Source organism: Sus scrofa, chromosome 1 (assembly GCF_000003025.6).
Source record: "Sus scrofa isolate TJ Tabasco breed Duroc chromosome 1, Sscrofa11.1, whole genome shotgun sequence".
Taxonomy (NCBI): Eukaryota; Metazoa; Chordata; class Mammalia; order Artiodactyla; family Suidae; genus Sus; species Sus scrofa.
Window position 1 is genome coordinate 16,499,642 of NC_010443.5, and position 144,179 is coordinate 16,643,820.

Below are 144,179 nucleotides of genomic sequence, written 5' to 3' on the forward strand. Positions count from 1 at the left end.
TGGCGCAGCGGAAACGAATCTGAGCAGGAATCATGAGGTTGTGGCTTCAATTCCTGGCCTGGCTCAGTGGGTTAAGGGTCTGGCGTTGCCATGAGCTGTGGTGTAGGTTGCAGACTCGGCTTGGATCTGGGGTTGCTGTGGCTCTGGCGTGGGCCGACAGCAACAACTCCGATGGGCCTGGGAACTTCCATATGCCTCGGGTGCAGCCTTTAAAAAAAAAAAAAAAAAAAAAAAAAACATTTAAGCAGCTGCAGAAAAATCCTGGGAAGAATTCTGATTGGCCTGACTTGGATCATGTGTCCACCCCAACCAGACACTGAGAGGTCCAGCTGGTCTCAGGCCCACCTCTGGCCAGCATGAGGGCTGCACTGACTGTCAACTCACATGTGAATCCTCAGGGTTTGTGAGGAGTTGTTAGGGGTGGTGAGCAGTTCCTTTGAAGAAGTGGGAACAGTGTTCAGGCAGACAGAACAGCTACCTTATGCACAGCAAAGCCAAGCTGCTGACACTGGGTTGTGGTGAAAGAAAGTACAGTGTTCACTGCAGGGCACCAGGCAAGGAGAACGGGTAGCTCGGGCTCAAAAGACCTAAACTCCCAGTGGCTTTCAGGCAGGATTTTTTAAGGCAACATTAGGGGTGAGGGTTTTAGGGTCCATATCAGCTTGTGTGCAGTATTTTGATTGGTTAGAGGTGAGGTAACAGGTGATGTTTCGAGAATCTCAGTCATCAACTTTCTGGTCCCACCAGTCTATGGTCCACGTGTGTGTGGTTGGCAGTTTTCACCTGGTGGGGCCCTGGCTTCCGTAAAAACAACTTAAAAATGTGAGTCAGAAGCTTATCTATAACCCTCAAGGAGAAACGAGGAGTCTTGTGATTCTTTTTATGGCTGACTTATTATTTAGGTTATTATTGCTTTTTTGCTTGACCGCTTTTCCTTTGTTTCTGCTTTTCCATTTCTCTAATCATTAACTGCTTGAGTCTGTTGTCTGTTTTTGGTTTTTTTTTTTTTTTTGCTTTTTAGGGTGCCATGTGTGACATATATAAGTTCCCAGGCTACAGGTTGAATCGGAGCTGCAGCTTCCAGCCTACACCACAGCCACAGCTCACGACAATGCCAGATTCTTAACACACTGAGTGAGGCCAGGATGGAAGCTGCATCCTCATGGCTACTAGTCAGTCTTGTTACCACTGAGCCAAAATGGGAACCCCTTGAGACTGTTCTTTGGAACTCGGGGAAAGCCTAGGAGACCAAAGCTTTTCTATAAGCAAGAAGTGGGGGAAAACAGGAGGTCTGTCCCTGGGGAATTCTCTGTAGGGTCCAGCTGGGTTTCAAGTGCACCAGACCTTAGGATGGCCCCATTCTCCTCCACCCCCCAATGCTGGCCCCACCTGAGATGGGAGCTGTGTGTTTATTCGCTGCTCCCTTCATTGCATCCACAGACAGCTGTCTGTGGGAGGAAGTTGGAAGGGGCTGCTGCTACAGCGCCCGAGGTATCATTGTGTTGATCTTGCTAGTCCTGGGACTGTGGCCAGATGAGCACCTAGGTGGGAGACTGCCAAACCCCTGTGGGGGAGGAAGTGGCTCTTCAGAGTCTAAAGGTGACCTGGTTCCCTTTCAGTCACTTTTGAGCCGATGCCCTCAGGAAGCTCTCTGGATCACGACAGCTCAGCCCAGCATCTGGCAGCCAGGCTGAAAATGAAGGGTCGAAGGTCTGACCCAACTTGGTAATTACTTTAATCTGAATTCCTGAGGAAACAACGTCACCTCTCTGTCCTCATGGAGGAATGACGCACCTATCCCCCTGCCCAGAAACAGGAAGGGTGCTGCGGAACTAAACAGAGGCAGATGGGCACAGCACTCAGAAACCAGCTGGATGCTGTATTTACTGACCCCATGACTGACAGACACCGACCGGCCGGCTGACTGACCATGATTGATGGGTTGACTGACACTGACTGACAGACACTAAGAGGCTGACTAACAGATGCTGACTGACAATGATTGACAGATTGACACCAAGAGACATCAGCACGCTGACTCTGACTAACAGGTTCTGATGACTGACACTGGGTGACTGACTCTGACTAACAGGTTCTGACTGACTGACTGACATCTACTGGTTGACCAGCAGACACTGACGGACACTGACTGGCTGAATGAGAAGATGACAACTGTGGTCAGGGCCTGTAGCTGTGGGGAGTGATGACTCAAATAGGATTGGAAAACCGCAATAGTGTTGATTTTATCTGAAGTCACCTTGCCCTTGTCTTCAAGTGTCTGCTTGATTACGACCAGCCACAGTAAGCCTTGAAGAGTTTCACGGCTGCCATTCCTGATGAGGCAGGCTGTGGAGGCATTTTTTTTCTCCAGAGGAAGAATGAGAAGCACAGGATGGAGACAGGACGTCTCTCCTTATGGCAGTGTGTTCTCCAGACGGGCCCCTTTCTCTCTCTCTTTCGGGGGCCAGACATTTCCTGCCTGCTCCACGGTGCTCTGGCTCTGAATGGTCACTGGTGGCTCCTATCCCAGCTCTTTCCTTGTCATTAAGCTGGATGTCCCTAACAAGATGCACACCCTTCCATGGTTGGGATTCTGTCTTTAACCTTGTCTCTCCATCAGCCCAGAGCCCAGGCAGGCAGGGCCAGCAAGGTTATGTTACAGAAACAAAATGGTCCCCACCCCCCAATGAAATCACAGAGTTCATTTCGCTATGTGCTCTGTGTCCATGGTAGGTTGGCTGGACTCTGAGTGCAGAGACCGCTCTCAGATGGCCAGGTTCACTGCTGTTCACATTTCATTGGCCAAAACAAGGGACATGGTAACACCTAACTCCCTTGGGGCAGGAAAATGCAGTCCTACTGTATGTCGGCCTATGAGAAGCCTGTTTGGAGAATAGCAGTACGACCATTTGCTTGTGGTTTAGAGAGAAATGTTTCTTGTTTGAAGACCTCATTGGAAGGAATGAGTCGATGCAGGCTACATCCATTTAAGAGAATACTGAAAGCAAAACAAACAGACAAAAAGCACACTGTAAGCCACTGAAACCGTATCTTAGGAGGGTGTTAATGGCAGAAAATGTGGAGTGTACATTGAAAAGTAGGTTATAAAAAAGAATGTATCAGAGTTCCTGCTGTGGCGCCTTGGGTTAAGAATCTGGTTGCAGCGGCTTGGGTCACTGCAGAGGTGCAGGTTCTGGCCCCAGCTCAGCAGCAGCATAAGTGGCAGCTGTGGCTTGGATTCAATCCTCTGGTCCAGGAACTTCCATATGCTGTGGGTGCAGTCACTAAAAAAAAAAAAAAAAAAAAAAAAAAAAAAAAAAAAAAAAGAAAAGAAAAGAAAAAAAAGACTGCAACATATGATCTCTTTTTTTGGTTTGAAAAATACACGTTTCCAGCAAAGAACCAAAGAAAATTTACTCACAGATCAAGAGAATATATCTGGGCAGGGAGATTATGATTACAGGTGACCCTCTCTCTTTGGTTCCTATACTTTTCTAAATCTTCTACAGCTAGTAACTTTGGTAACAGAAAGAAAAAAAATTCCTTGCTAAACAAACAAAATTCCTTGCCTTCAAAAAATAATAAAATACACATTCATTATAGAAGATGCAGAAAATGCAGGCATCTTGAATTGACATCTGATAATACCAAGCTGTAGATCCTTCCAGACCTCCTTCTGTACATGCATGCATATTTATTTATTTATTATTATTATTATTATTTTTGCTGTTTTTTCAGGGCCACACCCTTGGCATATGGAGGTTCCCAGGCTAGGGGTCCAATCAGAGCTACAGCTGCCATCCTACACCACAGCCACAGCAACATCAGACCCCAGCCCCGTCTGCGACCTACACCACAGCTCACAGCAATGCCAGATCCTTAATCCACGGAGTGAGGCCAGGGATCGAACCCGCAACCTCATGGTTCCTAGTCGGATCGCTTCTGCTGCGCCACGACAGGAACTCCCACCTGCATATTTAAATAAAAGAAAATCCTCCAGGGCTAGAGGCCGGGTAGCACTAGGCTGATGTCAGTCTGGTGAGCATCCTGGGCAGGCCCTGGTCCCCAGGAAGTTGGAAGGATCTTGAGAGGCACCATCCCCCACCCCGCACAATCGCCTGTCTGCTGGCTGCAGCGGCTGTTTGGCCAAGACCCATCGTCTCAAGGCACCCCAGGCACGAACACTTAGATCTGGGAGGGACCTACTGCAGGGCGAGCGGGCCGCTCTCACTGCGGAGGCCTCTGGGACCTACCGCCTGGGAGAGGAGGGAGATGGACATTTCCCATTCTCTGTTTGTGTTCTTTGAGTTGATTCAGCTCCAGGGAATTTTTTTGGTCAATTCCTGTTTTAAAATAACTCTTCATGATGGGTTTGGTGTAAATACAGTTGATTTATGGCTCCGCTGACCTTTGATTTGTTGGCACAGCCCTGCCCGGGGCCCGGGGCTTTCCTCGGCTTGTTTACCCGGAGTGAGCTAGGAGCCGCTGAGCCAAGGAGGGTTCCCTTTTGCTTCCGCCCCAGGTCCTGACCGTGTGGCCCCTGCCCTCAGGGTTCACACCCCGGTCAGAGCTCAGCCTCATCTCAGACAGAGTGGCAGTTATCCTTTGGACTCCCTGGACCTCGTCACTCATCGTCTCTAGCTTTTAACCCCTTTCCAGAAACCTCCAAGGAGACTGACCAGGGCTTGTCGCATGGCATGGCTGCCGCTGGCTCCTGCCCGCTCCTTGCTGGGGGCTGAGCCAAAGGGATTCTGATGGGTTAGCCTGTGACAGAGTCTCTGAGCACAGCCAGGGCCTGTGGCCCCCTGGACCCTGGGACTCAAGCCTCCTTCTTGGGGTGAGGGCTGTGCTAGAGTCACTGCCTCTGGTGGGAGGACTCAGTGCTTCTCCATCCAGAGGGAGCCCGAAGGATACTCCTTCCTGGGAGGCTTGCTCAAGGCAGAGTTTTCAGATCCAAGACCATTCCAGGCAGGGATGGACAGTTGTTTTCTTTGTGAAGCAGAAGCAGAAGGCATGGCTGTCTGCTGGGACTGCTGGGGGGATGAGGATTTTCACATAAACTTTTTCCTTTTTATGGCCACACTTGCGACATATGGAAATTCCAGGGCCAGGGGTCAAATTGGAGGTGCAACTGCAGCCTACGCCACAGCCAGAGCAACATCGGATCTTAGCCACATCTTCAACCTACACTGCAGCTTGTGGCAATGCCCGATCCTTAACCCACTGATCAAGGGCAGGCGTCAAACCCACATCCTCACAGGGACATCAGGTCCTTAACCTGCTGAGTCACAACAGGAACTCCAACACATAAATTTTTATAGCAGATTTATTTGTGATAGTCAAATACTGGAAACACCCTGAATGTCTATTATCAAGTGACTGAATAAACAGCTTGTAGCGTAACCATGCAATGGAGTGCCACTCAGCCGTGTAAAGGAAAGAACGGTGTAAAAGCAGGTGTAACATGAATTAATTTCAAAATAGTGATGCCGAGTCAAAGAAGTCCATCAAACAGGAAAAGCTACTGTATGATTCCATTTCTGTAAAACTCTAGAAAATGTAATCTGATTTCTGGTGCCAGTTGGGAGAAGTAAGGGGGGGATGACTAAAGGCTACAGGGCGTGATGAGAATGTTCTAAATTTGATCATGACGTTGGTTGTACAACTCTGTGCATGTACCAAAAACTGTTGCGTCATATACTTTAAATGGGCGGCTTGTAGGTATGTGTATTATACCTCAATAAGCTGTTACAAAAGCAATAAGAAAAGGAAAAGAATGGAAGCCGGTCTGAGGGACAAATCTTCCTGTATCTCTCTGTGGAGCAGGGACCACACTGCAGAAACATGTGGCTGGCTCGGAGTTCCTGTCGTGGCGCAGCAGAAACGAATCCGACTAGGAACCTTGAGGTTGCGGGTTCAAGCCCTGGCCTCGCTCAGTGGGTTAAGGATCTGGCATTGCCGTGAGCGGTGGTGTAGGTCACAGACACAGCTTGGATCTGGCGTCGCTGTGGTTCTGGTGGAGGCCAGCAGCTGTGGCTCTGATTAAACCTCTAGCCTGGGAACCTCCATATGATGTGAGTGCGGCCCTGAAAAGACAAAAGATGAAGAAAAAAGAAAAGAAAAGAAAAGAAAAAGAAATATGTGCCTGTAGCCTGGGTCCCTGCAGGTTCTACCATCTCTAAGGGCTTTTGTTAAAGCTGCTCCTGCAGGGAACTGACCGCCCTGTGCTCCACAGTGGCGACAGCCTGGTCCCCCCAGGAGAGGGCACTCTGTTGGCAATAATCTGAGCGCAGCTCTGGGTTGTGGGCAGGGCTTTGCCCCATGACAGTACTGTTATGACATTAAGGGCTGCAAAAGCAGTGACTTGAAGCAGCCACCAAGCACCCACTGTTACTGCGCCACCAAGAAAACATCTGGGGTCCAAAGTTGCCACTGACCCTGGCCTTGGAGTCCCTGGGCCACAAAACCATGGGACAGGTTTGTGGGTGCAGAGCTGACAAGGTGTCTAAACCAAAGGAGACAGAGAACCTGGAGCCACTTGGGCTCCTTGGGCAGGGCAGGGATCCTTAGGTGACAGGTTGCCCGGGACTGTCCCAACTTGAGCGTTCAAAGTCCCCTGTCCCTAGGAAACCCCTCAGTCCTGGGCAAACCAGACAGTGGGTGACCCCGTTTCCTCACACATCGATGACCCCTGAGGCAAAGGGCCAGATCCAAAGAGTCCCGAAATGCGACCTGAAAGTGCTTTTGCCCTGTTTCCATTTGCCTACCCACAATGACTGGAATGTCTCCTGGAGAAGGGAAAGAAGAGGGTTTTGTCTTTTTTTTTTAGGGCTGCACCTGCAGCATATGGAAGTTCCCAGGCTAGGGATCGTATCTGAGCCACAGCCACAGCCATGTGGGATCCAAGCTGCATCTGCAACCTGCACCACAGCGCACGGCCACGTGGGATCCTTAACCCACTGAGCGAGGCCAGGGATCGAACTCTCGTCCCCATGGATACTTGTCGGGATCATTACCACTGAGCCAGGACGGGAACTCCAAGAAGAGGGTTTTGATATAAGCCTGGCAACTCATTTTCCAGGAACACAAAACTGGACCCTAGGGAACCAGGCCCTCGACCGGGGGACCTGGGGTGCCCAGTGGGCACCTGCCTCCCTCAGACCAGGTTACCTCTTACTGACCGTGATGGTTAATTTTATGTGAACTTGCCTGGGCCCTAGGGTGCCCAGATGTTTGGTCAAATAGTATTCTGGGTGAGTCTATGAGGAGGTTTCTGGATGAGATTAACGTCTGGATGGTAGTGGATGGTAGACTGAGGAAAGCAGGCTGCCCTCCCGGTGTGGGTGGGCTTCCTCTAGTCAGGTGAAGGCCTGGGAAGAAGGAAAAGGCTGACATCAGGGACCCCCCCCCCCCGCCCGACAGCCCTCTGGCCGCAGCGTCCGCTCTTCCTGGGCTGCACACCTGCTGGTCTTTGGACAGGAACCCTTCCACGGGCTCTCCCGGGTCCCAGGCCTTTGGACTCAGACTAAAGGGAAAGCCTCAGCCGCCTGCGTCCCGCGGGCTGACTCACTCTGCGCATCTCGGGCTTGCTCGCCCCCGTCATCGCCGAGCCGATCCTGGACGATGACAAGCCTCCCTGTCCTTCTTTCCCTTTCTCGCTCTCCTATTGGTTTGGTTTCTCCAGGGAACCCTATTTTGCTCCCTCCCTGCCCTACTCACTTAACGACTTTCAAATGGCGATGCTGGATTTTTAGTAATTTTGAAAGACTCGGGCTAGTGAGGATTTCAAGCCAAAGCCAAAAAGCAGTAGAAAGACTAATGTTCTTGAGTCCATCATGTTCTGTTTTGTTTTGTTTTTTTGGTCTTTTTAGGGCTGCACCTGCGGCATATGGAGGGTCCCAGGCTAGGGGTCTAATTGGAGCTACAGCTGCCAGCTTATGCCACAGCCACAGCAATGTGAGATCCGAGACGTGTCTGCCACCACAGCTCGTGGTAACGCCGGATCCTTAACCCACCGAGCGAGGCCAGGGGTTGAACCCAAACCTCGTGGTTCCTAGTCGGATTCATTTCCACTGCACCACAAGGGGAACTCCAAGTCCATCTTATTCTTGGTCAAATGTACATTCTCTGATGTTTCAGGACATCCACCCTCTGTGGGGAACTGGTAATAGGAACTCCAAAGTCTCTTCCGCCTTGACACCTCGTGATTTTTGAAAACTGCCTCCCCATTTATGTAGCATCACTAACTAACCAGCCTGCTTTGAAATGGATAGAAGTACATGCCCCCCCCCCACTCCTTGCAGGATTTCCTACCCACCTACTGAACATCTCTGCCCCTCAGATCTCACTTTGCATGTGGGTTTGAGACATTATTTTTATTTATTTATTTATCTATTTACTTATTTATTTATTTTTCCTTTTTAGGGCCGCACTTGCAGCATATGGAAGTTCCCAGGCTAGGGGTCAAATTGGAGCTACAGCTGGGGCCTACGCCACAGCCACAGCAGCGCCAGATCTGAGCCACGTCTTCGACCTACACCACAGCTCACAGGAATGCCGGATCCTTAACCCACTGAGCAAGGCTAGGGTTGGAACCCGCATCCTCATGGATACTAGTCAAGCTGGTAACCTGCTGAGCCACAAGCGGAAACTTCAGAGGCGTTATTTTTAAAATGCTCAGGTGTTGCCTTGGTGGTGTGGAATTTGCCAGGAGGAGGCTTCTTCAGGGCTGAGAGCTTGGGTCCCTTAACCCTGGAAGGAAAGGAAAAGCACCTTTGAAATTCTCCAAATTAATTTAGGTCTTCTGGGGACTGTTCATCTGCTTCCCAGCCTTCCAGACCCAAGAGCACAAAGTAAGTACCTTCTCTGGCCAGTAGGTGTCACTGTTGTACACAACTTTTATTGACCTGGCCTCTGGACGACTGACAGCGCTCCAGCTCTAACCCTCCAGCAGTGCCTGAGGCCAGTAACCAGTAAACAGTGGACAATGTTTCTAGAATATAGGTAAAACTCACCATACTTGCACACTGGCAGTTACAGCTCTTTGTTAATGGAAGATGCAAGAGGTGTGGGTATCACGAACAACTGGAAAGGCAAATAAAATACATTTTTATGTTGTATTTTAAAACTCGTAAACTATTTTGAATACACAGAAAATTGCAGAGACTATCATGACAAACATTTGAATTGGTTTGTAACATCTTCCCATGCTTATTTTAAAGAAATGAAACATTGCAGATACAGTTGTATCCCCATTCCTGGCTCTCCAGATGCAATCGCTATCTTGAATTTGATGTTTATTATTCCTGTGCATTTCTACGCCATCACTGCGTTTATAATGTACTCATAAACATTATACAGTATCTCTCTGTGCGTTTTCAATTTTTAGGTAAATATCATCATTTACATTATGGGTATTATTTTGCAAGTTGCTTTTACCACCTCAGTCATTATTTTTTCTTCTGGAGGTTTATCCATGTTGATATTAATAGGTCCGGTTTATTTATTTGAACCACTTTATTGTATTCAGTTGATCCTCTACAATAGTCAAGTTACAAAATTATTGGCTGTTTTCAATTTTTTATTCATTGCAAATAAGTCTGCAATGGTGATTTAAAACCAACTTTATTTAGATATAACTTGCATACCATATAGTTTACCCACTTTAGGTATACAATTTAACGATTGTTAGTAAATTTACCAAGTTGTGCAACGAATGTCCAAGATTCAAACATTTCACTATCATTTCAGTAAGTCTCCAGGCCCACTTACCATTAATTCCCAGTCCCAGCCAGCCAGGCAACTATTAATCTGCTTTTCTGTGCAATGATTTTTCTAACACAGGTCTCTTTGTGCTCACGTGGAAGAGTGTCTCTCTCCTTCAGAGGGAATTGCAAAGGCCATGGGCATGCATATTTCACATCTCAGCTTGGCCTCATTATGTCTCTTGTGGTTCAGTCAGTTTACACTCTTACTAGTAGTGTGTAGACTTCTTCTTTGGCCAAATTATTTTCTTTAATTTTGTTCTTTTCTTTGCCAACCTGATTTGTGCAATTATTTTGTTGTTTTAATTTGCATTGTCCTAAACTTCTTTCTCTCAGTGTTTGTCACTTTTTTGAGTTTCCTTTCCATGAATTGCCTACTCATATTCTTTGGTCATCTTCTAATGTATTGCCTTTTTCTGTCGATGTGTAGCAGTCCCTTATATATACTGAATAATTATTCGTTTTCAGTTATATGCTTTGGAAATATCTTCTCCCACTTTGTGGCTTATTTCAACTCTAGGGACTTTCGTTGAATGAAAGTTGTAGATTTTTATATAGTCATATTTATCAATAATTTTGTAATGGCATCTGCTTTTCATATCTCATAAGGAATAGTTCCCTTCTCCAGAGTCACCAAGATATCTTTCTATATTTTCTCCTAAATGTTTTAATTGTATTTATTTATGTAGTCTTTTTTTTTTTTTTTTTTTTTTTTTTAGGGCCACACCCTTAGCACATGGAGGTTTCCAGGCTAGGGGTCGAATCTGAGCCACAGCCACTGACCAACACCACAGCCACAGCCACACAGGATCCCAGCCATGTCTGCGACTTACCCACAGCTCATGGCAATGCGCTGAGCGAGGCCAGGGATCGAACTCAAGTCCTCATGGATACGAGTCCAGTTCATTACAAATGAGCCACAATGGAACTCCCTCTTCTGAGTGTTTTAACGTTTTACATTTCACTTTAGGTCTCTATTCCACCTATAATTGGTTTTTGTCTGTGGTGAGGAATTTTTTTCTCCATAGGGATGTACTTTTCCTCTGTCAAACCACATCCCATGTCAGGTTTCTGCTTCTGATCTCTCTATTCTGCTTGTCTGGCTCTGTGCCCACACACAGCATCTCAATTCTTGTAGCTTTAGAGCAAGTCCTGATATCTGCAACGTTACTAAGCTCTACGAGGGCATCCATGACCATTTTGTTAACTGCTATATTCCCAGCATCTAAAGATAGAGCACACAGTAGGGGTTCCATAAGTATTTGTTGAATGAATGAATAAGGGGTAGGGCAAGTCTCTTTCTCTTTTTTTCCTTTTTCTTTAAGAGTGTCTCAATTATCTTTGGTCTTTAATTCTTCTGGATTAGGATTGTTAGGATCAGCTTGTCAAGTCCCACAAAACCCTTACTGGAAATTTTATTATGATTGCTTTGAATTTATAGATTTATAGATTAGTTTAGGGAGAACTGACATCTTTATAATATGTTATCTTCCCATCTAGGATCATGGCCTTTATCTAGATTTATTTAAGTTGTCTTTTCTTTCCTTTAATAATCATTTGCAATTCTTTTTCTACAAAGTTATGGGTGTATATGTTATTGAAATTATCCCTGGACACCTTGTGGTTTTTATTGTTATCATAAATGGATTCTTTTTTCTTTACACTTTCCTGTAGTCTGTTCTTGATGTGTTCTTGTATAAATAAATCTTGACGTCCCTGAATATTTGTTTACATCTCTTTTTTTTTTTTTTTTTTTTTTTTTTTTGTCTTTTTAGGGCGGCACCCTTGGCATGTGGAAGTTCCCAGGCTAGGGGTCGATCTGGAGCTGCAGCCGCTGGCCTACACCACAGTTCACAGCAACGTGGGATCTGAGCCGCATCTGTGATCTACACCACAGCTCAAGCAACACCAGATCCTTAACCCACTGAGGAGGCCAGGGATCGAACCCGAAACCTCATGGATACAAGTCAGATTGGTTTGTGCTGAGCTACTATGGGAATTCCTGTTGACATCTACTGAGAGGATTGCAATTTCCCCTTTAATCTGCTAATGTGCATTTCTTTGATCATGTGCTAATGTTGAGCCATCTTTGCATGGGGGGCAAACCAGTTGATTCTCTCCTTTGGTGCTGACCGGGAGAGGTTTCTGCAGTGCTGGAAATATTCTGCTCTGTCCACATGTAGCTGCTACACGTGTGCGGCTACTGAGCGTTTGAAATGTGACTAGTGTGACTGAGAAACTGAACTTTATATTTGACTTCATTTCCTTCATTTAACTCTACATTTAAATAGCCACACGTGGCTCATGGCTGCTGTACTGCGTGAAGTCCCGCTGTGTGCCTGGAGCTGGCCAATCTGTGGTGCCCTTTGGGGTTTATCGCCTGTGTTCTCCTCACTTGAAGCTTTTTGGGAAATATGATAAAGAATGCAAGATGATTGCTTTCTCTGGGGAAAAATAAAAAGGCTACCGAAGCGGAACCCCAACCATGATGCAGTAGAAAGTCACGTGACCACCGGGGCTGGCACTGTCCCAGGGTTTTCCGGTTTGTGCTCCTTCTCATAAGCAGGGGGACTGTACCCTACCTTGATTTACCAAACAAGGCACACTTCCACACCTGGAGTGCAACGCATTTTTTTTTTTTTTTCTTTTTAAGGCCACACCTGCAGCACATGGGTGTTCCCAGGCTAGGGGTCGAATCAGAGCTGCAGTCACCACAGCCACAGCAACACAGGATCCAAGCCACATCTGTAAACGATGCAGCAGCTTGTGGCAAAGCTAGATCCTTAACCCACTGAGTGAGGACAGGGTCGAACCCACATCCTCATTGATTCTAGTCAGGTTCTTAGCCTGCTGAGCCACAATGGGAACTCTGAGTGCAATGCTTTAAGACGAATTTTTCTTTGGAAAAGAATGTGCATGTGTATTCCACTCTTAAGGAGATATATTCATCCTAGAAAACACAGGAGGAGTTCCCGCCATGGCGCAGTGGTTAACGAATCCAACTAGGAACCATGAGGTTGTGGGTTCAATCCCTGGCCTTGCTCAGTGGGTTAAGGATCTAGCTTTGCCACAAGCTGCAGCATCGTTTACAGATGTGGCTTGGATCCTGTGTTGCTGTGGCTGTGGTGACTGCAGCTCTGATGGACCCCTAGCCTGGGAACCTCCATATGCTGTGGAAGCAGCCCTAAGAAAAAGCAAAAAGACAAAAAAAAAAAAAAAGAACCAAAAACCAAAAAAAAAAAAACAAAACAAAACACAGGAGATACAGAAAAATGACAAGGGAAAAAAGCAAATCAACCAAATAACGTTTTGGTGTATTTCCTTCTAATATGCTTTCAACATATAAGTTTCTGCTGCTGTTGTTGATTTGCACGTGTGCAGTTACGCTCGTTCTCCAGATAGTATGTGGAATCCTGATTTTTTCCCCTTTAATATTATTGCATTTCCTCACCTTATTACAAGCTTTGTAAACATCATCTGTTAGAACTTCTTTTGTTTCACAGTGGGCAGATGATATGTTATAGTTATAGTGCATTATTTATTTTTCTCTTTCACTATGATGAATAGAAATATCTTTGGCCTAAAGCTCTTTCCCCAGTCCTGAATTTCCCTCAAGTCGATCGTTAGGTGCAAGCAAAGCCACTGATATTTTTAGGCCTCTGATACCTGTGGCCCAACTGCTTTTCCCAAAGGCGTGCAGGTCCGGGTCCTCACCCATAACACAGGGGACCCTGCCCTTCATCACACCACCCCCTTCTCCTGCTCTGCCTGGCAGTGATGGGCAGGGGTACCACGCACACCGTCCTTTTCCCACGTGACAGCCCTTCCATTGGCGATCTTACCCAGGCTTGAATCATCACGGATAGCAGCTGCCTCTCCAGCCTGGAACACACCTCAGGGATCAATGCCCCCCTGATCCAGTGGCGCTGGGACGCCACACGCTCAGGCCCGATGTTGTGACTCTCTCACACCCACCTCTTTCCTTGTTCTCTGTCTCCGTCTACCTGGCTGCTCCCGCCAGAGGCTGGAGGCCTTCCTTGACTCTTCCTTCTCCGCTTTATAACAGCAAGTATCAGCCCCTTCTGCTTTCTACCTGCCCTTTCTTCATTGCCACCGAAATTTCTCCTATGAATTCTCTCCTGGGTGCTGGAATCACCCCCACCCGCGGCCAGCCTCCCACTCTTTCTTTTCTCTTTCTCTCTTTCCTCCCTCCCTCCTTTCCCCCCTTCCTCTCTCTCTCTTTCTTTCTCTTCCTTCCTTCCTTCCTTCCTTCCTTCCTTCTTTCTTTCCTTCCTTCCTTCCTTCTTTCTTTCTTTCCTTCTTTCCAGGGACTGCAGCAGGTGGAAGTTCCCAGGATCTGCCACAGCAGAGACAACACCAGATCCCTAACCTCTAGGCCACCAGGGAACTCCCCTCCAAGCTTTCTTAATAAAGAATTTTCAACATACAAAAGTAGAGAAAATGTTATAACATATACGTAAGCAACCTACTACTCAGACTTTATAAATGCTAACATAAGCCGTGAAACCTATCCCTTTTTTTTTCTTTTTTTGCTTTTTAGGGCCACACCCGCCGCAGGCTAGGGGTCAGTCAGAGCTACAGCTGCCGGCCCACCCACACCACAGCCATAGCAAGGCAGGATCCAAGCTGCATCTGTGACCTACACCACAGCTCACGCTGGATCTTTAACCCACTGATGGAGCCCAGGGATGGAACCTGCAACGTCGTGGTTCCTAGTCGGATTCGTTTCCACTGCTCCACGACAGAAACTCCCAAATGTATCGCATTTTTAAAAGGATGACAATATGAGATATAATTGAAATTCTCTTTATGACTCTAAATCCCATCACTCATCTTTTCTCCCTTGGGGTAACCACTGTTCTAAAGCTGATGTCCTCTTTCCTTCTTATTGCCATTTTTTTTCTTTTTAAGGTGGCTGAGCCTGCAGCATATGGAAGTTCTGGAGCTAGAGGTCAAATTGGAGTTGCAACTCCTGGCCTACACCACAGCCACAGCAACGGCAGATCCGAGCCACATTTGTGAACTACACCAGAGCTTGTGGCAATGCTGGATTCTTAACGCACTGAGCGAGGCCAGGAATCAAACTTGCGTCCTCATGGACACTGTGTTGGGGTTTTTAAGCTGATGAGCCACAACGGGAACTTCTCCTTTCTTTCTTTCTCTCTTTTTTTTTTTTTTTCCTTTCAGCACATACATATAAGTCTGCAAATACACGTATTTTGCATTTCAAATATTATATAAGGAGTTCTCTTGTGGCATAGGAGGTTAAGCTTCCGGCATTGGCACTGCAATGGCCCAGGTCACTGCTGTGGTGCAGGTTCAATACCTGTCCTGGGAACGTCTACATGCTGCAGGCACAGCCAAAAACAAAAAAAAAAAGTGTTATATAAGTGATACCAAATGCTATATAATCCTTCTGCTTGCAACTTCCTTTTTTCACTTAACATTATGTTTTCAGATGTCTCTCTTTAGCATGAGTGGCACAGGTCCATTTTCATTGCTATATAAATTCCATGGTATGAACTTACCCCAATTCACACAGGTATTTCCCTATCGGTGGATGTGGTGGATGTCGAGGTTACCCCAGCCCAGCCCCGTTTTCTGCATTACAAACCATGCTCTGATAAACCTTCCTACGCCCGCCTTATCCCTGCAAGCAGAACTGCTGACATGACGCATCTGCAACTTCATTAGATTCTGCTAAACTGTCCTCCTGCCGGCTTGGAAAGCTCGTTTTCCCACATTCTCACCAAAAAGGTATTGACAGCTGTTCCACTGTTGCTAACTTGATGGGTGTGATTCACATTTCACTGTGGTTTTCATTTGCACTTTCCTGTTTACAAGCGAGGCTCAGTGTCTTTGCCCTGGGGCGCTGGCTGTTGTGTTTTCCCGTCAATGAACTGCCTGTTCATGACCTTGGCCCCTACAACCGCCTCCTGCCTCCTCCAATCTACTCTCTACAGTTGCTGCCAGAGCTTCTAGAAAAGGTGGCCCTGACCAGGCACCAGCTCTATTTAACTCCCCCGCCTCCCCCCGTCCCCGCCCCCGTTCTCAAAGCCTCAGACTCATCAAGGGGCCTCTGCTCTGCACTGTCCAGACATCCCACCCACCAGAGCCTCCGTTCAGGCCCTGATCCTCCGTCTCTCCAGATGCCCGGCTGCCTGGACTCTCCTTAGATTCTCAGATGCGCCAGGCTTTTTCCTGCCTCGGGGCACTGGAGGCACGATTTTCTCCCCTCCTCCTCTCCCAACCCCTGAAACTCTCCAAGCCCAAAACAGTGTGGGGCCTCAGAGTCCCTTCAGGGAAGTCTCAGGAGCTGAATGGACGTGCTCCCTCCCTGCTCCCGAGGCCCCCCCACCTCTGCCAAGCCCCAGCCCCTGGAATCAAGACACCGGATGGGCAGGTGCTAGATCTTTCCACTCCACTCTTCTCATTCACCTCCTGCCACATCTGCCCCATCTTCTCCAGCCTCTGCTGGATACACATGGTAAGAGTTGGGAGGAAAAGACACATTTTCTACATAAATCAAGGCTGTAACTATCATGAGATTTACAAACTCATATGAGGATGCACACTTGCCGCTGAGCTTGCTCCTTTGCGTCTAACGAAGGCTTTCCTCAGGATGTAATTAAATCTCATGCACACTTGAGCTTTCACATCAGAAAAAAAAAAAAAAAAAAAAAAAAACCCAAACAAGGTGCTGCCTCATTAACACCGGACCAAGAGAACCTGAAAATGTGTAGCTGTGACGACGGGGCTTTTTCTCCGGGTTTCCTGAGATATTGTAAACGTGTAAGTTTCAGGTGTGCAATGTGATGCTTCCATACGTGACTATATTGTGAAATGATTATAGTGGGGTTAGTTAACACCTCCATCCTCTCACCTATTTACCGCGCGCGTGTGTGTGTGTGTGTGTGTGTGTGTGTGTGTGTGTGTGTGTGTGTGGAGGGGGGGGTGAGACCATTTAAGAACTATGCTTTTAGCACCTTTCAAGGATGCAGTAAAGTGCTGTAAACTCAGTCACCACGCTGTGTATTAGCACTCAGAACTCACTCATCTTATCCCTGGAAGTCCATACCCTTGACTGACGTCTCGCTATTTCTCACCTGCCCATCCTGACAAGCACCTTTCTACCCTGTTTCTGAGTTCAGCTTGTTTCCATCCCACAGCTAAGTGGGATCCTACGGCTCTTTCTCTGACATGTGGCGCTTGGCCGGCTCTCTTGGTCAGGGCCTTGCTTCCCGCTGGCCTGGAGGAGGCCCATCCCTGAGCGCTGGGAGCACCTCGGGGAGCTGTCTGAACCTCCTTTTCCCTGGAGCCCACGGTCCTGGGATTTTGACTTGTCAGCCATGGGGATGCAGGCCCCGGCGTTCTCCCTGTGGGCAGACGGCAGCCAGCCAGCCAGCCCCAGCTCCTCGCTCTGGCTTCATCTCCTTGTCTCTGCTGAGGCCACTTGTCCCACGCACTGCCCCCATGACACAGGCGGGGCGCGGGTTCAAACCCCTTCCGGAGGTCCACGTCTCCTGCGTAGACAACTTCTTTCAAACACGCCCTCGGCCCCGCCCAGCTGTCTGAGAGCGCCCCCTGCTGGGCAGGCTCCTTCTCTTGGGCATCTCTTTCCCCCTCTCTCCATCGCTCTCCCTCCCAACAGGATGAGGTCTGTTTGCATCGAGGGCCAAGATTCTCCGCCGCCATCTCCTGCTCCTTCCTCCCTCCTCCCAGCATCTCACCGTCTAACCCATCTTCGTACCTACTTCACCAAACACCTGAGCTGACACAAGTGGTGCCAGGAGGGGTCCCAGAACGGGGTGAAGGCCTGGATGGCACCATTCTCAGTGACCACAGAGCGCCCCTGACACATGGTGGCAGCCCGGCTGCTAAAGTCAGTGATGCAGACACAGAAGACAAACTTACGGTTACCAAAGGGGAGAGGGCTAAATGAGGAGTTTGGGATTAACATATACACACACTGCTGTATATAAAATAGATAACCAACAAGAACCTAGTGATAGCACCCTAGGAACTATACTCTTGTAATGTCCTGTAATGGAAGAGAATGTAAAAAAAAAGAATAGCGATACAGATATATGCATGTGTAACTGAATCACTTGACGGTTCACTGAAACTAACACTACATGGTAAATCAGCTATATTTCAATACAAATTCAAAAATTAAAAAGCAAAAAACAAACCAAAAAGATGTCGTCAGTGGTGAGCCAAGCAGAAGGTTCTGCTGGTGGAAACTGCCCTTCAAAGGCGAAGATGGGAAGACAATGTTTAAGAGAGGAGGGCGCTGTTGGTCACGGCTAAGCTGTCAGCACTGCAGAGGGATGATAAAGCCCCCAGAAGGCTAGGCTGCCTTTTAAAAATGGGGCATGAGGAGTTCCCGTCGCGGTGCAGGGGTTAACGAATCCGACCAGGAACCATGAGGTTGCGGGTTCGATCTCTGCCCTTGCTCAGTGGGTTGAGGATCCAGTGTTGCTGTGGTTGTGGCATAGGCTGGCATCTACAGCTCCGATTGGACCCCTAGCCTGGGAACTTCCATATGCCATGGGTGTGGTCCTAAAAAGAAAAGAAATGAAAGAGCATTTATAGCTTTTAAAAATAAATGGGAGCTCCGGCTGTGGCGCAATGGGATAGGCGGAGTCTTGGGAGCTCTGGGATGCAGGTTTGATCCCACCCGGGGCACAGTGGGATAAGGATCCAGTGTTCCTACAGCTGCAGCTTAGGTTGAAGCTTGGATCTGATCCCTGGCCGGGGAGCTCCATATGCCATGGGGCGGCCAAAAAAGAAAATAAATAAATAAATAAATGGAGACAGAGAGGACTATGTGTGGCCCCCGGCTGATCCTTGGGGCCGCCTCCCGCTGCCTGTCACACCGCAGCTCTCAGTAGGCACCTGCAGCCCCTGGGCTGTGCACACCGGGGTTGCCAGGACTCGGCCCTCAGGGAAGGAGGTTTGCATAACTCCAGGGACACCCCAAAGGCCTGCCAAGGTGCCAGCTGAGCGAGAGGGGACTTAGAACGGCTGGTAGAAGAGGCAGAGGGTGAGCCTCAGTTTAGCCTGAGAGCAGCTGCAGTGATGGAGCCGGGGTTTGTCCACCAACCTCCCTCGTCAGGAAAAGGCCTGTGGGAACTGTGGAGGCGCTGCTCCCTAGACCGACGTGAAGCAGGAACGCAGACCAGGAGGTGCGGGGCTGGCCTGCGATGGCTGAGAAGTGCTGGGATCGGGGCCCAGCTGCTGCGCTAATGGATTCATCCCTAATCTGTGCTGAGGCTGTTTCCCGCCACTGGTGGAGCCCGGGGGGTCCCAGGTGAGGCCTATTCCGTGAAGACACAGCCCCTGGGACAGGCTGCTGAGGCTCGAGGACCTCGCACCGCCCTGGCTGGAACTGGCCTAGGTCTGTGCCGCAGCCTGAGTCTGTCTGCCCATCCTTCCATCCCAGCCTTTCTCAGGCTCAGACCCCCATCGTCCCCTGCAGGTCCCGCCCCTTCGATTCTTGCATCTCTAATCCCACCTCACCTCATGCCTGCTTCTTGGATGCTGTGAACAGACTCTTTGGATTTAAAAGCTCACAGCTGGAGCTCCTGCAGTGGCATAACGGGATGAGCAGTGTCTTTGCAGCGCAAAGGTGTGGGTCTGGTCCAGGCCCGGCCCGGTGGGTTAAGGATCCAGCGTTGCCACAGCTGCGGTATAGATCACAACTGCCGCTCAGATCTGATCCCTGGCCGGGGAGCTCCATATGCCATGGGGCGGCCAAAAAAGAAAAACAAAAAACTCACGCTGGGCCACTTCTCAAGGGGCTGAGGGTCTATGGAGAAGTTTAAAAACATTTAGAACCGAAGGCAGCCTTTGAAACAAAATCAGCTCGGAAACCGCAGCCCACTGTTCTCATTTTTCTTACTTGCTGCGGATCGGTGAAGGAATCCGTGTAGACTGGGAGTGGCCCGAAGCCTGGCATTTGGGAGCCACAGGAATAAAAGTCACCCTCAGGGCTGTCCTGGCTTCCCCTGGCTCCGCTGCTGTCCCTCGGATGAGCCGGGCACTAACTGTGCGCACGTTGTGGTAGCGCCTCTGTGTTTTCCATCAGTGCCTTGAGAAGAAGGCTGGGCACGCGTCTCACTGAAGCTTAAATGCCCTGACAGCCAACGCAGGTGCTCGGTAAAGACCCTCGTGGGAAGCACGTGGCTCTCAGGTGGTGGAGGTGATGGCTCCCCTTCTGGGACGGGGTTGGAGGTGACAGTGCGGAGGGCCTGGCCGCTGGCCGCACCCCTCGGACCCACACCCCTCTGTGGAGTCATCGCTTCCTCTGCTCCGTGTCCATTTCCTGTGCTTCAGCGCCCGGGGCTTTTGAAGCCTGCTGGACCACGCTGGTGCTGTCTTTTGGAATTAATCAAAACTTTAATCCTCTGCTCAAGACGTTTCTTTTGAACTATGGAAATACCAACCTTGTCAGAAAAGATTTCTGAAGGGAAAACTGAAAACAGCTTAAGCTTCTCTGGGTAAAGTTTTTTCCGGGTGAGCCATGCTTTCAACGGCGAAACGTTCCCTTGTAATTATGCCTCTGTGTGTATTCGTGCTCATCTTCTGTTTGATTTCCCGTCTGTTTATTCAGCAGTTAGGGGCCACGGGACACAGGGCTTCACCTATCGATGTCCTCATGATGCACTTGGAGACAAGAAAGGGGACCCGGGGGGTTCCCGTGGGGGCTCTGTGGTAATGAACCTGACTGGTATCCATGAGGATGCGGGTTCAATCCCTGGCCCTGCTCAGTGGGTTAAGGATCCACTGAGCTGTGGTGTAGGTTGCAGATGTGGCTCGGATCCCGCGTTGCTGTGGCTGTGGTATAGGCTGGCAGCTGTAGCTCTGACTAGACCCCTCGCCTGGGAAGCTCCATATGCCGCAAGTGCTGCCCTAAGAAGCAAAATTAAAAAAAAAAAAAAAAAAAAAAGGAATTGTATTCTTTTGCATTTGAGCACATGCCACTAAGAAGAGAAACTGAAACCAAGCTAGGAAAGACCACTCTCAAAGCAACCAGCTGACACTTAGAGAAGGGGCGTGACCGGCAGACCGCATGACAGGCAGGCCAGACGGGCACCAGGGGTAAGGCTGGGTCTGTGTCTCCAGAACGAGAAGAGCGCTTGGCACATAGGAGCATGTTTTTTGAATGAATAAAAAAGGAAATGAAATTCTAAATCAAGGTTTAACTCTAGAGAGTAGAAGTGTCTGCTAGCTGTTTGGGATTTGTCAGACAACGTTAGACGTTACATAGTGAGTCAACCAGGGATATTAATTTTGTATACAAGAGAATTACTAGAATTAAGCAGATATTTCGATGAAAAGGCACTCACAACTGAGAAAACCAAACATGGGTCGCTCCCTGCAGAACAACTGTCTGTTTTGTTTAGTTTTTTTGTCTTTTTAGGGCTGCACCTGCGGCATACGGAAGTTCCCAGGCTCAGCGTCTAATCGGAGCTGTAGCTGCCAACCTACACCAGAGCCACAGCAAGGCCAGATCCGAGCTGCATCTGCGACCTACACCACAGCTCACGGCAATGCTGGATCCTTAACACACTGAGTGAGGCCAGGGATCGAACCTGCAACCTCATGGTTCCTAGTCGGATTCGTTAACCGAGACACAACGGGAACTCCCAGAACACCTGTTTGTACCGCAGAATTCAAGCTGCCAGAAGGCCAGGGGCAAGGCCCTGGGCATGTCAACCCCTGATGCTGTGTGGCTTTATGGAACATCAGGTGGTACCTGCATGGGAGCGAGCTCTTCCCTCCCCCAGAAGGACCAGAGGAACCAAGGTCCTAGGACAGCACTGATCCTGGCGAATGTGGGACACAGCTTACCTGGCCGCTTTGCCTCCTCGGGTGCACTGGTCTCACACTGAGCTCCCTAGAACAGATGACCACACGGGGTGGCCTCATCTTTCTTAGCATGCATTCCACGGTGTTGATGGTCTGAGAAGAAAACCGACCAGGCGTACTTGTCACCTGCTGGAAAGTGGTGGGCTCTTCCAGAGGAATTGGTGTACACGCTGCTGGGGACGTGGAAATGGAGCACAAATTAGTGGCAGTAGAGACAATGGAAGGTCTCAGAGAGGAGGATGCCTGTGCATCTTTAGCTTTAAATGCGACAAAATTCCCTCTTATACCTGTTCATTACTAAGAGGGCATCTAGGAGTTCCTGTCGTGGCGCAGTGGTTAACGAATCCGACTAGGAACCATGAGGTTGCGGGTTCGGTCCCTGCCCTTGCTCAGTGGGTTAACGATCCGGCGTTGCCGTGAGCTGTGGTGTAGGTTGCAGACGCGGCTCGGATCCCACGTTGCTGTGGCTCTGGCATAGGCCGGTGGCTACAGCTCCGATTTGACCCCTAGCCTGGGAACCTCCATATGCCGCGGGAGCGGCCCAAGAAATAGCAACAACAACAACAACAAAAAAAAGACCAAAAAAAAAAAAAAAAGAGGGCATCTAGCTGGCAACTCATTTTGTGTTTCTGCTTTGCCCCTTGTCTTTCTCATGGGTGTTCATCAATTTTCCTTCGAAGGGTTGGAACATATTAGACACTTCCTCCCCTAAAGTTTCTTTTAAAACAAATTTAGTATTTTAATTTCCTTTCTTTTCTTTTTTTTTTGGCCACGCCTGTGGCATGTGGCAGTCCCTGGGCCAGGGAGCCAACCCTGTCCCAACAGTGACAATGCTGAGTCCTTAACCACTAGGTCACCAGGGAACTCCAAAAAGTTCCTATTTTTATTTTTATTTAAGTTTTTAATTTTTTATTTTCATTTCAGGGCTGCCACTGCAGTATGTGGAAGTTCCCAGGCAAGGGGTCAAATGGGAGCTGTCGCTGCCAGCCTACACCACAGCCATACCATGCCAGACTGGAGCCGCATCTGCAGCCTGCGCTGCAGCTTGCAGCAATGCCAGATCCTTAACCCACTGAGTGAGGCCAGGAATTGAGCTTGCATCCTCATGGATACTAGTTGTGTTCTTAACTCACTGGGCCACAATGGAAACTCCCAGAAATTCCCGTTTTTAAATAAGTTTAGACAAATGGATGCACCCAGGTAACCTCGCCACAATCAAGAACACGTTCAGGAGTTCCCGTCGTGGCGCAGTGGTTAACGAGTCCGACTAGGAACCATGAGGTTGCGGGTTCGGTCCCTGCCCTTGCTCAGTGGGTTAACTATCTGGCGTTGCCGTGAGCTGTGGTGTAGGTTGCAGACGCGGCTCGGATCCAGCGTTGCTGTGGCTCTGGCGTAGGCCGGTGGCTACAGCTCTGATTAGACCCCTAGCCTGGGAACCTCCATATGCCGCAGGAGCGGCCCAAGAAATAGCAAAAAAAAAAAAAAAAAAAAAAAGAACACGTCCATTACCTCACAGGCTCCCTGGTGCCCTTTGCAGTGAATTCTATCCCATTGCCCTGTTGTGTCACTTTAGTTTTGCTGATTCTGCACTTTCACATGAAAGGCATCATACAGAACCCACTCCTCTGTCCCGCTTCTTTCACTCAGCCTAATGCATGTGAGCGTCGTCTCTGTTGTGTCGGTACGTGTTCCTTTTCAGTGCTGAGTAGTGTTCCAAGTAGCTTATCCCGCTACCTACTAATGGCCGTGAGGGTTGCTTCCAGTTTTGGCTCCTATGGGTAAAGCTGATATCACTGTTCATGTTCAAGTCTTTATTTGGACTTCCATTTTCATGACTTTTGGGCAAGTGACCTTCACACCTTTCATAGCTTGTTATTGTCCGTCAAATTACGTATGCCCTCTTTAAAATTTTTATTTATTTATTTATTTGCTTCTTGGGGCTGCCTCTGCGGCATATGGAAGTTCCCAGGCTGGGGTCGAATCAGAGCTACAGCTGCCGGCCTACGATGCCACAGCCACAGCAATGCAGGATCGGAGCCTGCGAGTTCACAGCTACACCATGGCTCACGGCAACGCCGGATCCTTAACCCCCTGCGTGAGGCCAGGGATTGAACCCGCCACCTCATGGATCCTAGTCTGGTTCGTTAATCGCTGAGCCACGAAGGGAACTCCTGAGTATGCTCTTAATCATCTTCCACAGAATGGTTTGAATCACCTTTCCGGTCTTATCTTCCCCATCGTATTCACCTTTCAGGTCCCTGCAGGTCTCCACACAGCCCCGTGGCTTCTACACTCCACCCCGGCTCCCACTGTTTCCTGCATCTCAAATGTCTTCCCACCTCTGTCGGATCCCACTTCGGATGCCTCCCTCTGATAATCGTCTCTGACTCAACCATTAGAAGTCTTCCCACCTGTCAATGAACTTCGTCCCTCTCTGCACCACACTTGCTGTATAATTACAGTCGATTCTTGTTATTTACGGTAACTGTGTTCTATAAAGTCTCCACAAACATTGAATTAGTGACTACTAAACCACCGCTCCTAGGGAAATACAGGGTTAGCTTCCCATCATGAGCCTCTGGCCACAATATTTTCATCAACTAATCAATACCTGACCTTGTTTTGTGCTGGTTACTTTAAAGATACCTTGTTTCCTGTATATTGTTGACTCATTGACCTTGAACTACCCACAGCAGTGCTGTGACTCATGCCTGAAAGAGGCTTACCTGACACACCATCTCCCCCGTAGGCTTATCATGGGTGCCTTGAACTTGGGAACACTGGACACACTTCAGCACTAGGCTTGGGGGTCATTTTAAACAGCAAGATCACCAATTAAAATGCCAAAAAAAAAAAAAAAAAAAAAGGCACTAAATAGACCATACAGGAGGACGCGTGTTTACGTGAAAGCTGAAGCAGGAAGACAGGGTCCTTCGTCACCTCGTCTGACCTCAGCTGGGAGCCCGAGTGTCAGGAGACTCAACATTTCCACCGTCCTGTGCCTGTCCATGACCGAGGTGCGTGGGCAGATCCACACACTTTATGGAATTCTGAGAATTACAAGGCCTGGCTGTCCTCGCGTCCCTACCTCCCTTTTATGAGCTCTAAGGTGGTGGCTTGATTTCCCATGTTATCTACCACACTGCCTGGCCTCTGGGAGGAAAGGGACATTGAGAAGCATGTGGGGGGGAATGATGGAAACATCAAGCTACTCTAGGTCACCAAATTTATAAGGCAACTTAAAAAATGTGTTATGCCAGGGAGCAGAGTGGACCCTGGTGAGCAAGAAACCCTGTCCTCACACGTAGGGATACGACAAGGCAGGCTAGCAAAAGCTGAACTGTAGGCGTTCCTGTTGTGACTCAGTGGGTTAAAGATCGGGTGGCCCTTTAGGAAAAAAAAAAAAAGAAGATTCCAGAGACTGAGACTGATCACCTTACTATGGTTACCTCAGAATAAATAGGAAGAAAAATCTGCAGCCCCCCAGGACAGCTTGAAGGCGGCACACTGCCTGCTGGAGGCATTCCCGTCGTGGCTCAGCAGTGATGAATCGACTAGTATCCTTGGGGATGTGGGTTCAATCCTGGCCTCACTCAGTGGGTTGAGGATCCGGCATTGCTGTGAACTGTGGTGTTGGTTGTGCTGTGGCTGTGGTGGTGTAGGCCGGCAGCTGCAGTTCCGATTCAGCCCCTAATCTGGGAACTTCAATTTGCTTTGGGTGCGGCCCTAAAAAGGAAAAAAAAAGCAAAAAACAACAGAAATGTATGACTGGTGTTTTTTTTTTTTAGCAAGACTGCTTTTTTTTTTTTTTTTTGGTCTTTTGTCTTTTTAGGGTTGCATCCAAGGCATGAGTGAGGCCAGGGATCGAACCCGCAACTTCATGGTTCCTAGTCGGATTCATTTCCGCTGCACCAAGACGGGAACTCAGGACTGCTCGGTTTTTAATTCTGGCCCTGAGTCCTAGTAGCTGTGTGACCTTGGGAGAGTTACTCAACCTCTCTTTGCTTCAGTTCTTCTTTTGTAAGTGGGAATATCATATCATCTACCTCTCGAGTGGTTATGAGGTAGCACATGAGTTGATATTTTTAAAGCGTTTAGAACGGTGCCTAACATAGCAACAAGCACATGTTAGTCATGTTAAAAAAGCAGTTTGCTGAGAGGAACAAGAGAGGATGATTAGCTCTACATAAGCGCCTGGAGGGTGACAGCTGACCACAAGCTGACTTCAAGTGATAACTGAAGAAAGGAAACATATTTGGTTGTACTGAAAAGCATGTAACATATATAGGCTAAAGAATCATCCTATTAATATATTTCCCTGCGTTTTGCCTCTATTAAGATAATCGCGTCCCATTTTAATAGCATACAAAGAAATAAAAACATATATCCCCCCCTCCCAAAGAAGTTCCTGCTGTGGGGCAGTGAGTTAAGAATCCAACTACATTGGCTCCAGTTGCTGCAGAGGTACGGGTTCAATCCCTGGCCTGGTGCAGTGGGTTCAAGAGTCAGGCTGTGGCATAGGTTGCAGCTGTGGCTCGGGTGCCGTCCCTGGCCAGGGACCTTGCATATGGGACAGGTGCGGCCATAAAAAAAAAATCCTATTAAAAAAATACTTTTTTGCCCAGTTTATCTGCTGAAGAAGCAAACCTTGTCAGATCGATGTGACTATCTTTTTAAGAGAAAGGGTTAGTGGAGGGTGAGGGGGTACTTCTACCTGGCATTCTCAGCATCAAGCTAGGAAATGAAGTTTTGGCCACTCTGGTGACAGGTCTAGTTCAAGGACGTGCTGAGTAGAGATGTTCTGACACTTAAGCAAAACCCAGTCACAGCTGGTCCTGAGGCTAAAACCCACCACCCCATCCTGCTGTCTCCTTGTGGGTCACATACAAACCTACTGAGAAAATGCTCCGTATGGGGAGGATTAATTTAGGCTAGATTGTTAACCCTGAAGGAGAAGTTAAAATTTAATCTAGGAGTTCCCGCCGTGGTGCAGTGGTTAACGAATCCGACTAGGAACCATGAGGTTGCGGGTTCGGCCCCTGCCCTTGCTCAGTGGGTTAAGGATCCGGCGTTGCCGTGAGCTGTGGTGTAGGTTGCAGACGCGGCTCGGATCCCATGTTGCTGTGGCTCTGGCGTAGGCCGGTGTCTATGGCTCCGATTCAACCCCTAGCCTGGGAACCTCCATATGCCGCGGGAGCGGCCCAAAGAAATAGCAAAAAGACAAAAAAAAAAAAAAAAAAAAAAAAAAAAAAGGATAAAATTTAATCTAAAACATTAGAAAAAAAGATTCTATAAAAATAGCATAAAGGCAATAGCCATGAAGTAAAGGCAGTGATGGATTGATTGACAGAACAAAACCAAAAACCAGAGTGAGCACCTGGATGGCACAATTCTGAGGGCAACTGATCCATGAAATCACCCTAAAGAGCACAAGCAAACATGACACTAGCATGTGGCCAAAAGCACATGCAAGCACCAGAAAACAAGCATGAAGCCCATTTTCTGAATAAGATGCCAAAGTTTTATGTCCAATTATAGTTCATAAAATGTGGTCAAGGAGACTGGGCCCTACGGAGAGGAAAACAGATTGTAGGAGGAAAGACTGAAGGTCCTTATTCTGCCAGCAAGAGAATGTTGAAGTGTTACTAAATTGTATTCTTTTGAGAATGGAAAGGAACTTCCCTCTCTGAATCAGGCTTATAGAAACCTGAGAAAATAGAATCAATTCTATCAAATAATAGAATCGATTTATTGATATAGTGATAAATCCCTCTTACTTGTGGACTCATGCTTATGTAAAAATGCTATGAAAATGAAAGCTTTAGACAGCTCTAAGGGGACTGCAAGATTTCTGCACTCAAGTTCTCATTGGGGGGGGAGGGGAAATGAATCAGACTAGTATCCATGAGGACAAGGTTCGATCCCTGGTCTTGCTGAGTGGGTTAAGGATCTGGCGTTGCCTGTGGTATAGGTCACAGACATGGCTCAGATCTGGCGTGGCTATGGCTGTGCTGGCATAGGCTGGCAGCTGTAACTTCAATTCAACCCCTAGCCTGGGAACTTCCACATGCTGCAGATGCAGCCCTGAAAAGCAAAAAAAAAAAAAAAAAAAAAAAGACTCCTGCACTGAAGCAAATGTAGATGCCAGAGCGCTCATGCTCAGAGGAAAACAATGACAGTTGGCCAAAGGTTTTTAGTGAGTCCTGCTTATTCTTTATTTCACTTGTCTTAGAATATGGGCGCCATTTGTTTCATGAGATGTGAAGCTAGTGCCTTTAATGATAGCATGTTAATGGTAGTGAACAGTAGAAAAGAGAAATATTTGTGGTTAATAAAGAGAGAAGTAGAGAGTTTCCTCGTGGCTCAGTGGGTTAAGGATCCAGCGTTGTCACTGCTGTGGCTCTGGTTACAGCTGTGGTGCAGGTTTGATCCATGGCCCAGGAATTTCCACATGCAGCAGGTGCCGGCATAAAGATTGAGAAAGATATATATATATATATATATATATATATATATATTCTGCCCCCTTCTTGGGACAGGGGAGAGAGTTCTTATTCAGTTTGCACTCAGCTTTCTTCTTTCTTTCCTCTTTCCTTGACCAGTTTGCTCAGGAAAAATATTCTCCTGTGTCCCTCTCTGCTTCAATTGTGAATTAAAAAAAAATTTTTTTTGATCCTTATTATGTCTAAGGGCAGGCCACACAACTGTCTTTATCTAAGAAAAGGTAAAATTTAAACTAGAAAGTGAAATCAGATGTAAGAGAATCAGGAGACTCAATTTCAAATGCCAAATTTCTGAATTTTCCATAATATCCACAAAGGAAGGTTTCTATTTTCCTTCCAGAACTGCACATAAGAGAGTTGAAACATTTTCAGTTAATATCACTATTACATTTAACCCCAAGAGTACTGTGCTTTATTTCAGTATTTCAAAGGCAAAGCATCCCAGCTTAATTAGTAATCTGGCCTGGGAACCTATCACAGCATTGGTTCTATGAGAAAATATATATCAAAGTGACTGTATCCACTGTTTAACTTGGAACTAAATGTTAGAAATTAACCTGGCCCACAACAGCTGCCCTCTCACTATGCATAAGGGCACTTACTGTGGGGCTATAAAGGGATATGTCACAATACCTCCCGTCAGTGTATAAAATGCAGAGTTCAAAGTAGCAATGAATGCCAAGTGGGCAGAAAAGACAGCAAGCATTAAGAGAAGCTGAAGTTTGGAAGTTCTCACGACCTTGACCCTCGACCTGGGATGGACAGTGTACTCCAGAGGAAGGTGCAGGATCTATTAAGGGAAGTGATTACGCCAATTTAGTTGTAAGCACATCCTGTTGGAAAGTAACAAACCCTTCTAAAGAGACTAGGGAAACTTGTGAGCAAGCCCAGTCCACAGTGGGGAAACTGGAAATTCCTGGGAGCACAGCAAGAGGTGCGGTGCACAAGAAGCCGGAGGCAGAACCAATCTGATAGGTGGTTTCTTAAAAAGAAAGTTTTTTTTTAACATCTCTGGAAAGCATTTCCGTGGTGAAGATACTATAGTATTTGTCCACTGTGCTATGAGGATCAATAAGCATTTTTGGAGCATAGATCAGTAAGCTGTTGTGGTTCTGCTATGTAGAGTCATCCCTTGCTGTCCATGGGGGATCATTTCCAGGAGCCCCCCTGAGATGCCAAAGCCCATGGATGATCAAGTCCCTTATATAAAAAGGTGTAGCTATTTAGTATGCTTTAAATCATCTCTAGGTTACTTATAATACCTAATAAAATGTAAATAGTCGTATATACAATGTAAGTGCTATGGCACACAGCAATTTTTTCTGGGCCGCACCTGAGGCATATGAAGTTCCCAGGTTAGGGGATGAATCAGAGCTGCAGATGCAGGCCTATGCCACAGCCACAGCAATGCCAGGTCCGAGCCAAGTCTGTGACCTGTGCTATAGTTCATGGCAACACTGGATCCTTAAGCCACTGAGCAGGCCCAGGGAATGACTGCAACTGCATCCTCTTGGATAAGAGTTGTGTTCCTTTCCGCTAAGCCACAATGACAACTCCCAGAAAATTCAAGTTTTGCTTTTTATAATTTTTTTTTTCTTTTTAGGGCCACACCCATGACTTATGGAGGTTCCCAGGCTAGGAGTCATATCGGAGCTGTAGCCGCCGGCCTACACCACAACCACAGTAACTCGGGATCTGAGCTGCATCTGCAACCTACACCACAGCTCACGGCAACGCCAGATCCTTAACCCACTGAATGAGGCCAGGGATCAAAACCTGCCTCCTCATGGTTGCTAGGTGGGTTCGTTAACCACTGAGCCATAATGGGAACTCCCTTTTTATAACTTCGGAATTTTTTTCCCTGAGTATTTCTATCTATGGTTGGTTGAATATGAGGATGCAGCAGATATGGAGAGCCAACTACAGCCAGGATCAGAAGGATGTATTCCTGTCCTCAGAAAAGATTAAAAAAAAAAAAAAAAAAAAAGGAAAAAGGAAATAAAGAGAGGCTAGAATGAAGCAACCTTGGGTCAATTCTAGGCTTAAAACAAATATGCAGATGTGCAAACACAGTAGTAAGTCCTTCGAAGACAAGTGTTTATTTTCCTGGAGAAATAATCTGTTATTCCCCATCATAAAATGTACACACTTTAGAGAGCTGGACATGCAACAGCAATATAAACACAATTGATCTTCAGGTTGGCCTTATAACTTCTGCAAAGCAAGCAGCCTTTTGGCATTAAAAGAAGGAAAGAACTCAATTGCGGAGAATGAAAGACTAGGGACCCCCTGAGAATTCCCTAGACCAATTCTGAGAAATAAAAAGCAAACTTACCATTTTGTTCGTTAACATTGTTGAGAAAAATGCCTCAAAACCCATTCACACAGAAACATAACCTACTGTTTTAGGGTAAGCTGGTTCCTAGGGAGAGAAGAGGTTGACTGGAGGAGTTTCACATTAAGCCCCTTAACACTCCTGACAAGAGGGGCTCATATTATTATCTTCATTTAACAAGGCAAGGAAAGCAAAGCAAAGGACTATCCCAGGTTACAGAGTAAATCTGGGTAGGTGCCTCAATTGGATCCCAACTGGCTTGACTCTTTTAAGATCTGAGAGGTCTATCTGGGGAATAAGATGGCACAGTGTTAATGCAACTACTTTCATAACTTTCTTAAACAACTAGGTACATCAATGAACTCTCGTAACATGGCAATTCTATTTTTGTCTTTTTGTTGTTGTTGTTGTTGTTATTGTTGCTATTTCTTGGGCCGCTCCCGAGGCACATGGAGGTTCCCAGGCTAGGGGTTGAATCGGAGCCATAGACACCGGCCTACGCCAGAGCCACAGCAACGCAGGATCCGAGCCGCGTCTGCAACCTACACCACAGCTCACGGCAACGCCGGACCGTTAACCCACTGAGCAAGGGCAGGGATCGAACCCGCAACCTCATGGTTCCTAGTCGGATTCGTTAACCACTGCGCCACGACCGGAACTCCGCAATTCTATTTTTGAAACTGTAATATAGAAAGAAATTTATAGTTGCAAAGACAATGCATTATTTTATTATTTTTTAAATGGCTGCACTTGCAGCATATGAAAATTTCTGGACCAGGGGCTGCATCTGAGCCACAGCCGTGACCTATGTTGCAGCTGCAGCAATGCTGGATCCTTTAACCCACCATGCCGGGCTGGGGGGGTCAAACCCCCACTTCCTCAGTGACCAGAGCCACTGCAGTTGGAGTCTTAACCCACTGCACCATAGCGGGAACTCCATTACCAAGCATTTTTCATGATTAACTATACTCCCTTAAAAAAACCAAAAAACGAAAACCACTGAACCACCTACTACATATTGAGGGGGGAAAATCCAATTTAACAAATATAAAGCTAAAAAATTACAATTTTTTGAGAAGCATTTCTTTTAGCTACCTAATTATATTTTCAGATGGAAACAATAAAAACTAAAATGCAGCCCTGAGTTATTTCATCTTCAAGTAAAATGGATATAATTACAGCTTCTAAAAACTGGAGCCAAAAAATATGTTCACTTGTCATGGGGAAATAGAAATATTCTGTAGTTATTATATAGGAAACTATGCTAATTCTCAGCATGCAGATATTAAATCTGGGATGGCCTTTGGTGCCAACACACTTAGTATTATTTTCTAAGGCAACACTGCTAACTCCAATTACTCATAGACCGAATATATCTTAACACCACTTACTTCTTAAACTTATCATTGCTCACTGTAATTTCCCATCAATGTTAAACTGGGATAAAGGAACCTGATGAAATGTCAGTTAACCTTGCTATTTTTAAATGCCTTCATTAAAATGTGAGGAGTTCCCATCGTGGCTCAGTGGTTAACGAATCTAAGAACCATGAGGTTTTAGGGTTTGATCCCTGGCCTCGCTTAGTGGGTTGAGGATCCGGCATTGCCGTGAGCTGTGGTGTGGGTTCCAGATGAGGCTCAGATCCCGAGGTGCTGTGGCTCTGGCGTAGGCCGGCGGCTATAGCTCCAATTGGAACCCTAGCCTGGGAACTTCCATGTGCCACAGAAGCAGCCCTAGAAAAGGCAAAAAGACAAAAAAAAAAAAAAAAAAAAAAAAACCCAAAAAACAATTTAAGTTGAAAGTTAATAGTTAATATCATTTTGGACTATCAATAGATATGATTTTATGCGGAACTTCAATTCTTCAATATATAAAGCCCATTGATATTAGCCTGTGGTTTGATCCAGCCTGGTCATTTAAAAAAGTAAATGGGGAGTTCCCGTCGTGGCGCAGTGGTTAACGAATCCGACTAGGAACCATGAGGTTGCGGGTTTGGTCCCTGCCCTTGCTCAGTGGGTTAAGGATCCGGCGTTGCCGTGAGCTGTGGTGTAGGTTGCAGACGAGGTGAGGCTCAGATCCCGCGTCGCTGTGGCTCTGGCGTAGGCTGGTGGCTACAGCTCCGATTCAACCCCTAGCCTGGGAATCTCCATATGCCGCGGGAGCGGCCCAATAAATAGCAACAATAACAACAACAACAACAACAAAAAGACAAAAAAAAAAAAAAAAAAGTAAATGGAAATTTTAAAAGAGAAATAAATTTTTCACAAAAATTTTCAGTACAACATGCATCTTTGTATAATGTACTAATTATGAGAGTAGATACTGGCCAAGATTTTGTGAAAAGTGGCACAATGGTATTGGCAGCACCTCTGTAGCGCCAGGGCATAGGTTCGATCCCTGGCCCAGTGAAGTGGGTCAAAGGATCTGGCATTGTCACAGCTGCAGTACAGGTCGCAACTGTGGCTCAGATCTGATCCCTGGCCTGGGAACTCCATATGCTGAGGGGTGGCCAAAAAAGAAAAAGCGAGAAAAGAAAGTTTCCCTGAGAAGTCCAATTTCCATGCACCACTAATTGCCCACCTCCTCTTTAAATACAGAGAATATCAGTACCTGAGGATGATTAGCAATGAGAAACAAAGTCCATCTTTCCATCTGAGCTGCTGAGTAACTGTAATTCTATTTTGGTGCAAGACTTTCTGAAGGTGGTCTCCATGTCCAGGCCTCACAGTCCCCCGCAAAGAATATTTATGTCCTACTAAGTTTAAAAGACCAATCAAGGCAGGGCTTTCTATAAGTAATGTCATAACAAGATCAGTAAGTGTTGCTTTGCTCTTTTCAAGCTCAGAAAACCTGAGTTATAATTTTCTGAGAACTCTTAACGGAAAGGTTCTCTTCAAGAGAAGCACTACTATCCTCAGCACTGATACCCAGTCTGATGGAGCCAATATTAACTAAGTGACTACTCAGGCTAAATGGCCCAGGAAATCACGTTTTCAACAATGGGGTAAACTTAAAAAACCCAAAAGAAATGAAATGACTAGAAAATGAGTTTTCTCTGACTTCAATTAATAAACAAATATTCTGCCAGGGGATAAATTATCTCCTGTCCCACAAACTTTAAAAACAAGTCACAAAATCCACATTAGAATATAAGTTTTTTAATTTTTATAAATAACTTATCTGTTACAAAGATAGTTTACCCAGCTAAATCACAAAACCATCAACTCAAGATATCCAAATTACGTTTTATTAATAAAACAAGTAAAAACTGATTTATCAATCTTCACATAGAACTGCAGATGAAGCTGAAAAACAAGGCCTATTTTTAAAACAAAATGCATCAAATGTAAGGGCTTTGGGCTTATTGTCTAATTAACTAGGATTGTCATAGTTCTTCCCATATACAAGATGTAAAGCCTAGAAGTTAAGGCTTTGACATTCATATAGAATCACCTGTAATAATTTCGTTTATTTAAAAAATATTCATTTGCAAACATTTACAGTGGGTGACAGTCTACATTATCTATCTCTTGCTACATTACAGCACTTCCTTTAGCCCCGTTCTAAGCATTGATATATAATTTCATAATTCTGTTTGTTTAAATGCATACTGTTATTTCTTTTTCTTGATTTCATTTAGTTATATACATTCCTGATCATCTGAATACTTATTTTCCTTATAAAAATATATCATCAAAATAAAGAGATGCTTGAGGTTGCTTCAGTGTTCAAGTCTGCTTGTTTTTCTTTTTTCCAGCTTTTCTTCAGTTGTCCTAAATATGACTAGCCTTGTTTATAAATACAGAAGATACTGCCACCAAGTCAGGTTTAGAAATGGACTGCCCCAACAGTAAAGCATATAAATTTCTCTCCAAAAAAAGGGCTGTAGGTACTGCTATTGTTGCTGGTTTTGAAACTGTACTTTCCCAACAGTAATCTCTGGTGAAAGTTCTGTGGGACACCGGCAGGTAAAGCAAGCTTAACCTTGTTGCTGTCAGTGGGTTAAAAATATCTTTTGTTTTAGGCTTCCTTGTGGAAGATAAAATACTGAATTGTGCTACCCACTGAGAAGGTCAGTATATAGTGTGACCTACAGACATAAGTCTTGTAATATTGTTTGCAGTTCACTGTGCAGCATCGTATGTCTTCACAGAACATCGGCACTTATGAGGGCAAAGTACAGAGGAAGGAGAGGAAAGTTATTTTGTGCATGGTTTCATTTCATTAATGCTTTTTTCTTTTAAGGCATTGCTTCGCTCAGGTAAGGCTTAAAAAGGGACATGATCGTGCTTAATCACTAAAAGGAAAAAAGAAAATTAGTTAACAAAAGACTATTACACTATACATATAGAAATATAAGAAAATAATAAGGAAGAAAAGAAATCACTTAAAGCAGACTCAAGAGATCTGTACAGTAGGAAAAGCTCTGGGGATATTTCACTCCATGTTTGTACAGACAATGCATGCTGCTTTCCTGTTCATCTTTAGACCCTAGATGCTGGCTTCACAGAGTGGAGACATTTTCAGGGAAGACAAAGACAAAGGCCAAGAGTACCACAGATTTGTGAACTTCTTCCCCTATCCATTGGCACTAAGCGGCAGCACACAGTTTTTAAATAGTTAAACCTTGTTCCTTTTCTTCATGTTTGTAGTGTTTCACCAAAGCTTTAAGGAAAAAAAGCTACTGTCTATTCCTTCCTCCTGTCAAAATTCAGTAGTGACATGAGGGGAAAAGGCACCGGGAACACTCAGGCATGGATATACTGAGAGTTATCCACAACGGGCTGCGGGTAACACTGTACATGGTTAGGCAGCGGGCAACCGAGTCTTTCAGCAGATCCCCTTTCATGTGATGACTTTCAACTGCCTGTGACATTAGACTGAGGTATTATTAGCTCTGTGGGCTGACGTTTGACACTAGCACGACACCATCTTGCTGCACCTTCAATTTGACAAAATCCTAAGCAGTGAAACTCTCCCCCTGATGACAGACTGGTTTCTTGAACTTCAGATGTGGTTTTAGAGAAGACACAGGGCCTCTTGGCTCAGAAATGCCTTGGCATCTCACACTGTTCACAACGGATTAAGGCTGGATGGTTCAAAAAAGTACAGGCAGTACAATTCCACTGAGCCCCCTCGTCATCTTCTGTGTCTTGAGACTTTGGGGTTTTGATGGAGGACCTTTGATCTGTAAGGAAGCAAAAGAATTATTTTAGAAGCAAAAATCACAAAGCCATAAATTACTGACAACTTGAAACAATCTTTGTACTGCCCAGCATGAAGGAGCTTGTTAACCAAATGAAGCTTCTAGCTGAAACGGATACACATGCTTGATCCTCAGCAGCCTCTATCAGGCTGGCACTTCTTAGCTGGGAAATCGCAACACAGACATGACATAATCAGCTCAGAATCACCTCAAAGGGGAAAAGAGCATCATCTCTCCCAACTTGCAGCAGGAGAAAAGGGAAATCAATTAGCAAATGGCTAAGATTCCCACAAAATCACCCAAGACCTCAAAAAGGTGTCCAACTACAATGCAATACTCGTAAGTGCATTTATTGTGTCTCATGTTCCACCGAAGTAGTATTTGTAGTTCTGTTTTCTACCAGGAATGGAAGTTTTTTTTTTTTTTTGTCTTTTTTGTTGTTGTTGTTGCTATTTCTTGGGCCGCTCCCACGGCATATGGAGGTTCCCAGGCTAGGGGTTGAATCGGAGCTGTAGCCACCGGCCTACGCCAGAGCCACAGCAACGCGGGATCCGAGCCTCACCTCGTCTGCAACCTACACCACAGCTCACGGCAACACCGGATCCTTAACCCACTGAGCAAGGGCAGGGATCGAACCCGCAACCTCATGGTTCCTAGTCGGATTCGTTAACCACTGCGCCACGACGGGAACTCCAGGAATGGAAGTTTTTATTAAATGTTCTCTATCTGCTAAAAATCTAAGCTTGAACACCAGTAAGATATAAAGATGAACTAATTTCTAAAATCTTTTTACTATTTAACTAAATATCAGCGATAAACACTGGAGAAGTTAATCAGTGTAAAATTTTACCATACTCTATTTCTCATTTTATTTTAAAATTGTATTTATTATGGAACGGTAGAAAGAATACGAGGTTGAGAATTGTGAGAACTGCGCCTTTGCTACTAACTCTCTCCCTTTTTTTTGGTCTTTTTAGGGCCGCGTGGCATATGGAGGTCCCCTCAAAGTGGAGCTCTAGCCACTGGCCTATACCACAGCCACAGAATGTGGGATCCGAGCTGCTTCTCTGACCTATACCACAGCTCACGGCAACGCTGGATCCTTAATCCATTGAGTGAGGGCAGGGATTGAACCTGTGTCATCATGGATACTAGTCAGATTCATTTCCACTGAGCCAGGATGGGAACTCCCTACTAACTCTTGATTTCTTTGCTCTGTGATCTTAGATAAATCATGAATCCTCTAGGTATAATCTTTCTTACTTATAAAGTCACTGCAGCTTTAAATCAACTATAAGGAAAAAAATTTTTAAAAAAATGAAATAAATTAGGAAAAATAAAGCCACTGCAGCTTTAAGAGGCCAATGTTCTAGAATGTTTGAATGGTCAGAAGTATCTTAAATCTAAGAATAATTACATTCCTCAATGACTGTGTCTAAGACGAAGTTAAATTTACAAAACAACTTTTTTTGGGGGGAGGGAGGTCTCATTATAATTTATAATAGTATTCCTACAAATTATTTTGGGGAGATTTAAAGTAAATGGAGCACGCATTGTTGGACTTCTCCTGTCAAGGTATATCGTTTGTAGTTCTAAACTATGTTAAAATAATGGATATTAATTTGCAAATTCCACCTATTCCCCTGAACTAGTAACTACAAGATGCCTTTTCTGCTATTTCAACAAACTATTATATACAATACACGAAAACATAAAAATTTAAAATGATTAAGTGATGTCTGGCACTTTGCACCCCTTTAGCAGCACTTTATTTACTGATCAGTCTTAAATATTTTATTGCAAAATTCCCACTTCAGGCATTGTCAGAATTTTTAGGCATCATCACAATTTTTGGCATATGCATGAGCAACTTGAGAGTGCTGCTTATATAGTAATTTTATTTAAACTGAATAATTTAAAACAAATACCTAAGGTTTAAGAAAAAATATTTGAAAAATAAGGATCTGACAGCACAAGTTGGTACTAGTATCAGCTACACCACATTAAAATAAATGCAGTTTTAAAAGTTTGACTTATACCATCTAAAATTGTTTCACACCCCATACTTGGGAAACATTTTACAGAATAATTGTTTTAATCTGGGGATAATTCATTCTACTTACTAGAATTTTGACCTCACTCACGATAGAAAACTTTCCTATCTGGCACATTTTTAGTAAAATTTTGTCCACCCTTTTTGTTTAACTACAAAACAAAGATTTTTAGGGAGGCCATTCAAATTCAATCTATATTAACACTTCAATCTATTGAGGCGGGAACTCCAGGACCTAAACTTTTTTTAACGTGAAAATCTCCAATGGTTTTCTTACCTCTGGACAATCTCCTATAGTACTTAGAATTATGACTCTCTTTATTAGAGGTATTTGGAAACTAAGTAACCACCGGAATTAAAAAAAAGAGGAAGTCAGATTGCAAAGGAGGACTTGTGATTTCCACACCTCATTTTAGCAGTTAAAAACCCTGCACTGTAAAGCAGAACTGATTTTAAGAACTAAGGAAAATTCTTAAGTGAAACTAGTAACTCCCTTTTTTTAGCTTTAAGGCAAACATGACTGATTCTTTAATTTCTCCAAAAATTGCCAGCACACAAGCTTCTATCTTTTGTGAAAAGTTTTTAAAGTAATGGACCTTTTCTTTCTTTCTATCATGGAAAATTTCAAACACATATGGACGTAGGGAGAATAGTAAAATAAACCCTCACTCAACAACTGTTGAGACCAAAATCTTCTATATTCCACCTCCCTCCTTCTCTCAACAGGTAAGTACTCCATGGTGAAACAAAACAGGGCCTTTTTATATGAAAAATTTTAGTTTTTGAAAGAGTAAAAAGATTACATGAAGGCAACTCATTCAGAGTTTAAAAACTCACTTTGCTTACTTTAAGAAGCTAGGCTACTACTCATTTCTTTATTCCTTTGTTCGATTAACACCTACATAGCATCCAATGTCTGAACATTTTCTCACTCACATACTGTGCCAAATACCCTAATCTCACTTTTGTTCCTCTGTAATAACAGTTCAGCTATGTTTAAAACATTTAAATAAAAACATGAAAATACAGTGATGCTTAATTAAATTACACTTGAACAAAAACAAGGGAGTGGGGAGAACAGGATACTGAATGAGAATGTGAAAAATTCTTGTAAAAAACCAAAGAACTAGTAACATACTTGTTATTTCTTGTTTCCTTTTCTCTGTATTTTTTAATGCCTGGAAGAAAAACCTACACAAATGTTTTGACATTTCTCAGTTTGGTGTATGTAGTCTGCAAATATCGATGATATAAAAATGACAGTAGGTAATTTTCAAAAACCATCCGGTTGGAATTCAGAATATTTGATTATACAGAATTATGTATAAACTAAATAAAACAGGATACTCATGAAAAATAAACTTCCCTAAGACATCTTCCTTCCCATTTGTCTAAAATTTCAAACAATGTGTTTTTGTACCTGGTGATTTTTTTCCCCAAGACCTGAATTTTGGGAGTATATAATGAATCCTAAGGACACATGTATTACTTTTAAAGAGCTAAGTACATGACATTTTTGCACCCTCCCCAATTTCCAGCATGTAAGTGAAAATAAATATCTTCCTAATGAATCTACCCAAGGAAGCTAACATTTGAACCCTTCTAGAGTGAAAGGTTGCTCTAAAAATAAAATTTTCTAAAATCTTGCTTTTGAAAATGCAACAGTTTTCACACTTACTGGATACACTAACCTTTGGGTTTTGGTGGCACAGGACCTACAAATCCAATATTGTCATAAAAGTTATGAATAGCGCTGGGATTAAAATGTGGTCCTGAAATATATAAAAAGTAAGTATATTAATGTTTATAGCTCAAAAATATTTAATTAAAAAAAAACCAAATATTTTAACATCAGGGTATAAGTAGAAGAAATGCTTTTCATTTATTTTGCACCTCTAATCTCAAATTACATGTAAGAATTTCACAACAGCTGAGGTACTCTGTCACAGTACCCGTGACAGAGGTCAACTGGGGAGGTCAAATTAATGCTGTAAGACGGTAGCAGAATTAGACTAGACCCTTGTTCCCGATGACAAGTTCACATAAAACTTAACAATTTCTTTTTTTTTTTTGGTTCTGCCTGTGGCATACAGAGGTTCCTAGGCCCAGGATTGGTACCACAACAGTGACCCAAGCCACAGCAGCGGCAATGCCAGATCCTTAACCCAACCCACTAGGCCACCAGGGAACTGCCAAAATTTAACAATTTAAAATATAATTTTAAGTGGTGAAACATGGTCTTAAGCAACTAAATACCTTGGCCTCAAGTAAGTATAAAAACCTTGCACTAATGTAATATAACGTTTCAGATTTTAAACAAAAGGAACAAGTTCAAGAGCTAGAAGTTTGTAGACCAGCACTTTCTTTTTCTCTCCAAATGTAAATTATGGCATTTTCTATGAATGTTTCAATATAAACAGCTTACTTACGAAAAGAAAATAAAACAAATCATCTTTCAGTTTAATGGATTTGGGCACATACTCAAAAATGTGATTAAGGACTTCTTATTTTTTGGCTTCCTTCCGTTTCCTGTTTTTTTCCATTTTATATGTTTCTATTATTTCTCAAACTTAAGAATCAGGTTTCAGTTATAAAATTTCCTTTTAGTTGTTTATGAAACTGAATTGTAAATATACTTTACTCTATAATAAGCAGTTACTGCTTGTCAATAATGGCTCAAGCATAATACACTATCACTGTCCCAAAATACATATAAGCCATATTTTAATTTTTTTCTCTAATGAATTAAGATAGTGCCATTAGGGTGGGGGTGCCTTTTTAATTATGTTCTTAGAAGGGTAATTCTTGAAAGGTAAAAGGAAAAAGGTATATGAATACATACATTTTAACCTTGATAAATAATGTAACGGATTATATTAACACATACATAACAGCAATACTGTATTTTGGCAATACAGCCAGACATATACTAATTGTTGTCTTTCCATAACATAAGACCAAAGGGTAACTATAGGATATAAAATTTATCAGCTTAATCCTCAGCCAAATATGTAACTTTTGGGGGGAGGGTAAAAGAAAATAAAAATCCAAGAGTTATTTAACACTATCTGGCTCCAAAGTCAAATCTGAAACAGTAAGATTACAATTGTTAAGTCTGTTTTCAGCTACAGGAAATGAGATGGTAAATTAATACAATGAATTTCAGTTAAGAATGCACTGAACTTTACCTCGGGCTTGAAAAAGATCAATTTCTTTGGTTAAGCAGTCAATGTCAATCTGGAGTTGTCTATTACAACTTCTCAACTGCTGCATTTCTTCGAGCTGAAAAATAATTCCATGTGAGAAGGATTTACATTGAATTCTTGTGTTATTAGTTAGAAAGAGTGGAGTTTTGCAGGGAGGAGATAAGGACATAAAACCAAGTATGAATTAAGAGCATTTCTAAAAAACTAGATCAAGATTTTACACTTATGACAGATTGCCTATTCTCATGTTCAAGCATAGCAGTCACAACAGTTATAGAAAGACTTACTGAAGGTATTTGGGATATGGAATTTGATCTTTTCAGACGCCTTCGAGTTAAATTATTTTCCATTTCATTGACCTCAGATTTTAGTTTATCCAGCTTTTTCTTTTGAATCTCAAGTTCTCTTTGAAGTCGTTCCATTCTGGCCTTCTGATGTACCAAAAGAGCTGCAATATATATTAGTAAACATCAAGACCCGCCCAGTTTGTAGTCAATTAACCTTAAAACAGCCTTGGGAAAACAAAACAAATGACTATTGCTGTGACAAACAACAGGCTGCCAAGAATCCCAAATATAACAGTAAAACAAAATATTTTGAGTTTAAACATTTAAAATTTGAAAAATTTTAACTTAAAGGCAGCTTGTGGCAATACCAGATCCTTAACCCACTGAGTGAGGCCAGGGATCGAATCTGTATCCTCAAGGATACTAGTTGGGTTCTTAAGCCGCTGAGTCACAATGGGAACTCCCTACTTTCCTAAGATTTTCAAAGAAAGAAAATAAGCAATCAATATTGTCATATGAATGATGAACTGCTTGGGAAAACTTATTAACTGGTACATGTTCTTTCATCTCTGGATAATGTGAGGCTCACTTTTTAGAATACTGGATGGTAATAAAGATAATTGAATGCACTTCTATTAAAAGTCAGCTTGGGATGATTCTACCAAGAGAAAACAGGTAGATCTGGAATACCTTCTAAAAGTGAAAAACAGTAATTAAAAGTCAAGTAGATTAAACAGATTAGATTAATGCTAAATAGTCAAACTCAAATTTCCATGAACCTAAAAAATAAGGAAAAAGCTGCATACATTCAGACCAGTCAATCCAGTAGTATTCTAGAATCAGAATTGGGGTACCGATGCAGGGAGTCAAGTTTGGCTCAAGTACTTCAAAATTAATGATCGACAGTAGATAATTTTTCCCAAGAAAAATCTGACACTAATAAAATCCATAGGTATTTCCCCCTGTAAGTCTCCTTTCTTACTTATTGGAAGAAAAGAATATTAGGGCATAGTGTTTCAAGTCTTAAAAACTATCACTGATTCTTTTCTTTTCTTGTCTTTTTTTTTCCTAGGGCCGCACTTGCGGCATATGGAGGTTCCCAGGCTAGGAGTCTAATCGGAGCTGTAGCTGAAGGCCTATGCCAGAGCCACAGGAGCATGGGGATCTGAGCTGTGTCTGTGACCTACACACCACAGCTCACGGCGACGCCAGGTCTTTAACCCACTGAGCGAGGCCAGGGATCAAACCTGAAACCTCATGGTTCCTAATTGGATTCGTGTTAACCACTGAGCCATGACGGGAACTCCTGATGCCGATAAACTAATATCTCGGTATCCTCTCTCCCATTTTAATACATATTTTATGAATATGGGAAAGTGTTTTTGGAGGTACACATGTTCCTGGTAGAAAACTCAGTGTGTCTTTGCACATCCCTATCCGCCCAAGCTTGTTTTGTAAGGCTTTTATTACTTTGATTTTATTTGAAGTGCAGATTTTTATCACTCTAGTTCCAAAATATAAGAATTCTGGAATTCCTGTTGTGGCTCAGTGGGTTAAGAACATGACACAGTGTCCATGAGGACGTGGGTTCAATCCCTGGCCTCCCTCAGCAGGTTAAAGATCCAGTATTGCCGCAAGCTGCTGTGTTAAGTTGGCAGCTGCAGCTCTGTTTCAAGTCCCAGTTTGGGAACTTCCATATGTCACAGGTGTGGCCATAAAAACAAATTAAAAAAACATGATAGGAATAATTCCAAATATATCAGTAATCACAATTAACTGCAATCTAATTAAATGTATTTGTTTACATATAAAAAATCAACAGCTATATGCCATTTAAAAAAAACACAAAACATAATTCACAAATCCATTCTTTTGATATACTGAGAAACTACAATGTGTTAGACATTGCTCTACAGACGTAGAAGAGTCAGGGGTGGTGATGGGGTGGCCCAAGAACAAAGCTGTAAACAAGAGGCCAGCAAACTATGGGCCGGGGGCCCATCTGGCCATTGCCTGTTTTGTTAATAAAGTTTTACTGGAATATAGCTATGTTTACTTGTTTACCAACTGTCTATGTCTGCTTTTGTTCAACAGAAACCACGCGGCTTGTAAAATTCTACATAATTTACTATGTGGCCCTTTATCAGTTCATGTGGAGACTCTGAATAAATAGAGACTCATTACAGCACAGAAAGGACTAAATTCAAAATAAAAGGACTAAAGTAAAGTAGTATTTTTGCACTGTAGGCAGCACTCTAAGAAACACAAAGTAAGAGCAGCCGCTTGCTGAAGATATTTGAAGACTGATGCACTAAATGCAGTAACAAAGCCCACACCCAGCTCTGCTCCTGTCTATACTGACTCAGCCCTTCACACTAATATCCAGAAAAGAAGCATTCTCATTTCAGGTATAAATATCTCAATCTCTCTGTTTTATTCATTTTTATTTATTTATTTATTTACACACATTATTAGGCATTCAGTAAAAAATTGAGAGACAACACAGAAAAGTGAGAGAAAAATTCAACTATCTTCAAGAGAGAAAGCAATCAATAGAACCATACGCCAAGATGACCCAGATGCAGGAAGTACCCAGCACGGAACTGTAACTATGACTAACCTGTCGAAGGATGTGGGTAAAAATGTGGACAACATGTAGGAACTGATGAATAATTTGAGAAGAGAGATGGAAATTATTAAAAAATCAAATGCCAGAAATAAAATATGGCATTAGAGATAAAGAATTCCCTCAACAGGCTTACCAGCACGATGGATACAGAACAATCAGTGAACCTGAAGACAAAGATCACCCAAATTAAACACATACAAAAAGGGAAAAAGAAAAAAGCATCTGAGAGGCGAGCAACGACATCAACTTATGATATACATGTAACTGGTGAGAAAGAACAGAAAAACAAGGTAGAAGAAATACTTGAGGAGACAATGGCTAAATATTTTCCAAAATTTATGAAAGACAATAAATCATGGATTCAAGAAGCCCAGAGATCTCCAAGTAAAAACAAAATAAAACCTATACACATCACAGTCAAACTGCTGAAAAGCAATGATACAGAGAAAGTCTTGAGGGCAGCTAGAAATATCTTATTTTTAATTTTAATTTTTTGCTTTTTAGGGCTGCACTTGCCCCAAAAAGTTCCCAGGCTAGGGATCAAATCGGAGCTACAGCTGCCATCCTACACCACAGCTCAGGGTAATGCCAGATCCCTAACCCACCGAGCAAAGCCAGGGATCGAACCTACTTCTTCATGGATACTAGTCGGATTCGTTTCTGCTGCGCCATGATGGGAACTCCTAGAGATATTTTAAAATTGATATATTGGGCAAATAAAAATGAAATAAAGCCAGTGTAGTAACACTTATTTGGGGAAAAAAGTTGAGAGTTATACAGAAGGCCAATATTAGCAGGAGATAAAAATCCGATTCAGAAAAGATTTAGGAGAGATGGAGTAACAGTTGCTGAAGGTACCATTATGGGGATGTTTTAAAGTTTAAGAGTAAATACTTTGGAATGTTTCTGAAATAGAAAAAAATATTACATTTCTGGGAATTCACAAAGAAAGGAGTTTCTGCAATGGTTGAAACTGTGGCTTGCCTTTGGGAATAAAGGCAAGATATCTTCTATGACAGATTGAAACCGTAAAGTAAAATATTGTGAATCCCCTGTCTTAGCACTTATTTAAAGAGTTCCTGTTGTGGCTCAGTGGAAAGGAATCTGACTAGTATCCATGAGGATGCAGGATCGATCCCTGGCCTCAATCACTGGGCTAAGGATCCTGCACTGCCGTGAGCTGTGGTGTAGGTTGCCGACGCAGCTGGGATCTGGGGTTGCTGTGGCTGTGGTGTAGGCCAGTGGCTACAGCTCCAATAAGGCCCTGAGCTGGGAACCTCCATATGCTGTGGGTACAGCCCTAAAAAGACAGGGAAAAAAAAAAAAAGAGCTTATTTAAGAGATATTTCTTTCCAGTGAAAACAGGATCTTGAAGCAGAGTTATGACCGTATTAGAAAGGACACACGTAATCGGTAGACTATTCCGGATCTCTTAATTATGTCTGTTAATTACAAACAAGCTAAAAAATGCTCTGAATATAGTAGAAGAGAGATGTCATCTCAATTTCTCTAGTAAGTACCTGGATTTTTATGTGTCTAGTTTATTTTTCAATTGAGGTTTGGGATTTTTAGATAGGAATCTGAGAAAGATGAATTACAAGGGAGTGTCAACATGAATTTCCAAAAATCACTATGAAAATTCAGCTAAACTTTTTCTCCAGTTGTGGTTTTATTTGCAATTTTAACCTTCACTGTTCAAAACAACATAACAATACATATCCATTAAGAAACCTTATTAGACTCATAATAACAAATAATTAGTGTTTATTTACAGACATTTTTGCTCTGATAAATCTCCACTAAAAGAGTTGGGGAGAAAGAAATATGACAATTATGCTTCAAGGGTCCAAAAGAAGAGAACAGCTTGGAAAGAGTCAGAAAAGCTGCAGCTGGGGTAAGGCTTGAAAATTTCACCTCTGTCATGGGAAATGACTGTTAACAGAAAGTTTTCAAGAAATCCCTTAGACTGGCTTTTTTGAGTTTTCTTTCTTTGTTTTGGCATAGAAATAAAATATTATAAACAAAATAATAACCACACATACAGACGAATTAGGTTCATTCACAATTCGGGAATATGTACTTAGTCTATTTGTTATAGGCTACCAGTGGGCAAGGTAGAGGAAAAATTCTACTCCTGTCATTTATTTACATACAGACATATATGGACTTTAATAGCCAAATATGAAGAATCAATTATATTAGACAGGATTTCTATTTAAAGATGACTGAGCGCTGTATTAATATAATCTTTTGTCTCCTGAAACCCCATGCAAATGACAGAGGAATAAAACTGACAGAACTCAACAACAAGAAACAACAGGAAACGGTAATTTGTGGACAAGAGATTTCAAAAAGTTTCTGGAAGAACGAAAGCAGATGAAATGGCACAGACTAATGACAGAGGGTGGAGAAAGCTACAGTCTCATAGAGGGTACTGCAAAGAGGCAGCTAACCTGCCCCGTAGAAACTTACAGAGAGACTCCAGATATTGGAGAATGCAGGTTACAACAGGAGGCAGAAGTGAGGAGTGGGCCAGAAGAGGGGCCTAATTGGACATCTGTTCCTGAAATAATCAACCTCGCCTCATCCTGCAGAAGGCAGGTAGGAGTATGCTTATTCTTAAGGCTCCCCCAACCACACACTTCTCAAGCTGGTCCCGTATACAAAGAATGCCAGGTGGTTGATGAATGTTTTCCTTGTTTATTCATCACAAAGCAGTCCACCAAGAGCCAATTTCATTTTCTTACACATGGCTTTTAGTTAGCCTTCATCATCCTTCACTCTTAAACATGAAGCAATAGCCAAGCATCACCACACATTTGAGGAACATCTGACATGTGAAAGATCTAGGTAAAAAAAAGAGAAAGACCAGGCATTCCCGTTGTGGCTCAGCGGTAATGAACCTATCTAGTATCCATGAGGATGTGGTTTCAATCCCTGGCCTTGCTCAGTGGGTTAGGGATCCGGCGTTGCCGTGAGCTGTGGTGTAGGTCATGGACTCGGCTTGGATCTGGTGTTGCTGTGGCTGTGGTGGAGGCTGGCAGCTGTAGCTCTAATTTGACCCCTAGCCTGGGAACTTTCATATGCCTCACCTGTGGCCCTAAAAAGCAAAAAAAAAAAAAGCAAAAAAGAGAAAGACCAAATCCAGATTAAGTGGATATAACTGAGAGAAGTTGAGTTTTCTCAACATCATTAAGAGATTTCAGACAACAAGCATCCATAAAACAAAAGTCTACTATGAAAAAGGAATCAGAGAACTAGCTCTTAGAAATTGAAAGCATCACTGCTGAAATGAAAATTTCATACATGGGTTGAAAAACATTTAAGGAAATCTCCTGAACTACAGAATAGAAAGACAATAGAATTAGACAATGAGAAACAAATAGAAAATTGGTCCAGGATGTTAGACAGCTATAAAGCTCTAGAAAGAGACAATGAGAAACTGAGAATCAGAAGATTTCCAAGTCTGATGGGAAAGCCTTTAAACTGAAGGGGTCCAGTGAATGTAGAACAAGGGTGATTAAAACAAAGAAAGAACCACACCAGACACATCACTATGCTCTCTATATAGTAGTTACATATGGAATATATATATACACACAAATATACACACCTTGATAAAACTAAAATAATACCCAATTATGTACTAGTAGTTAAAACATGGTAAGGTATAGGTAAAGACTGTGTGACTGTGCTGCAGCTTAATTTGTGATATTTGCATTGTCAGGATATGTCATGATATTTTAGTTATTCAGCCAAAACCATACTAATTAAATTTTTGCTATTCTAGAATCCAAAATAATTTGAATAGTAATGAAGCTAATTTTTGTACTAGTTCAAAGGGCATTAAGTAAATACACACCATGAATGACGTGTGAAAGAAGGCCACAAAGTTAAGGGAACAGACTACTTCAAGAGCTTACATATTATTAGTTTGTATTGTAAATCGTAATCACACCAAAGGGGAATTTTTTTGTTAGATGAGTTCATTTCATTATTCACTTTGAAAAATTTGGGATTTTAGATTTTTCATCAAGAACATTTCTCAAAATTAAACTGCAATCTTCCTGCAGATAAACATTTTTGTATCACCATGTATCTAGTTCCAACCCTGAAAACTGTAGGCATTCCTTGATCAATACCTATTAAATATAAAATAATAACAATAATTTGACTTAATGGATGGTAAAATGAAATAGAAGTGTTCAAGAAATATTGATAAAGCAGAAAATTGAGATTTATTTTAAAGTTTCCTTGAATGTTATTAATACGTTTTACTTAGCAAGATTTTAATAGATTTTGAAACATGGCAAGACTTTTATGTTGATGATACTGCAGAAAGGTGGCTCTTTTATAAGCTAGTTCTGCCAAGGAAATAAGGGATCTATTTAATATTTCAATCATACAATGACTTTTTAGTTTTCCAAACTTAACTATCTACTTTGTCTTTTTATACAGACAAGCAAGGAGTAGGAATAACAGAGAAAAAATGCTTAGTATCTTTTAAATCTTCCAGTCAAAATTAAATTTTAATGGATAAAAGGCAATTTAAGCATGCAACTCCCTCTGGTGGTTGTTAAACTAACCGTCAATTAGTTACTTCAAACACATACTGGGGCTCTTAAATCACTCCTTATGGGCAAACTAGTTATTTCATAAAGCAATTACAGAAAACTCAGTTTTTACTCAACTTTTACCAGCTTCCAATAAACTACTGAGATAATTTCTCAGTTATGCATTTTTATTTGTAAATGGAAAAACACACCTGAAGCTCCAGAGTGTTAGCTTTACTAATTCTAGGCATTCTGTAAGTGTAAATGACATCTGATTTCGCCAGAAGTTTAAAAAAAAAAAGAGAGCGAGAACAATGTATGTATTTTTAAAAAATGCCTTTGCCACTGGAAAAAGCACCAGGCATTTACGGATACAAAGATCTTAGGCTTAGTTTTTTTTTTTTTTTTTTTTTTTTTTTTTTTTTTTTTTTAAGAGAAAGATGAATTTTGCCACTGGAAACATAAGACACATTTCTAGTGTCTTTAAAATTTTTGTCTGTCAGGGCATTTTAGATGTCTAAGTCACTGTGCCTAACAAGGCACAATGTCACCCTAAAATAAATCCAGATTTTTCTAGATTGTAACTTTATTTTTTTAGGGCTGCACCTGTGGCAAATGGAAGTTCCCAGGCAAGGGGTTGAATTGGAGCTGGAGCTGCTGGCCTACACCACAGCCACAGCAACACCAGATATGAGCCTCATCTGTGTCCTATACTGCAGCTTGCATCAACGCCAGATCATCAATCCACTGAACAAGGCCAGGGATTGAACCTGCATCCCCATGGATATTAGTCAGGTTCTTAATTCACTGAGCCACAATGGGAACTCCTAGATTTTAACTATTGACAGCAGGGATATCTAGATGTTTTATATACCACTGTGTAATTACAGTCACTTATTTGGTGATTGAGTCACAAATGATTCAGAGGCGGCAATTACTCTTTAAAAATAAAGCATGCTGATGTTTTAATCAATTTCTCCACTTCTAAAGACAGTGTGAAATCAGATCCTTCAACAGTGCTGCAAATGGGCCTAAAATTTGGGCAACACATTTTCACAAGAGAACCATGAGGAATGACGCTTAACCTTTGTGACTATTTTAAATAAATTTATATACTACTATTAATAAGAGATGAATGTGGGTCCCAGCTAGACAATGATGCTGGCATTTATTTGTACATAATTAAGATTTTAGATACTGTCTAAAAGCTTCATTTTAGAGGAAAAAACTGGGGCCTAGAGACAGCAAAAGAGCCTCAAAGAAATAAAACTGGGTGAACCATAATAGGAACTGGGGATGTTTATAGTTTAGAAAGGTTTATACTTTAAAAGGAGGGGTATGGAGTTCCCGTCGTGGCGCAGTGGTTAACGAATCCGACTAGGAACCATGAGGTTGCGGGTTCGATCCCTGGCCTCGCTCAGTGGGTTAGGGATCCAGAGTTGCCATGAGCTGTGGTGTAGGTCTTAGACGTGGCTTGGATCCCGCGTTGCTGTGGCTGTGGTGTAGGATGGTGGCTACAGCTCTGATTTGACCCCTAGCCTGGGAACCTCCATATGTCGCGGGAGCGGCCCAAGAAATGGCAAGAAGACAAAAAAAAAAAAAAAAAAAAGAGAGAGAGAGAGAGAATATACAAACAAGATTTGTTCCTTTTTCAAAATCTTGGCATGGAGAAGGGCTTTCTAAATAAGATATAAACAGAAGCCAGAAGGAAAAATGATTATTAAGTCTGAATATATAAAAGTAAAAAACAAATTATAAAACAAAAAAATTTATTGACCAAGTTAAAAGTAATAACATATTAGGAAAAATAGGTAGGCACAAAACAAACAAGTTCACAAAGTAAGAAATATAGATGACTAAAAAATTAATACATTATGGAGTTCCCATCGTGGCTCAGTGGTTAATGAATCCGACTAGGAACCATGAGGTTGCGGGTTTGATCCCCGGCCTTGCTCAGTGGGTTAAGGATCCGGAGTTGCCGTGAGCTGTGGCGTAGGTCGCAGATGCGGCTCGGATCCTGCATTGCTGTGGCTCTGGCGCAGGCCAGTGGCTACAGCTCTGATTGGATCCCTAGACTGGAAACCTCTATATGCTGCGAGAGCGGCCCAAGAAATGGCAAAAAGAAAAAAAATAATACATTAAAAGATGCTCAACATCACATCATTCATTGATTCATTTTGGCTATCCCCGCAGCACGTGGAAGTTCCTGGGCCAGGGACTGAAGCTGAGCCATAGGAGTGACCCAAGCCACAGCAGTGACAATGCTGAACTCTTAACTGCAAGGCCACCAGGGAACTCCTACAAATTAAAAACACTGCAACAATGTATTTTTGCCTACCAAAGATGTATTTTTTCCCCCAATCACCTACCTACTGATGGGTGGGAGAAGGAAAGAGGAAAAGAACATTTTCACAAATGTTACCAAAAATGTTCCCCATTTATAAATATGTTAGAATATATACATTAGTAGAATCTCTTTAGAGAGAATCTCAAAGTTGGCAACATGTACTGAGGCAGTCAGTCATCAGTCTTTCATCAAGTATTTCTGGCTCACTACCTTCCAGGTATATGGTGGAATTGTGCCTCCCCATTCGCTCTGAATCAGGAGTGGCTACATGGACTTGTTTTTTCTAAAGATTAACATGTGTCGGGCAGAAACTTAGGAAGTCAGTGCTGATGTGCTGTGTTTCCTTTGTTTTGCCTGAACAATCATAGAAGCAAGGAGAAGGAGATGGAGCCTCCTTCAGCCTGGGTACCTGAGTAAGTATGATGCAGAACAGAGTCCATCAGTTAATCTATTTGGCAAGTGAGCTAGAAATAAACCTTTGTTGTTTAAAGACACAGTTAGTTTGTTACAGCAGCATACACAAGCCTAAATGATACATCTACTAAAATTAGAAAGACACATTTCCTTTGATAACAACAGTTTTCTACTCCTGGTGATCTCTTTTGCCAACATACTTGGGTGTGGGCAAAATTTGTGTGCACAAGATTTTTATTGCAGTAGTTTGTAAAAGCAAGAATTTAAGGCCTATCAAAGGACTGATTAGAGATTATGGTACAAAATAGTCATTTTTAAAAGAAGCAGATCTGCAATTCTTGACATGGAATACTCTCAGAAAGATAAAAACAAAACAAAACTTATAAAGTCAAAAAATAAAATTCTACTTCCATTTGTATTAAAAAAAAGGTTTAAATAACACATATTCTTGAATTTCTAGAAGAATACTACAATGAACTGTTTGTGATTAGCTATTGGTTGTCTATGGTGAGGGGAACTTTCCACCATAAATCCTCTTGCTCTGTTTGCATCTTTAAAAAAATAAAGTATATTTAGAAAAATATTTTAATGTAATCCCTGTAAAATCCCACCTGCTTCTTTGTAGAAATTGACAAGCTGGGAGTTCCCACTGTGGCACAGTGGGTTAATGATCTGACTTATCTCTCTGGCATTGCCCGTTCGATCCCCAGCCCAGCACAGTGGATTAAGGATCTGGCTATTGCCACAGATGCGGCTCAGATTTGATTCCTGGCCCTGGAACTTCCATATGCTGTGGGTGAGGTCGAAAAAGAAAAAAAGAAAAAAAATGACAAACTGACTGTAACACACACACACACACACACACACACACACACACACACACACACACACACACTGTTCGTATATCTATAGAATGGCAGGAAACCTCAGTCAATTTTAAAAAAGAACAAAGTAGAACTTATATGACCCAATTAAAAAACTTACTACAAAGTAACAATAAACAAGATAGTATAATAATAGCATAAGGATAGACATATAGATAATGAAAAAAGAACTGAGAGTCTACAAATAAACCCATGTGTTCATGGTCAACTGATTTTCTACAAAGGTCCCCAAGACCATTCAATAGGGAAAGGAACGTCTTTTCAACAATGGTGCTAGGACATCTGGATTGCCACATGCAATAAAATGAAACTGGACCCTTATCTCATATGATTACAACAAAATTAACTCAAAATAGATGAAAGTCCAAAATTTAAGTTCTAAAACTATAAAACTCTGGAGAAAATAAGAGGGGTAAATCCTCAAGACCTTGGATCTGGCAATTGATATATATGACACCAAAAATATGAACTGTGAAAGGAAAAACAGACAAATTGGACTTGAGCAAAATTTAAAACCTGTGCTTCAAATGACACTGTCAAGAAAGTGAAAGGATAACTCACAGTGCTGGAGAATATAATTGCAAATCATAAAAGGAACTTACATCTAGAATATACAAAGAACTCATACAAGTCAGTAACAAAAACAACCCAATTTTTAAAAAGGCAAAAGATATGAATATGCATTTCTGTGAAGAAAATATACAAGTGGTCTGTAAGTACATGAAATGATCCTTGACATCATTAGCCAACAGAGAAAGATAAGTCAAAACCACAGTGAGATACCACTTTATAGCCACTAGGATGGCAAGAATCAAAGAAAATAGTGACTGTGGTGGAGGACATGGAGAAATCAAAACCCTCACACACTGCTGGTAGGAATGCAAAACAGTACAACCAACTTTGGAAAACAGTCTGGCAGTTCCTCAAATGGTTAAACATAAAATTACCTACCACAGGACGCAGCAATTCTACCCAAGAGAAATGAAAACATACATTCACACAAAAACTTGTGCACAGGTGTTCACAGCGACATCATAATATCCAAAAGTTGCAAGCAACCTAAATGTCCATTAACTGCTGAATGAATAAACAAAATCTCTATCTATACAATGCAAAATGGGCCATAAAAAGGAATGAAGTTACATGGATTAGGTTTTAAAACATTATGCTAAGTGAAAAAAGTTAGTGACAAAAGACAACTTATTATGTAATTCCATTTATATGAAGTGTCCAGAATATGCAAATCTGCAGAGACAGAAAGTAGATTAGTGCCTACTTAGGCTGAGGGTGGGGGTGACGGGACAGGGAGGTGATGAAAATGTACTAATATTAGTTGTGATGGTTGCACACATGTTGACTATACTGTGAATCACTGACTTGTACACTGGAAATGAGTTAATTGCATGTGATAAACATTACCTCAATAAATGTTAAAATAATGACTAAAAAGGTTTAAAAAGTAAACTAAAAGGATGAAATATTTGTACATGCTGAAGTAAAATGATCTTAAGCTATATTAAGCAAAAAGTGTATATATGTTCCCATAGGGTATGTTTCTGTTACAAACTGCGGAGAATATATATATTATATAATCCCACTTACATGTACTCATGTATACCCATATATGCATACTGCGTTCCCATTAAAAAAAGTGGGAATGTGAGAGAGAGAAAGTGTGCACGTGTGTGTAATTATCAAGAGAAGGAGGATAAAGAACTGCTAATGGAGACTACCTCTGATGATTAAATGCTGAGATGGTTGTGGGAAGGGACAAGTCAGGGATCAAAGAGAGACCCGTTTTTATTGTATCTTCATTTTGGGGGGTTAAATTTCTCTTACCATATGGATGTTATTTTTAAAATACTTGTACAAAAAGATTGACAAAGGAAATAACCTGAATGTGCTACCTTAGAAGGCAGTTTGTTTCTCACAGGTATTCAAGTGTATAAACCCATTCTAACTGAAAGGAATCCTGCAGGACCAACTGTCAGATGGGTAAGTGGACTAGATAACTTCTGTTGGCAGAGTTCTAGGTGAACTTTCAAGTCTCTAGACTCTTCCAACCCTGAGATTTATTCCAAATTGAAAAGGTCTTAAGACTGGGAAAAACTTATGAGAAATACGGCAGATGTGAAAAAAAAAAATTCTTTAAGTGGCTTGATGTCAGTTAAGCTTAATCATTGAGTTAATTTAATGTAATCTCAATGTCAACACTGTGAGTCAACATCCGAAAAATGGCATTTCCAATCAGCAGATGAACAGAAGTCAAATTGTAAATTAAAATTAAAAAATATAAATTGATATCTACTTTTTAAAAGAATATGTAGTCCCCTCAATTTTTGCCATGACTAGCATTTTTATTAAATCTTGTTAAACAGAAAGGTATTGTGATTTAGAGGGAAGTACTGATAAAAAAAAAAAGGGCAAGGAATGAGAGATACAAAGTCCAAGAAGCTAATTTTCACTTCATTTGTATTTCTATTTCTATTTTAGGTTCAAGGTCAAAGCTACAGCTTTGATAGGACCACAAATATACCTGGGAAAAAGAGGTATTAAAGTATCATTAAAAACGCTTATGACTGGAGTTCCCATCATGGCGCAGTGGTTAACGAATCCGACTAGGAACCATGAGGTTGAGGGTTCAATCCCTGGTCTTGCTCAGTGGGTTAAGGATCCGGCGTTGCCGTGAGCTGTGGTGTAGGTTGCAGACGCTCAGATCCCACGTTGCTGTGGCTCTGGTGTAGGTTGGTGGCTACAGCTCCGATTGGACCCCTAGCCTGGGAACCTCCATATGCCATGGGAGCGGCCCAAGAAATGGCAAAAAGACAAAAAAAAAAGAAAAAGCTTATGACTTTAGCTACATCAATACCATAGATGCCCTCTGTAGACAGAGAAGGAGAAATCATTTTTGCCAGTGATATGAATTATTAAGAGGCTCAGGTAATTATACCAAATACAGACCATGGGTCATCCCCGCCTCCCACCTCCCTGGGATGAAAACTGATTTGAATGAGTCAAGTTTGTTCTACCTACCTACAGAAGTTGTCAGTATTACAAAAAGTACACTTTTACAAGTGGGAGAGGACACTAGAAAATCTCAGAATACAGTGAACGATGAAAATATTTATTAATACTGTTCAGAAGTTATATAGAGTCAGGTGGCCTGGCTCAAGGGAGGAAATGTTATCTGGCCAGTAACCTTACTATTGGTAAATAATCTTCACTTCAATATTTGTTCTCTTTAGCAGGTAAAACAAGAATCTCCTTCATACTGATAGACTTTAAATCTCTCTATAAAATGAATTTGTTTATTTGGGACTCATTTTTGTCTCTGAGTCTTATAACGCTTTAAGGACTTGAGTATAATTTATTGCCTTTATGGAGGAGGTGGTGGTGATAGAACTGGCATCACTGAGATGAACAGGGTCCCAGCAGAATTTGCATTAATTTTCCTCTTTTTCTCATTCTGCACCAGAGGGCATATCAAACAATATATCTTTTACAAACAAATGCTCATTTTCGAAGTTTTTACTGTAATATACTTAGATTTTAAATACTATATGAAAAATAATGCATTTTGGTTACCAAATTAATTATGTGTGTTCTCTCCTCAACATGGGATAAATATTTTCCTATGATTCAGGCACCTGGCTCAACTTACTTTTCTACTCTGAAATGTGAAAGAAAGAAGAAGTCAACGGTGTTTCTGAGGATTCTGGCCTGATTAAGCTGCCATTAACTGAGATGGGAAGAGTAAAGTTGGGGACAATGTCAGAAGTTGTTTCAGACACAATAAACTTGAGATGCCTGGTAAACATTCAAATGGAGCTGTTACGTAGGTAGTTAAATGAACTGCTTGAAATTCAGGGAATCTCAGGTTAAAGCTACAAATCTGGAACCATCAGCATAGAATATTTAAAGTTATGAGGCTGGGATCATCTAGGGGATGGTCAAGACATGAGAGAGAGGAAGCCCAACGGATGGCATTCTGCTTTCAGCTCTTAGAAGAGTGGAAGAACCAGGAGGCGAAAGGTCAGAGAATGAGGGAGAGCCACCAGAGAATGAAAGGAGAGGTGGAATCCTGGTCTAGTATCCTACTTTGTAAGTCAAATGAGCACAACGTTTCCTAGGGAAGAGGGTGCCTGACCGAGGCCAACACTGCTCCAGATCAAGGAAGCCAAGGGCTGAAAGACCCCTGGGTTTAGCAACAATGCTGTCATGGCCCTGACAGAAGGAGCTGCGGTGGACTGCAGTGGGAAAAGTCCTGACCAGTATAGATGCAAGACAGAATGGGGAAATAGCAATTTTTACGCAACTCCATATTTTCGCACTCTAGTTAAATATGAATATCTTATGTCTACTTCAATGGAAACTTCCTATCAAACTATTTTCATAGAAAAATTTACTCTCTGGGGTGGGAGATGGGAGGAGGAGAGAAATAGGTGAGGGAGATTAAGAGGCACAGACTTTTGGAGTTTCTGCTGGTGGCATCTTGGGAATCCTGGGTCGGAGGTTAGATCCCTGGCACAGTGGGTTAAGGATCCAGCATTGCCGAAGCTGCGGCTTAAGCTGTGACTGTGGCTTGGATCTGATCCCTGGCCAGGGAACTCCATGTGCGGTGGGGTGGCCAAAAATGAGAAAAAAAGAGGTACAGACTTCAGTTACAAAATTTTGAGTCGTAAGTATGAAATGTATAGTCTGGGGAATACAGTCAATAATTACGTAATATTTGAAAGGTACAGAAATATAGAATCATCACGATGTGCACTAGGAAATAACAGTGTTGTAGGTCAATTATACTTCAAAGACAAACTCAGAAAAAGAGATCAGATTTGTGGCTATCAGAAGCAGGGGTGGAGGGGGGTTAGACAAAGGCAGTCAAAAGGTACCAACTTCCAGTTAGAAGATAAATACTAGGGAGTTCCCGTCGTGGCGCAGTGGTTAACGAATCCGACTAGGAACCATGAGGTTGCGGGTCTGATCCCTGCCCTTGCTCAGTGGGTTAACGATCCGGCGTTGCCGTGAGCTGTGGTGTAGGTCGCAGACACGTCTCGGATCCCGCGTTGCTGTGGCTCTGATGTAGGCTGGCAGCTACAACTCCGATTAGACCCCTAGTCTGGGAACCTCCATATGCCGCGGGAGCGGCCCAAGAAATGGCAAAAAGACCAAAAAAAAAAAAAAAAAGATAAATACTAGGGATGTAAAATGTACAGCATGGTAAAGATAATTAACACTGCTGTATGTTGTAAACAAAGGCTGTTAAGAGTAAATCCTAAGAGTTCTCATCAGAAGGAAAATACATTTTTAAAATCTATTAATAATAGAGTGTTGTATCTATGAGATGATGGTTGTTCACTAAATCTATTGCGGTAATCATTTCATGATGTATGTAAGCCAAACCATTATGCTGTACACCTTAAAAAGGGCTGTGTGTTAATTATATTTCAGTAAAACTGGAAGAAAAAAAATTATTCTCCATTTAAGAATCAGCAATTATCCAAACATAGGAAATCTCTGATGGAAGGAGAGTGGAAGAAAGGATTTTGGGGGAAAAACAGGAGAATTACCTATCGGTGGAAAAAAAATCAGAGTATTATTAAAAACCATTTACTGCTGAAATTAAACAAAAATGGTTCTAGTTTAGTCACAGATATATGGAAAAATCAGAAAAGTTTCAGCAGAATTTCTAAAACACACATGTGTACACCTGCACATGTGCACCTAGATTTTACCATTCAGGAAATCTAATTGAGTAAGTCTGGGCTGGTATTAGACATTTTGGTTTTTTGAAAGCTTCATAGGTGATTATAGACTTTGAAATCGCCACAGTCCACCTTAGGTTGAGAATCACTAGAACTGTTTAAAACATAAAATAAACCAAAACAATCAGGCTCTGTTAAGATACTCAGCAGTAAAATTACTACTCTTAAATAAAGGATAAGTGGTACTAGTGGTAGCAGGAGGCCACATGCTACAACGGGGGGGTGATGACGGAGTATTTTCCAACCTATAACACCTGGCACAATTCACTGAGGATACAAAGATGATTAAGATACATTCTAACTCTAAAGGACTCCAGCTAATTTATGTTAACCTACATCAATATTCAAGAAAACAAACACTTCACTTTTTTTTAATCTGAATGAGTTTAACAGTTTCCTACTGAAGATTAAATAATTTAAGGGGTCAGATAAAATATATGATAGAAATCCTCATTGAATATAGATATAATTTAATATTATGCCAATGTTAGCTAGTTTATTTCAGAAAAGGATAACCAAGTGAGACAGATTTAAAACTATTTATTCACGATTCCAAATAAAAAGAAAGGTTGCATTAACTGATTTTTTTTTTTTTTTCTTTTTTGGGCCACAGGTGTGGCATACAGAAGTTCCCAAGCTAGGGGTCAAATTGGAGCTACAGCTGCTGGCCTACACCACAGCCACAGCCACGCCAGATCCTTAACCCAGTGAGTGAGGCCAGGGATCAAACCTGTATCCTCACAGATACTAGTCAGGTTTGTTCCCACTGAGCCACAATGGGAACTCCAACATTAACTGATTTTTAAGGGAGGCAGAAAGAAACAACTATCAGGAAAAGGATTCAGATATCTCCTTCAGAGTTATTCAAGAAATCACAGCGTTTTAAACTTTGATATAAAATAAGACAGAAAACATTGTATTAAAAAATGAAGACCAGAGGATTCTTCTGGTCAAAGAAGAATTACTATATTAGTCCACTAATTTCTTATTAAAATCTGTGTTTTTATGAATTTTTATTTGCAGAAAATTTAAAGGGAAAGTTAACATCACCATGGATGAGCTACTGCAAAGAGAGTTTTATAAACATTAACAAATAACAGTTGATTACTCTGAAAATCTGATAACACTATCATTCAAGCTTCAAGTAATAATAAAATTGCTATTTAAAATGTATATGATGAATACTCTCCAAGGTTAAGACAGTATTTTTGGGAGGTAACATTTAAAAGATAAAATAATAAAACTGATACTCATTTCTTCAGTGAAATCAAATGCACACCAATTAAGCCCAGAATGGAAAATGATCCCACCTCCAATATTATTATTACCTTGTGTGTAGGCAGCATCATCAGATCCCATACTCAACTTCCGTGCTTCACTTATTCTATCCACATGTGCTAAAGTAGGGTCCGTGAGGTGCTGAATATTTTCTGTTTCTACATAATGATCAGGATGGTTTAGAAGATTTGTAAGTTCAAAGGTAGGGGACACTACCCCTGGTGAAACTGCAGGGGGTTTATTGGGAGAAACTGTAATTTTGAAAGTATATTTTGTATTGGGTTGAGTGACCACCACTCGAGGAGAAGTTGCAGAGTTACTGCCTATTGCTCGACTTTTGGGAGGGTGGTGATGAATAAAGGCAGGACCCATGCTCACTTGCCCAGACATATTCCTGGCAGCAGCAGATGCTCCAGAGTTTGTGGATATGAAGAGAGTGGGCTGATTCCGTATGACCTGCTCATCTCCTGTGGTGGCATTAGCAGAAATATAGACCTTAGGTTGACTACGGGACATCACCTCATCAGTATTTGGGGGACTGGCAGCTATGTAAACAGTGGGCTGATTTCTATTTAAGGTCTGGCTGTTGACCGAAGAACTGCTGGAGGTTCGAGGTCCAGAAGAACGCAATTTTGAAGAACTGTTTCTTTGTGGGGGTTCAAGTTTAATTTCAATCTGGTTTTTTCGAGGTCCTGTTGAAATATTCTGAATGTTATATTGGCTATGGGCAGAAGACTGTGAGCTACCAGACGAATGAATTGTTGGTGGTTGTGGAGTAGTAGGTGAACTGATGGGCATGTAGACATGAGAGGTCTGGTGGCCTTGCTGATTTGGCTGCTGGGCTGAGGTATGTGGCAGAGGATTAGATGCAGGATATGTAGTCCAGGGACCAGGTTGTGAAGGTTGATAAACTTGTTGAGGGTTCATGGGATTAAACTGAGATACCCAGCCAGAATGCTGTTGTGTCTGTCGAGCCGTACCACTAGGAGTTGTAATGTAGGGCCTAATATAGATAGAGTTTCCCTGTGGACTGTTAAGTACAGGTGGAGGTACACCATGTATGTGCAAAGATGTGGGAGTATTACGACCAGTCTGGATATTTGGGGCTAAAGTTACCATAATGGGATTAAACCTGGGAGTTTGTTGAGAAAGGTTAGATGTTCCTTTGCTGCCTAAGTGAAATCCAAGATGTGGTGCTGAATTTGAAGCACCTGATGTACTAGACATTCCAAAAACATTAAAGCCTTGAGGAACTTGAGCTGGTGCTGTCTGTGGCTCCTGCTGAAATAGTTCATTATTGGACTGACCACCTTGAAGCTGTCCATCACTAATGCTGTGCGTTAGAGTTCTACTTCCATTCATTCTATTTCCTTCTCTTCCATGGTGGTAAACATTCTGTGACTGCAAGTCCAAGTTGAGAGAAGTCATGTGATTGCGTAGACCAGAAATTCCAGAATCATCTGAAAAATTCAAGTCTCCTTCACCATAAAGATACCTTGTACTCTCCTGAGAAAGAACTGCACAGCAGGCATCCAGGTTATTATTATTCTATAAAACAAAACAAAAACATCTTGTGTTAACAATCAGAAGCCAATGCATACACTCTCATCCCTATTAAAATACTACACGATCAACAAGTGATTAGTTAATGTAATTATAACAGATATATCTGAGCCCTTTTTACTTAAGAATAACTACTATTTATGCAAATTGCTGAATTAAAAATCCTCACTACTAATGTAAGGCAAAGGTTCTCTAACTAGCAATAGCTAAAAGTGAACCAAGTCATTGCTCTGTTTTAGGAGCTATTTTTATAGTAAAATGTATTCATGCAAATACAGGAAAATTACAGCTTAATTAAAAATGTGATTTGAATGCTGAACAAAATATAAGTATTCCACTTAAGTACATAATACTGTATAATTAATATTTTACAGATTCAAGTACTATGTATTTCTCTTGTATCAATGACCTTTAAAAAACTATATTGCAGTATTTAAAAGTTCTCAAATTTTAACAAAGGCATCTCAATTCCTTATGTGCTTATTCTTGTGTTTGAAAAAAAAAAAAAACAACCCAGAGTTCCCGATGTGGCTCAGCAGGTTGAGAATCCTACATAGTCTCTGTGAGGATGAGAGTTTGATCGCTAGCCTCCCTCAGTGGGTTAAGGATCCAGTGTTGCCACGAGTTGCAGCTTACATCACAGATGTGCCTCGGATACTGTGTTGCTGGGACTGTGGCGCAGGTTTGCAGATGCCACTCTGATTCGACCTCTAGCCTGAGAACTTCTATATGCCGCAGGTGAGGCCATAAAAAGAAAAAAAAAAAGAAAACCCCGCATATATAGACATATGTAATATATGCTCGAGGTAGTTTCCAGAGTAACTGAGTTCACATCTCTGTCTTTAGATAGCACTATCTAATATTACTCCAGAAAAATGAAAACAGCAGCAACAAAAAGTCAGAGTGTTTCTAAAGGATGCTGAAAACTCACTAATCACTACTCATAAATCATCCATAAAAAAATTTACTAAACATGCACAATATATACAGCATTCTGTTTGAGTCTGTGGAAAGCTCAATGATGTATAGAAACAAACTTCTCCCTAGAAGAGTTTGCAATGCAAATAGGGAGATTTACAAAAAGGTTAACATGAATATACGCCAAGTAAGTGGTACTACAGTTCAGCAGGGTTACTATTGTAGACTACTGTAGAAAGGACTGTGTTAATGAGGAAGGTCCAGAAATACCAAGACAGGGAAAAAGCACTCCTAGTGAAGGGAAGAGCATGAGTACAGACAGACATAAACGTGAGAGTAAAACTATGTTCTAAACTGGGTGACTGAGACACATCTGGCTGGAGTTAAAGGCTTATATCAGAAATTTTGTGGTGAGTTCCCATTGCGGCTCAGCAGGTTAAGAACCCAACTAGCATTCATGGGGATATAGGGTTCAATCCTTGGCCTGACTCAGTGGGTAAAGGTTCAGGCATTGCTGCAAGCTGCAGCATAAGTCGCAGATGCAGCTCGGATCTGGCATAGCTGTGGCTGTGGCTGGCAGCTGCAGCTCCAATTTGACCCCGGGCCTGAGAACTTCCGTGTGCTGCAGGTGTGGCCCTAGAAATTTTGTGGAACAAATTGTTGGAAAGACAGATTGAGATTAAATAATTGGAGGTTTTGAAAAACGAGTCACATTTTAGCTTCTGGATTTTGATACAGGCAATGGGGAGAGCCACTGAACATATAAATTAACAGAGAAGAGAAGACACAAAGGGAGTTTGGGGAAGACAAGTCCACTGATACTTAAGATAAACAGGAAAGGAAAAACTTTTTGACAAGATCAGTTAGAAGACATGAAATAAAGACTGTTTGGTAGCAGAAACAAATTATGAAAGACTACAAATAGTCAATACAATCTGGCTATAAGAGAGAAAGAGAATTCAAAGAGAACTGGAAGATTAAGAGCCTGACAGAAAGGGGATAGTTTTAGACACAAAAAGAATAAATAATCAAGTTAAAAATGTCTATAGATGGTTTGATATGAGATAAAATCTTATTAGACAAAACTGAACTAAAGGGCATCTTAAAGTCTTGTTAGGAAACGACAGTCCACAGTTTGAACAGGTAATACAAAAGAAAAGGTTAGTGAGCAAGGTTTGACTTTTTCCCTTCCCAAACCGAGAGTTCAAATCTTTTATGCCATAAACATCCTTTTATCCTACACATAACTCTGAATGGATATATGTTAGTTTTTCAAGTAACATTTAAAAATTCATCACAATCTTTATCAACTGATGACTCCTTATCAGAGCTATACCTTACGTTTTGCCAAACCTAACTGGTGTTTTTTTTGCTTCAAGCAAACTTCATTGCTGTTCTCAGTAAATTCTTTTCTAAGTGAAAGCTCACAAAGGCCTCATCTTCTCATCTCCTCTCTGCCAACATTTCCAAATTAAAATGTTTATTTCCTACCAAATCCAATCCCACACTTCTCTCTTAAAAGCTGATACTCATACTTACAAAGCCTTCTCTTGAGCTCTCAAAAATCCCTTCCATTCTTTGTGAATCTCTCGTTATTTAATACATCCTTGTCCCAGCTGTGCCATAATTCACATGCCCTTAGCTTATTTACTCTCTACAGACATTAGTGTCTTATCAGCAAAACATAAAAGAACTTATAGGGATTTTATAAGGCTACAACAGGATAAAAGGAAATGTACTTTTTATTAAACCTTTTATTTTAGAAAATTCTAAACATGTAATTAATATATGGCAAATCTTTTTCCACCCAGTATGTGTTATGCCCCAGCTACTTCCTCCAAGCAAGATCAAGCCTGGAGTTCCCGTTGTGGCTCAGGTGAAATGAATCCAACTAGTATCCATGAGGACACAGGTTCAACCCCTGGCCTTGCTCAGTGAGTTAAGGATCCGGCATTGCCATGAGCTGTGGTGTAGGTCACAGACGTGGCTCGGATCCCATGTTGCTTGTGGCTGTGGCGTAGTCTGGCAGCTATAGCTTTGATTCGACCCCAGCCTGGAAACTTTCGTATGTCACAGGTGCAACCCTATTTAAAAAAAAAAAAAAATCTCTAGAGCTGGGCTATCAGGACAATGTTCTGGATAGTTTTTTCAACAGCAAATCTTATAAATTTTTTTTGAAGAACCTATAGCATTTTTCTATTTTTTTTTTAAATGACTCACTGAATACTCTCAGTATAGTCTTATCAGAAAATTCTATCTGAAAAATTAGGGAAGATGTCCTGAGTTCTACGAAAAGAACTTTCCCCCTCTCTGCTTCCCATACTTCAGCTTCTGTCTTCACTTTTATTATTTTTTTCCACCTTTCCTTTCATACTATTGCACATCTGATATCAAATGGGGACTACCAATTCATCTGCCAAATATTATGGGCCTTACACTATTATTACTGTTATCTGTATTGGTTGCTACATTTATTGATAAATCAGGCATTGTAGTAACTGCTTTCCTGCATTATCACAATTCCCTGAAGTTTTTTTATTCCCATGGTACAGCTGAGGGAAATGAGGGCCAGAGAGGCTAATTCAACTGCTGCTAATAACTGCCGAAGCTTGAACTCAAATCTCTTTATCACTAAAACATGCTATTTATTTGCTATGATTTAAAAATGTTAATTTATTCATTTCCTCCCAGCTTTAACTGAGGTATGACTGATAAATAAAAGCTGTATAAATTTAGGTTGATTATTTTTTAAGTATACAAAATGTGATGATTTAATATACATGTACATTGTGAAATGATGACCACAACATATTCGCCACTTTACATAGTCAACTTTTCTTTTTTTTGGTCTTTTTAGGGCTGCACCTGTGGCATATGGAAGTTCCCAGGCCTATACCATAGCCACAGCAACACCAGATCCTTAACCCACTGAGCGAGGCCAGGCATCAAACCTGCGTCCTTATGAATATCAGTTGGGTTCGTTACCGCTGAGCCACGATGGGAACTCCTGTAACTTTTCTTTTTCTATGGCGGGGGAGAAGGTAAGGATACTTAAGAACACTTACTCTTTTAACAAATTTCAAAATACACAATATAGTACTTTTTTTTTTTTCTTTTTAGGGTAGCCAATACAGAATTCTTAACATACATTAATTAGAACATATGCTCTTAAGGAATATACCATAGAGAGAACTAGACATGTTTGGAGAATTCCAATCGAGGATGACTAAGCACTGGGTGTAAGGGAGGAAGGACTGGGCAGGAAATCAGGCTGCAGAAGAAGGCAGGATTTTAGATCACAGCCCTACTACACCCTAGTCTATATATATATGAACTTTATTCTGAAGGGTCTGGGGAACAAAAATAAGGTTTTTAAGCAGGTAAACATATGGTAAAATCTGCCATTTAGAACGACATTTTTAGGATAGGTTGGAGAGACCAAAACTGGGTTAGACTAAAGGCAGGTAGACCAATTAAATGTGCAGAGAAAAGGTGATAGGGTCTGAACAAAATGTAGTCATTTGATATCAAGTACAGATATTGAGCCTTTTAAAGTTTCATATAATTTCAAATTTAAAAAATCATTCACCAAGATTATATTATGTCTGGAGGTCCCATTGTGGCTCAGCAGTAACAAACCTGACTAGTTATCGATGAGGATGCAGTAACCATGAGGATTTGGGTTCGATCCCAGCTTGCTCAATGGATTAAAGGATCCGGTGTTGTTGTGAGCTGTGCTATAGGCTTAACAAGCAGAAAAATAGTTCTTGATAGAGTAGTTTAATCAGATAAGAAGGCACACTATCACTAAATATGTATGTATGTACATATGTATTTATTTATTTATGGTTGCACCTGAGGCATATGGAAATTCCTGGGCTAGGGGTCAAATTGGAGCTGCTGGCCTAGGCCACAGCCTTAGCAATGTGGGATTTGAGCTGCATCTGTGACCTATTCCGTAGTTTGCAACAATGCCAGATCCTTAATCCAGTGAGCAAGGCCAGGGATGGAACTTGCATCCTCACAGATACTAGTCAGGTTCTTAACCCACTAAGCAACAACAGGAACTGCCACTATATATTTAGAATTATGGATTTCTGAAATTATATTAAGAAAAATGTAAAAATTTATTAGTGTTATTAACTGTAAGACTTACAGATTAAATTTAAAAAATATAAAAAGAAACTTCTTTCTCAAGACCTGGGACCTCAGGCATTGTCTAAAGTACAAAAGAAGGCATATTCTTTGTCAAATATACTTAGGGTGCCCATTTAGGATTAGCTCCCAAGTTTCCTGCTTCCTTATTTTATGATTTTCTCACTTTCACATGAAGATCTTGAATTTTGAAAAGTTCTCCTGGCAAAATGGAGGACAAGGGGAATGAAGCAAGCTCATGGTAGGTGTGGACCACGTATCAATGCTTTATACTGAGATCTCATTTAACCCTCACATCTACTTTACAAGGTAAGTATTATCCACATGACAGATGAGGTACAGAGCTTAATAACTTGTTAAAGGCCACATGACTATCAGACACCAAAGCTCATCTCTTTCCATCATAGCACACTAATGCCAAAGAAGATAAAAGGGTTTTCTTCCAATGTTTAAAAAAGTACCAAGTTTGTATTAATAAATTCAGAAACCATTAAACACTGACCTGTAACATGCACCTGGATACAACAACTTCAGGTACTTCAGGGAATTTTTGTCGCAGGTCATGTAAAACCTGAAAATCAATTTGGTGGCTTCCTTGGGCCATTCGTATATTGCCTGATCAGGACTATATGTACAGTAGGCAATTCTAGGCCTTAGTGGAAATAATACTCATCTCTTCTGTCCAAGCATTTTCTGTGAAAGAAAGAAAAAAAATTTTAATGAGAACTGATTATAGAATGAATAGTTGTGGATTTAAAATTTCAATACAAAAGGGTATGTGCTTTAGTACCTAACATTTAATATAACCTATAAAATATTATTTAGTCCTATAATGCTTTCTTCTCAGTTTATAACTACTGAAGGCAAACTTTTAAATTGTCTAATCCCTACTCATTTTAGTGCTTTATAATGGCTGTGCCAAAAGGCATTCAAATAAGAAATTATTGTCAAAGCTGTTTTAAGGGGGAAAAGAAGTAACTTTACTGATTTTTTTTTCTTAATGATCAGAGGACAGCCTAAAGTGAGTGAACTTGTTTACTTAAAATTCTTAAAGTCTGGATCCTGAAAAAGTTTAGTTCTACAAATAGCTTTGTCTAAAAATGATCTATAACTCAAAACATTTTTTGCTATTTTGTGTTAATTTTCAAATGTACTTAATGCTTAAACATGTAGTCAATTCATTCTCAGGGGCTTAGTAGCACTTTATTTAAACCCTCTGATTCTATTAAATCAGTATTTAAAAAATACTAAGGCTGGAGTTCTCTGGTGGCTCGGTGGGTTAAGGATCCAGTGCTGTCACTGCTGTGGCAGCTCTGGTTATAGCTATGGCGTGGGTTCGATCCCTGGCCTGAGAATTTCTGTACGCCACGGGTGTGGCCAAAAAACAAAGCAAAACAGAACAAACAAACAAAACTAATACTTGGGCCCCAACCCTGGATGTTCTGATTTAATTGGTTGGAAGCAGTGTGGAAAAGGATTTTTAAAAGTTATTCTAACCTGTGGCCCAAGCTGAAAGTCACCCAACTTATTTTTATTTATTCATAACATTCCTAAAGTAAACCATGACTAATTTTGCCTCTTGGGGATATAAACAGTATGTAAGTTAAACATAAATAACATCAAAATATTTAAAATCATGCCATTTGCAAAGTATCAGAATACATTTCATTTCAGTATAAATTTAACAATAAGATATAATCTCTTACAAACAAATTTCTTTTTTCCTTTTTTTTTTGTCTTTTGTCTTTTTAGGGCCACACCCACAGCATATGGAGGTTCCCAGGCTAGGGGTCGAATCAGAGCTACAGCTGCCGGCCTACGCCACAGCCACAGCAACGCCAGATCCGAGCTGCATTTGCGACCTACACCACAGCTCACGGCAACGCCGGATCCCTAACCCACTGAACGAGGCCAGGGATGGAACCCCCAACCTCATGGTGCCTAGTCGGATTCGTTTGCTGCTGCGCCACGACGGGAATGCCACAAATTTCTTAACCATAGTATTTCTCTTTTCCATAGGCTTAAATATAAGTCTGTAAACTCCATGAATAAAGGAATTAGGTCTCTTTTGTCCATTACTGTGTACCTAGCACTTTGCAGACAGTTTTTAGCATGAGTAGATATTAAAATACTTTTGAGTAAATGTAATTGTTATAGAACTCCTGAATCCTCAACAGAATAAAAGCTCATTTAGTATCATGTTGGTAAAGCTTTTCAGGTTTTTATTATCATTTGGCTAATTTTTACTTTAACTGATATTTAAACATAATATAAATACGGGACAGACTGCTCATCTTGAGAAAGCCTCCCTGACTTCACCAGGCCTATCAGCTCACTAATCTGCCCCTTCTCTCTTTTGAGCTAAACTCCTTGAAAGGGTTGTTTATACTTTAAGTGTCCTCGTTTCCTCCCTCTTAATCACTTTTAAACCCACCCCCAGTCGGGCTTACACAGTTTTTCTCTATGTAAGCTACACTTATCAAAGCTGTCCTGGACCTTCAGGTTGTCAAAGTTAAAGGTCACTCCTCAGGCTCATCTCACCAGACCACTCTGCAGCCTATGAACTAGTCAACCACTCCCTCATTCTTTTACACAATTTCTTCACTTGGCTTCTGAGATGTATACTCTTCTAGATTTCCTCCTACCCATTGACAGCTCCTTCTCAGTTTTCTTTGTCAGACCCTCTTCCTTTTCCGGTCTAAATATTGGTGAGCTACAGAGTTCAGACCTAGGGTTTCTTCTCAATTATGTCTATGTTCCTCTTCAAGGTAACCTCATCCAAACACATGGTTTTAAACAGAGGCTTTGCAAATCTGTATTCTTCAATTCTAAGGGAGCGCTCTCTCTCCCGTGAGTTTCAGACTAATATAGCCTGCTTACATCTCCTCTTGGATGTCTAAAATTCACTTCCAAGTTAGTATGTCCAAAATTAGTTTCTGCTCATCCACACTAAACCTTTTCCAGCTCTTTTGTCTCAGTATAGTGTACTACTACCGGTCATTCAGTTGGTCCTTTTCACATCCCAGATCGAATTCATCAGGTTTTGCTGGCTGTTACCTGCAAGAAATATTCTGAATTTGACTACTTCCCCCACCTGTTAATGCTCTTGTCCCAGTCACCATCTAGTTCACCCAGACTACTACTGCAAAGGCCTCTAACCTGCCTTCACCCTTTGCTCCACCTCCACTTTCCACTATATTGAGCAGAGTGATCTTTGTGAAAAGCAAATCAGAACAATCATCTCCCTGGTGCAAAACCCTACACACAAGGGCCCTGGCTAATTACCACCCCTTGGACTTCATTCCTACCTCTCTCTCTGTTTCCTTAGTTCCAAACTGAGTCCTCTTAGTTCTGCTTATTTCTCAAAGAGAAGCCAATCTCATTCCTCCCTTAGGGATTTCAGCCTTGCTGCTTCTGTGCCTGGAATATTTCCCCTCATGTGCATGGCTCTCTTTCTTACTTCATTAAGATTTCCAATCAAATATCACTTCCTCACAGAGACTGCTTCCGTGACCAACCAGTCTCTCTATCTAAAATAATGCCATGCTTGTCTCTCCTCACTCCCTACCACATCTTCATAACCTGCTTTTTCTTCATAGCATTTATCAATACCTGATATATTTTTAGTATCTACATATCTACCTACCCAAACATTAGCTCCACAGGATAAAGAACTCTGAAGTTCACTGCTATATCCCCAGGATCTAGGTCAAACATGCAATACTTGTTGGATAAATAAAGATTTTACTGTATGATTTCTTCATATTTCTGGCTTCCAAAACACATTTCAAATAATCTAGATTTGGAGATTTATACATAAAATTTGAGGGAGAGGCAAATAAATTCTCAGCTAATTCAGGACAACCTTCTTTCTTATTTAAAAAAAAGGATGAATGATGAAAAATTAAATTTCAACTTATTTCATTATTAAAACATACAGAAATATCTAAAGTTCTATGAAAAACTCTTATCACGCTTGTTTTTCTAAAAAGACTATTAATAAATGCACTAACAAGAAAACTGTCCAGATGAACAATTGCATTTTAGGGATTCACTTCCTGTAATGGATAAGTAGCTCCTACTGGACTAACTTACACAGACAACTTCTACAACTAGACAAAATATAAAAATCAACTGCTTCAAGGCAGAAACAGAAAAGGAGGAATGGTGGTGCTAGGGTTAGGGAGAAGAAGGGAGTCAGTACTTAGAAGAAGGGGACAGCATAGGGTGACTTTCCATTTTTTAAATGGCTCTTAGCCAGAGAGCAGGCCCCAGTTGGTTTATGGAGCTAAAACCCAGACAGTAAAGCTGCAGTTTTACTCACTTAATGAACCAATTAACAGACTTTGGCTTGACCACAACAGCTGAACACCTACTGAGTAAATCAAAGTAAGGAGAGAAGCACCAAATTCTACGTATAAATTCTGCACACATCTCCGATCCCCAAACTACACATATTTGAGAGATTCCAAGGCTAAAATAACCAAACTGAGATTTCAGTTTGTAGTTTGAGTTCAGCCAAGTTAACTGCCTAATAAAACAAACAAGTAAGCAATTAAACCAACCTACCAAACATCAATATTCACTAGAGGAACACAATAGACTCTGGAGTCTCCACAACACATCATTCATAATGTCCAAGTTATAATCTAAAATTATTACACAGAAGAAACAGGAAAAACTGACCCATTCTCAAGAGGAAGGCAAATAAGGGGAAACCAGGCCCAAGAGATGAACCAGATGCTAGAAATTGCACATGAGGATTTTTAAAGCAGCTATTTTAACTATGTTCAAGAATGCAGGAGCAAACACGCTTGATTTCTCAGCAGGAAAAAAAAATCCACCTATTAAAAAACCTTAAATTCAAGAAGTGAAAAATAAAATTACTGAAATTAAAATAGTCACTAGCTAGATTTAACCACAGATTGGAAATGACAAAAGAAAGAGTCTGTGAACTTGAAGACAAAGCAAGAGAAATTATTCTATCCTAAATCATGGAGGGAAATAAAATGATTTAGATGTGAAGGGGGTGAACAGAACCTTGGGGACCTGTGGGAAAGTATAAAAAACTCTAACATACCTATAATTGGAAATCCAGAAGGAAAAGGGAGAGAAAATTGGGTAGAAAGAAGTATTTAATGAAATAGTGGCTAAACATTTCCCCAAGTTAATAAGGATGTAAATTTACACATCAAGATCTCGAGCAGCTCCCTGGCCATCTTGGTGGTTGCTCTTGGTTGGGACCCATCCCACAACGAAGGCAGGAAGGTGGTGGTCACAAACAAGACAAAGTTGCCAAAGTCAATCAACTCTAGACTCCAGATCAACTCTAGATTCCAACTCCTTATGAAAAACTGGAAAGCACATGCTGAGGCACATGCAGGTTCTAAAAATGATGAGATAAGGCAAAGTGAACTGGTCATCCTCACCAACAACTGCTCAGCCTTGAGGAAATCTGTAAGAGAGTATTATGCTATGTTGGCCAAATCCAGTATCTATCCACAGCAGCAATAATGCTGAATTGGGCATAGCATATAGGAAATACCACAGAATATGCAAACTGGCTATCACTGATCCAGGTGATTCTGACATCATTAGATGTATGCTGAAACAGACTGGTGAAAAATAAATCCTGCAAAATTTTTCTTTAATAAAACTGGTCAAAGACTATTTTAAAAACAAAACAGGAGTTCCTGTCGTGGTGCAGTGGAAATGAATTCCGACTAGGAACCATGAGGTTGCAGGTTTGACCCCTGGCCTTGCTCAGTGGGTTAAGGATCTGGTGTTGCCATGAGCTGTGGTATAGGTTGCAGATGTGGCTCGGACCTGGCGTTGCTGTGGCTCTGGTGTAGGCTGGCAGCAGCAGCTCCGATTAGACCCCTAGCCTGTGAACCTCCATATGCCACAGGTGCGGCCCTAAAAAAAAAGACAAAAGACAAAAAAAAAAAAAAACCCAACCAATCAAACAAAAAAACAAAACAAAAATTAAACAAAACAAACAAAAAGATCTTGATCAAGATCAGCAAACCCTACACAGGAAAAGCCAAAGAAAACCACACATAGGCATAACATTTGAAGTGCTGAAAACCAGAGAAAAAGAACATCTTGAAAACAGCCAAAAAGTGAAATAGAGGGGAACAACAATTCGAATGAATGCTGACTTATCAGAAATAATGGTGGTCAGAAGATACTAAAATGACAAAATTTAAGTGCTGAAAGGGAAAATAACCCACATTCTGCATCCAGCAAAAGTAAACTTTAAGGATAAGGCAAGATAACTATTTTTAAATGTAGCCTTTGTGGGTGAGGAAATAAATTTTATAACTAAATATATTATGGGAACAGACAGGCATTTATTAACTCCAAAAGGAAAACCAAGAAATACCTTACAACCTAATCTGGAAAATTATTACTAATAATAAGTACACTTATAGCAGTGGGTGCAAAACCGGCAACTAACCTGTTGCCAGCTCAAATGATCTGGCAAGAATAATTTCTTAAGGATTCTACACAACAGCAAGTTTTTACAGTACTACAAAACCCAACTGTAAATAAATTGGAAAGATTTATAAAATGTGCCATGTTCTTTCCTTTCTTAGAGTATGTAAACAATTTACTTCTGACCTTTCAATATTATGACAGTGCAGAGTACTAAGTATTGGTTAATGGCTCACTCAGACTTCATGCTACGATAATTATCAAGTCTTCATTTTTACTGTTGTTCATCATGGTAAATTCTTCCAGGACTCTAAGAGTATAACGCAAATCACTGTTTAACTGTCCTCACAGGAAAAGACCATAGTTTCCAGATTAAAAACAATAATAACAAAGAAAAGAAATAGGACTTAAAGGTCTGATAAAAATTTGAGCATTTATGAGGCAACTGGATATTTAAAACTGGACTATCATCATCCACCCACACAACCCAATCTAAGAAGTGCCCAGTATGCAGCAGATACTATGTTGGATATACAAGTATGAGAGTCAATACTCTTGCTCTCCAGGTCACAGAAATTCCTCGATTAAAGGCATATCAAAATAAGCTCATAATTTAGATAACTATTTCAACTTGCTCACTATTTTATCTTGTCTGCTTCCTGCTACCAGATCTGCTGCCTGCTATCCCAGCCTATCTTGTTGCTAACAGTAATTTTTTTCATCCCTTTCACATCATTCAAAATCAGACTGGAAGGGAGTATATGAGGAAAAACTTTAGAGAGCAGAGAGCAGGAAAAAGTAAGGGCCAAACCATTTAGTGCCCAATAGGCCATTACAATTTGGAGGTTTTATCCTCAGGGTAATGGGAAGCCACTGAAAGATTTAAGTTCAGAGGCAGGAAAAAGTAACATGATCAAGATATCATGTATGCTGATGAATGTCTATAGTATGGAGAAAAGGGCACAAGGATACATGAGAAGACCAGCTGGAAAACTGCTGTAGTCCAGCCAAGAAATGGTTAAAAGCTTATAATTGCAGTGATAGCAACGGAATCTGAGTACAAGCAGAAACTTAAGGGACACTTAAGAAGTGAAATTTAACAGAACTTGGAGATGGATTAGATAATGGGGTAAAAAAGGAGGTGTAAAGGCTGATTTCTTATTTGCTCAATTTGATGGCGGTCCCAAATGTAAACTAGGGAAAAGTGGAAAAGGTCCAAGAAAACAAAGGGCTGGATTCTAAGTTTAGTTTTGAACATGCTAAGTCTAGGGTACCTTTAAAATCTCAAAACAGTAATACCACAGAGGGAGCTGGGATATATGGATGTGGAGCTCAGAGGTGAGCTCTGGGCTGCAGATAAAACATTTGAGAGGTGTCTTTGGTGCTGGTATTAATTAAGACCTTTCAGTGTAGATGAGATAATCCTACCATACAATTTAAGAACACCCAAAGAAAAATATTCTTGGTTATATTTATTATGTGTGAAACATTATACAGTCATTATTAAAATTTTTCCCTAAAGACCAACATTCCTTCCAGCCCAAATACTAAACATTATATAAAAAAATTGATTAAATCTTTTAAAAAAATTTTTGTTTAGGAAATATTTTAATATGATATATCCTATAATAAAAAACTTAAATGAAATTTTAAAGAAGAGAGCACGTATACAGCTTTTAAAAAGACAAATACTACTACAAAGTTTATCAGGAAAACCAGCGATTTCCCTGCCTCATGCATGCCTCTCTACTTCTACCCTATTCCATAGAGGCAACCATTGTCAACTCTAAGCTGCTTCTCCACATTCCTACACAAGATGATTTCTTGATTTTTCAATTTTACACATTTTCCATAGATTTCCTACTGCGGAAAATGAAGAATTAGCTTTATAACTTAGTTCCTATCCCATAATATAACCATGCTTCATCACTCTTATGTCCATCTGCCCAATTACTTATTTTATAATTTATGTTTTATCATTATTGTTAGCCTAGCCACTTAACCCATTATGCACAGTGGATTATAATTCCAAGGTCCTTTCTCACTGGCATTTTGGAAAAGTATATGTGTTGTTAAGGAAAAAACTGTAAATATTAATCCTGTGTGACCAAAAGCTAACCTTTCATCAAAAAATATAACAGCGAAGCTCTTGCAATTCTAACCCCAGGAGAAATGGGGAGCAAAGAGAGGGAGGAGGACTAGGCGGGAAACACCACTGTTCTACTCAAGTTACAGATTTAGATGAGACATAATACTTTTTAGCAAACCTTGGTAAGAGATTAAAAAACAAATAAAATCTCAAAACAATGAAAGATTAAAGTCAACTGCTCCTGATGAGGAAGTATCATACAAAGTAAATGATGGAGCAAAAGTGAAATTCCCAAAGATTCCACTTTTAAAATAGGAGTAACTGGTAATGTATCTTGAATTAAACTACTCAGATTTACATACTTTAAACTTGATAGTGTTGGCCTTTACTATTAAAGTCATATAAAAAATCAATGAAAAAATTAGATGTTACTCTCAGATAAGCTTTAAACTTTCTTAAGCAGGAAAATTTAAAAAGCCAGTGTTTAACCATTTGTTTCTAAAACTTTCTAGTCAAAGAATGTTAATAGTTAAAAACAAATAACCTAACATTGCTAAATATTTCATCTCAAATTTATATTAATGGGTATTGTTTCATTTAATAAGATGAGACAAATGGCTGGTTGAGTCTATAAAAATTCTGGGATTTTATAATTAGTGCTCATTTATTTATGAAATTTAATCTGCCACTGGCAGTGTCTTCTTGGGCAATTCATTAAACTGCTCTCTATGCCTGTTTCTTTATTTATAAAATGGGGATGAGGGAGTAGCTACCGCATACGATTTTGAGAATTAAATGAGTAATACACGAAACATTAACACTCCAAGAATTTAAAGGATTAGTGACAGCATGGTGAAAATTAATGGTATTGCACTCACCTGGCCTGTAGCAAAAACTACAAACACTGGTAGTAATAATTATTTTAAATATCATGAATTGCTGCAAAGTACAAAGGAACAAAACCTTAGCAAACAAGAGCTGTGTGCTGCTCTGGCTGCAGAATATTGAAGGAGTTGATTGAGACTTTGAGGCCTTTCTTTTCTATGTACATAGACAAATAACTTGTTTGTTAGGGGAACTCAGACAAAGCTACCTGAAAACCTAATACTAGGTTGTATAGAAGTGGCAGATACGTGGTATACACTGTGCTATAGGTGCTTAAAAGGCTCTCTAGGCTACGGGAGGGTGTGGGAGGGCCTTGAATCATAGGTACTTAAATAAGCAGGTTAAAGTATGAAGCAAGGAAGCCAAATACTAGGCAGGTTCTGGAGATAATACGTCAGTCACCTGTCTGGCTAGAAGAAGGGTTAGGAGAAAAGGGATTAGGAGGAGTCTGGGGTGGTGAGTATCTAGAAGTGAAGACAAGAAAAGCCAGTGAGGCTGCAAGTGTATAGTGGTCTTGAGATACACCAATATTAACATTTCATTAACATTTATTTAACATTTTATTAACACTGAGTGCAAGTGTATAGAGGGTCTTGAGATACACTACTACTAACATTTTAATATTATTGCGTAAACCTATATGCTTATCATTTCATCTTTGCCGTACATGTACATGGTTGAGTTTTACTAGAACAAATTTAATTATTATAGCAAAGAATATAGTTCTTGAATATAACACAGAAATAGGATGAAATAATATGAAACTAAAATTCACTTCTCAACTGCATTAGCAAAAGCTCATGGTCAAGAAGGTAGGAAGGTCTTTCTGTTTTAACATATACCATTCTAAAATTTAACTCTGATTTCCAGAGTGACCTCCAGAGATGACAGGTTTTTTCTATAAACAATGGAATCCTGAGTTGGACAGAACTCTAAAAAATTATCTTGTAAGAGAATATAATCTAAGAGGTTAGAGAAAAGCCTTGTTGCCTGGTAGACTCTTTTTACTACTTCCCCTTCCACTCATCTATCCAATTTTACCACTAAAAACCAACCTTTGACAACAAAGTTTTTTATACAAGTAATGTTAGTTTCACAGTGGAAAGGACTACCTTGTTCACTGCTGTATCCTATAGCCTTAGAAAGAGCAAGACAAGCAGTAGATGCTATTTTTACTAATATTTGTTACATCAGAATACATCTGGATTAAAAACTACTATAAAAAGTGGTAGCTATCCTTCCAAACTAAACTGTTTCCCTCACCCGCGGCTATGTAGCAGTGCTACTGTAATACTTGTTCTGGAAATTGCAAATCTGTTCTAATACAATTGATATATTAAGGAATAATTTGAGCACTAAATGAATTTTGCTTTGATTTCATCTGTGAAAAACACTAGGTGAATGCACAAAGCCATACTCAGCTGAAAGAAGCTGCATGTGAATATACAAAGAGTTAAATATGAATACACACCTCAAGCACCTGCCAGCTACCTCAACTCACTGGACTGCATCTTTGCGGGATCAGTCACACACATCTACACCCTGTGTTACAAATTTTCCTTCTGATTTCAGAAAATGCTTCTTCAAACACTTCACAATAACAAGCTTCCATATCTATACTCACTTCCATAAGCAAACTTCAGGTGTGTTTAAAAGCAAAATACAGTATTTACTTGCATAAATACTGTATTAAGTATTTATGTATTTCTTCGCCATTTACTATACATAATAATCATACTATCATATTTTTAAAGGTTCCTATCTTTTTAAATGCTCACTGATGGCATTTTGAGTGTTGCACTCCAAATGAATTATTTCCCTGTAAGTCCTGTGGGTTTTTATTTTTTTGACAAGATTTGCATAGCATGGTGCTTTTTAGAAACACATATGTTGATTTTTTTTTTTTTTTGGTCTTTTTAGGGCCAAACCCGAGGCACATGGAGGTTCCCAGGCTAGGGGTCAAACTGGAGCTACAGCTGCTGGCCTATGCCACAGCCACAGCAAAAAGAGATCAGAGCTGCATCTGTGACCTACACCACAGCTCACAGCAACGCCAGATCCTTAACCCACTTAGTGAGGCCAGGGATCGAACCCACGTCCTCATGGATATTAGCTGGGTTCATTAACCACTGAACCATGATGGGAACTCCTTATGGCAAATTTTAACAGAACTATTTATACTTCAAAGTCCCTCTGACCTCAACACCTGTTATTAAGGTCCCCAGGATGCCAAATGGGAAGGTAGAATGTTTCAACTTCTCTATTTGGTTGTCAATATGCTGTTAACAGTTTATTTTTTTTTTTAAATTTTATGGTCACACATGAGCACGTGGAAGTTCCTGGGCCAGGGATCGAATCCCAGCAAAGCTGCAATCCACACTGCAGCTGCACCAACGCTAGATCCCTCAACCCACTGTGCCAGGGAGGAGATCAAACCCATGCCTCCCCAGTGACCTGAGCCACTGCAGATTCGTAACCCACTGTGCTACAGAAGGAACTCCAATGGTTTCTATTACTAATTTTACCTTGTGCCTCTTCTGTGCACTGGCTGACATGATCAGACCTTGCAGGAGTTAGCTGTAATTTTTTAAAAGTTAAAAGCAAGTTTTGAAACTTTTTGGCCTCAGTGAAGATATTTCAGAGTTAAACAAAAAATTATCACCTTCCTAATTACATACATTACTTTAAATACCTTTTTCATTATTGACATAGTATGTGAGTATCTCATCAAATGCCAGGTAGGTAATGGGTGATGTACCTCACATTTGATTAATTTAATTTACAAATGTCATTAACTGAATGTTAAAGATTTCAAAATTACTTGTAACAGCAAATTATTAGAATTGTATTTCCTGGAGCACGATGTTACATCTTTATTAAAGCAAAGCAAACTTCCTCTTCAAATTCTACAGTATCAAATTATTTTCCTAAGAGTTAAAACGCAAGAATTGTTGCTATGGTAATTAAAAATCTAAAATTCAAATACTATCATCATTTGTGACTAAAACAGGGGAAGTATAATCCATCTTCAACATAAACTTTAGCATAAAACAGCTGTAATATTGAATCACTTTACACAGATATTTGCAAAAATAAAATAACATTAACAAACCAAATCAGTCACGTGAATGCCACTTAAAAGTTACCTTCTGTGTTCAGATTTAGTGTTACTTAAAAGCTTAGAGGGAACAAAATATTATAAAATCTATTTCTCAACCTGATGAGCCTACAGTAATTTGTAATATTTATTGTCTTTCTAAAGACAATAAATATTAATAGCTGAAGTAACACAATGAGCCATACTATATCTTCATACAAAGAAAACTTTCCAATTTTCTCATTTAATACACTACTTCAAGGTCACAAATGTTGACCATTCTTACATTTAAAAGGCTTACTAGTTATAAGTTCCTCTAAAAGGAATGTGCAAGTCAGCCGTGCTTGGCAATTTACGTATTGTGGTTTTGTGGTACGTGCTACCATTTTCTAAGGATCAAGAAAAGTGCAATAAATCTAAGGCAGAATGGTTAAAATTCATCAAAACATATTCTATAACTACCTTGTATATATTTTCCAACTCATACCTCATTACTGTTTTCTAATACACTAGGGCTTTAAGATGGAAACAAAGTTGCCTCTCGGTGCCCTCCTTTAATGTAATTTTTGGGATAATCCATCCTGCACATAAATATAATCTTTTAAAAAAACATAAATATGTGATATAATAATAAGCTCCTATTTGTAGGTAAAAGGGGAAAAAAGAGGAGAAAAGAAAATGAAAGCATTTGAAAGAACTATTCTTCATCTTACACAAACTCAGTGACATGTGGACATTATAATAATTTGGGTAAATTATTAATCTAAATGGTATTTTAAGATGAAGATTCAGAGAAAGTTGTAAAATTTCACCAACTGATCCCCGTGCAGTTTCAACTTGACCTCTATTTTTTTGTTGTTGTTCATCCAGCCTTTCTCATATTTTTTCTACTATCATGGCCCTCAGCTGACTTTCCCCCACAGGAGACTGCTGGCCAGCCGCTAGTTATGCGTATGTTACGGCACTGAGAGAGTGATGATTAACTTCATGAGTTAGACATAGTGTAAATGGGTAGTTATTACTGCTCTCTAAAACCTTCAATAACTAACAAAAAGTTAAATCAGCAATTTTAAAATTATGTATACATACACTTGATTGGTAATTGACAACTGTGGTGAATCATGAAACTGCTAAACCTGCCAACAGAAAAAATACATAAAAATCTATGTGCAGAGGAAAACACTTAAACCTAAGATCTTATCATTATCATAATATTCAGAAGAAATAATAGAGCATTCAAAATGAGCAGTCAAAACTGGTGAAACAATATTAAACTGAATCAAATCTCTAAAATAAAATAAATTTGTTCAGTATGTGCCAGTCTTTCAAATCTAACATGGTGAAATTGTTGAATAGTTGGCTATTAATCTTGTTACAGTTATGAATTAACTTTATATTAGATGGTCAAGAATAATCTCAGAACTGTACAGAAACTTCTATCTCAGCAGATTTATTATATACAAATCTATTTTGCAGTTCTCCAATTATAGATACCCTTAGTGAATATTCAATTTAATAATATTTCAATTGTATAACTGAATAAAGAATCGGAAATCCATTATTCAATACTGATCCATAAATGTAGAAAGACTTTCATAATAAGAAATATGACTAAATATATATGAAAGTGATAGTGTCAACATTTTGATTTATGAAATGACGCATTTTCTAATATATTATTTTTATGTATTTTCATATGTACTATAATATACATACATAGTATACATATTCTGCTTACTCAATAAACATCTGTTGAGCATCTACTACTTACTCTATACCATAATGGGTGCTGAAAATGTTATAATAAAAGCACAGCTGCCTATGCTTAAGAAATTTGCATTTTAGTACAGGAAGACAAACACATCAACAAATGTAATATCTGAGTTGTGCTGAAGTACTCAGGAGAAACAAAGGAGGGACCAGTCAATTCTGAGGGGAGGAGAGGATTTAAGTGAAAGATGAATTAAAGAAGGCAACACCTAACAATACTTCAAACATAAGTGGCTGCTTGGAAAAAGATTTTAAAGGAGTAAGACAGCATGGCAAGTTTGGGAAACTGTTACGTTGCTGGTTAATGGTGAAGTGCAGGGAGTGAGACTAACAGGGAGAAAGTGCAATAAAGAATGAGGGCAGGCATGGATGATCTTAATTGCTCTCCCCTGCACCACATGTGCTGAATCCCACAAGTCAGCAAGAACAACGTGCACCTCACTTTACAGATATGATAATTTATCTCTGAAGTTCCAAGCCCTGCCTGGTTCTGTGACATTCCACAAAGTGCCAGAGGCAGCCATGCATTCATTCAGCAACATTCACTCTGGGCCATTCAGAGGGGTAAAGCTGCAGGGGAGATCAAGCGGAAGAAGTGCCTAAAACTTAGGAATTAAGGAATGTCAGGAAAAACTTCACAAAGAATGTAGTGCCTAAACTTAGCCATTACAGATGAATCAAGTCTTACAGGATATCACTGACAACTGTTTGTGTTGGGGGAAAGGCCATGGAAGAATATGATAAATTTGAAGAATTATTGCTGTGGTGCAGTACGGAAGTGAGATAAGGCTAAAGTGATGGGAAGCTCTCAGTGAAAAATGTACAGATACCAGGTAATGTAAAAGATCAAAGAAAACTCTACTGGCCTGAACTTTTTCATAAATACGATCTACTTTCTGGATCACGTTAATATCTTGGATGCATTCCACAAACACTGCCCACTATAAGCCAGGTAACATGCCCTAGGTATGCAACGATGAATAAGATACAGCCTCTCTGCTTTTGAGATTATAAACTAGAAGAATTCAGATTCATACTGGACTTCTTATAGCATATATTGGTTATCTCACTTTATCCTCTCCACTGTGAAGCAGAAAGGACAACTGCTACACCATTTTTTTTTCTTTTTAACTGAAGAAATCATGGAAAGACATACTAAGAGATACATCCGCAGTTCCAACTAAATCAGCAGCAGTTCTAAGTATTCTAGGCCAGCAGTTGTCAGCTGCGGTGTCACTATCCAGTGCTACTGCAATCAGTTGTGGGGTGGGTTTAATGAAATCTGTTGTTGTTGTTTTGCTTTTTAAGGCCTCACCTACAGCATATGGAAGTTCCCAAGCCAGTGGGTCTAACTGGAGCTGCAGCTGCTGGCTTACGCCATAGCCACAGCCATGCCAGATCCAAGCCAAGTCTTCGACAAGTCAAGTCTGTGAGCCATAGCTCAGGGCAACGCTGGATCCTTAACCCACTGAGCGAGGCCAGGGATCAAACCCACATCCTCATGGATACTAGTTGAGTTTGTAACCCGCTGAACCACGACAGGAACTCCCAAATGAAATCTATTATTGTTGATCATTAAGTACCAGAGCACTCTCTCTAAGTTCATAAAGTAGCCAACCTATAGACAGACAAAGAGGACCATCTAAGGACGTCACTTCAGTGTATATTACTAAAAGAACAACCTGAATGATCATGAAGGGATATGTAAGTTAATGTATAACCATACTAAAGACTACTAAGCAACTTTTTATTTATTTTTTAGCTTTTTAGGGCCGCATTCGTGGCATATGGAGGTTCCCAGGCTAGGGGTGGAATTGGAGCTACAGTTCCCTGCCTATACCACAGCCACAGCAACACAGGATCTGAGTTGCATCTGTGACCTACACCACAGCTCACGGTAATGGCGGATCCTTAACCTACTGAATGAGGCCAGGGATCGAAGCCACAACCTATGGTTCCCAGTCAGATTCGTTTCCGATGTGCCATGATGGGAACTCCACAACTTTTTTTTTTAAAGTGCAGTAAGATATCCAAATAATTATATGCAAAGACCTATAAGGCATTACTGAATGAAAAAAGATGCAAACCCCATGTATAACGATAGCCTTTGTGTTAAAAAAAAAAGGATACGAAAATTATTAAACAGATATTTTTATATGAATGCATAGGAAAAGTTCTGAAGGGACACACACTAATTACTTGGGGGGGGGCCTAGATTGAAGATGGGCTAAGATTTAGTCTGCTGTGTTTTAAATTTTTATAAGACTATATATTCATGTATTACTTGTATAATAAAGTGTAAACAATTGAGATTAGAGCAGAATATTTTCCCTATAAAATTATCTCCTATATATTTCTCCATAACACTAATTCTATTCTGGTATGTGGATAGGAAAGTAAGAGAAGAACAGAATGAACTATTTGAAAGTATCTGTAGTGAGCCAACTCAGTGCATTTTCAAATAATTCAAAGCCTACCTTATCTATGCTGAAACTCTCACCAATACAGTTAACAACTGCAACAATGCTCAATTATCAGGAATCTTGACAGATAAGATTTAAATGTCCATACATAAAGGTGGACAAGAACACTCTTCTGTGAGCTTACAGTATAATTACTTTGGTTCAGCACTTACTATGGGCTGGGTCCTGTGCTGAACACTTTTTAACCTGTATTGTTTCCTCAGCTACTTCTCACAACATTCCTATGAAGAAGTGAGAAACTGCAGGTAAAATTCTTCACACATAATCCCTAATGCATATAACAGTAAGTACTGTCCTTAATAGGCATTACTACTGCCTGATCTCTAACTTCATTAGGTCAGCCTCACTCTCCAAAGCCAGCTTATCAAAAGATTCACTGGCTTAGTGCACCAATGGTTAAGAAGTCTGCAATGGGGAGTTCCTGTCGTGGCTCAGCAGAAACGAATCTGACTAGCATCCATAAGGATGCAGGTTTGATCCCTGGCCTCATTCAGCGGGTTAAGATCCGGTGATGCCGTAATCCAGTGTAGGTCGCAGGCTCAGATCTGACGTTGCTGTGGCTGTGGCCTAGGCCAGTGGCTACAGATCCAAATTCGACTCGTAGCCTGGGAACCTCCATATGTCACTGGTGCAGCTCTAAAAAGACAAAAGAAGAAGAAGAAGAAATCCACAATGGATTCTCATTACCTGCTGAACTGAACCCAAACTCATTGAGACCTGGCATCTGAGAAGTGTGACACAGCTCCATCACCCACCATATCCTTCTGTACCCTACTATTCTCTAGGCATGCTGGATTGGCTCACAATTTTTAGAACATATTATATACTTCCATAACTTAGAAATACTCTTGCTGCTCTTGCTAAAGAATTCTATCTACCATTCAAGGCTCAGGAGAAATATTACTTTCTCTACAAAGTCACCTGTCACTGGTACTCTCAAGAACATTGCTTGTACCTATATTATGATACTTTTTGTATCGTCTGTAAGCTCACTGAAAGCAAGTTTATTCACTTTTATATTCCTACTGTGCCTATTACAGTGTTTTACACACAATTTGTATTCAATAATATAGAAAACTTTCACCATTACTCATAGCCCTAGTGATAACTAAGACTTGAAATGCAGAAGCAATTTTCTCGTTAATTCCCCCTTCAATTCACCTAACAGTGGTAATGACCCTATAATAACTTGACTGTAACTCCATTTCCAGTCCCAATTCAGCACTCAGTGAGATATAATTATTTCAATATCAAACAAATGAGATGGCGCATAATCAGTGACCTAATGCTGACAAGACTGGCTGACATTAACTTCACTATGCACTAATATAGAAGGATGGAATCCAAAGCACAGACTAGAATATTAGAGTCATCTTTAAAAATCACAATTGGATGTAAAATTCCTCTGTTCAATTTTGGATAATCTCTAATCTATCTGAACTGAACTTTCAAATAAAAAGGTATGTATGGTCATCTACCCATTTAATAAATAAAGTCATCTTTTATGGAATATTTGTTTCTGTACCTATACAAACTGGTAAATACAATAAATGTCCTTAAAAGCCAACTGACCTTAGCTCTCTAACCATTCATAAGTAGTTTTCTCTTGGTTAAAAACTAAGGTAGCAGGAAATCTTAGTTTTTAGTTTGGTCATTACATTCCATGACAAAACTAGTTCCAACCAGTTACAACTTTCTTATCTATGTTTTTTTGAGGAATCCAGTAAAAATATAGCAAATACTAGATATATACTTACACTTAAGATATAATTAAATTTTCAGGTAACAGTACTCATAATATGTTATTTGATTCCAGCCAGGAATTTTACTTCTTCCAATTAATGAAGAATATATTAACTCTTTATGTGAAGGCATTTGTAGTACAGAAGACTTGAGGACCTCAGGACAGAGAACTAGTTTCATTTATTTAATTCTACTACTTTGTACCATGTGAACCTCTTAAAGGAGAACAGGTTTTTTTTTTTTGTTGTTACTGTTTACTTTTCAATGAAGACTAGAATATTTTTTGTACATTTACAGGGTTTAACTCAATAGCATTTCAAATTTATTTTTCCTATATATTTTTTTGCATTAGTTTGCTACTACTAGCAAACAAGTTAAATCAGAAATATTCAGGCAAAAGTTATGTTAAAGTCAATACTAGCTGCATGTTACCTAGATGTTAGGGATGTTACCAAACTTTAAAGCAAGATGACAAGTTTTAAAAGTAAAGTTCTGGTTATTATAGGTTTCATAGTAAGGCAATTACAGAGGCTAAACTTGACTGGTGCCATGGACTTTAGCATACCTGGAAATAGAAAAATTCAAATGGTAGCTGTTCTTGGTTGGCCCATTGCCATTTTTGCAGCTTACAAATTTTTAATTAAGTAACTGCAGTGAGCTCATCTCTACTGGATACTTCTTTTCCAGGGCAGGTCCAGGAACTGGGTCTGGAGCCTTGAAAGCAGAAGAAAAACTAGAGTAAACTAGAGGTAGGCAGAACAAGAAAGGTGACCAGATAACACTGAGATCTAATAGCAGTGCTCCCCAGGGTCTCTCACATAAATATTCTTAGGTGGAAAAGAATCTCTTATATTACAAGTTACTAGAAGATGCTATTTGCATTAAGTAAGTCACTGTCTTAATCTACCCAACACCACTCTAAACTCCCAATCATAGAAACTGAAACAGCAGCCCTAATGAAATTTCTACTGGCTTTTAGCAACAAATTGTCCCAATGTGGGACTAGATCTTAACAGTGAGGGGGAAAAAAAAAAAATCATTCATTTTTACTGGTAAAGTTGGAATTTTAAGGTCCTTATTTTCAGGTTACTTTTCTCTTTTGCTATCTTATTTCCAGTCATCTTCTAATTGTTCCCCTAAACTCCTACAATCAATTCTCAGAGGTTTCTTAAGAAATGAAATGAATTTCAAGTTCCAGTTTTTAAAAATACTTGGTAATTCTTAAAGAGGTAGGCAAAGAATGGCTAGTGGTTCTTAACCACACTGGAAGTTCTTTTTTCCATTACCAAAATAGATTCAATGACTTGGGGGGGTGGGAGGGTGGAGAGGAAGGTTTAAGGTCCACAATATCGGAGGAAAACAACAGCACAAAACTTGCAACTACAAAGGTTATAGAGATGTTAAAATGTTAGGCTACTGTACCAATTAGATTACTAAGGCCTGGGAAATGATGTCCTTATGCTTGGTGAGTGAACACTCTCAGAAGTATCTAAGAAACTAGTTAGTACCGTGGCAGTTAAACTGAATCCTCTGCTGCTGTCAAACGATGGCAGACTCTGAGAAATGTAACAGGACAAGAAAATAGTGAAGACAAGGATTCAAAGAACTTAACTCCCTGCATTTCTAGTAACTAGAAACCCGACAAAGCAAAATAGAATAAAAGTAGTTTTTAAGAAAAATGTCAGTTTTCCACCTTTTGTGATGGCATGCTGTAGGTGAAAATATTCTGGGAGAGAAAGATCCAGGTTCAAATCTGGCTTCAGTATGGACTAAAACTCTGCAGAAGTTTCCATTCTATTAAGTAGGATACCACCTCCTACTTCACCTAACAGCCTGGTACACAGTAGGTATTCCATAAATTTTCCTGCATAAGGGAACATAATTTTCTTATTCTAAACATATATGTATACTTAAGTTTTCATTCCCATAAATGCTAAAACCATGGCTATGTAATAGCTTTTGGTTTAAGTAACCCAACCACATCACACTCTAAGAGAAATAACCTATTTGTCAACATTTGATTTCAGAACAAAGCATATGTGAGAGAGCTCAATTCTGACAACTGTTGATAAATAAAAATATAACAATTTACATTTAGGATATATTAGGATATAAAGAGAATTAATGGTAAACAAGCAGACATGTAATTCTTCCTCCTCCAAGTTAAGCAGAATTTTTTTTTTTTTTTTTTTTTTTTTTTTGTCTTTTTGCCTTTTCTAGGGCTGTTCCCCGTGTCATATGGAGATTCCCAGGCTAGGGGTCTAATCGGAGCCATAGCCGCCGGCCTACAGCACAGCCACCCCAACGCGGGATCCGAGCCATGTCTGTGACCTACACCACAGCTCCTGGTAATGCCAGATCTTTAACCCACTGAGCGAGGCCAGGGATCGAATCCGCAACCTCATGTTTCCTAGTCGGATTCATTAACCACTGAGCCTCAGCGGGAACTCCAAAAAATACTTTTTTAAAAAAATCTTTTTAGGGCCAAACCCTCGGCACATGGGGGTTCTCAGGCTAGGGGCCAACTTGGAGCTGTAGCTGCTGGCCTACGCCACAGTCACAGCAACTCTGGATCCTTTAACCTAGTGAGAGAGGCCAGGGATTGAACCTGCATCCTCATGGATGCTAGTCAGATTCATTTCTGCTGAGCCACGACAGGAACTCGGAGCAGAAAATACTTTTGCCAACACACTTCTTGCTAAAAGGTTATAGATCTGGAATACAGTGACTTTTAAAAAACAAAAGGAATCAATATATAATTTGGTCTTTAAGTCAGGAAATATTTTAAGGGCAAAGAAAAGCCTTACGTTTGGGTAATAATTTTCCTCTTACTGATAGAACAGTGGGTTCCACACAAAATTATTATTTACCAAATATGGTTCAAAGATCAGATTACACCTTCCCTGGCATTACCAAGTAATAGAGCAAGTATCACAAGCCACAAGGAATTTTAGAAAAGAAAAAAAAATTCTTAAAGTTACTTTGAAATACAATCATTGCTATAACTTTATTTTGAAATAGATTTTTAAAAAATTTATTTTGCCTTTTTTTGGGGGGCCACACCTGCAGCATATGGAAGTTCCCATGCTAAGGGTCAAATCAGAGCTGTAGTCACCAGCCTATGCCACAGTCACAGCCACGCCAGATCTTTAAACCTCAGTGAGGCCAGGGATCAAACCTGGGTCCTCATGGATACTAGTCAGGTTCACTAAGCCACGACAGGAACTCCTTACAATAGTTTTTAAAAGTTAATATGGAAAGTTTCTTACTTAAAATAGATTGCAATTAACTTAGAGATAAGAGTAAAATAAGTTTCGCCAGATTAAAAAAAAAAAAGGGTACTTAAGAATGAGGATTCTCATTAATTAACAAAAATACCATCAAAAGGAGTTCCCGTTAATGAACCTGACTAGGAACCATGAGGTTTTGGGTTCGATCCCTGGCCTCGCTCAGTGGATTAAGGATCTGGCGTTGCCGTGAGCTGTGGTATAGATCTCAGATCAGATCCCACACTGCTGTGGCCCTGGCATAGGCCGGCGGCTACAGCTCAGATTAGACCCCTAGCCTGGGAACCTCCATATGCCCTGGGTACAGCCCTAGAAAAGACAAAAAAAAAAAAAAAAAAAAAAAAAAGACCTTCAAGAAAAATATTTTAGATAAACCATGCATTTTTGTTTTTACATTTTATAACTAGTTGTCATATTAAAATCTCATTACTCAAAGTAATGTTTGATTCTTTTGACTTTTCCAGATATAAAATGTCATCTACAAATAATAAATATGCCTCTTCCCTTTCAATAATTATACCTCCTTTTTTGTTTTTTGGTCCAATTATAGTGGTCAGCATTCCCAAGACAATGTTATGTAACAGTAATGCTAGCCAGACCTTTTCTGATTCATGACTTTTTAAAAGGAATTTAGTATTTCACTGAATACTAAAATAGAAATTCTAGTATTTTACCATTTCTAGTAACAAAATGCTGGCTTCTGGTCTGAGATATATAAAACCTTAGCTAAGTTAACTCATTCTTATTTTACTAAGGACTCTTATTAGAAATAAATGTTAGAGTTCCTGTTGTAGCTCAGGGGTAGAGAACCTGACTAGTATCCATGAGGATGTGGGTTTGAACCCTGGACCCGCTCAGTGGGTTATGGATCTGGTGTTGCTCTGAGCTGTGGTATAGGTTGGAGATGTGGCTCCGATTTGACCCTAGCCTGGGAACTTCCATATGCCCCAGACGTAGCCCTATTAAAAAAAAAAAAAAAAGAAATGTTGATTCCCCCTCTTTTGATATCCCTCAGGATAGTCATACGCCCCCACCTACTAATGAGTTAATTTGATTTATCTTTACATTCTTAGAGTACATTACATTCTGAGTAATTCCTACTGTTATAGTATTATTATGTTAATGTAATGTACATTCTATTTGATAGTTTTACTAAGCATTCTTTGCACCAACTTTTGTGAGACTGGTGTGTAATTTTCTTTACATACCTATGTTATGCTGGCTTTGTAAAAAGAACCAGGAAGCTTACCTTTTTTCCCCCTCTAAGTTCTGAAATTAATTATCTGGTGCTTTTTGCAGTAATATTCTCATACCAGTAAGACCAGCATTTTTATTCGTGGCTCCAGATCCTTTCTTTCACATTTGCTTGAGGAAACCAACACCCTTTCTTTTCAATCTCTCACTTCAACCTATGAACATGTTTAAGTCTTAACTATCCTAAACATACATCCATGTACACACTCGTACCACAAAATTTTTCCTTACCAGTTGTCTTCAGTAAGTATTTATTCACACATTTTAAGGTATTAAAATTGCTACTTTATTCAAGGCACTGCAAATGAAATGCAGTTCCTGTGCTCTACCTATTCCCAATCCAGTAAGGAACACAAATAAATATACAAAAACTGCCAAGAACGATGCAAGGAATAAACAGGCTATGCTAGGCCACCTCTCTCTTACTGCGTGCCTTGCCAAACTTCTCTACTGTGTATGCTATGGCCTCAACTTTGTTTTCAATTGCCTTCAAATTTCCTCCCTTGATAATAGTTTTATTCAAATCACCAAATCCAATCAACTTTTCAGCATCCTCATCTACCATTTTTCCATAACTTTGCTACTTGAGTCATGAACCTTTTAATAAATCCAATTAGACCTTCAAATGTACTCAGTTAAATTTTGTTTTCTAAAAGGAAGGTCACAAAATATTTTCATTCACAAAGTAAGTTTTATTAAGTACTTTCTACTTTCTAATTCATCTATCCTCCCCCTGCCCCCTTTAGGGCCACACCCAGGCTAGGGGTCAAATAGAAAATACAGCTGCCAGCCTACATCACAATTGCAGCAACAGGGGATCCAAGTCATGTCTGTGACCTACACCACAGCTCATGGCAACGCCGGATCCTTAGCCCACTGAGTAAGGCCACAGATTGAACCTCTGTCCTCATAGATATTAGTCGGGTTCATTACCATTGAGCCACAATAGGAACTCCCTCATTATATAATTTGATCCTCATGAAAAATCATCAAGAAGGACCAGGTAGTTATTACTCTCATTTGCAAGGTTTGGAAACTAAGTACTTTACTGATTATCGAAACTCCAATAAGCAGCAGAGTTAGGGCTAGAAATGTAATTTGTGGCTTTCTAATTCCAGGTCTAGGTTTCTTTCCTCTACATTTTATTAACTTGATTGATTAATTACTAACTTGAATGCTTACTGATCATTCTCTTCTTGAAAACTTCTCTGGTCAACACTGCACATTCTTCTAGTTTCCTAGGTTCCTTATTTTCATGCTTCTTAGTCAAAAGGAGGTAGGAACAAACTTATGACATTCATTCTCTCATTTCTTCCTCTGGCATCTCATCTACACTTACAGCATAATCTAGGAAGAAGCTCCTTTAAATTGTAATTTAAACTTTCTGCTCTACTTGATGAAACTTTAACATTCAGAATCATAGAATTTGATGCTGAAAGGGCCTTAGAGATTATGTAGTCCAACATACTTATTTAATAGAAGAAAAACATAAATTTCAACACATAGAAGTCAGTAGCAGAATCTGAATAAACGTTTAAGATATTTCCCTTTTTAAACTTATGAATCATAAAATAAATAATACATATACAGCATATTTATGTACAGTAAGTAGAAAGCAAATGAATTTTAAGAGTAATTATTGGACATTCTTGTTAAAGACACTTGTCCGTATTTCTAATATGACAACAATAATGTATGATTCCATTTATCAAAGTAGTTTAAGAAAATCACAGAATGTCAAAAAAGTTAAAACCTAGTCAATTCTTTATATTCAGGCATTAATTATTTATCTTCCAGATTTTTCTTAAGTAAACTGGGAATCAAAATCACACCACTACCTAGCCTAATGCTTCTGACCTAGGTTGATATCATGACCCACTTTACAAGGCAGGAACAGATACCACTAGACTGCTGAAAACCACTTAGATCAGTGCCTGGCACGTGGTAAGCAGGGAAAATATGTCAGCTAGGACTGCAGCTACAACAATTACTACTTCTGATTATATTCATGTTATTATAAATATGGCCATATTAATGATTCAACCATACAGACAAGCATCCTTTTAGAGGACCCGTACCTCACTCTACTCCTTTCGGTCTAATGGCGAGGTTTTGTTCCACAACCTAAGCAGGGCCACAACCCTTAGTTATCTAAGAATACCTTTCCAACCACTCCCAACCCAGAAGTACTTTAATATCTCAACATCAGAGCCCAGAGGCTCTGAAAATTAAGAGTGCATTTAAAGGGAAATTTTCTAAGCCAACACTTCTAAACTTACAAGCTCATTTATGCATGATATGGAACACATGAAAAATAAAAGGGACTCTCACTTGAAGATCTTCTTCCTCTCAATTGTGCTTAAGTTTAAACTAAAACTCTTCTCCAAATGAGCTTCCCTGCTTCAACTTCCCATTTTTATCAGAAATAGCAATTTTCTCTTTAGCCTAAAAACTGAAATTACCTTAACTCTTCTCCTGCCTTTCTTTACCTTTCTCAATTCCTTCAAATTTCACCTATTTAATACTTAACATTTCTCAAAAAACAACTCCTAAGACTCTCCTTACTCGATCTTATAGTCCATTCAGTCCACAATCACTTCCGTAGTTCTGAAATCTAAAAAGATATGAGTTCTTATGGCTGCGGTAGGTTAAGGATCTGGTGTTGTCACTGCAGTGGCTTGGGTCCCTGGCCTGGGAACTTCCATATGCCATGGGCATGGCCAAAATAACTTTTTTAAAAAGTTCTGAAAAGATTTTTCATGAAGTTTCATGTCAAAACTCACCTGCAGCGGCAAAAATTTGCTTTGAACTGATGTGATGCTACTTATAAGCTTTAGTTAGCCTACTCACTGCAAACATTTCTATTTTTTCACTGTGGAAATACCAGTGTTTAATTATGGGGTGATGCCTCAAACCTTGCTGGGGATGTTATATAATATACAATATACACGTTACCTTTCCAAAATTCAAAAAATTTTAAATTCTGAAACAGCTGGCCCCAAGGTTTCAGATAAGGTATTGTGGGCTGGTACATTACTGAGAGAATCCTAATTTAAGCACCCTATTCTCTTACGCCACTCCAAGCATTTCAACCTCCATGTTTACTACCAAGTCCCACAGATTCTCCTTTCCAAATACCACAACTGCCAATTCTACTCCACCCCTATGGCTACTATACTGTCCCAATCATCCAACTACAAATGACCAGACACATAGCTTACCTCCCTGCCATTTAAGTCTTCCCACTTGACCTATCATGTATAGTACAGTAGATTTAAAAAGGCTCCTATATAACCACTTTAAATATTTTATTCCTTTGTACAAGAGCTTAATAAACTGGAACAGATATATAATAAAAAGGTAAAGACAGCGATGGTGGGATTGCAATGGATTTTTGTTACCTTTTGAACCTCAGTTTATAAGTTGTAACCTAAGAGGTTCTCTTCTTTTTAAACTTAACAAAAAATTAAAAATTTCTCAATTAACACATATATTCTATAACCAAAACACAAACAAATGAAAAACTTATTAGGTTCCTCCTGTTTAACACTTCAACTAAAACTCAGTGTGGTTTTCAAGGCCTTCTCCACTTTGGTTCCACTAGGACTGGTGTCATGGATCCATGACAGTCTGGATAAAGCTCCATATTCCCTCTCAGAATGATTTTAAATATATAAAACATAGTACATAGGATTACAAAGAAAGCCAATTTTACGGAAATATAGTTAACTACTTTTAAAAAAGAATAGTTTTACATGAGTAAATTAAAATACCTTACAAAGAAAACCAATTATACTGAAAAAACACAGCAACCAAGTGTTTTTTAGAACCCATATTTATGATACACGTATATACATGCTTCTTTATTAACACTTGACACAATAAAATCCAGCAGGGCTGATCTGCATAAACTACCTTCAGAGCTACAGCTGTAAAGTCATATGAAAATATCTGTGCTTTTTCTATTAGTAATAAAGTCACAGGTATTGCTAACACTGCTGTGCTTTTCTGCTTAAATCCATAATGGAAGGAAATGCCTAATTTCAGTTATAGGTTATTGTTAGCAAAAATATAAAGATGTGGGGCTTTCTTTTTCCTCGTCTAAATGCAGGGTCTCCTCTAAATTCTATCCTTAGACCCACTTCAGGGTAATGGAGCTTAGAGTAAAACTCTACTAAATCCACCTACTTTTATTTCCCACAAGTCCCCATACTCAGAGAAATCCAGTCAGGCTTTGTCTGAACATGTTCAACCCTGCTTTCGTTCTGACTATGCTACTGCTCTAGATCAGGAATCATTTCCCCACCTGCATGCTTACCAAAATCTTAACTACCTCTTTAAAACTAATTCTCTCTCCTTTCTGAAGTCTTTTCCTACTGCTTCAGTCCACATGGATCGCTCTATTCCTAGAACTCCTAATGTACCGGTGGGTAAATGCTTCATGATCCAACATCTTATGGTTCCACTTCTGTGTCTCTTTATCTAAGGTATAAGATCCCTAGGGACACAGGTGACATGCCTCCATATAGGACACTGCCTATATACAGGCACACAAAATGTATTTAATAAAGAAACAGACTCAAAAAAACAAGAGTTAGAAGATCATTTGTTGGTAAATACCAGAAAATAAGGCTGAAAATTCCACTAAGCAAAAAAAAAAAAAAAAAAAACACATTATAAAGTAAGCTTAATATTAGTAACTCACCCAATCAGAACCTAGATACTCCTATTATATCAAAAAATATCAGAAACTTATTTACTAGGTAGTAACAAAGTCCAAGTAATAAATCAGGAAAGGAGTGCTAAAGTAGAATAAAACAATGATTCATTCAAAAAATATTTGCTAAGCACCTACTACATGCCAGGCACAATTTCAGATTCCACAGAGTCAATGGTAAAAAAACACAAAACATCTCACACAAGAATTTACCATAGACTAGAACCTGTGACTTCTGATTCTCATTCTAAAGCTCTCAAACAAAACACTGTTTGTCTTTCAGAATAGGCAGAGTTGGAATGAGGATAATGTCCTCTATTTCAGAAGGTTATAAATCATATAACCATCAAAGAGAGCTATGGATCTGACGCTATGGAAAAAAAATAAAATTACAGAGTATATATAAGTAACATTAAAACCCTCTATAAAATCTATAAAGAAACAGATTTAAGGTTTAAGTTTCAAAAAAACCCTGTCTTATGTAGAATACTGATTAGTGTTTACTCATTAATATTTTAATCATGAATGCTTCATAAAGTTTTATTTTTCTTCAAAGAGCTCTGCCAAATTGCCCTATTTACTTTATAAAAAAATTAAAAAATTTATCTACCAATATCCCAGAGGTGGGGTGGGTGGTAGCAGTAATGGTGGCAAATGTTCTTCTAAGCAGTCTTTCTCGTTGGAGGAAAGGGTCCGAAAGAGAAGGACAACAGAAATGTGGGTAGAAGACAAGGAACTGTTCCCCACACATTCCAATCTCTAGTGTTGATGAGGACCAAACCGAAATTACTTTTCTTAAGGAAAAGTTCTTAGACTAATAGCAACGGAATTCAGAGACTGAGGAATGAGTGGGTAGGATGGGTAGGTGGGACTGGAACAGATAAACTAACAGCCTGACGGTGCCATGCTAGTAACCTAAAGTCATCTCATCCAAGACCAACTCACTGCCTCTCACCCTAACATACCTATAATCCCAGTAACACGACAATCTCTTACATGATGGCTCATTCCACTCTTAGGCCTTCCTAGGCTGTATTTCACAGTGGTAACAAGCTTTCTAGGTCCTGAAACATAGCTGGATCATGTCATTTTTCTTCCCTGGAGAGGTAAGAGGTTTTGTAGAATTATAGTGTACTGAGTTTCAGTAGAAAGTGATGACCCAGACCTAGGGAATAATGGAAAAGAGGTTGGGCAGGAAGAGAGGAGACTTAAAGACCCAGAGTCAGAGAAGTTAGATAAAATGCAGGAAAGAATGGGATCAAGAAAGCCAAACGAAAAGAGGTATAACAATATGGTTTTAGGTTTCTTATTTTTAAAATAATTTCATAACAGGAAGTTTTCCAGAAATAACTTTTATTAAGCATTTATTTATGTGCTAAGCAGTGGGCCAAATGACTTAAAATGTATTCACTCATTTAATGCTTCCAATAATCAGAGGTAGGTATCTCTGTATCAGACTCAGCAGACTATACACTGCAAGGATTATTTTATATAGTCCTCTCTGCCTTATTCCCCACGATGCCTAAAATGAAGCACTCAACAATTTACATTCTTTCTATGTTGGTGTCGAAAATACTAGAGGAAAGCTATTCTTCCTATAAACTTTTACTAACATGTCACAGATAAACACAATATATACAGGTATAAACAGACACATAAACATACTAGAGATCTGGAAGGAAAATACTACGGCTTTTAAAAATAGCTTCTCCTGGTGCTTAAATCTGAACTGGATGATTCTGCATATAGCCACTACTACCACTATGAAAAAAGAACAAATAACAAAAGGCAAAATGTGTGACCCTGAGTTGGTAATGTGTACAGGTGTATTCTTCAGGGGTGTAAATTTGTTTGAAAGCATCAGGGTACTGCTCTGAAAAGGTATCTGAGGCGTTCCCACTGTGATGCAGGAGGCTAAGAATCTGACTGCAGGGGCACAGGTTGCCGTGGATTTGATCCCAGGCCTGGTGCAGTGGGTTAAAGGTATCTGGTGTTGCCAGAGCTGTGGTGTAGGTCACAGCTGTGGCCTGGATTCAATCCCTGGCTTGGGAACTTCCATATGCCTTGGATATGGCCATTAAAAAAAGAAAAGATATTTGGCCATAACCTACACTCTGGAATCTAAACTCATTTACTTTCAAAAGCAAGATATTTGGCCATAACCTACACTCTGGAATCTAAACTCATTTACTTTCAAAAGCAAGATATTTGGCCATAACCTATATTCTGGAATCTAAACTCATTTACTTTCAAAAGCAAGCAAGTCTACCAACTTTAAACTTTAGTAGTATGTGTGTCTTCACTCATTCATTCACAAATATTTACAGAGCTTGAGTGCCAAGACATTGTACTAATGCTATAAAAACTTAACATTTAGTGAGAGAAACTGAAAAGTAAACAGAATACAATATGGTAAATCCTGCGATAAAGGAAGTAAAACAAAATGCTAGAGATGTTCCAATTATAAATAAGAAAATATCACTAGAGTCAATCAGTTACAACAGAAAATGCCACTTAAAAAACAGAATACCTTAATATGAAGAAAACTTATTTGAATAGAACTGTCTTTTTACTAAGTCTGTAAACTGAGGTTCATATTTTTCCTTCACCAATTTAATTCCGCCTCTAAGTCAAAAATCTAAGTCTTTCCTTGCTAGCTATTTTGCATTCCCGTTTTTAATTTTTGTTTTTGATCTCTCTGGCTGTCTATTTATCTACCAAGGAAATGTTGTCACAGAAAGCCTTTCAGGCACTTAATAATAAGTATCAAACCCTCTTCACAATATGCATAAAGCTACTTCATTTACAAAGGTTTAGAATAAAGCTCGAAAAATTGTCCGTGTGTCTATACTACTATTATAGGCATACCTACCAAATAAGTATGATTAAATATATATTACAATACATATCCCCCAAATTTTCTCCCAATCACATAATTTCTGGTGCACTTAATGTGTGATAAACAACAGTGTCCACAAACAGAACTAATCCAAATTTTCACAAAATACTTCACATATTAGGAGAATCTTGCTTTTTGTTAATAAATCTTAAAACAATAGTGTATTAAAAAGAAAAATATTACAGGTATAATTTTCAATAAATATGACTAATTTCTTATACTTCAACTCAACTGATGGCTCTCTAGTTTCTATTTCTAGCCTGAATCTTTAACTTAAGTTCCATTTTGTGTATCAAATCACTTACCTGACATGTCCAGTTAAATGTTAAATGTGTTAAATGTCTAGTAGGCCTTACGAAGTTAATACATCCAAAAAACAAACTTTTTTTTTTAGGGCCGCACCCGCGGCATATGTAGGTTCCTAGGCTAGGGATTGACTCTGAGCTGCAGCTGCTGGCCTACTCCACAACCACAGCAACGCCAGATCCAAGCTGTGTCTGTGACCTATACCACAGCTCACAACAATGCCACATCCTTAATCCACTGGGTGAGGTCAGGTATCGAACCTGCGTCCTCATGGATACTGGTCAGATCTGTTTCCGCTGAGCCACAATGGGAACTCCATCCAAAAAACAAACTCTTGATTGCTCAGCTCAAATTTGTGACTTCACTGTCTTCCCCAACTCAGTTAACAGCGACTCCATACTTTCAATAGTTTGGACCAAAAATCAAGAGAGTCATCTTTGACTTCTCTTTTATGCCTCATATCCAATTCATCAAAAATTCCTGCCTATCCAGGGTTTGTAACATATTCAAATTCTGACTTCTTCACACCCTTTCCTGTTGTTACCCTGGTCCAAGCCACTATCATCTCTCATTTGGATAACTGGATAGCTGCAACAATTTCCAGTATGGCTTCCTTGGTGACATTTTTGCCCTGCTCTTATAGTTTATTCCACATAGAACTACCACAGTGAATCTTTAAAAAGGAAAGGTACTATCAGCTAACAGAAAAAAAAGCCATATGATCATATCAATTGACATAAAAAACTATCTGACAAAATTCAATACTCAGTCATGATAAAAACTCTTAAACTAGGAAGAGAAAAGAAACTTTCTCCATTTGATAAATAGTACCTACAAAAAACCTAGAGCTAACATGTACTTAATAGTGACAGACTTGATGCGTTCCCCTAAGATCAGGAATAAAACCTGATCTCACCACTCCTATTACACACCACATGAACTACTAACTAGAGCAGTAAGGCAAGAAAAGGAAATAAAAGGCATGTGAATTGGAAGGCAAGAAATAAAACTGTCTCTATTCACAGACCCATCAGAAAACCCAGAGAATCCACCAAAAATCTACTACAACTTAGTAATTTAGCAGGGTCTCAGGATACAGGGTCAACTCACAGACATCAACCATACTGCTATAAACTAGCAATGAACTGGAAACCAAAATTTAAAACACAGAGCATCATTTACAACTGATCCACCCAAAATGCAACTAAGTATAAATCTAAGAAAACATGTACAGAATTTTTATGTTAAAAGCTACAAAATACTGATGAAAGAAATCAAAGACAACCTAAATATAAAGAGAGAGAAACTGTGTTTATGGATTGAAACTTAAAAATGTTAATTTTCCCTAAGTTGATCTATGGGTTTAAGGTACTTCCTACCAAAATCCCAGCATGATTTTTTTTATAGATTCTAAATTTTATAGGAAACAGAATAGTTAAAATAATTATGAAAAAGAAGAACTAAGTTGGGGAAATTTCACTACCTGGTCTTAAGACTGATTATATAGCTACAGTTATCACGACAGTGTGGTACCAGTATAGGGATAAACACAATGGATCAGACTCTAGAAACAGGCCCTCACAGCAGAGCCATCTGATTTTTGACAAAGGTGCAAAAGCAATTCAATGGAGTAAAGATAAATTTTTCCAATAAGTGGTACTGGAACAGCTGGATATTCCACACATAAGAAATGAACCTTAATCTAAACTTCACACCTTTAAATGAAAATTAAGTCAAAACAGATCACAGAACTACACAGGCAAAATGTAAATAAAGCTTTTTAGAAAACCTGTAGAAGAAAACAGGAGAAAATCTTTGCGACCTAAGGTTAAGCAAAGAATATTTAGACTTGACCACAAAAAGGCACAATCCATAGAAGAAAAAATAGAAAAATTAGATTTCATATATATATATATATATATATATTTTTTTTTTGGTCTGTAAAAGTCCTCATTAAAAGGGTGAAAAGATAAGCCACAGACCAGTGGGAAATATTTGCAAAGCACACAACTTGACAAAGGGTTCAAACCTAGAATATACGAAGAACTTATTAAACTCAACAAGAAGAAAATGAACAATCCCATTAGCACATGAACAAAAGACTTGAAAACTTCACCACAGAGGATGTATAGATAGCAAATACATAGCTATGAAAATATACTCAACATCATTAGTCAGTAGGGAAACGCAAATTAATGCTACAATGAGATGTTACCATATACCTATTAGAATGGCTGAAATAAAAATACACTGATAATACTACATGCTGACAAGGATGCAGAGAAACTAGGTCTCTCACATATTGCTGGTGGGAATACAAAATGGTTCAGCCACTAGGGAAAAGTGGCAGTTTCTTATAAAGTTAAACATATTTATCATAAAATCCAGCAACTGCACTACTGGGGATTTATCCTAGAAAGGTGAAAACATAGTTTCACATCACAACCTGTGCAGAACTGTTCAGAGCAGCTTTATTTTTATAGTCCCAAACTAGAAACACAAAGTCCTTCAGTCAATGACTGAACAAACTGTGGTACATCCATACAATGGTATACTTCTTAGTATTAAAATGTAACAAACTACCAATCCATGAAACAACTTGGAGGGATCTCAGAGGCATAATGCTGAATGAAAAAAGCAACTTCAAAAGATAGCATAGTGTACGATTCCACTCATATAAAAAAAAATTTCTAAGGGACAAAATTTCAGTGATACAGAACAGATCAGTGGCTGCCAGGGCTTAAGGTTGGATAATACAAAGGAGTGTCTCTGTGGTGATGAAACAGTACTAATTCTATATCCTTATGGTGATGGTTACACAAATCTAGACACATGAAGATAATATAGAATTATACACAATCACTAACAAATCATATTCTAAGAAGTGAGGGGGAAAAAAAAGCAAATAGCTCGCATCTTAAAACCCTTCAGTGGTGTCTAATCTCATCCTGACTATTAAAATCCTTACTACAATCAAAAGATGCTACATGAGGAGTTCCTGCTGTGGCACAGTGGGTTACGGATCTGGTGTTGCCGCAGCTGTAGCAAAGGTTCCAGCTGCAGCTTGGATTTAATCCCTGGCCCAGGAGCTTCCATCTACCCCCACCACCCTGCAACACTACATGAAAAGTGCGCACATGCATGCATGCGCACACACACAGACACACACTCGGATCTCATCTATCTTCTCCCTGTCTCTTGTCTGGTCTTCTTGTGCTTGGAGCACAGCAAGCATGCTCCCACCTAAAGGCCTCTACATTTGGAAAGCTCTTTCTCTTTACTACTTCACTCAGACATCTGCTCAAATGTCATTTAATCAAAGAAGATATTGCCCCCAATATAAAGTGATATCTTCTACCTCTTTCTCTCTCCTTAGGAACCTTAAAACCAACAAAGGGAACTCAAACATCTTCTTCCCCTGCTACTTACTGTCCCTGGTATGTTTCTGTATTGGTGAATGGCAGGCACCACACCATGCACCCTGGACCTCAAGCCAGGGCATGTGTGATCCTTACCTTATTCTACTGCACACTCAGTATTCTCTTCTCCAATTCATCACCTACTCTCTTCCTTAATCACAGCGTTAACTCAGGTCTTTATCAATTTTCAAATACATGGTTATAAGGCTAGCCACTCTTCCTGCCAAGCCTGGCTTTTTTCTAAGTATTCTCTACACCGCAGCCAGAGAAGTCTTTCTAGAATGTTAATTTAAATATTTCATAATTTACAGGATGAAGTCAAATCTTTACGGAGAGTACAAGATATCTATATGCTCTTTCCTTTATGCATGCTGTCCTCTCTGACAGAAATGGCCTCGTTTCTCCCAACTTGTCCTTCTTTTCCTTGCCTTTCTGACACACAGATTGTGTCACCTTCCCTATGAAGAATTCCCTTTTATATCCCTTCTTCCCTGAGTCAGACACTCGCTCCTGTAGATTCCTAAAGTGTTTTATGTCTAAGCCTGTCACTGCATTCGCTACAGAGTAGAATACTAGTTGGTATACCTGTTCCTAGAGGGTTAAGAGCAGTATCTCACTCATCTTTCCAATTCCATCACCTAGCAAAGTACCTGGCACACAGCAGGAACTCAAAACTAATTCTAAACTAGTGGATAGGCAACTTAGGATGACTAAAAAAGAAAGTAGACATGAGGCATAGTGAAAGAATGAGTAAGGCAAGATTTCTTGTGTTAGCCAGCTATTTTGCACAGGTGTGTCACAGATGGCATATGAAACAAATTCTATGGCGTTTCTTTCTATTCTTTTGATCATGTGATATCCTACAGAAGCTGAAGTAATGATCCTGTAGCTTGGTCTGGCTAAGATCACCAGTTCAATTTTCCCATGAACCAGTTGCTTCCTCAAAAGAGCACTTCTTCCACTCACAGAGTTACAACAACGGCGCTGAACGGTCATCCTATAATATTCATGCCGTTGTTCCTGTGGGGAAAATCTCATGAAGAGAATGAGGATGTCTCACTCAGCCTGAAAAATCTCAAAAAAGGAAAAGGAGGGGAAAAAAAGAAAAGGAAAAAAGAAAAAGCAGGACCAACCAATACATGTCAATACATTTTCATAACTAAAAAAGCAGAATTGGCTATGAGGAAATGGAAAAAAAATTTGAAACTCTCATTTCCACATGTTTATTTTTCCTTTTCCTTAGAAAATCATCATAAAGTGGCAAACAATACTTACGTGCCGTTCAGGCATACGCTGGTCACAAGGCAAACAGCAAGTTACTCTCAATGCGAATATACAGTATTTGTATTTCCACCAACTTTTATTTGACAGTGATCCCTCAGGTATCTTCTTGAGTACTTTTTCTCTTCAATTCTATTATGTAACTGTGGTGCTTACATACATCTGCTCAAGTTCCAAAGAACAGATGCCCATGTTTATCAGGTAATTAATAAATAGCCTTTTAAAAATTAACCAAGCAATTATACCACAATTTGTACTCAGTGGATTAAAATGGAACATACTCTCTGTTCTGATTCCTTTTAAAAAGCAAATTTTCCTGCTTATATTGCTATCTTTTCTGTAACTATTTTCTAGTGATAACTTAGCATCAATAAAAACCTATGATCAGAAAATGTCTGTACAAAAGGAAACAATAAAAGACAGAATAGTCCCATAGAATGTCAGGAATATAGTATAGTGGCCAAGTACCTATCTTTATACCATAAAGGGAGGTTTCTTCTTTATTTTTATTTCTTAATTTTTCATACAACTAATCATTGGTTTATTTGCTACATAAGATAAACTGCTGCAAGTGACAAAAGAGAAAATTAATTTGCTGACCTGATTATTACTATCATTAAGTGATACATCTCAAAGGACTTGAAAATATGTTGTTTTCAAAAAAGAGGATTTGATGAAAACAAAGATGAAACTTTTCTGTGTACACATTTACATACACACATGCTGACTTTGTTAGCAGCAAAATTATTCAGCTATAACCACAAGACTGAGAAGACCAATATGTATGTACCTCACAAGTCTTTTTGCAACAATAGTATGTCATTTATTTGATGACTAAGGGCTGAATTTCCATCACTCTTTGTGCTTCTGGCTTCATTTTACAGACTGTAACAAAAAATGCACTTGTTTAAAGAGTATTTATTACCTCTAGGATTAGAGATTTACATATACACTACAAAATGCTCTAAACATACTTATTAAAATGCAGGCAATTAAAAAAAGCTTTCAACAGTAACTAGATCAATTGGATTTTTACTTCAGTAATAAGTTATCTGTACTACCATAATGCAAGGAAGATTTCTGAAGTCTACTGAATGATGAGTAAAGAAAACTATTATTATTATGTTGAAATATTTATACAAACAGTAATTAATACTATTCAGGAGAGCAAAATATTCTACAACAGTCACTCAGTGAATTAACATAAGAAACTTTCAAAGGAGTTCCTGTTGCGGCTCAGCATCCAACTAGGATCTATGAGGATGCATGATCGATCCCTGGCCTTGCTCAGAGGGTTAAGGAGCCAGGGCTGCCGTGAGCTGTGGTGTAGGCTGCAGACGTGACTTGGACCCCGAAGGTGCTATGGCTGTGGCATAGGCTGCAGCTGCAGCTGTGATTCGAACCTCTATATGCTATTTTATCTTAAAAAAGATTTAAAAAATTTAGGAACCCCCCCCCACAAGTAATCAAGTAATGAACCTTAGGAAATTTAGCAAAATAAAATTTATTTTTATTTTTAGTCTTTTTTTTTGGCCATTTCTTGGGCCGCTCCTGCGGCATATGGAGGTTCCCAGGCTAGGTGTCTAATCGGAGCTGTAGCTGCCAGCCTACATCAGAGCCACAGCAACGCGGGATCCGAGCCCCGTCTGTGACGTACACCACAGCTCACGGCAACACTGGATCACTGACCCACTGAGCATGACCCACTGAGCAAGAGCAGGGATTGAACCTGAAACCTCATGGTTCCTAGTCGGATTTGTTAACCACTGCGCCACGACGGGAACTCCCAAAATAAAATTTATTTTAAAAACTAGGTAAATTCCCTTCTACTCTTATCTTCCCAGTTCATATCAGAATGATCATTTTTTATGGATTTCTCTTACTAAACAAAACTTGCCTCATGTGAGAACTGTGTTCCGCAAGGTGAAATCACTGATTTGGGGTTTTCATTTGTACTGACAAGTATTTTCTCTCATTGATACAGAATGGAAAAGTCATTCCATTGAATTGCCATTGGCCCTATACTAATGAAACAAGCTATATCTTTGGCCTGCCTGGTAAACTAACAGGAAGCAAATTCACGATGTGTCAATTTTGCTAACACTAAAAAAGTTAACACCAAGGCATTATAGATTAAAATAAGTCATCTTTAATATATATGTTAGAGTAAAACTTTAGGCTAAAACTCAAAATAAGAGTACTATTTAATAATTCAGACAAAAGTTAATACCAAAGAATAAGAAGAATTTACTAATTAAAATTTACTTTTGTGTGTTTTTTCCCTCAATAATTCACTATCATCTGTTATTCTCCCAGAACCTGTCTTCTGCACTAGCCAAACAGGCAAGTTAAATGGTCAGAATCACCCTCCAGAAACTCTGAGGTCTTTGCAATGCAACTAGGAATGTGGCATTGCTTTTGACTATTGTGGCAAGGTTGGGCAGGGGCTGGTTGTAGGGATCACACATTTTTTTCAACAGATTAATTCTTTTGAATCATTTTATTAAAAACAATCAACATTCATATATTTCTACCAGTCTTTTACATTCTACATTTTTTTATTTTATTTTTTTTAACCCTTGCTTTTCCTGTCTCTCTCTGCAGGGCCACTTCAATCTCTACTTTATTATTTGGGTTCTGAGGTTTATACCAGGATTGTTTTTCTTTTTCTCCTTAAATGAAACAAGAATGCCATTTTTTTTAACAAGGTAATTAAAATACTACAAATTCTTAAAATGCCCTTGTCTGTATTGTACCTGTTAGTAGATAAATCAGACTTTCTTTCTTTCTTAAGCCACTCAAACTGATACACTGCAGGCTGTTACAGTTCAAAACAAGCAAACAAACAAAAACCCACAAGAGTATAAAAAAATTCAATTGGATGTATGTCTATCTCATTTCTAAAACAGTACTGTATCACATCAAATTTGAATATTAAGCAATGTGTGTCATGTAAGCCAAGAAATATTTTGAGCAAATGACTAAAGATCTTAGAACTTGAAGGAAGTCTTCAGTTTTAGGAGAATTAACATTATTATTCATTAGGCAGGGACTATCCTGCCACAGAACAGGAAAAGGTGACTGGTGCTAAGCTTTAAACACCTGAAAAATGGTTACTGTTAAAAGTAGAGTAGGGTGGGGTGGGATGTTTTCTGTTTTCTGTGGAAACACCAATATTCCCCACATCACAGGATTGTAAGAAAGTGACTGAGCCATTTAACTTATAAAGTAAGTATAAATCTATAGTTTCACTGAAATTGCCTTAAAGAGATAAGACAGAAACTTGTCTTTTAAAGGTTAGTTACAAGCATATAATTATGTATGAATTATTTTCCTACTATAGGAATAGGTTTTTTTGGGGGCGGTTTCTATTAATGACTTCATGATTGTTCATTCATGAAAGGAATAGGTTATTGAATACTAATCCAGCTGCAAACAATTGATTTCTTTCAATTTCTAGGATTTTTTTTCAAACTTTTGGCTAAATTAAAAAAAAATGGCATTCAGAAAACTATGCAGGATATCTTAGTCTGGGCTTAAAATTAGAGATTCAAAGACTTAAGTCCAGTGCAAGTACTGTTCAAACTCAGAAGGTGCTTACTACCATTGTGATACACAGGAAAACTATCACTAAATCATTCTGCATGGAACACACAGTACTTCCTGAACTCTGAAGGACAGGCCAGACACTGAAGATATGGGAAAGTCAAGACTGAAAGGAAAATAAGACATTGTCTGATCTTGAGAAACTCAGTCTAGTGCTTCCCCAGGCTAAAAATGAAAAACAAATATTGCTATTTGATTGACTATTCCACTCTTTTCTTCAAAAATCTTATCCACAACTTGCATTATTTTATCTTTGTAAAAGACTTCTTTAACACTTTGTAAATTTTTGCATTATCCCTCTTCAAACAATAAAGGCATAACAATTAATGACAAAATGAACATTTGTTGACTACTTATACTGCACTAAATGTTTTACAAATATTTCCAAGAGCTGCGATCTTATATGATATTTATATCTACTTGTCAAAATGCCCCAGCTCATCAACAAGATATGTCACAATGCTTTTTCACCATAAGAAGACTAGGTTTACTCCTGATAGTATAATCCACTAGACAACATTTACAAACGCCCCAGAAAGTACTAATGACTCTAAACTACAACTGAGTCTTAACATTATTCTATCAAAGAAGAATGTTAAACTGTTCAAATAAAATGTATACTAAACGATGTCCCACACAGTGCTAGGAGAGCTTTTTGGAAAGACCATCAACTTCACTACATTTGTTTTACAACAAAACTTCAGATAAGCAACAAAAAAGTTGTAATTTACTGAGCCCCTTCTATGTATCAGATAATTACAAAATGTGTAGTTTACCATCACAGCAACCTTACAGACACCATACTTATTTTACAGAGAAGAAAACAAGCTCACAGATGCTGAGAAATTGTAATTAGCCCCCAAACACAAAGCCAGCAGTAAGTGGCAAAACCAGGCATCAAACCAGGATAGCAGACTCCAAATTTTTTCTTGAGCCACAAAGCAGCTTTTTGAGGCACTAATAGGAAATCACTATTCAGTGAAAGTCTGAAGTACAAACATAATGTTGTTTCCAAGTTATGAAGTATATTCTTTTTTAAAAAACTGAAATATAGTTATTTACGATGTTGTGTTAATTTCAGGTGTACAGCAAAGTGATTCAGCTACACATATGTATCTACTCTTTTTCATATGGTATGTTCTTAATCAAAGTAAAATTTATGTATAGAATATTTTGGGTTTTGAAATCAAAGATAATACACATTATGCAGGTTTTAAAAGAGCAATTATGCAATATTTGTTTCTCAATCACCCCTTTCTATTTTAATTTTCTCCACAGTACTTTTTTCCTCCCAGACACACTTGATTTTACTCTTTTATTATGTCCCTTCCACTACTGAAAATGTAAACTGTACGAGGACATCTCAAAGGATCCTGGCACACTAAGTGCTCAATAAATATTCGTGAAACAAGTGAAAGCTTGGCACCCAGTAGGTATTCCATAAATATTAGTTTCTTTTTCTTTTACTATGTAGGAAACACTAAAAAGGGTTAGTGTTAAGATATTAAAGGTCAAAAGAAATTTACCACTCCTGATCCCAAATTTTGAACTGTAATAGATTGCTGGAAATGCAATACAATCTCTTGTTGAAGTTTTACATTCAAATTGTTAAGAAGAAAAAAAGACATTCAGCAAAGCCTCATTTATCAAGCATTGTCAGGAGATAAGGGGGCTACATAAAATATACTTCAAACAAAGCATTTATTATTTTGCTTTTTTTTTTTTAGGGCCGTACCCATGGCATGTGGAAGTTCCCAGGGTAGGGGTCTGATGGGAGCTACAGCTGCCAGCCTACACCACAGACACAGCAACGCCAGATCCAAGCAACCTACACCACAGCTCACAGCAATGGTGGATCCTTAACCCACTGCGCAAGGGCAGGGATCGAACCCGCAACCTCATGGTTCCTAGTCAGATTCGAGAACAAAGCATTTTTAAGGGCCAAAACTTTATTTATTTATTTTGTCTTTTTGCTATTTCGTGGGCCGCTCTCGCGGCATATGGAGGTTCCCAGGCTAGGGGTCGAATCGGAGCTATAGCTGCCAGCCTATGCCAGAGCCACAGCAACGCAGGATCCGAGCCGCGTCTGCGACCTACACCACAGCTCACGGCAACGCCGGATCGTTAACCCACTGAGCAAGGGCAGGGATCGAACCCACAACCTCATGGTTCCTAGTCGGATTCGTTAACCACTGCGCCAAGACGGGAACTCCAAGGGCCAAAATTTTAATCAATTTTCAGAGACCTCTTATTGATATTAAACATCAGGAATTTACTTTGTGGCAACATATCTTAGTGTGCTTTTAACTGTAGCCCATTCTTTGTGTCTCAGTGGTAAGGAACCTGACTAGTATCCATGAGGATGCAGGTTCAATCCCTGGCCTCGCTCAGTGGGTTAGGCAAGGCCTGAGTGAGGCCAGGGATTGAACCTGCATTCTCTTGGATACTAGTGGGGTTCATTACTGTGAGCTTGGTGTAGGTCACAGACTTGGCTGGGATGCTGTGCTGCTGTGGGGTAGGCTGGCAGCTGCAGCTACAATTAGACCTCTAGCCTGGGAACTTCCATATGCCACATGTGCGGCCCTAAAAAGCAAAAAAAAAAAAAAAAAAAAAAACCAGAAAACAATAGCTCATCCCTATTCTGAGAATTAAGAAATTAGAAACTAAACATACTTTGTAAAATAAGTCATTAAAAGATAAGTCTACATAAAATGCCTAATTTTAATGCTAAGAAGACTAGTAGTAAGTACTACTTAGTACCAAACAGTGTGCTTTGAGGGATGGCATACTTAGAAAACAAAGAAAAATGAGTTCCCATGTGGCACAGTGGAAAGGAATTTGACTAGGAACCATGAAGTTGTGGGTTCAACCTCTGACCTCGATCCAACGTTGCCATGAGCTGTGGTATAGGTCAAAGATTCGGCTCGGATCCTGAGTTGCTATGGCTGTGGCGCAGGCCGGCAGCAGTATCTCCGATTGGACCCCTAGCCTGGGAACCTCCATATGCTGTGGGTGCAGCCCTAAAAAGAAAAGGAAAGAAAGAAAACGAAGAAAAAGACCAAAAGACCGCCATTCTTAATCTCAGACTCTATCATGATCACAGTCCAATTCAGCAATTAAAAATACAGTACCGGCCATCCCTGAGTACCTACTCAGGGATTTTGGTTTTCTGATTAAGGGTCCTTGATTTTTTTTAGCGTCAGAGTCATAAAAAAAAGGAAATGTTAAAATACTGTATTTTGGAAATATGAGCCAGAGGTAAATAAATGTGAACACACACACACACATTTATATCTCATATAATTTCAAAATCTCCAAATCCTTACCATCTTAACACAGAGGATTTAAAATAAGATGACTGTTTAGACTGTGAGTCTTCCAAAAGACTCAGGCTTAATCTGATCATTTTCCTACGCGTGGCAGCCAACATTACCTACACCTCCAAACTCCTAGTTGCCTAAAACTGTTCATCTAATCTTCTACCAGCATCTTATCCTCTTCCTCCTTATTACTATTTTGCTCCCTTTTCACATTTGCCTCTATTACCTCATAATCCTTCTACTTTATAGAGTCCCAATCTTAGATGAACCAAATTAGAATGACATAAGTGGGAACAAAGGAAACGTCTACTCCTGTTCTCTTCTGGGTCATGGGAGCCTGGCCAGGTAGCGATATAATGGAACTGAAGCTTTTCTGAACTAGTTTACCTTATAAACTTCCTATGTTGTAAAGATTATCAGAAACTTTTTTTCCCCCCAAAACATCTATAACAAGGTAAACTTTGCTTTTTAAAGTACGTTGATAACTATTAAAAAATAAATTTTTAGTCTTGATCAATTTATACAACTAAAAAAATGCTATTTCAGAAAATTCACACATTCCTCATGGGACTTTTTTCTTTTCACATGAAACTCACAAAGTTTCGTGTAAATGGTCTACATTACACCTATTTTTCAGAATGACATATGTTCACAGATACATACATAGATTTCATCCGAAACAGTATTGTGAGAAACGAATTTTCCTTACAGGGAAAACTAAAGAAGTAGAATAAATTTTTATTTCTGTCAAGACACAAGACTAATCACGTTAAGACACTTACCTGAGGGTAATATATTACTAATACTAAAGAAGCAATACTCAATAATAACATAATTGGAGATCTACTTAACTCTGCAGTTTAAAAACGTGATTTCACTAGATGCAATAACTGCATGCAAGTTTTGGCAAACACTACTTTCCACTAGGGAGAGGACCAAATATAGGTAATATTTCATAAAGTTAAAATTTATTTTCCAGGAAATTTGTATCAGATGAGGCTCTTATCATCTACTCCTAAATGAGTTACAAAAGCACAGGTTCTACTATGTGACTAAAGAGGGTTCACTAAAGAGGGCTAAATGGCTTGCATTTCAGTATCCCTCGAGAATTCTTCTGAACTCAGGAAAAGGTAGTCCACGTGCCCAAGAGAAAAATGAAATAACAGAGTAAACTCAGTGGGTGACTTAGTCATCTATTAACACATTCGGTTTTTAGTTGATCCTTTGAAGATTTAAATCTTAAGCACTGTCTACTAGAAACTGATTAGATTTAAGGGGAAAAAAAAAAGCCGACAGAAGTTCTGAATCACTGGAATTTTTCTATTTCCTGTTAACACAGTGATAGTGCTATGTTCAATATATTCGTTCCATACCCGTTTTTGAAAAGCTATAGTGTCCCTTTTAAACTTGGCTCTATTTTAATTTGTAGCTCATTTATCTAACAATTGCTCCCATTGTTTCTAATTTAAGTGTCCAGCCAAAGCATACAATAAGATGAAAAGCATGTCTTGTCTTTATTAGAAAATGCAATGGTTTCAAAACCTAGAGTTTCAAACTGCCAGGGTTTAAAATCAATCACGATTTCACTGTTACAAGGAATACAAAGATATTTTTAAAAAGGTGTCAATATTTTGCCACTGTACAAAAAGTGTGGTAAGCAGTAGTAGGGGAAAAAACTGAAAGCAAAATTTTATTCCATGCCCATCAAACTTCCCAGCCAAATCTAAAATTGCATAAGGAGCAACATACTCTTCTGAGTGAGCTAAAGCACAGACTCATTCTTTTTTATAAAATGTGAATCAACCTGACCTTAAAATCTGACACTTTAAAAACTTACCTAAAACAGACAAAATGGATGCAAAATTATACTGCTTCACTGTTGCCTCGAATACGACCAAGAACCTTCCAATGAATAAAGGCACTCAGAACAGCCTCCCGTTGGGGACCCGAAATTCATGAACTACCGAGAAACCCCCGTGAAGCTGCAAATTCCCTGCACTCTCCTGGAAACCCCTCTTATCAGAAACATTTGAAGAATTTCTCCACAACAATTAAGCTGACTTGAAGAATGGAAACCTAACATCTCAAATATACTATATATGGAATGAAACATGGCCAAACACATAAATACGAACCCACACGGTCTCTGACACTTTGGTGTACTACTCTGCCCGAGCAATCCCACAGCATCAGCAACGGAAAGATACACCTGTCACCTGTTCAGCGATTCCCAGACCCTCTCGCCTCCCTGCCACAACCACAACCTTACTGAGGTTGATCGGACAGAAAACTAGAATTATCCTCTGAAATATAGGGGCCACATATTCACAGCGGGGCTGGCTCCCCACTTCAAGAAGGCTGCAGAAAACCAACACTGGAAAGGGAACGCCATTCTCCCCTCGACCCCCACGTAACTCCCTCGGGCTCCCCCCCCCGCCCCTAAATCATCTTTATTCGGGCTCCGGCTCCCCAAGAGGCGTTTTCCTTCCCCCACCCCCATCTCACACATGCCAGAGGGGCGGGCCGGGGGCACCCGTGAAGGCAGGGGCCCTCCCCACCCCTGGCACCCTCCCCCACCCGGGGTTCTCCCCGGCGCCCGATTCCAATGTATGCCCCCTCCCCCTACGCACTTAGTCCCCCGAGCCCAGGCCCGGCGTTCCCCACCCCCGCCCGGTCTGGGGGACTTGGGGGGCCTCCCTCTCCGCCTCGCCACTGGGGAAGGAAGGAGGCGGAGGGAGGAAGAGTGAGAGGAAGAAGCGGACGCCCCGCAAAGGCCTGGCGAGTCGGCAGAGTCCCTTCCAGACGAAGGGGGGGGTGCGGGGAGCTGAGGGGCGAGCGAGGACTGGGGATCCCGCCGAGGCCCGGCAGCACTGTCCGCTTACCCTTCGCCGCCGCAGCTTGCCCCTCCTCCTCCTCGGCCGCCGCCGCCTCTCCCACTAGGGCAGCCGTCTCCACCGTCGCCGCCGCCGCCTCCACCACCACAGCCGCCGCCAGCGCCGCCGCCGCCTCCGATTCCACCCGGCAGGGGGACACCTCAGCCCTCCCTCCCTCCCCGCTCAGCCCCTCCGATCGGCCGCTGCCGCCAACTCCCTCCAGCCGCCACCGCCGCCGCCGCCGCTCGTGGCTGAGGGGGAGGGGAGGGGGTCGGGCTGGGTCGCCCCGCCGGCGGCTGCTGCAGATCAAAAACGATGGCTGGGTGGCGTCGCCGCTCCCCGCTCCTCCGCTCCAGCTCGCTCGGCCTCCCTACCTCCCTCGGCCCCCACCCCCCTCGCGCTCGCCTGCCCTCCCCCCACCCCCCCAGCTCTCGCTGGCTCCGGCCGCGGCTCCGCCAGCCCAGTGCAAATCAAAATACTGTCACACAATATGGCGGCGCGGCCGCCGGCAAACACCGCGAGATCTGCGGCCGCTGCTGAGGCGGCGGCTGTGACGAGGCCTCCCCCAGCCGGGCGGCGGGGGAGCGGCCGGCGACGGCTGCGGCGGCCGCGGCGGCGCGGGGATGCTCTTTCTCCGCCCAGCACCCCTCCCCTGACACTCGCAGCCTCCACGCCCGTCTAGCGAAGGCTGGAGAGAGAACGCAGCCCGGCCGCGCGAAGTGGCGCGGGCCGCCGCCCGGGCCGTGCGAGAGGGGCACCGAGGCCGACGGCCCGGGATCTCACTTCTTAAGTTGGATCCCGTCGCCGTTACTTGGGGCGGGATGTGTGTGTGTGTGCAGAGAAAGTGCAGGTTTCCCTCTCAGCGGGAGCGGAGAACAGTTTGGGTCGAAAGGAGGAAGACACTCGGCTCCCCGCCGCTCGGCCAGTCCGGAAGCGGCCGGCGGGACCTGCGGGGCGGGGGCCTCGTGCTCCGCGCGGGGGGCGGACCGGACGCCGCGGCGCTTCGGCGCCCCGCGCCTGCTCTGAGCCCGGGCGGCCGCGGGCGGCAGGTGGGCCTGCGCCGCGGGCGGGAGTGCGGGCTCTAAGGGAGGGACACACCCCCTTGGAGGCGGCTGCGCGGAGGCCGCCGGCTGACGGGGGTGACCGCTGCAGGAGACCAGAGTCGTCCCCAGAGTGTGCGAGACTCGTCCTAGAAGCCTCAGAACTCGCAGCTTCGCGTCTGGAAAAAAGTGTTGGGCGCTGAGTTTTCTGGAGTGCTGGAAAGAAAAACCAGTCTTAATGTTGCAAGGGTTTTGTTGTTTCGATTTTATTTTAATTGCACGTTCCTAGAAGTCCTAGAAGCAGAGCCAAAGGCACTTTAACTTGGGGCGGGGGGGAGACTTCTGTTTCTATCTTCTTAAAGATATATTTGTTCAACTTCCCCCTGGAAAAAACCGTGTTTAACACTCACATTTCTCACAATGAAAGATACTCATTTAAACGTTCTAGCGCTTTAATGTTGTCCAAAACACTACGGCATTTTTTTGTCCCTGTCCAAAATGTGCATATTCCTGCCAGTTTTTTCCTTGAAACAATTCTTATTCCCCAGAAAAATCCTGAAGGACCGTTTTTATTCTTCTGTTTCCAGTATGAGCGCTGTAGTTACAGCAAGAGCCCCCCGCCCCCTTTTAAGATTCTTTTAAGAAGTACAGGCTTCTCTAAGGTTAAAGTGCTTTTGCCAGTTCTCTTCCCCTTACTCATCATTTAAAAATACCTGAAATATTGGGATATATCACCAATTCAAAACCTTTACCACGTTAAAGCCTAAAGCACTTATTACTTATTATATCAGAATTTAGGTATTTTCTCTCCATTGTCAATATCATTAAGAGGAGTAAATTAGAATATAAAAAATGGAAAGACTAGTTTCAAATCAATGGTAGGTAATAGGAAATCACTGAATCTTAATACTTTACAGTAGTCCTCTCTGAGGAACTACTTCCATGCTGTTAACTGAAATAAATTTAAAGAAATTGAATCTGTTCAATTTCATTCCTTTTTTGAAACCGCTATGAAATATAGAGCTAGCAATTGCTTTTGAAATGGTAGAATTATGTATTTTATACAAAATATTTTTAAAATTTATGTAACGATGGAGTTCCCATCGTGGTGCAGCAGAAACAAATCCAACTAGGAACCATGAGGTTGGGGGTTTGATCCCTGGCCTCGCTCAGCGGGTCAAGGATCCAGTGTTGCCTGTGAGCTGTGGTGTAGGTTGCAGACACTGCTTGGATCTGGCGCAGCTGTGGCTGTGGTGTAGGTGGGAAGCTACAGTTGATTAGACCCCTAGCCTGGGAACCTCCACATGCTGCGGGTGCGGTCCTAAAAGGACAAAAATAAATAAAATGTACGTAATGAAATGTATAGATACATAACTTCAATAGAAATATAATGCTTTAAAACTTATGAATACAATAAGTGTGAATAGCTCAAGTCTAAGAACTAGCAGGTGACAGAGAAGGTGTGTATAACAACACATCCTTGCACCAACATTGAAGAACTTTTAACTTGGATCTTGTCATGATGTATCCAGAAAACCCAAAGAGCAGAAAATTCTACAAAATAACTGGCCTGTGTTCTTAAAACACTGTCAATTTCATATAAACCAAACAAAACTACAGGTGGAAGGAAACTAAAGACATTACAACTAAATGCAATATGTGATCCTGAGCTAGATATTTTACTGGAGAGACAAAACGCTATAAAGGACATTATTGGGATCATAGATGTGGCTTGAATATGAACTGTAGATTAAAGTACAGTATCACGTGTCCAATTTCCTGAATAAGCTAGGTATGAGAATATCCTTATTCATAAGAGAACACACTGAAATATTAAGGGATAAATGAATTTTATGTATGCAATTTTCTCCCAGATGGATCAGAAAAAAATTATACACACATATGCATACATGCATATCTCTCACATCTCCCATATATATCCACAGAAAGAGACTGAGAAAAATTGGTGCATCTAGGTTATTGTTTTTCTGAAGAATCAGTTTTATTTCTATTGAGGTTGGACTATGGTTTAAAAGAAGTTAGCTTATAAAACAAGGAATTTTAAATGAGCCGTAACAAAAACCTTCTAAAAAGTGAGGTTTCCAAAATACAGGAACAGATGGATTCCTAGAAGAATAATTCACAGGACAAAGGAGAAGATATTTTCTTTTTTGAAGTCTATAACAAAATTACAGCTTATTTTTCAAGGATGGTTTAACTGTTCTCACGCTGGAAGGGGGTAGTATGTTTTTTTTTTTTTGTAGTAAAAAAACATAACATTAATTTTACCATCTTAACTATCTTTAAGTGTACAGTTCAGCAGTGTTAAATATATTTGCATTATTGTGCAACACAACCCTAGAACCTTCTCCTCTTGCAACATTGAAACTCTATATCCATTAAACACTGATCCCCTCTCTCCCTTCCCCCCAGCCCTTGGCAACAACATGGTTGTTTAAAATTTTTTAAATGTTTAAATATTTTTTAAAAACTTGGTGAATATGGGAATTTCTGTACTATTTTAGTAATTTTTCACTGTGTGAAGTTATTGCAAAGTAAAGCATTTTTTTTTTAAAAAAAAGCTTTATACTGCAGACAATCCCCTGCTTAACCAAGGGAAGGAATGTTGTGAATGGGCAGGTAGAGATAGAGGAATAGATACATCCTTTGACATGGAATGAGCCATCTATTTCTCAGTAACAGGAACGTTGGTCATTCAGCTTTTCCTTCTCCGTATTTAATCTCCTTGAATTTGGAACCAAAATAGTTAGGAACCCTTACTTACATATTTGGTAAATGTGATTTCCATATTTAGTGATCCAAAAAGTATTCAGTGGCTATTACCCACAGGACTCTGGAGAAAACAAGAAAGAACAAAACAGAGCCTTTCAGATGCTGTCTGTAATGATTACACAGATAAAACAAGACGTAGTCTCTGGACTACATTCAAGAGGTTTTTAGCCTAGTACTGTGTGGCTATTTACATTTAAATTAATTAAGCAATGAAAAAAAATCAGACCCTTGGTTGTACTAGCTACATTTCCAGTGCTCATTTAACCATCTTCACAGAAAGTTCTATTGAATAGCATTGTAGTAGAAGAGAATAAATAACATCAATACAAAGTAGAAGGTAATAAGCACCATAAAGCTTAGAGGAAGGGGAGATCAGTTTGCAGGGGGTGGCAGTAGGGGAAACATCAGGAACAGTTTCAAGAAGATTGTGTATAGACAAGTGGAGGTGGAGCAAGAGTATTCCAAGCAGAGAAAAGGTGAACACAGCAGGAAAGGGAGAGGCATATTCAAGGGCTAGCACTTAGTTCTATGTATCTATAGCACAAGGTATGTAAAAGAATGTAGGGCTATGTAAAACCACAAATGCTGAGTTGTTGAGCTTGGACTACTCTCTAGGCAATAAGTTACTAAAAGTTCTTTGGACAAGAAAAAAGATATCAAATTGTTCTTTGGGAAGGATAATCTGGCAGCAGATATATGCAATGGATTAGATGTGAAGGTATAAAGACCACAAAGCATTGCCATAGTCCAGATGAGAGATGAGTTGATATAAAATGGTCTATCACTATGGATAGCTTAAGCAGAGTTTCCATTGTGGCCCAGTGGGTTAAGAACCTGATGTTGTCTCTATGAGGATGTTGCTCATTGAGTTAAGAACCCAGCGTTGCTGCAAGCTGCAGTGTAGGTTGCAGATGCAGCTAGGATCTGGTGTTACCATGGCTGGGGCAGACTCAGCTGCAGCTCTGATCTGACCTCCAAGCCTAGGAACTTCCATATGCCACACGTGTGGCTGTAACAAGAAAAAGAAAAAGAAAAAGTAGCTTTAAGCAATAAGGGAATTTATATCTCACCAATCTGGAAATACAAAGCAGAGTAAACTTCAGGTTTGAAAAAGTCAGGAGCTTGATAATATCAAAAACCAGGTTGTTGCCATCTCTGCTCTGATTGTCTTTGGGTGCTGGCATCCTTCTCCAGCTAATAATAGCAAGATGGTAATTGCAGTTCCAGGTATCATATCCTAAAGTCATGATGTCCAGAGGAAGAAAAGAGTTCTTCTTAAGAGAGGGAAAACATTTCCCAGAACTACTCTCCACCCCCACCCCAAGCCTTGCTGACTTCCTTCCCATCTTCTAGGCCATAGTTGAATCACATGCTTATTCATAAAGCAGTCTCAGGTTTATATGATGGAACAAGTGTTGAAGAGTCAAAGATGGAGAGATGAGAGTCAAAGATGACTCTATAGTTTAAGCCTAAATGACTAAGGTCCATAGGAAGAAGAGAAATTATGGACAGAAAGAGGATGATTTTTGTGAGAGTCCTTCTAATCTGAGGTATCTAGGTGGAGATGACCAGCATATGAAAAGATGGGATTGAAGTTCAGAATGAAGATCAAATTCGGGGATATGCTTTGGATGTCATCTGCAGAGAGGAAATCAACAAAGCCATTTGACTGCCATAGGAGAGGAGGGGTAGAGAAAGTTTACAACACAATCTGGAGGGTGGGGTGGGTGCAAGGAAAGCATGGTCAGAGAAGTAGGCAAACCTTGGTCATATGTTATACATAAATCAAGAGGAATGGATGGAGTTTCAAGGAAGCCAACAGTGTTAAGTGCTATTGGAGAGATTCAGGGTGTGGATCCCGCGTTGCTGTGGCTCTGGTGTAGGCTGGTGGCTACAGCTCCCATTAGACCCCTAGCCTGGGAACCTCCATATGCCACAGGTGCAGCCCTAGAAAAGACAGAAAAAAAAAAAAAAAAAAGAGAGAGATTCAGGGTGATGCACACTTAGAAACATTGGGTTGACAACTAGGTCATTGTGTTGCAAGGGCCCAAGAATAGGCTCTCGTCTAACGCTCAGAAATGAATTGCCAGAGGAGACACACATGCTGACAAAGCAAGAGACTTTATTGGGAAGGGGCTCCTGGGCAAAGAGAAGCAGGATAAGGGAAACCAGGAGAACTTCTCTGCCATGTGGCTTGCAGTCTCCCGTTTTATGGGAATGGGGTTAGTTTCTGGGTTTTCTCTGGCCAGTCATCTTGTTTGGCCTGTACTTGGTCTGACCCAGGGTCTTTCTTGGTGATGTGTACATTTCTCAGCCAAGGATCGTGGGAGGATCTCCTCCCTCCTATTGGCCCTTCCCAAATTCTCCTGGTTAGTCTTCAGGGCAGCACTGTGTTCCTTATCAGGGCCTCCTGCTGTGAGACAACTCATGAAAGCAACTATCGGCTATCGTCATGCTTGGCCAAGGTGGGCAGTTTCAGTCAATGGTCCCTTAACAATTGTGATCTTTAAGAGAGTTGTTTCATAGTAAGGTAGAAGCAGATATACTTTAAGAGTAAAGGGATAAGCAGATAGGAAGGTAGAAGCCTGAAGTTTAGACTAATCTTTAAAAAGTTTAGTAGTCACAAAGGGAAAGCTATATGAATGATGTTTATAGCAGTATTTATTTAGAAGAATAAAAATTGGAAGCAACTGAAATTTATGAATATATTGCTGTTTTAAAAATTAGAATTTCTGTACTCATTTGTACGCGATGCAGTCATTTAAAATAATTAGTAAGATTACAGAACAGTATGGAAAAATATTTATTAAGTAAAGGAAGAAGATAGAAAACTTAAAAAAAAAAACTAAAGACATGGATTATAACACCAAAAAGTACATATACATATGCACAGAAAGATACTATAAAATATAGAACATAATTATAATTGTCTTAGAGTTGTTGAACAATGGATTATATATTTTCCAAACTTTGTTGTAGAAATTTTATAATTAAAGTACATATTTTAAAATATTAGATGGCGAAGACAGAGGATGGTAACCTGAAAAACATTCACTTTCTGTTTTCCTTTGACAGTGTTTATAGGCTGAAAGGAAAAATTCAAAGTAGTAGAGGGAAAGATTAAAGGTGCGAGAATGAGGTGATGACTCTTGAGCTTTCACGAGAAGCTTATGGGAATAACAAGGAAGGCACAAAAAGAGAGTTTAGCTTTTTAGAAGAAGGGACATTTTCTGAGACAAAAACAAACAAGAAAGAAAATATCCCCAAATATATTTGTGTGTTTGTGCATGCGTGTGCGTGCAAATTGAAAGTTGATTCCAAAATTTATGTGGAAATATAAGGGTCTATAATAACCAAGATAATTTTGAAGAACAAACTTACACTAGCAAGTTTAAAGACTTATTAAAAGGCTCTGTAATTAAGACAGTGTGGTATTGGCACAGGGATAGATGAACACACCAAAGGAACATAATAGAGAATCCAGAAATAGAACTTGATTTATGACAAAGGCAGTGCTGCAATTCAGTGAGGAAAGAATACATTTTCAACAAATGGGAGTTCCCCTCACAGCGCAGTGGTTAACGAATCCGATTAGGAACCATGAGGTTGTGGGTTCGGTCCCTGCCCTTGCTCAGTGGGTTAATGATCCAGCGTTGCCGTGAGTTGTGGTGTAGGTTGCAGACGCGGCTCGGATCCCGCGTTGCTGTGGCTCTGGCGTAGGCCGGTGGCTACAGCTCTGATTCAACCCCTAGCCTGGGAACCTCCATGTGCCGCTGGAGCGGCCCAAGAAATAACAACAACAACAACAACAAAAGACAAAAGACAAAAAAAAAAAAAAAATGGCACTGGAACAATTGGCCCTTCGTATGGAAAAAAGGATACCTGACTCCTACCTCACACCATATACAAAAATTAATTCCAGATGGATCATAGACCTAAATGGGAAACTAAGAAAAGCTTTTATTAATCAAAAGACACTATTGGGAAAGTGGGTAAGGAAGAGAGGGTCCATTTCAATATATATATCTGACAGTGGACTCATATTCAAAATATATTTTAAAAACCTCCATAAATCAATAAGAAAAACCAAACAACACAATGTTTAAAATAAGCAAAAACTCTTGAAGAAATACCCTACAAAGATGATTTCCAAATGGCCAACAAGTTCATGGAAAAGTGTTCAACATAATTTCCTATCAGGGAAATGCAAATTACAAACGTAACGACATATCAGTACCTACCCGCCAGAATAGCTAACAGTAAAAAGTCTAACAGTGCCAAGTACTAGCAAAGAAAAGTATAGAGCAACCAGAACTCTCATACACTACAAGTGGGAGTGTAAATTGGTTCAACCACATTGGAAACCTCTTTGACAGTATCTGCTAAAGCTAAACACATGCCTACTCTATGACTCAACTATGTCAGTTTATTTTATGTGTCAATTTGACTGGGTCACGGTACGCAGATAGCTAGCTGAACATTATTCTGGGTGTTCCTCTGAGGCGTTTTTGTATGAGATTAACATTTAAATTGGCAGAGTTCGAGTAAAGGAAATTGCCCTCTACAATGTGGATAGGCCTTATCCAATCTTTGAAAGCATGGACAGAACAAAAGAGCAACTTTTCCCCAAACGGGAGGAATTCTCCAGCAGATGGCTCCCTGACTTGAACTGTCCTCCCCCGACCCCCAACAAATCCTCTTTTAATAAGAAACCAGTTGGGATGGTTGGGAGGGCTGCTCTTCAGCCCTGGTCTCAGGATTCTGTTGCAGTCTCCAGGAAAGCTCTTCCTGGTTCTCCAGCCTGATGACTTTTGAACTGAAATTGCAACATTAACTCCCCCTGGGTCTCCAGGCTGCCAGCTCATCCTGCAGATTTTGGACTTGTCAGCCCTCCACACTCATGTCAGCCTATTCTTTAGGTCTTCCTCATTCTCACTCTGTATATATCCTATTGGTTCTATTTCTCTGGAGAATTCATAGATACTAACAATTTCCCTCCTGGTATAAACTCAAGAGAAATAAATGCATATGTTCTTCAAAAACCATGTACATGAATATACATAGCTTATTTATTCATAATAGCCCAACATTGCGTGTTCAGAGCAGCTTTATTCTTAATAGCCCCAAACTGGCCACAAACCAAATGGCTATCAAGAGAAGGATGAATAAGTTATAGCATGTTCATACAATGGAATATTACTGAGCAATAAAAAAGAATAAACTAACCATTGTACTTACGGTCAACTGATTTTCAGCAAGACTGCCAAGACAATTCAAGAGGAGAAAGAATTGTTTCAAAAAATTGTACTGAGACAATTGGATCTCCCTATGTAAAAATAAATAAATAAATAAATAAAGTTCATGTTGATTTCACACCATTATAGAAAAGTGAAACCAAAAATGGACCATAAACCTAAATGTAAGAGCTAAAACTTTAGAAGTTTTAGAAGGAAATAGAGTAAATCTTTATGACCTTGAGTTGGACAATGGTTTCCTAGCTGTGATATCAAAAGCATAAGTGACAAAGGGAAAAAATAGATAAATTGGACTTTAACAAAATTTAAAACTTATGTATATAACCAAGAAATATGAGAACATATGTCCACAAGAAAACTTACACATAACTATTTATAGCAGCATTATTCATGGTAACCCAAGGTGAAAACAATCCAAGAGTCCATCAACTGATAAATGGATAAACAAAAGGTGGTATATACATCAGTGGAATATTATTCAGCAATAAAAAGAAATGAAGCACTGATACACACCCCAACAGGAATGAACCTTGAATACATTATACTAACTGAAAGAAGCCGGTCACAAAGGACCACATACTGTGATTCCGTTTATATGAACTGTCCCAAATAGGCAAATCCGTAGAGACAGAAAGTAGATTCGTGGTGGCCAGGGGCTGGAGGAAAGGGTGGAATATGGAGTGGCTTTTTTTGTTTTTTTTGGGGAGGGTTTTTTGGCCTACTCATAGCATGTGGAATTTCCTGGGCCAGGAATTGAACTCATGCCGTAGCAGAGACCCAAGCCACTGTAGTGATAATGCTGGATCCTTAACCCACTGCAGCACAGAGGAACTCCCTGGAATGACCTTTAACTGGTAAAGTGTTTCTTCTGGGGATGATGAAAATGTTCTAAAGTTATGTATTGGATTATATATTGGTGATAGTTCATAAATGAATATACTAAAACTCACTGAATTTTGCACTTTGAAAGGATAATGTTGTTATGTAAATTACGTATTAAACTCTCACATATTTTAAAAATAATTACTCACACACTTAACAAAATCATTGACTCTCATAAACATTCTGAGAGGAGAAAGAAAAAGCCAGACAGAGAAGAATACACATTGCATACTTCCTCTATGTAAAGTTCAAGGACAGGAAAAGTAATTGATGATAATAAAAGTCAGAATAATGGTTACCCCTGGGGATACAGGATGAGGAGTTTTGATTAGGAGTCATGAGGGAGCCTATTGGAGTACTAGAAATATTTTACATCTTGATCTGGGTAGTAGTTGTTTGGATTAAAACATATGCAAAGATCTGGAGTTCCCGTCATGGCGCAGTGGTTAACGAATCCGACTAGGAACCATGACGTTGAAGGTTCGGTCCCTGCCCTTGCTCAGTGGGTTAAGGATCCGGCATTGCCCTGAGCTGTGGTGTAGGTTGCAGACGTGGCTCGGATCCCGCGTTGCTGTGGCTCTGGCGTAGGCTGGTGGCTACAGCTCCGATTAGACCCCTAGCCTAGGAACCTCCATATGCCGTGGGAGCGGCCCAAAGAAATAACAAAAAGACAAAAAACAAAACAAAACAAAAAAAACATATGGAAAAATCCACGAAGCTATACGCTAAAGTTAAGTATAATTTAGGCACTTTACTGAATATTTTTGTACTTCAATGAAAGCGTTTTTGAAAAAGGAGAACAATGGGTGATACACAGAGAAATTTAATCTTAGAAAGAGGGACAAGGAATTCTCACTGTGGTGCAACGAGTTAAGGATCCAATGTTGCTGCAGCTGTGGCTCCAGTTTGAGATGCAATCCCTGGCCCAGGAACTTCCATATGCCACCGGTGCAGCCAAAAAAACCAAAAAACCAAAAAAACAAAAAAACAAAAAAGAAAGAAAGAAAGAGGGACAGAAGAGAGGTTGTGGAGATCTCAGACTTTCCTGGTAAGCAAGGTCTTTTGCTCAGAGTAAGATTATCGGGGGACTTAAATACTTCTGGAAACCAGGCTGTGAAATGAAGGAAGAGGGACACTCATTCTTCATTGTCTTATTTCTCTCAAGGATAAATAACGTGATTTATGTCACATGCTCTCATGCATACAAAATATGATATATGTGTGTTATGTGATGTCGCTGTGGGTAGAAGCACCAGAAGTTGTTATGAATACTGTAAAAACTTATTCCAGGAAGATAATAATAACGAAGAGAGCCAAGAAATCAAAGGTCCTTTTTAGCTACTCGGCTTTGCCTCAAGACTAGACTGGAAGACAGAGGGAATTAGAATGGTGAATCTTCTCATTTTTTTCTCTCCCTTTCACCCTAGATTATAAACAGTTTAATAAAAAATCCATTTCATTCAGAATGGTTTCTGCCAGCATAATTAGTGATTGTTTATAATCCAAATCTATCTTTGGGCATGGTACTTTTAAAGCTTTTCCTCGCCTTTGGATAATTCTGAAGCCATTGCTAAAAAGTCTTTTACCAGAGTTCCCGTCGTGACTCAGTGGTTAACGAATCTGACTAGGAACCATGAGGTTTTGGGTTCGATCCCTGGCCTCGCTCAGTGGGTTAAGGATCTGGCATTGCCATGAGCTGTGGTGTAGGTCACAGATGTGGATCAGATCTGGTATTGCTGTGGCTGTGGTGTAGGCCGGTAGCTACAGCTCCGATTTGACCCCCAACCTGGTTAGCTCCATATGCCATGAGTATAGCCCTAGAAAAGACAAAAAAAAAAAAAAAAAAAAAAAGTCTCTTACCTTCTCAGGAGTGGTGATTTTCATTTTTGAGAAAGACTAGTTCATGGTGCACGACCATAATAAAAAATGCTGCTAGCATCTGATGTAGAATTTGGCACATGGATACACTGGTGTGATATGCACCATTGTGACAGGAGCCCAGGGCATACAGAATTTACCAGTTACAAACCACTATTTATGACACAGTGCTTTACAACTTACAAGGTATTTCTTTCATTTCTCTATTCCTCATAGTTTCTTTTGATTTATAAATTATTACGACCACACCAATTCACAACGAAAGATGTTAAGGTTCAAGAGGTTAAATGCCTTACCCAATTTAGGATGATTATTAAGTGAGCAGTGGGGCTTTGAACAGATCCTCTGATCACGTATCCCAGGTCCCTTTCACCACACCATCATCTTGGTTTAAACAATTTACAGTGGTGATAATCATAGGGTGGGCACTTTAGGAGAAAGTTACTCTGGGAATTCAGAAGAGGAGGAAATCACGGGAAAGATTTCTTAGGGACGACATTGTAGATGGGCCTTGTAGGAAGGGATTGCAAAAGACTGAAAAACCAAAAAACCAAAAAACCAACAACAAAAAAACCCTCTTCAAAACCGCCCACCAAACCAAAACAAAGAAACCAATCAACAAACAAAAAAAGGGCAGACATTCCAGGTATATGTAACAGCGGGACCAAAGCCATAGAGTCAGAAAAGCGTGGAACATATTTTGGGAATATTAAGTAGTTTGGTTTTGCTGAACTGCAGGAAAAGTGTAAGATAGCAGTGGGAGATAAGATTAAAAAAGTATCGGTGTGACCTAAGTTTGGTGGGCAGTGGTGTGCCATTCGAGTCTTACGAGCAAAGGAATATCCTCGAATCTGTGCTTCATTTCTCCTCTATTCAGGTGGAGGAGGAAGAGCGTGGAGGGGGAAGACCACAAAGCCAGTCGTTTCTAGGCAAAGGTATGGACAACCTGAACACACCTGTGGCAGTGGAAAGGAAGAGTCAAGAGCAAGAGAAATTTCAATGGTAGATTTAAAAAAAAAAAATCACTTTAGGCAAATGAAATTAAGTAAGGGGCGAGGAAGAAAAAACTTATCAAACAAGACTGATTTTGAGTCCCCGAAATGGAGAATTGTCATCCTATCAGCAGAAACAGATAAGTGCTTTTGGGGAAATAATGAATTGGATTTTCCACGTATTGAACAATGGTTTTAGTTGCGCTGTGAACTTTTCCAAGCCTCTGTCATTTAGATGGATAAGGATGAGAGGCTGAAGTTACAAAGAATACAAGTGGCCAGTAAGGGTATGAAAATGCATTACTTCATTGGTAATAAAGTCAATGAAATGAAAAAAATAGAAGAGATATTTTTTCTTCCACTCTATCAGATAACGATTGAAAAGACCAACTACTCAGAAACAAACTTGAGAAATATGTAGAATTTATAAGAAAATGAAAAGCTCTACTGAAGAAAACAAAATAAAGCTAGTGCTGCAACTCATGTCAAAGAGTGTTTTGCCTATGTTTTATGGTATAGGAGTTTTACAGTATTTGGTCTTACATTTAGGTCTTCCATACATTTTGAGTTTATTTTTGTATAAGGTGCTAGACAATGCTCTGATATCATTTCTATTGCATGTAGCTGTCTAGTTTTCCCAGCACCAGTTTTTGAAGAGACTATCTTCTTTCCATTATATATTCTTGCCTCCTTTATCAGAGATTAATTAACCAAAATGCCTGGGCTTATTTCTGGGCTTTCCATCCTGTTCCCTTGATCTATGTGCCTGTTTTTGTGGCAGTACCGTACTGTTTTGATGACTGCAGTTTTGTAGTGTAGTCAGAAGTCAGACAGCATGATTCTTCTATCTCCACTCTTCTTTCTCAAGATTGTTTTGGCTAATCAGGCTCTTTTGTGTTTTCATACAAATTTTAAAATATTTTGTTCCAGTTCTGTGAAAAATGTCATTGGTAACTTGATTGCATTGAACTAAACTGGATTGCATTGAATCGCATTGGATTGCATTGAATCCATAGATTGCTTTGGATAGTATGGTCATTTTAACAATACTGATTCTTCCAGTCTAAGAACACAGTACATTTTTCCATCTGTTTGTACAGGAAGATAATTAAAAAAAAAAATTATGACTGTATCCATGGCATATGGAAGTTCCCTGGCCAGGGACTGAATCTGAGCTGCAGCTGTGACCTACACTGCAGCAGCAGCAACACCTGGTCCTTAACCTATTGCGCTAGGCTGGGGATCAAACCCACACCACTGTAGTTGGCTCTTAACCCACTGTGGCACAGTGGGAATTCCAAGAAGATAACACTTTAAAGACCAAATTGTCCTCAAGTTTATAAATTTAACTCAACTACAATCAAAGTTTGACAAAGTGATTTTAAAGAGCATCTGGATTTTTTTTTAGATGGAAGTTGCAGGACAGTGTGTATAGCATGCTACAATTTGTGTAAAGAAAAGGGGAAATATCACACACACACACACACACAAACATACACACTGGGGAGGAAAACAAGGGCAGCTGAGCTGAGGAGGAGAGAACGAGACATTTTATTCCCTTTTTCCTTGACTCTGAAAATGCGAAAGCATTACATATTAAAATCAATGAAATCAATTTAGAGGAATAGTTAGAATAGTTTTTTTAAGGAAGAATAATTGGGGTGGGGAGTAGGTTGAGACTGGGATGACTAGACAAAAGGCTTGTTACGAGGATTAAATGAAGGAATGTTAGTAAAGTGGTTGCAACAGTTCTTGGCACAGGTGGTATATATGCAAATATTTGTCAATACTATTTTCTTAATCTTGAGATGGAAACTATGTGACTCAAGTATGTAAAGGATATATCGACAGATTTTTCTTTTACTACAGGACGTTTAAAAACTTTTGGATGGGAGAAAAAAGATTAAGTAAAATTTAAACTGGGAAATTATACTTACAATATATGTAAGTATTCCACAGATAATTTTTGAGTATCTGCCCAGGGTGAGGCATTGCACTCAGAGGTTGTTTATGCGGTGATGAAAAAAATGGTCTTGGCCCTCATGGAGTTATAGTCTATATAGAGTGATATGACTATAATATACAAAGATTATTAAAAATCATAAAATTGGAAACTGACAGGCCAACAGGAAATGGACAAAGAACATAAAGAGGTTATTTTTTAAAGTATTGCTAATGGTCAATAAACACAGAAAAATAAATTCATTCTTAATAGTCAATTTCACTCAAAAACATTGAGATTTGTTTTTTAATTTATTAATGGTAAAAAAATTAAAAAGGTGAAACTGCAATATTGGTATGGTAGAGACAGAGGCATTTGTACTTCCTGGCATGGGAACAGAATATTATAAGCTTCCCACAAAGGCTGTTTAATAACATGTATTGGAACTTAAATATGCAAACTGTGTGACCTGCCAATTTCACTCCCAGGAAGAAACAACTGGACATATATTTGAAGGTGTAGGTTCAAGGATGTTTACTTCCACCTTCCTTATGATAGTAAAAAAGTAGAAAACAACTGGAATATATCTTAATAAGTTATGAGCTAAATTATGTTGTGTTCATATAGAATGGGATGCAAAGATTAAAGAGGGTAATTCATGTCCTACACACGTTGACACAATATTATACTAAGTGAAGAAGGCAGAATGCATGACAGATTATTTAGAAAAAAACTGATCACGTATGAAACAGCGGGTGCATATGAAGAGAAAAAATTCTTGCAAGATAGATGCCAAAACATAACATTGGGTGGTGATAAGAGCAGTCATTTTTATTTTATGTTTTATACTTTTTTGGGGAGGTATTCTGAATTTTTATCAATGAAGACATTACTTATACATCAACTAACAAAATGAAACTTCAATAAAATTAAACAAAATAAAGCTATGTTTCTTAAATATTTTCTTTCAAAAGTCCTTTAGAAATAATCTTCATTTAAACCATGACCATTGAAATTTTTATGATTAGGACTCTCAGGTTTGGCACATTCAGGTTTTTTTCCTGTCCTAAGTCAGTAGGGAAATCTTTTGTAAATAATAAAATATTTCAAGAATTTGGAAGGAAATGACAATCACAGAGTACTGACCTCATTTCCACGATGGTTAAAAGAATCAAAGAAAAAGAAACCTTGACAGTAGATAAATCTGAGCAGGACCAGCCTTAGGTTTGCTGCAGGTTCTTTGGTGGGGGTGGTTGGGGGTAAGCAGGGAGTGGAGGAGAGGGGAAGTTTGCCTCTTCCTTGGTTGGATAGCTTGCCTTACTCTCCCCCAAACTGTGTAAATGTCCATGCATATAAGGCTTTAAGATGCAAGAGAACTCCTCCCCTTGTCCCTGTCCCTCTTCTCCCATCTTGTTGAACTTGCTCTTATTTGGACTCTTAACTGGACATTCAGTCTTCTTGGCTTTGCAGCCATCATTGGGCAAAAATGGCTGAAAATCCCTCATTCAACCTACTCATTTGTGGGACTCAGGGGCCTAATGCTTATCGTATTTGTGACATAGATGCTACTCACTTATGACATAAGAGAATTGTGTCTCAGCCTCACATCTTGGACTCAGAGAGAGGGATCCCAACTTCACAAACTATGGGATGACTGTCAGAGATCAGTGACTTCAAATAGGTCCCAAAAGTAGGCTGAAAACTGAATAGACAAAAGAAGGATTGCTGCCATATGGAGAGCCACATTTTAAGATGCTGAGACTAAAATGGAGTTCTTATTCTCAAAAGGTTTACAAATTACAAAATTAGGATAACAGACTTTGTTTGGTCTTTCATACCTTTGTATATCTGTATGTGCAGAACCCACCACCCGACCCCTACTTTCTTGCCATGAAGCCAGCAGGAGTTTGATGCCCAGCACGCAGTCAGTTTTCAGTAGACTATTTAGTCCAAATGCTATAGACCTACAGAATAGCACCCTCTCCTCTTACCCTTCCTCCTAATTCTCAGAGCAAAGTTCCTCTAGAAGTACAACAACAACAAAAGAAAAAATGGAAATTAACTTTGATTGTTTGGAGGCAGGAGTGAGGAGAAGCACAGGGTAATTTTCACGTTTCTAGACCTGATTATTGGTTTACTTGCTAGAAACATTCACAAAATTTTCTAAACATTTTTTTCCAAAATAAATGTTGAACTGCTCTCACTAGTATAAAATGGAAAACCTTATGAATTCTGAAGAACTTTATAATAATAAGTCTATGTATCTGAACTGGAGGAAAAAATGACATGGTAAGGAAACACTTTAGACTCCAGTTTCAGCTACTATAGCATTTCTTTAAATAAAATAAGAATGTTACCTCAGATTTATGAATAACTGCTTTGTCCTTGTTACACTCAAAGTCAGCATTTCGTCGAAGAACTTTGCGTTCTATTGTTTTTTCTTTGAACTGCTTTTCTTTCCACATAATAATGTCAGGATTTTTAGTTTCTAAGAGCTCATCCATTAAGCAAAGAACAGGCAGGACTTTGGAGATAAGAAAATGATGTGAGGTGCTTTTATACATTTAATTGTTCCTGAGTCTGAACAGTCCCGTGAGAATTGGCTAAGGCCCTTAGAAAAAGGAAATGTATTCAAAGTGTCAAGTTATTGCAGTTGTTTGAATTTCAGGCTTGTGGTGAGTGAGCCATGTAACAGCATGGGCTGATGTAACAGAACTTGATGTTAGATTATGTTAATAATGCACACTCCCACCGCAGCTCTGTCCCACTTATACTAATACTCAACATTTCAGTAAGACATTTGAACAGGAAGAAAGATGTTCTATTCATGACAAAATCATATTCAACAGTTTTCAAGTGATAGTTCCAAATTTGGAAACATTGCCGTACTAAGCCCCTTTCAAGCAAATGAGGCTCGTCCTTTAGGCGAAATGATGGGAGATCCTGGGAGAGTCTAGTCATGTTCTACTTGTGCTGTTTTCTGTCGATGAACCAGGTATGTGCTAATAATTTGTAGAATCAATTGCACTGTGAACAGAAGGTAGATCATTGGCACCTATCCTTTTGCTATTGCACCTCCCATTGTTTTCCATCTTTACCCATCAAAAAGTGTGACCTGTTTTATAACATGCCTGTCCCTTCTGAAGCTCCAAAAATAGAGTTTATCCAACTAAAACAGACACTTGAAGACTGGATCCCCAGACTTCTATTACTGGAGTAATAGGAGGAGCCAGCAGGAAACTGAGCTCTCTGGCAAAATCTACTGTACCCATCAATATACATGAGGATGAGATCACTATAAAAACCAAGAGCATCTTTAAAGTTCACGAGAACTTTAAGCAGAGAGAATTTGACTCCTTGATTCAAGTTCAGGATTGGGCTGGCAGGGAGACTCCCATAAGGAGAAAGTTGGTAGATGGGAAAATGATGGAGGAAAGTGCCATGAACAACGAGAGAGTCTCTAACTCTGACACACTCCCAAACTGGGACCCAAACTGCTGAGGCTGTTTCAATAAAATTCTAAGGTAAGAAAAAAAAAAAATTACTTGTTCCTTCAGGATCTCACTGAAATGTGAGACCTTGGTCCTCCAAACAGGTGTCCTCTTTCCATCTTATGGACCTTCACAGCATTGGCTTTGTGTCTCTCTCAGAGCATTTCCCACAGTCCATGCATCTCCACTGAGATTCCTGCTTCCTTGACTTCACTGATTCATATTTACCTTTGCGTCTGCCATGGTCCCTTGCATGTAACAGACATAGCAAATGTTTCCATGAAGAAATGAATGAATGGATGTATTTTTTTTTCTTTTTATGGTGGCATCATTAGCACATGGAAGTTCCCAGGCCAGGGGTCGAATTGGAGTTTCTTTAGTCATAGAAACTCGGGATCTGAGCTGCATCTGCCACCTACACCACAGCTCACGGTGATGCCAGATCCTTAACCCACTGAGCAAGACCGGGGATCGAACCCACATCCTCACAGAGACTATGTTGGCTTCTTAACTCACTGAACCGCAGTGGGAGATCCTGGATGTATTCTTTTAACCAATCTGGTAAAATATAAAATTAGGTAGAAATACATTTGTCACAGATGGAATTAAATTAGTAACATGTAAATGCTACTTTTTATTTATTACACTGTAACATGAATTACCTATTCTCTTTCTATCGGGAGAGAGCACTCCATGCTTTTTTCCTATTGTAAACATAGATCTGTGTGTATATACATAGCGTAAATATACATATGTTCACGGGCATACACTCACATGCACAAGTTATGTTTTCTCTCCAACTAAAGTATAATCATTGCTTCATACTGTGCGTTATTTCAGGCTTTGCAGCTTCTCTGAGAAGCAGCCGCCAAGATAGGACTAAATACACATGAATTTCAATAGGAAAACACTTGTGAGAGAAAATAGGGAGGGAGCCGGGAGAGGCTGAAGAGGCGTCAGACCGCAGTCTAGGTCTGAGCCCAAGAGAAGGATAAAGAGATGGAAGGTTGGGTGGTGGCATATGTGCTATCAGGTAGTCTAGAGAAAGCTGGACAAGTCTCTGGGGAGTCCTGGAGTAAGAATCACTTACAAGAGGAGTCCCGGATCCCCAGAAAGAGACTCGCCTTTCTCTGTCAGGCTGTCATTGGTTGGGAGCAGGCATTGGGAGCATGGCCTTGGTACAAATGCTTTGGATGGATTTCTGAGCACTGAGCAGCTGAAGCCTTTGGTCAGTTATACTCCCTGAAGTTGGAAGTCTGCTGCCAGGTAGCCACCTTTTATTATGAACATCTTTCCAAACCATAAACCATCCTCTGTCACGTTCTAATAAATATTTCTATTTCACAAGGAATACATGGCCATTTAAAAAAACTGCAAAATAAATTGAAAGGATACAAAACTTACTAATAATTATAAGCCTAGAATGACCTACTGTTAACATTTTCATATATGCTTTCTCTGGTTAAAAAAGTGCATATATATATAAAATGTTTGATTATATATTTGTGTGTATAATGTATAAATATATAAGCCCACATGTACACATTAAAATATACATACATACATGTGATCATAATTTTCTAGCATTTGTGAGAATGATGGGATCTGCTCCTGAGTCTTTCTTGGGCATATATATATATATATATTTTTTTTTTTTTTTTTTTTTTTTTTTTTGCTTTTTAGGGCCACACCTACAGCATATGGAAGTTCCCGGGCTAGGGGTCCAATTAGAGCTGCAGCTGCTGGCCTATGCCACAGCCACAGCAATGCCAGATCTCAGCTGAGTCTGCCACCTACACCATGGCTCACAGCAATGCCAGATCCTTAACCCACTGAGTGAGGCCAGGGACTGAACCAACATCCTCATGGATACTATTTAGGTTTGTAACTTGCCGAGCCACAACGGGAACTCCTTGAGCATATTTTTGAATGACTGTGTGAAACACAACATGCTGTAGATTTATAGGAGCTGATTGAGAGGTTTCAACATGCAGAAATTTAAGTCTTTATATATGCCAAGATGATTTTCTTCTTGGATTTGAAAATAAATTTACTTTTATACCTCATTGTCAAAACTATTTTACAAATAGCATATATATCTTTGTGTTAAATAATATAAGAGAACGTAACGAGTAAATATATCTTAATCCTTCAAAGTTTCCTTCTGTTTCTCAAAATGGTGGCTCAGTGACCACTGGGTTGACAGCTTCATAAAAGTGATTTATTTTGAAATCATAAAAATAAGATTTTAAAGGATGTTAACGTGTTCAGTATAGTGCTTTCTGGCAAGCGTTTTTTTGAATACGTAGCACTCGTCTTCGTCACAATGTAAATGACTGAAGATGACATATTATAATGAAATAATGGATGAAGATACTACAGCTTTTATGACACAAAATAACTTCCTTGGGGATGAAACACATAAATAAACAAAAAGAGAAAATTTTAAAATGTGCATTGGCATTCATTGAGATAGGATTTATAAACATGGGTTCTTATCTTATTTGCTCCTAACTATATTTTCTTTTTTTTTTTTTTTTTGTCTTTTGTCTTTTGTTGTTGTTGCTATTTCTTGGGCCGCTCCCGCGGCATATGGAGGTTCCCAGGCTAGGGGTTGAATCGGAGCTGTAGCCACCGGCCTATGCCAGAGCCACAGCAACGCGGGATCCGAGCCATGTCTGTGACCTATACCACAGCTCACGGCAACGCCGGATCATTAACCCACTGAGCAAAGGCAGGGACCGAACCCGCAACCTCATGGTTCCTAGTCGGATTCGTTAACCACTGCGCCACGACGGGAACTCCTATATTTTCTTGATGAATGTTAAAGTGTAATATGCAGAAATGACCATTTCATCCTCTCATTAACACCACGCTAGACTTCATTTTAAGAAATCTGAATAGTTGAGGGTGGTCTGGTGGTTCGGATTCAGCACTTTCACTGCTGTGGCCAGGGTTCAATCCCTGGTCTGGGAACTGAAATCTGAAATCCCACATTAAGCTGCTGCATGCTGTGGCCAAAAGAAAAAAAAAACAGAGTTGTCTTCTCTTTACTGTAGGGGACTTGCATGTGGCAGTTATGGTTGCAGATGCAAATTGCAGTTCTTTGTTGAGCCCAAATAAACCCATTTTTGCTGGAGACAAAAAAAAAAAAAAAGAAATTTTAATAGTTGAAAACATAATCCATATAAGGCTTCAACAACCTCAGTATATGAATACGATTACAATTACCTTAATACTCTGAATTGTAATGGCCCCAAGAACCCCTAACTTGATTAGCAGTCTTCCCTGTTTTTTTTTTTTTCCCCAGGGTTATTGTAATTCCTCTGATAATATCCATTAGAGGATAGGGAACTCAAATGTCCCTTGAGACTAAACCCTGTAGCTGTTGGCTCCTTACCATGCCTTCCGGTTCTGGTTGCCTCCAATGCCAGAGATTTGCCACCTGCGTCACTGGTGGTGTTTTATTGTTGGTGGCCACCATGTCAAGAGCCCCCTGTGTCCCACAGAGATGTGTCCCTGGCCAACCGCCCTGTGGTCCTTTATATGACAGAAATAGGATGTTTTAGGTCTATCAAGCCAAACATACAAATAAGGGCTTATAATTTAATCAGAGTAATTATTGACAATGTATTGACTTGTTAGGCTGAACCCCTTTACCTGGATTCACTCACAAATGATTATGGTCACAAGGTCTATCCTCAGCTTATTACCTTATGTAAATATATACTGGCCTATATAAATGACTGCTCCTGTCTATACTGTTACTACTTTGAGATCAACATTCTCTGGTAACAACAAAAAGAAAAAAAATTCCCCTGTTTTCATCCAGAAGCTTTCTCTTCATCTAGCAAAAATGTTGTCTAGTTTATCTAGCTTTGTTTTTATCTAGCAAAAACCCAGGTGTAGGAAAAATAGATTTCCCCCAAATTGCACGGCACCGTTAACTTTCTTTCCAGTGTGTCTTATAATGGCAGCCAACAATAGACGCTAATGTAATTACTAGAGTCTCTTGATCAGAATTAAATATTTCAAACTGATGCACTAATCACAGATGAAAATTTCCACTAAAATTAGACAAATTATTAAGATGGTTTTTCTCTTCCACTGTAACACTTTTCATTTTCTGTCGTATTTGAAACATATACAAATAGTCATAGCTGTCCAGTCAAGGAAAAAAAATTTAAATCTCCATATTTATTTAGCATGAAAAAGATTCTTTAAATAAATCCCCAATGAAAAGTTATGATTGATAGTAATAATGGAGCTAGGCATATTTTTAAAAATTCAAAACCAACATAAGCAGAAGGAATGTACTTAGCCAGTTGTGGAGTTAATCCTTTTAGCTGAGATTATCTTCAAAATTCTCAAACAGGTTCTGTCAAGTGGGAGAATATAATATCATTTTACGGGGTTTGCTCCTGAAATAAGAAAACAGGTTTCTCTCTGCATTTGTGTGTATTCTAGACTTTGTGAAATGTCTTCCATATTTTAATTCTGCCTTAGAATACTGAGAGATGATCCAACATGTTTAACTGGAGCACCAGGATGTGAGGAGAGAGAGGGGGAAAATTGGAAAGAGTAATATTTGAAAAGTTTTTAACAGTTGAGCATTTTCCAGAACTGATAAAAGATACCAATCCACACATTAATAATTCTCAAGCCAGTTAAGTTAAAAAACAAAGGAACAAACCAAACCCTCACTTAAACTCATTGTAGTGAAACAGCAGAAAACCAGTGGCGAAAACAAAGTCTTAGAAACAATCAGAGCGAGAGTTCTTGTTGAGGCTCAGTGGTTACAAACCCAACTAGTATCCATGAGGATGTGGGTTCATTCCCTGGCCTCACTCAGTGGGTTAAGGATCTGGTGTTGCTGTGAGCTGTGGTGTAGGTTACAGATGGAGCTTGGATTCTGCGTTGCTGTGGCTATAGTGTAGGCTGGCAGCCGTGGCTCTGATTCAACCCCTAACCTGGGAACTTCCATATGCTGCAGGTGCAGCCCTAAAAAGCAAGAGAGAGAGAAAATGACAGATTATCTTCCAAGGAGAGATAATTGGGCTAAGTAAAAGCTTAGATGGTTTCACTGGCAGCTCTACTAAATATTGATAAAATAAATAAATCAGATCTTCCATAAATTTTTTTCCAAAGAATTTTGAGTCTGTTTTAAGAGTCCACAATAAATCCATTCATAATGAAAACTCTATTCAACATTGTACTGGAGATTTGGGAGTACAGTAGGGTGAGAAGGAAAAATAAAAGTATAATGACTGGAAGGGAAGAAACAAAACTAATTTAGGTGGTAAAATTATGTAGTTTTCTATATCTGTGTTATATTTCACTCTAAAAATGTTTTAAAAATACCTTTGAAAAAATTTGCAGAGCCCTTTTCTGTTTTCAAGTTCTCTCTTACATTAATGATTGCATTTGCGCATCACAATTCTGTGAGAAAATTCAAGTTCAGAGAGCTTGGATCACAAAGCTGGTCAATGGTAGAACTTACACTAGAGTCCAAGTCTACTGACTCTTCAAGAGCCCTTCTGGGTTATAGACATTTTAATTATGGCATACATTTTCATAACAAATGTCCATAAAGTAATATATTTATTCAGGAACATAATTTATATTATGTGGGATGCTATTGGTTATAAAGTGATACTAGGAGGACCCGCTGTGGCACAGTGGGTTAAGAATCCAACTGCAGTGGTGTGGGTCAGTGCAGAGGCCTGGGTTCCATCCCCAGCCCGGCAAAGTGTGTTAAGGGATTCTGTGTTATGGCAGCTGTGGTGTAGGTCGCAGCTGCAGCTCAGATTCAATCCCTGGCCCAGGAACTTCCATATACTGCACATATGGCCATAAAAAAAAAAAAAAGTGATACCAAAGAATACATGACCTTGGAATTAGATAGGAAAAAGAAGCTATGACCTACCCAATACACCTGCTTTATCTGAGTGTCTTGGCTTATCAAAACAGCAGGTAAACTGGAATTGCCTAGTGGCCTAACAGGTTAAGGATTCAGCTTGTCACTGCTGTGGCTCAGGTCATGTGGCTTGATCCCTGGCCTGGGAACTTCCACATGCCATGGGAGTGCCCCCCGCCAAAAAAAAAAAAACACCAAACAACCCAGCAGGTAAATTACGTCAGAAGCCACCTACAGAACTCATGTTATAGGTTGAATTATACCCTCCTCCAATTTATATGTTGAAGTCTTAATGCTCAGTACCCTAGAATGTGACTGTATTTAGAGATACGGTCTTTAAGAGGTAAAGTGAAAATGAAGTCATTAGGTTTGGGCCCTAATCCAGTATGACTGTTGTCCTTATAAGAAGAGGAAACTTGGGCACATATTGGTAGAGAGGCAAGACTCTGTGAAGATATTAGGAGAAGATGGCCATCTAGAAGCCAAGGAAAGACCAGTGGAATAGATCCTTCTCTCACGGTCCTTAGAATCATCCTTCAACAGCCTCTGGAGTTGTGTAAAGACACATTTCTATTAAGTTACTGCAGTCTGTGGTACTCTGTTAAAGCAACCCCAGTAAACGAATATAGCTTGTGACATACGTACATACATACATAAATGTCACTCCTCTTGAGTAAAAGTCAGATGTAACAGATGCTGGGTTTGTACAGTGATCCTTAAGATTTACAGCTATTCACTTCTAGCTTTAAAAACTCTATTAATTACAGTTGTTTCAGGGAAAGAAAGCTTTGTTATTGAGTATTTGACACTCTCTAGTCTCTCTCTGCATTTTTACTGTTGAAACAATTGCTTTTATAACACTATTGAATTATTTAGGTCTTGCAGTAATTAAATTATCAGAACAAAATAAACACTTTTATGACAACTCATCTAATATCAGATGATGTGAATAAGTCATATTGTCTGTGAAATGATCTTATAAGTATTTTGAGTGACAGCATAATTTTCTCCTTAACAGATCATGTTAAGCTTATATTTAAAGGATGGTAATTTTTTCCCCCTTTTTAATTTTTATTTTATTTTTAAGTGATTTTTATTTTATTTGTTTTCCATTATAGCTGGTTTACAGTGTTCTGTCAATTTTCTACTATACAACAAGGTAGAGGATGGTAATTTTGAAGAGTTGGAATGAATTGTAATTTATTAACGAATTTAAAAGGCACTGGGGCCCTGTCACATATTCCCTTCTCAACTCAGGCTGATGTACCTGGAACATCTGGTCTTTCATTCATTAAATTCAACATTCCACTGGAAAATGCAGTTGGAATGTGCAAAGATTCAATCAACAAGCCAGGACAGCTGCATCTGAGACCAGTTTTGTTTTGAAATCAGAAAACCCATGCAAATAAACAAACAGCAACACACATAGGAAGTGAATTAAAGACAGCTTGAAATAACTCAAAGAGAACAAAATTTCAATTGTAGTTTCCAGACTTCTCTCTAGCATTAAAAGGGAAGGCTGACTAATCGTCTTGAACGAGATGGTAGATTTGCATAAAACAAATTTATTTTACATTGAATATAAGAAAATATTTCAGAACATTTTATTTATTTATTTATTTATTTATTATTATTATTATTATTTTTTTGTCTTTTTGCTATTTCTTTGGGCCGCTCCCGCGGCATATGGAGGTTCCCAGGCCAGGGGTCGAATGGGAGCTGTAGCCACCTGCCTACGCCCAGAGCCACAGCAACGCGGGATCCGAGCTGCGTCTGCAACCTACACCACAGCTCACGGCAACGCCGGATCGCTAACCCACTGAGCAAGGGCAGGGACTGAACCCGCAACCTCATGGTTCCTAGTCGGATTCGTTAACCACTGCGCCACGACGGGAACTCCCCAGAACATTTTATACTCAATGATTTTTCAAATTAATTCCGTTCTTAGTTCACTACAAATTTCTCCTCTCTCTATCGCCCCCCCTCCATCTCGTCTCTAATTCTAAATAAGAAGAGAGAGAAGTCAAAAGTTTTCTAATGTCCTATTGTAATTAGTAAGCCCCCTAACAAGAGGCCTGTGGTTATAAAGCCTGGCCGAGAAGGTAATTTCTGGAATTCACAGGGTCGTTTTCATTGGGAAGCAAAACTCAGTTGGAAACTCCCAGCGTGTCAGCTTTTCAATCAGGGAAACTAATGAAGATATATGCCTGGAAAAATTAATTTACTCATCTGGTCAAAAAATGTTTAATTCAATCCTCATATATTGAGTAACAATGCAAACTTTCATAGTTAGCTTGAGTTCTATATTTTTATTAAAGAAAAACAGAGGAATTTAATTAAGAATATCAAGGAAATAGGTCATATGATTAGCTATGAAATAACTTTAACTTTGAATAAGCTTATTGTTGTTTAATTAAAGTATATTGATTTGCAGAAACTTCAAGGGTACTTTTGTTCCAAGATGGAAATATGCTGGATTTCTTTCTTTCTTTTTTTTTGGCTTCTTCACCCATGGCATGTGGAAGTCCCCAGGCCAGGGATGAAACCTGCACCACAGCAGCGACTTGAGCTACTGTGATGACAACACCAGATCCTTAGCCCATTGAGCCACACGGGAACACCTGGATTTCTTAATATGTAAATTTTAGGCTTCTTAATTTATCTATTGGAACACTGCCAAAAACACAGATCAGTTCTTTCAAAAATAAATTCAATAATTGGTTCATCTTCTATTTAAACAAATCTATTTAGTTAATTTTATGCTCTTAAAGTAAGCAAAAATTCTGGAATTGCTACCAGTCATAGTCTCATTGTTTAATCTTGCTGCTTTATTTTTGTAGGCAAGCCCTTACTTACTAATAACTTTAATTGCATCAGTCACTCAGTTTACAATTGTGCTTTTTATCTTGACTTGTTCAGGGCTCATGGACTTCTGATTAAGGAGCAATTTTTTGATGCTAATGTGATGGAGTTCAATCTGTGGTCCAAGGCACTGGGGAACGAACTTAATTAGTCCATGTTGTCAAACATTTACTGGAGTGAGTTCCTGATGTGGTGCAGCAGGATTGGTGTCTCTGGAGCCCTAGCCTGGCACAGAGTTAAAGACCTAGTGTTGCTGCAGCTGTGGTGTAGGTTGCAGCTATGGCATGGATCTGATCTATGGTCCTGGAACCACATATGCCGAGGTGCGCCCCCAAAAATAAATCAAGGAGGGAGGACAGAGAAGATGCGGAGAGGATACAGAGGGTGATTAAGTAAAAACCCTTTGCTTAGACCTTGCAGAACTGGTTCTCCACACTTGCGGAGCTTGAAGGATTCAGGCTCAGGCCCCAAGTAGGAAGCTCTAGGTTCCATAGGATCCTCAGCTAATCTACTGAAGGTCATATGAGATCTCGGGCTTTTTAAAAAAATTTTTTCCCCTGGTTTTATTGAGATGTAATAGACAAATAACATTGGATGAGTCTAAGGCATACAACATAATGATTCAGCGTGAGTATATACTGTGAAACGATCACCATGGTAAATCTAGTTAATGTCCTCACCTTACATAGTTTACAAATTTGTTTTTCCAGTGATGAGAATTTTTAGGATCTATTCTCTTAGCAACTTTCAAATATACAATACAGGCTTGTTAACCATAGTCACCATTATATCCCAGGACATTTTTAAAAAATCTTGTAACCAGAAGTTTCTACTTTTTTGACCACCTTCATTCATTCCCCACCCCTGCCTCTGGCAACCATCAATCTGTTCTCTTTCTATGAGTTCATTTTTTTTTTTTTCCCAGCTCCTATGAGTGAGCTCATACAGTGTTTGTCTTTCTCTGTCCGACTTATTTCACTTGGCGTAATGGTCTCAAGGTCCGTTCAAGCTGTGGTAAACGGCAAGATTTCCTTTTTCATGGTTAAGTTATGTATATACACACATTTTCTTTATCCACTCATCCATGGATAGAGACTTAAGTTGTTTCCCTCTCTGGCTTTTATTTTGAATGAGGTGGTGGCCATTGGATGGCTTTGAGCAGAGGAAATACATGATCTATCTTAAAAAGAATTCCTTTGGTTCCTGCGATGGGATGCAAGTGCAGATGTAGGGAAACCATTGACGCAAGCTGCTGTGTGCGTTTTACAAAGAACTGTCGCGAGTTCAAGATACTCTTTTCAGCACATGATCAGATATCATCTAAGTCCCACTATCAAGTATTGCTTGGTACTAATAACCAAAGTATATTACAAGTTCCTTCATGAGTAATACAATTGCATCATTCTGCAAGTTTGCTAGAAATCAAAGTTTTCGCTAATTCAATTCGCTTTTTCTCCAACAGTGTGGGTTGGAAAGGTTTTGCCCCTGGAAGAGAAGGCACTTTAATTTTTCTACTGGCAGCACCACATCCCTCTCCCTTATCACTCCTGTCTCAGGGGCTCCAGAGATGAGCAGGACCAGAGGAAAAGGAGCTTGCAGGGCAGTGATGCGGCTCATGTTTGCTTGTGGCTCTGCCTTGAGGTGCACAGAGCCCAGGCAGGAGGAGGAAACTGTGGTTGCCTCTGTGAGTCTGTAACTGGCTCGTCTCTGCGGGTTCGCAGAGCGGTGAGACTAAAGGAAAAGGGAGCTAGAAAAACATCCCTTTACTGAGCAGATCTCAGTGTGAGGTGGATCCACTCTAATAGGATCTTTGTTCTCCGGGTTCCTTATCTGGAGAAAACAGTGCCCATCTGATAAAGTGATGCGTGGGAGTAATCACACAGAAGTTACTGTGCATAGTAGCGGGAACATAGTAAAGACTTAAAAATATTTACTGCCATCATATTGTTTGTTGCTTACATTTTAAACATTTAACTAATTCGTCATAACCACAATTTTATTCTTTTTAATTTTTTTTTTTTTTTTTTTGCTTTTTTGGGGCTGCACCCACGGCATATGGAGATTCCCAGGCTAGGCTAGGGGTGGAATTGGAGCTGCAGCTGCCGGCCTATGCCACAGCCACAGCAACATGGGATCCGAGCTACGTCTGCAACCTACACCACAGCTCACAGCAATGCCAGATCCTTAACCCACTGAGCAAGACCAAGGATCGAACCTGCAATCTCATGGTCCCTAGTTGGATTGTTTCTGCTGAGCCACAACGGGAACTCCCTTAAAAAAAAATTTTTTTTTAATACAGATGATTTACAATGTTCTATCAATTTCCGCTGTACAGCAAAATGACCCAGTTAGTCATATATATTCATTCTTTTTCTCATATTATCTCCTATCATGTCTATCACAAGTGATTGGATATAGTTCCCTGTGCTTACAGCAGGACCTCATTGCTTATCCATTCTCCACGGAATAATTTGCATCTACTACCCCCAAACTCTCAGTCCATCCCACTGCCTCCCCTTTCCCCTTGGCACCTGCAAGTCTGTTCTCTAGGTCTATGAGTTTGTAATTTTATTCTTTGGCTCAACAGTAATTTGATGATTGAAATGAAAGATGCTGTACATTTTTATGACGGCATCAAAACACCAGATATTATTTAATTGGAAACTAAATTTTGTGGAGTTTTCTTCAATTGAGATGAATGCTCAAGACCTCCTTGTAAACAGTATGCCCAGGGCCCACTTCTCAGGGCTTTTATTTACTAATCTCTTTTACAAAGTATTCAGTACTAACCTACTTTTTCCTGAATTTCTCTCTACAGGGAATGGTATTACCTGGCGTTTGAGCACAATGTCTTTATTTTAACCTGTAGAAGAAATAAAACCAGGCACAGTCCCGCACTGAGAACAAGTTCCGTAACAGGCTGACCGAGTGGCCCTGTGCTCGGGGGGCTGGAGAGGAAGTTAATATACACAACAGCAGTTTGTATCAAAAGAAATACCTTTACAAAATCTTTTAAAAAGCAGATTTCATTTTCCTTCGGAAAGAGTCACAATTTCCTACTACTCTTAAGAAAACACCTCGAAAGCCAAGTTTGCTTGTCATAGTCTCTTGTCACTCAGTGTGTGAGAAAGCTTATTATTTCTCTCCCTTTAATATGTCTGGGAACATTTCCAGTTTGGGCACAGTTACCCATTTAGGGGCTTCTCCTATCTTTATACTTATTTCTAAGACAATGTTTATTGTTTTTCTATTTATAAGTTAATACATGCTTCATGTAGAAAAATATAAAGAAGAAAAGAAAAACATCTGTAATCCTTTCATCTGGAGATATATCCTGTCAACATTTTGTGTTTTGCTTTCAGTCTTTTTTTTTTTTTTTTTCTTTGTCTTTTTAGGGCCACACCCACAGCATATGGAAGATCCCAGGCTAGGGGTTGAATCAGAGTGGTAGCTGCAGGCCTAGCCACAGGTACAGCCACATGGGATCTGAGCCACATCTGTGACCTATACCACAGCTCATCGGTCTTTTTTTTTTTTTTAATTCCTTTTGGAAAAAAGTGTGGAAATCCCTGAGTCAGGGATTGAACCTGAGCCATAGCAGTGACAATGCTGGATCCTTAATTGCTAGGCCACAAGGGAACTCTGCTTTCAATCTTTTTAAAAATACATTCGGAGTTCCCATTGTGGTGTAGCAGAAATGAATCTGACTAGGAACCATGAGGTTTCAGGTTCGATCCCTCGCCTCGCTCAGTGGGTTAAGGATCCAGCATTGCCGTGAGCTGTGGTGTAGGCTGCAGACTCGGCTTGGATCCTGCGTTGCTGTGACTCTGGCGTTGGCTGGTGGCTACGGCTCTGACTCGACCCCTAGCCTGGGAACCTCCATATGCCAAGGGAGAGGCCCCAGAAAAGGCAAAAAGACAAAAAAGAAAAAAAAAATACATTCAGAGTTCCTGATGTGGTACAGCAGAAACAAATCCGACTACGAACTATGAGGTTTCAGGTTCAATCCCTAGTCTTGCCCAGTGGGTTAGGGATGTGGTGTTGCTGGGAGCTGTGGTGTAGGTTGCAGCCATAGCTTGGATCCCGTGTTGCTGTGGCTGTGGTGTAGGCCGACAGCTGCAGCTCCAATTCCACCCCTAGCCCAGGAATCTCCATATGCTACGTGCATGGCCCCAAAAAGCAAAAAAAATAAAAAAATAAAAAATACATTATTTTAATGTTACAAAGGTGAAGTTAAAGGATACATGCAATTTTTAACCTGTTTAGTTCCCTTAACTTTACATCATAAATATTTTCCTAGGTTACTAAAAATTCTTCATATTTAAGGGCTGCCAAATAAACCAATGTACAGATGTGTCATTATTTATGGAATTAGTTCCCTATTGCGATAGTTGAGTCTCAATTTTTTGCTATGGTAAATAAGGCAGTGGCGAACATTTTTGTGCCTAAACTTTTTGTCAAATTATTTCCTCAAGGTTGGTTTCCGAAAGGGGAAGGAACGGGTCAAACTGTGTGAAAACTTCCAGGGGTTTTGATGTACAAAATCCTTTCCAGAAAGATTGAATCTGTTTGCCCTCCTTGAGACTTCAAAGCACCATGGGCTCCCTGACAGTTATTGTTTTAGAATAAATGAGTTTCTAGGGTTCCTAGGGTTATAGGTGGAAATGGGGAGAAAGGTAAGAGAAGGATCCAGAGCACCGGTTGAGATGGGCCTAGTAGGACCCTGGGAGATGTTGCAAGCTATTCCCCTGTAGAGAAATTCTGGGAAATGTACAAGACTCGAGGCGCCAGGCACGATCTTAAAATATTTGAGAGTTGTTTTTAGTGCCCTCTGGCTTTCTCTCCCTAGGTCTGTGTTTTCTGTCCATCCACTTCCGGGAATGTGGGTGATAATTAACTTATCGCTTGCTGAGACCCTGTCCTGCTCCCTCTTGAAGAGCTCAGCGGGAATTGCACCATTGAATTCCACAACTATAGGAGGAGAATGTGGCCTTGTAAGAGCAACTAAGACTCCGAGAGGTAAAATAACCTGCCCCACCTCGCGGAGATAAGAGTCAGAGGCAAGTCAAACCAGCCTGCCCTGATTCCGGAGGCTGTGCTCTTCCTCGCAGAGCAGCGGTCCCCAGAGGGATGTCTTTAGGCGCCGCCCCCGGTTGCCAGAACTGCCTTCCTCCGGCCTTAACCAACTCCCCTCTCTGGCTTATGATCTTCGATGCTCCTGGCTCTGAGGGTGGGGCGTGGGCGGGGGAAATAGCTCCAAGGGGGCTAGTGAACATAATCCAGGGTAACCTCTCTCAGGATCGTTTGTGCTTAAATGCAGGAAGCTCAAAGAGGCATTTCTTCACTTGGTAACAATTTGCAGGTGGCTTCTCTGGCCGTATAGCAGCTGATGGATAAGGTATTCTGGAGTGGATTCAGGGAATCTTTCTTTTTCTTTTTAAAGTTTTATTGGCATCTAGTTGACTTACAATGTTGTGTTAGTTTCAGGTATACAGCAAAGTGAATCAGTTATACATATATCCATTCTTTTTTCCCGTATAGGTTATTACAAATTATTGAGTAGATTTCCCTATACAGTAGGTTCTTGTTATCATCTATTTTATACAGTAGCATGTATATGTTATTCCCACCCTCTCAATTCCTCTTTCTCCCTAATGGTTTCACTTATGGTTACCATAAGATTGGTTTTGAACCATCAATAACTTTTCAAATCATGCCCTTAAGGCAACAGCCTACCCTGCCCATGCGTAAGGACAGATTGCTTATGTGCTTTGGGCGCGTGTGTGCGTGCGTGTGCAAGTGTGTGTGTGTGTGTGTGTGTAAAGGGATCATTGTGTGGCTGATGAAGATTAACCAAGAGTGAAAATTAGCTCTCATTTTTGTCAGCCACTTCCTCCTCTTAGTCCTT

At 40.2% G+C, this 144,179-nt stretch overlaps 1 protein-coding gene across 6 annotated transcripts; it reads right to left on the reverse strand.

Annotated features, from left to right (window-relative positions):
• TAB2 (TGF-beta activated kinase 1/MAP3K7 binding protein 2) lies at window positions 33,723-112,238 on the reverse strand. 6 transcript variants are annotated; one of them, XM_021086945.1, is made up of 9 exons: window positions 111,229-111,593; window positions 84,823-84,971; window positions 79,351-79,397; window positions 66,255-66,445; window positions 59,167-60,664; window positions 41,250-41,410; window positions 40,945-41,038; window positions 39,448-39,528; window positions 33,723-35,685 (listed from the first exon to the last, which is right to left on the reverse strand). In XM_021086945.1, the coding sequence occupies exons 4-9, from the start codon at window positions 66,354-66,356 to the stop codon at window positions 35,543-35,545; spliced, it is 2,079 nt and encodes a 692-aa protein (XP_020942604.1). In that variant the 5' UTR covers window positions 66,357-66,445; window positions 79,351-79,397; window positions 84,823-84,971; window positions 111,229-111,593; the 3' UTR covers window positions 33,723-35,542. The 6 variants fall into 6 exon arrangements, with proteins under 6 accessions (XP_020942604.1, XP_020942627.1, XP_013847953.2 ...); XM_021086968.1 differs by lacking the exon at window positions 79,351-79,397 and having other exon boundaries at window positions 59,167-60,517; window positions 60,612-60,664; window positions 111,229-111,592; XM_013992499.2 differs by lacking the exon at window positions 79,351-79,397 and having other exon boundaries at window positions 111,229-112,238.

Bases quoted from the DNA above. Each gene is read 5' to 3' on its own strand.
- TAB2 (XM_013992499.2), bottom strand. From the start codon at position 66,356: ATGGCCCAAGGAAGCCACCAAATTGATTTTCAGGTTTTACATGACCTG. The intron at 60,665-66,254 runs GTCAGTGTTTAA...TTTGTTTTATAG, and splicing joins TATCCAGGTGCATGTTACAG to AATAATAATAACCTGGATGC. The intron at 41,039-41,249 runs GTAAGTCTTTCT...ATTATTTTTCAG, and splicing joins CCATATCCCAAATACCTTCA to CTCGAAGAAATGCAGCAGTT.